This window comes from Paramisgurnus dabryanus, chromosome 17 (genome assembly GCF_030506205.2).
Source record: "Paramisgurnus dabryanus chromosome 17, PD_genome_1.1, whole genome shotgun sequence".
Classification (NCBI taxonomy): Eukaryota; Metazoa; Chordata; class Actinopteri; order Cypriniformes; family Cobitidae; genus Paramisgurnus; species Paramisgurnus dabryanus.
The window spans coordinates 1,460,270-1,604,448 of record NC_133353.1 but is presented as its reverse complement, the minus strand read 5'-3'; the positions used below and the strand labels follow the sequence as shown (position 1 = coordinate 1,604,448).

Sequence of the window (144,179 nt, the reverse complement as noted above, 5' to 3'; positions counted from 1 at the left end):
ATTAAAATACATTCAAATTCTGAGCTCGACGTTACAGTCGGGAGATAATTTTCTTTTCCATTCTTTGTATGAAGAAGTTTCTTTTTTATTGTTTTCTTAGTTTTCTCAACTAATAATACAGTTTAAAGGGAAAGCTGACTTGCTTTCTAACACAAAGTCAAAAGTTTGGACACAGACACTCATTCATAATTATAACTATTTTCTACATTTAGAATAATAGTCATCAAAATAATGAATTAAATGCATATTTGCTAATTATGTTATCTTATACTTTATTTTATTTAGAATATTCTTTTATTAAGAAATAATTTCAAATGGACGACTTGGACTTATCATAAAGAAAAACTAGGCAGTAAGGGCCTAGCATAGATGGAAACGTATTCAATGCTGTTTAAAAAGCATCTAAGGGTGACGACTCACAAAACTAAAGTAAAATGCCAAGAGCTCGTTTTAGCAAATTCTTAACATCCATCCTTTTGTGCTAAAATGTAAAAAAGTGAACATAAACCTTTGACTAAAGTGATGCATGACAAAATATGACAAGATATTATCTTAAACTATCTACAAACAAAAACTAACTAATATCTTGCTCTTTCATCTTTTTTCCTGTTTGCACAAGGCCCAGAAACATTTAAGTGTCATTCAAGCAGAAAGCGTACAGCAGGACGCCCTGGTGAAAATCTCCCTGGCTCTGTGTACCTGACACCAGCCCTTAAGCTCTGGAAGAATGTTAGAAGTTTCTTCAAAAGCCAGTTCTCGGTGCTAGACTGGGCCTAGCCTATGACCCAGGATTACTGTTCAAGTTCATCGGTATCCAGACAGGTGTGTAATGGCTTGTAATTCTGTCTGTGAGAGAAACGGGGGATAAGGTGGGGGAGGGTTGAGGCCAGACAGAGTCTTCAGTTGTTAAGCAGGGTCTGAAAATGTGGTGTGGTTCAGTCTAGGCACACTTCACATATGAATTCATTCCACATTGTGCTACTCTCTGAATCTAGTTAGGTGTTTTTTAGCCTCTGTTAAATGCTGTTCGCAAACCACTTGACCTCCATAATGTAGCATATTTCCGACTAAAAAATGTAGAACGAGATATTTTGTAAAAAAACATTACATACCAGAATAACAGAAGGTGTATATAAGAGGGGTTGAAAGAAAGACTGATATGTTATGTCATCTAAAAAGGATAATTTGCAGTAGCAGTGCAAGGATTTAAAAAAAATCAAGGTACATTTTGATGACAAATTATTTAAGTATGATGAGCAATAGTCTAAAAATATTAGCATGCACACTGGCAGCGACAAGCAACGGCAGAGCGACGTGATCTCATTGATTTCAATAGAAGCTTGGTGACTTCCGGCAACACGAGAGACAGAGACCACTGGTGACAGAAATTGGGCTTGTCCTGATTCGCAACAAAGTTGAGAAATTTCAACTTTATGCAGATGACAAGCAACTTTCAGGAGCGACTACCAATGAGAGTAATTGGGGTCGCACACCAGACCCGCAGCTCAGTGCCGCGTCGAGTTGGGTCTAGGACAACTCGGAGGTATTGCACACCGGAAGTGCACATTAAATAACGCGAGCTTAGTCAGATAGAGTCTACTTCAAAATACAAAATATACGTTAGCATCCAATGTTAATCGCTAACGATTTGGGACAAATATGATGTTATCTAATGTTAAACTATGTGAGTGGCGCAACAGGGATTTGAACAGTGTCCTGAGTCACAGCGGACAGACACCAGCAGGCGGCGCCTGTGTGCGTACACTCATAAAAAACAATGTGTTCTGTTTTTTTAGAGCTGTGCGTCCGGTGTGCGACCCACTTAAAGCATTCATCTTTCGTCATTTACTAAGAGGAAGGTTACACGTTTGTTTATAGTTGTTACTAGGACAACCAGAATTAGGAACCCCTCCTAACAACCTCATTGACAGAGATGGGCGACACACAGTGACAAAGTCACTCTTGGTGTGCACGCAGAATTACTTCTGTATTAAAATGTATGCTAATTGATTGTAAATGTATTACAATTTTTAGCATAAACAATTCAACATCCCAGACAGTAACAACACCAAAATAACTTACTTTTATTTGTTGAAGGAGTCAATCTTAAACCAATGTTAGGATTTGTTCTAATGGACATCCGTGTGCTTCAAATAAATGAAATGAACCGATCCATGTGATTTTTAAGATGTCCCTTGCTTCAAGACTTTGTTTGATAAAGCACAGCTTTATCTTCTTGTGAGGGTCAGAGCTCTATGAATTCTGGGAAGGATGCCGCATACTGTCTGCCCATTGTTCTCGTAAAAACTACAGGTAGAATGATAAATCACTGATGGATTGTTGACAGCTGCGTTCAGTGAATGCAAAACTCATTTGTGCAAAAGAGAGAGACGAGTTCATGCATATACGGATGCACAAGCAGTTTTTGTTTTGTGTACACTTGACTTGAAAGAGTGTCATCATGGTAACACACATATACACATTTATCCTTGAAAAAACAAAGCATGCTCCTTCTGGTAAGTTTTGACATTCCTCTTCAAGGTAATGGCCCTTATGAATATGCATAAGGGGCTCACCTTGAATTACAGGAATGTCTTTTAGCTTTAGTGAGCATGTCAGAAGCGAGAATAAAACGACTGTTGACGTTGATTTTTGTTTTTCTGACATCGTGTGATTGAAGGGCAAGCATGCACTTACCTTGATGATCGCAGCGTTGAAAATATCCCCGACTGTTGCCCCACTTTTCCACCACACAACCTTCTTTCCCCTTCTATAAAAAGAAAGAGAACAGAAAATGACAAAACAATAAAATCAAGGGTTAGAAGACACGTTCAGATTCGCACGCCCACATACTATTATGCCCTCGAACATTATAAATGTTTTTATAATAATAATAATAATACTAATAAAACAAGCATGTTATGTTCTGTGTCTGCTCTCATTGTACTTGTAAATGACTGCCTCGCTTAGAAATGAACTAGGTGCACTTTTTTTTCACAGGAATTAGTTCACACCGCATGCAGGTCTTTTTAAACCAATTGGGCAGCAAATGAGATAGCTGGGGTTAATAGCCATCATTTTGTCACTGTTTATTTAGAAGCACAGCAAGCCCTTGATCAGGGCTCCTTGACAATGTTTTGGAACTAAAGTGTTCTCACCACGAACTACGCCTGCGGTACGTTACACCGGCTGCAATCTTGTATGCTAAAGAGACATTTATTTCCTGCTGTTTTGAATGGGATTACTTTTGATAACTGTTTTTACTTTTGATAATTGTATCAATCCATGCAATGCGTTTGTAATTGTTTTTGACAATAAAGTCAACGTGAAACGACATTCAAAACCCATTCTACATACGTAATGTGACATATTCCAAGTCAAGGAGAATATTTAAAGAGAAAAAAACTATTGGGGCGGGACTTGATTTCAATCAATCAACAGGATTAATTGCATCATCGAGTCTCTATATGGCAGGTCGCACCTAAAAATAAAGGTTTTAAAGAGGTCGGTCAAAGAGTAAAGCCGTTTTGGATGTTAACAAAATTTTACATCACAAAATAAAGACTATTATAACAAATATCGTTTCTTTAAAATAATATTTATGATTATTAATTCACAATAAGAAATGTGTATTAACCTCCTAAGACCCAAACCTTGGTTTGTCTTTTTTTTCAGATTTCTTCCAGCTATTTCGGGGTTAAGAAGAACCAATAAATAAAATAACCAAATATTTTCTTGAACATGAAGCAGTGTAATTGTCCACGTTCGTGTACAACAGGTTCCAGTTACACAAAATTAAGTATTATGGTGAAATATGTGGACACACCAGGTCTGGTTAAAAATGTTATTTTGTTTATTTAAAAATATATATTTATTGTTTTGAATTTGCTGACACTATATGTGTATTTTCAAGTCAAAATGTGGTGCAATAAGTTTTAAAAGAGCCATGTCAGAAGACTTTTTTTAAATAAAATCTTTAAATCTTTGGTGTCCCCAGAATACATATGTGAAGTTTTAGCTCAAAATACCCCACACATAATTTATTATAAAATGTTAAAATGACACTTTGTACGTGTGAGCAAAAAAATGTCCTTTAAAATGCAAATGAGCTGATAAAATTCAAACAAACTGTCTCTCTTTCACTCTGCACTAAATGGCTGTGCCGTGGTTGGATAGTGCAGATTAAGGGGCGGGATTATTATAATAAGATCTCCTTATGACATCATAAGGAGAGACAAATTTCAATGACTTAATTTTTCACATGCTTGCAGAGTATGGTTACCAAAACTAAGTTACTGGGTTGATCTTTTTCACATTTTCTAGGTTAATAGAAGCACTGGGAACCCAATTATAGCACTTAAATATGGAAAAAGTCAGATTTTCATGCCATGGCCCCTTTAATGGACAAGTTCCTCTTACGGAAAGTGCAGGTAAAATAATGTAACAGACTTTATCACTCAATCTCAAAGGTTAATATGCCAGGTGTAGTTCACCCAAAATAAAAATTCTGTTTTGCTAAACATGAAGGAAGATATTTGTAATAAGCAGGAAACAGGAGCACCATTGACTTCCATAGTAAGAAAGAAAATACTATGGAAGTTAATGGTGATAAAAAACGGTTTGGTTACAAACTTTTCTCAAAATATATTCCTTTGTGTTCAGCAGAACACCTTGAGGGTTATTAAATGATTACAGATTTTTTTGGTGAACTATCCTTTTAACTCATACAGTACAGCCTTGCAGTGTAAGACAACTCCAATATAGCCTTTTGTATTTGTGCATCTCTACCTGACCCTGAGGCCCAAGCTACTCAGCCCTGCTTTCATCGATTGGTGTCAGTTGACCATTGGGTTGACAACTGAAATGTCCTCTGGGTTACTCTGACATCATACCCCCTTTGACCTTGCGCCCATTTAAGTAACAACAATAAAGGGGCATGGACATGCGCTGGACTTTTTTGGTCCGACTGGTACTGTAGTACTAACACAGATATTCCTCAATGAGGACATGGGGAGAGAATGAAAGAGAGATAGAGCACTTCATCTTTCTAAACAGCAAACACTTCATGCGGTTCTTATAGCCCTGGGGACTTATAATAGAAACCCAGAGGCCTATTTAAAACTTCATCTGATCCTATTAATTATTGTGAAAAGTGTGTGTCAAACTCAGGTTGATGGTAGTCAAGCTCTTCCTGCCATTTTGTGGAGATAAGATGTCAGTTATCTCTTTGGGAGGTTAATAGACCAACCACATAATCCTTTCCCTTCTCTGCAGATTTTGTGGTATTTGCATTTGGTAAGCTGATATGGTCATTCACTTGAGAGTGTGACTGCATTCCTAATGAATTTCCACAGTGTCTAAACCCAAGCGTACGGACGGAAAGCATCTTCACTTTCATTCATTATCTGTCTGCAGACATCCTCACACATATGTTGGCACTTCTTCAGGAAACCTCTAGTGTTCACTCAAATCACTGGATTCTTGACAAACAGTACACAAAAACTTCTTTACATGGCCCTGTTGTTTATCACATTTGGCTGATGAAGACAAAAAACAAATGGAAAAAGTATGCTTACCCTGTGGCAAAGTGCAGGACTTTCGAAGGCTTCAATAAAGACTTAAGTATCATTGACCACATTCAGGCACTGTAAAAAAAAATAAACATAGTTTTATGTTACTTTTCAATTTAACTAAATTAAGTTAAAGGGGACATATCGTGAAAATCTGACCTTTCCATGTTTAAGTGCTATAATTGGGTCCCCAGTGCTTCTATCAACCTAGAAAATGTGTAAAAGATCAACCCAGTAACTTAGTTTTGGTAAACCATTCTCTGCAAGCATGTGAAAAAATAGGTCAATAAAATTTGGCTCCCTTTGTGATGTCAGAAGGGGATAATATCGTCCCTTAATCTGCAATATCCAACCACGGCACTGCTATTTAGTGCAGAGACCATCTTATTTGCATGTTAAAGGACACCCAAAAATGGCAAATTTTTGCTCACACCTACAAAGTGGCATGTTTAACATACTATAATACATTATTAAAATGGTATTTTGAGCTAGAACTTCACATATGTACTCCGGGGACACCAGATCTTTATTTTACATCTTAAAAAGTCTTGTAAAATGTCCCCTTTAAGCAATTTCAACTTTTCACAGATCAAAACTTAAAATAGTAGGTTAAATTGACTTGCAAAACCAAGTTGTTTTATCTTCATGCAGCATTTTTTTTTTACCAGTGTGGTGTTTTATCATTGTTGGAGCTTGATAACTAAATTTACCATGAACTGTCATTGTACAGAAAGAACTAACAATTCTTCAAAACATTTTTGAGTAGTTTTAACACATGTTTAGGTAAAATATGTACAAACCTGGACATACTGTTGTTTTCCATGGGTCACTTTGGATAAAGCCATCTGCTAAATGCCTAAATATAGATGTAATGTAATGTACAGTAACATATATATTGTGTTCGGATTGAAACTTTATATCAGTATAGTGCAGTTGGTTTATGTGGATGCTAAACCAATGGCATTGGCCATGTAAATGACAGTCCCTCTCTAGAAATATGGATAATATAGCGGTCTTGTATGAGAGATGACAAGTCACCCTTTTATGCAGTTAATCAATGGGCTTGACCTTTGTTGCTTGCATCACGCTGAGTGATTAAAACCAAGTCCCTGTTTAAATGTGGCGCAGGAGCGGAAACCCGCTGGACAAGATAGAGCACCTTCTGTTACAGTAACTGCGTCGACCACAGAAACTTTAGCCAATTTTCCTAACTGATTACCTTTGCTTATACTTGTCATTTGTATACTTTAATATATGAGAAATTGTGCTAAGAGGTCAGGAAGTATGCTCATTAATACAACTGTAACGTGAAAGAGTACAAAAATGTTTACATGAGTTTTAACTCATGGTGCCACACCTTTTAGACCTTTTTAACTGCAGACCCATGTAGGCCAGGAGATGTCTATTGGCGCTTTTCCATTGCATAGTACCCCATGGGTTGGGTCAGGTCAGCTCACTTTTGGGGGCTTTTCCACTAGGTAAAATATGTAGTACCCAATACTTTTTTTTGTTTTTTTGAGGTTCGAAGCGAGCTGATACTAAAAATGTGACGTGAAAACACTGTAGATCACTGATTGGTTTAAAGAGCACCAATGGTCCGATTCACATTTTTACATTTCCTTTGGTGTGTGAGTGTGTATTAGTACAAGTTAACGACATGCAAAATGTACATATCCTAAAGTAAACGATTATGTGAGTTATCGCCTCCAAACGTAAATCTCTTTTTTTTTTGGACTACAACAAACACACGGATCGTAGACAACAGTTTACTTCCTGGGATTGGTGATGTAGACAAGACCGACATTATCATAAGTCCAGGGTTTCCCGCAGCACTTTTCAGTTCGGGCGGCCCACCTAAGCTGGGATACCTTACCACCTTAACTAGGTCGTCCAAAAAAAATAATTAGCTGCACAAAAGGCTGTCAAGTGCATCTCGGAGAATAGCATGGATGCGCTTCACACCGCGAGCGGGCACGCGCCACATGGCCGAAATGAGAGAAAGACATGGTCCGTCACTGTCTGGAGGATAACTAGCCTGTTGATAAAACATTTAATTAATTAATAATCTAGTATGTGTTCATTTTCTGTCATAGTTTCTTCAAAATTGAGTTTGATTGCCACGCCCCCGGCCCGCCCACCGGCACAACCCTACCACCTTAACTAACAAATGTTCTGCAGGAAACCCTGTAAGTCCTTCCGCTTCGTACTCACAGCCTGTAAGTTAACTCCTGTTAGCATTGCATTGTGCGCAAATCTTTCAAACATGGTAAGGAGCGTCACATTTCTGGCTGACGTCAGAGGTATTTAGACCAATCACAACGTACAGACACAGAGTTTTTTTAAATCCGTACAAAAATGTATGGTATGTGGAAAGAAATGTTGTGCGTTTGACTGTTATAAATGAACTATACTTCCAGCTTTAGTGAGAAGTTAGTACAGCACTTACAGTAGGCCTGGTGTATACCCACACCATAATGTGGACAAATATGAACTAAAATACAAAAATAACAGCAAAGAAAGGAAAAACAACAAGTTTGAGGAAAGAGATTAAGACCTGGAGTATGATATGTCTACTCAAACTGGAATTCACTCATCAGTCCTGCTAATACTCTACAATAATCCCAACGTGGCTTTTCCTGGCCCATTTCCAAAATGCTTTTAAGAAATATGTCATAGGTGGATGGGTGCTGGGTTGGGTTGTCCTGAGGGTGACGGATTTACAATGGCCATGTTATAAACCTTAATTTAAATCAATGCGAATGCTTTCAAGCAGCAAGTTTGACATTTATGCAAAACAAAGCCAAGCGTAATATGGGGGTTTGGACAAGCTAGGAATGGCCAGGAAAGTTTTATAGGATTTCATACAGGTTTTAAATAAAAATGAATAAGCATTAATAAAATAAATATATATATATTTTATATAATGCAGTGTAAACATAAAGAAGGTCAATATTGTAGTATTAAATGAGAAAATGCAATACATTTAAAAATTTCATTACCAGAAAAAGTGTATGGTTATGAAACACAAAACCCCTTTCTGATAACATCCTGATAGGATGTGTCACTGGGTCACTCTTAACTTGTCTGCTGCCTAATCTGGGTCAAATACTAGAGGTACTGTTTCAGCACTAATGTCTTCTCCAGTGTAGTTTGTCAGGGACTTGATTCTATGTTGTAAAATATCTGGTTTCATATATGAATGGGTGTGTAGGGGTAAACACCAGATTGACTATTCTCTGCTCTTCCCTGAGGCCTGTACATATTTCATAATGTACAGCATCTCGTTTTGAGCTTGTTTACAAAGAATGACAGTAAGTTGAAGAATTGCAAATGTAAGTTACTACAAATGGCTTAAGAATTGTGGTTATGGTGATTCAGGAGGGTCAGTATATTACAAATGTCAAATAAACAACAACAACAACAACGATGATGAAGTTAAAATATAACGTTACGTTTTCTAAAAAAAAAAAAATTAAACAACAATGCACCTTTCTTGTTTGGTGGATTGACCTATTTGTGAGGAATTGAATGATAACCCCCGTCATGACATTACTGGTCTACAGAAATGCTTATAAACCAGCCAAAACATCTTTTGTTTACATCTTATGTCGTGCATATATTAGGTTTAGGAGATTTATATTACCTGCAAGTATATGACCCGCGCGTGTCTGTGTTAATTGATTATAAAACATTTCTGAGGACGGTTACTTTTTTGTGTTGTCAGGTTGTACCTGGGATTTAGTTTCCTCATGACTTGCCAGCACGTTGTGTAGCAGGAGAAGTTAAAGTCAGTAAAACCACAGCCCATTACTGCTTAACTTCTAAGTTTATACCGTGTACAATGTCCTGACAAACTGAATGAATCCCGTTGACGACATCCGATTCCGCGCGCTTCTGCAACGCAAACAGACGCGCCCTCTCCACAGTATCAGCAACGTAGTAAACACGCCCTCAATTATCGGTGAATGAAAACGTAAACGTATTTATATTCCACGTAAAACTATTTTAGATATAAATGTAACCCAATAACAAACAAAACCACAATCACAAACCTAATTTTAATTTTTATTAAGAAATGTATAAAATGTAATAGAGGAGAACTCAAGGGCGGTGCTAGGGGCGGGGTTTATGTCGCAACTCGATATGTTCCGGATACAACACAAAAGACATTTAAAGTTTGTTTAATTTATGGTCAAAGTATTCCACGCACATTAAAACTATTTTCTTTTCATTAACCTGTTTTTGGCAAACTATTTGACATAAGCCAGGATATTTTTGGCTGTTGCAAAACACAATAACCCATTAATGCAGCAACTGTTTATATTTTTGTATTATTGCTTGTTTATTTAGCTAGTCACTGATCTAAAACCACATACAATGTACATCAGAATCGGAAAGCTAAAAGGATCCAAATCATTGCGCTCTCTCACAGCACTTTTTAACATGAAGAAGCACTTTCTTTTAATGCATGTAGCCATGCACATCTCAGAAAAATTTGAGCTACTGAGAATTATGCAAATATATGAGAATATCACATGACTCTGTGTAACCCACTCCACACAAAAAGGGCTCCTAATTACATTAGTTTAAATGAAGGCTGCCGACCGCTTGAGGTCCGAGGCAGTGACAGAGCCACAGACAATGTGCGTTAATGTCGTGACACTGTGTCGAGACAGGTTAACGGCACCCGTCTGTGGCCAGCACAGACACATCTAATTTGTCGGCCGAGTCGAAATTTTAGTCTCTTTACACACATTTAGCGGCGGTGGCTGTCAGTTCTCTGGAGAGGAAATTCTGAACTTTTCACAGGCTTGTGGTCCTGAAGTGCAGCTTAAAAGCCTGTAATTAAGTGCTGCTGTGTGCAAATGACAAACCCGTTATGACATGTAGGCAGAACAAGAAAGGGTCTTTATGACACTTGGGAGACAGGTACTGGTCGAGGTTTTGCAAGGTTGGCCTTAAATGAGTGGCAATATTATCTCTGGTTATTCCCCTGAAAGTACAAACAATGATTTCTAGGCATGTATGGATATAATTTAAAGACACAATGTCTTGTGTACTGATTTTGAGGCTTTTGAGGATAGGGTGATGATGTCAAGTTTCTAATGATGTCAAGGGCCAATGTCAAGTTTAATGAAGTCTGGAAGGAGATTTAATAGAGGTACGTCTGTTTGGGACCATATGAATTATGCATATTGTGTTTGTAATGGTTCCCTGAAATATGATGTCACTACTATCTAGGTTATTATATTTTATACCACGAATCTGTTGAATGCTGTATTCTGATTGGCTGAGAAATGTTCCGTGGGTATCCATTCATTTCTGATAACCGCACACCTAACTTGTTAAATGTCTTAAAAATAGGCACCAGAGCAATGTTTGTGGTAACTGTGGTATAAGAGGAATAATTGACTCCGGTCCTTTGAATTATTTGAATTCTCCGCTTCGCGTCGTGCCGCATTGCACCTTGGGTGTGCATTATTTTCTTATAATTCAATGGCCCGTTGTCATTCAATCTTACTGTATAAAGCTAAACCAACTGAAGCAGTGGTCATTCCTTACGTATATTGTGACAGTATCCCGTGGTCATGCTGTTCCTGCAAAAACTGCCACTGTAAAATACTAAGATTTGATTACATTATCAGCTTTTGGAAGCAACTTTAAAGGCGGGTGCATGATCTCTGAAAGCTAATGTTGATATTTGAAATCACCTAAGCAAACACGCCCCTACCCCAATAGAATCTGGACCTTCTTTTGATAGACTCGCCCACACATACGCAACCCAGGCAACAATGTCGTTAGTAGACAAGCCCCTTGCTGCTGATTGGCTACAAGTGTGTTCTGGTACTCGGCCCGACTCCTTTATCCAGTGCGTTTCTCAAAAATCATGCACTCCACCTTTAACTATGTTTTTAGTAGTAGTTGTTTCAAATTAAGTCCAACAAGTATACTATAAAAAATATTTGTTGGTTCAACTTGAAAAGTTGTTTGTTAATTTTAAATTAATTCAACTTAAAATTATGAATTAACTTGGTAAATGTTAAGTCAACTAATGTTTTGAAGTTAAATAAGACAAAAAAATTGAGGCAGCACAAAAACTATTTAAGGTGAACCAACAAATCTTTTTTACAGTGACGTGTAATGATGAAATGGTTTTACAGTTATGTCAAATTTCAATCTTACTGTATAAAGGTAAACTAACTGAGGCAGTGGTCAAATGGGCTTTCTTGTACTGTGCCCATTTTTAAAACATTTTTAATAAATAATTTTTAATATATTATAGATTTCGATAAATTGGATGAAAAACAGATTCAGCTATTGTGTTAGCAGAACTCATTTTAAATTTTCATTTTAGTAAAAAAATATTTAGAGGTCTTATGCTTCAGTATAAATGTATGTTATTGTATTGTATTGTATTTTATTGTATTAAATTAAATTAAATTAAATTAAATTAAATTAGAATCAATTAGATGTTGTTGTATTTGTTCTAGAAATAAAACAGTAATGCTTTTGTAAATATAAAATTTTCTTAAAGGATATTGTCTCATTAAATATCTTTAATGTAGTTTACTTCTTTTCGTTAGTAATATGTAGTGTAGATAACTTAATGATAGCTTGACTGTAGTCTACTTTAATTGCTTCAAATGATCAAAGTATTGCTTGTTGCCTGGCAATCCACAGTTCTGAAGTATATCTTTCCCAACACATTGCACCAGTTGTCTCAGATCAGATACTTACTAAAAGTATAAATTCCCCAAGGGTAAATATAACGATCGGGCCCTCTTTACCCCCCGATTTTAAATACTAGACAACACAGTAGGACAAACAGCTCTCCTCACACCTCTGAGCATGAGCCTGTGACCACAAGAAGAAACTTGTTAGCAGAACGTTTCATCTGGCCATGTTCCAAGAACTCAAAGGGAGACAAGATTGTAGCCGGAGTGAAGATGTAGAGGGAAAAACTGTTAGACACTAGTGCTAATCCACTTATTAAAAGCCTCAACTGCAAGCATCAAACCCAGAGTCTGATATTAATATCTAATCAGGAGTTAATTAAAGGAGGGTTAGTTAAGGAATAATCATCTCTGATCAGACTGTGATATGGAGGAGAATGAGAGCCTTCATAGCAGGAGTGTGACACATCTTCTGCCTCTGTTGGGTCCACAGCTGAAGTTCGTGCTGAGAGCAAGAGATACAAATTAAGCCTCTTGCAGGAAGGAAATTATTTTATAGATGCTAAAATCATTTGAAATTTGTTTCAGGATTTTCTCATAAAACAAAGTTTGAGAATTCATTTTAGGGCATATTTTAAAGGGTGTATATTCAAATATAAGTCATTACATTATACAATAGTTTTATTAACAAATACAGATCTTAAAACATAAGGCTGTTTGATCCTGACACTGTTGCTTGCTCTTGTGCAGAGCTGAAACTGAATTTTTTTTTTATCCAACCTATAAGCTAATCTGAATGGATCGCATTTGAAAAGCATGTCTCTGGGGTATTTCCAGTAAAGTTTAAGCATGTGTGAGACCTCCTTTCTTGCAGGTGATACAGTACTGAGGAGGGTTTGCTAACAACAGGCCCTTTTCTCCCCCTTGTGGTCTTACAGTCTGTGTCCAGTCCAGGGTTTAATATGTACGTATAAGAAAAACTGGCCAGTGGTCATTTGTTTTTAGTAAGTGTAAATTCTTAAATTAGCCATTTCACCATTTGTGGCATGAAATGAATGCAAATACTGATAAATGAGTATTTACAATTTTTTACATTGTACTGTTTTGAAGTTTCCATGTGATACCTCAGTTAACCTTGTAGTTAAAATCTACCTTAATTTCAGTGGTTCTCAAATGGGGGGTTGGGTGGCACCTCTTGGGGTTTTATGTCATCTTATAAAATACATTAATTTATCATACATTCAGTGTAATTGAACCTCAGAAAAATAAGGCTACACTCTAAGAAAGGATGTGTTCATTTATTTTGTGTTATGCTTTTTAACACATTAGGCCCTATCTTGCACCCAGCGCGATTGACTTTGTCAGTGACGCATGTATCATTCGTATTTTGCATCGGTGCACAGCGGGTTTTTCCCTCCACAAACGCACGTCGGCAAACTAGGGATTGAACTTGCGCTCCCTGGGCGGTTCAGCGCAAAAAAGGAGGCGTGTTCCGGCGCAAACCATCCCTGATGCTATTTTCCAGTTTCAAAGAACAATTGCGCCACTGACCAGAAAAAAATAGTCTAAAGTCAGTGGCGCGTTGTGCGTTGTTCATTATGCTATTTTAAAGGAATAGTCTACTCATTTTCAATATTAAAATATGTTATTACCTTAACTAAGAACTGTTGAATCATCCCTCTATCATCTGTGTGTGTGCACGTAAGCGCTGGAGCGCGCTGCGACGCTACGATAGCATTTAGCTTAGCCCCATTCATTCAATGCTGCCATTTAGAGATAAAGTTAGAAGTGACCAAACACATCAACGTTTTTCCTATTTAAGACGAGTAGTTATACGAGCAAGTTTGGTGGTACAAAATAAAACATAGCGCTTTTCTAAGCGGATTTAAAAGAGTAACTATATTTTATGGCGTAATAGCACTTTTGGGAGTACTTCGACTCGCCTGAAAAGTCCGCTCCCCTTCTCACCCTCATAATGGGAGAGGGAGGGTGTTACTGCGCCGAGTCGAAGTACTCCCAAAAGTGCTATTACGCCATAAAATATAGTTACTATTTTTTTCTCAACGCATGCGTCAGCCAATCAAATCGCCTTATGCAAATAACCTAGTGCAAGCTAGCCAATTACATTTATGCAAGACCGGAGCATGTGTTGCGGCCACTGTGATTGGCTGTTGGCCAGGCTTCGGACAAGCCTTCCGTCAAGCGTTAACGATGTACCATGAGAAATGTTCAAGTTCTGCGATGAGCAATGGCAGTGACGCAACATTGACGGATCCACAATTCAGTGCATGACGTCACCCATTAAAAGTAAATGAAAAGCATTAACACTTTCGCTACATGTGAATGTACTGTTAAAAAGAGCACAGCTTTTTATGTTGCTAGGCAACCATTGTAACAACAACAGTGCCGGCATTTGTGAAATTTAGTTTGCTACAAATGTACAAGCAGAACTCTGACCTTGTTTGAGGGTGATTGAATGCAGTCTTCGGTTGTTCAACTTTGTTACCACAACAGAAGGCCACCTCCCCTCATTTGATTGGGCAATGGAAGAACGCAGATGACGTTGGACACTTTTCCACTCAGAGCGGTCCTTCAAAACCGTGTGGTGCAGGAGGGGGCCAAAACACAAGGTGATGGTGCAGATAAACAGCCCGCATAACGCTCACTCCCCATAGAAAACCATTCAAAAAAGGTGCCTGCCACGGCCATAAACGCATTCTGTGTGATCGGCCCATCAATGTGTTGTCCTTAACTAGACACAAAATGTGTTGTTTTAAGAACCGTTTTAAGAGTGGACTAACCTACAGTGCTCCATTGCATCATTTAATATGCTTTGTTTAATTCAAATTCTAAGTAAGTAAGTTTTATTTCTAAGCACATGTAAATTCAGCTCTTGCTGGCCAAAGTGCTGTACAGAGACATAATACAATCATTACACAATTAGTAAAAAAGTACATAATAAAATAAATGAAATATATAAATGTTAAAATGAGAGACAATAATCACTCAGCAGGGAAGGCCTGATGGTACGGATGGGGTTTTAACAATGTTTTAAAAAATAAAACGGAAGAAGCATACTTTATGTTAAGAGGAAGCTGGTTCCAAAGAAGGGGCGCAATTGGGAAAGGGATACACCCTACACGCCGAAAAGTTTGAGAACCCCTTCTTTAGGTGATTTCCTATGACAAACATTCAAAGGGCCCTTTTTGACAATCTGAAACGCAAGTGCGAAGCGCAAAGCGAAAGTGACTTTGTGGGTGGGTCTTGGGCGCTGTTGCTATTTTCCTGGTGGGAGAAATAACTCTTGCGCCAGGCGCAAATCAATAAGGGGTTGGTCTGAAGTAGGTTCATTATTCATAGGTGTGGTTTGGGCATAACGTCAAATAAACCAATCAGAACGTCATCCAACATTCCCTTTAAACGCAAGTGCGCAAGTTCCATGGCGGGTTGCTATTATTATGACGGATTTACCAGGCGCATGCCAGGAGCGGTTCACAGCCGAGGAGACCGACGTTCTTGTAAGAGCAGTCAAAGACAGAGAAGTTGTTTTGTATGGGGATAGGAGAAACCCGCCCAAATCAGCGTCGGTTAAACAGGTGTGGGAGGAAATAGCCGCAATTGTCTCATCAGCTGGCATCCCCAGGACGTTGCGTCGCAAGCGCTACAATGATGTCAGGAGACGGGGGAATCCCAAGCTTGCCAGCATAAATCGGGCACGCCGTGTAACGGGAGGTGAATCTGCCTCTACACAGGACCTGACGCCAGCAGAGGACATCGCTGCGTCCCCCCACCACTGAAAGCCAAGAAACGCAAGCAGTCCAACCCCAAAGTACACTTACAAATCAAGTTCAAATACATTAAGGTTTCTTATGAAAAACATTTTAATTATTATTTACATAAAATAAACGTAATACAGCCACACAACAAACTTATGAAAATATTTTAATCGTTATTTGCATGATAATTTTTTAATGCAGCCACACAAAATAAATAAAAACTATCACCACGATGCTCGACACAATGATTTCCCTTATCTCATGTGTTAAATATTTTTTATTGCAACAATTTATGATTTGGAAAAAATAACTGTTACATCTGTGTAGATTAGATAAGCAAAGTGTGTGCACGTTGTGCACGCTATACATTATGGTCAAGCATGCGCCCTTAAAATAGCATAATGAACAACGCGCAACGCCCCACTGACTTTAGACTAGTTTTTTCTGGTCAGTGGCGCAATTGTTTTTTGAAACTGCAAAATAGCATCAGGGATGGTTTGCAACGGAACACGCCTCCTTTTTTGCGCTGAACCGCCCAGGGAGCGCAAGTTCATTCCCTAGTTTGCCGACGTGCGTCTGTGGAGGGAAAAACCCGCTGTGCGCCGGTGCAAAATACGAATGATACATGCGTCACTGACAAAGTCAATTGCGCTGGGTGCAAGATAGGGCCCAAAGTCTTTCTTACATCTGTTTATAAGACAAAGAACCGAGAGTGATAGACCAAGCGAGAGAGAAAGAGCGAGTGATTCCGCTTCATTACAGGGATGAGACTGCATGCAGGGGTCAGTAAACTTCATTTGTGGAAAAATGAGTGGATTTAGGCCTGAAAGTAAACAGATGTAAATTCTAAGATGGCAGCGGTTGGCCGACATTCAAATGGGCATTAACCCCCTCACAGGGGCCCTTTTCCTCTCTAAATTTTACCAGTCAGCCTCATCCACACTCCATACACCCTACCATTCTGTATAAAATTTCATATGTACCTCCCATTCCATTGTTATAAAGTGGAAATTCAAAGCACAACATAAGTATAGCAAAGAAAATGAGGCATTCAAAACATATATACAGTGCAAGTATACACTAAGTGAGAGTGCTGATGTGTTTGTTTGTTTATTTATTTATTTATTAACACCATTCCAGCATATACGGCTATATGGTGAGAACGGGGTAAACCACACATAAGTTACTCTACACATGTTGAGGAAGGATCATTTGTCCAATTCAGCTAAATGTCTCTTGATTGTCATAGGAAGTAATTCCATCCATGCTAACATAGGGAGAAAATGCAAACATAAGGTCTTTTTTATCCTGACCCAGCTGAGGTTCAAACCAGTGACTTCTGTGAGGAAACTCTGAGCCACTCCTATGCTACCCCGGGAAAGCTGATGTAACTACAGTACGAATTTAGTCTAGTTATGCTAAAAAAGCATGTAAACAAACAAACTGACAGTATAAAATTTGATAATAAAAACAATTATCTGACATATTAGTAGGATATACATTATATTCAGTTCTCCACGGTTATCCCTGTACTGCCGAGCGGTTGGGAGATTAATCTACTCAGCGTTTCATCAGCAGCAGATATCAGTGATTTGCAGTCATTAAGCAGTGGACATGGATTAGCGGCGCTATGCTGCTGTAAAGAGCTGCTAGAGAACAGCACTGGGACTTCGTACAAGGCTAATTAGATCTGTCTATCTTCACACATCCATCTTCTTCTGCTGGAATCACACTGGCCTAATTCTAAATAAATTGCTCTTTATTATTCTATCATTCAAGTTATTGCACGCGATATAATGATCCACTCTCGGCCAGTGTTAATTGATTTTTGCTATTTATCTGTCTTCATTCATTCTTTTTGCTTTGAGAGAAGATTAAACCTCTCATGTGTTGGTGTTTTATGATGTGCAGTGGGGTCCAAAAGCCTGATATCACACTACTAATACATCATTATTTTAATTTAATTTAAAGTTAGCATACAGTAAAGCAGTTGCAACAATGATATTGCTATTGGAGTAGAAAAATACAAAATATAAGCATTTTCACTTGCATTTTGTTTCGACTTTATGTATAGATGATTCTCAGCACAAAAGTTTACAGTTATGTTTCATTTAAAAACTAATACTAGCAAGAAAAAGCCGCCATTTCATGCCTAGGTTATAGTCCTGCTATGAGTACCCACTTTTAGCCAAAATAACCTTGAATTTTTAGGCCTACATGTCGTTTTTGTAAAAATAACTTGTGAGATGTATAATATCCCATCATGTACGCAGTGATTTCATGTCAACAGTGATTACAGGGTGTTTGGTTACATTTATTTATTTACTTATTTCATTTATTTTTAAGCTTTGGTTAGACGTCTATTAAATTTTTACAGACAGCTCAAATTTTGCCTTGTTATAAACTACCTGCCTGGGCTGTGTTTGGACAGCAATTAGATGTCTTTTAAATGCAACATTGCTTGCTGGGATAAATGTTAACAGGAATTTGACACAGTCGTTTTTTGACACACAGTACACAGCAAAATCACCCATGTTAAATGTACAGTGCTGGGGTATATATGAGTACCATCAGACAGGGATAATAAACACCTCAGGCAAAATAAAAGTCTCCATGTGCTGCCCATGTAATCTCTCTGCTGTCCAAAATAAAAAAAAGATCTTTGCAGTTGTTTTCCATGGGCAAATTTAACATGCTGTTTGGATTTTGAAAGAAGCAAGCGCGGTCTCATTAGACCTCTAAGTAACACACCTGGATGTAAAACTCTTCAAGAAAGGTAAATACGTCTGATTTTCAGAAAGGAGCCTGGAAACATGTTTTTGTAGCTTCTCGTATGCCATATGTGTGTGAGTGTGCAGAAGCAAAGAGTTATAGAGTCACTCATCCACACAGATGGCTGGAATCTCCAGATGTCGAATGACACTCAAATGCTGTAATCACACATTGCTGCGCTTGAACCCCTCAATACGGAAAATAAGACCTGTCAGAGAACAAGAGTGCTCACAATAAAAGACAAAATGACTAAAATACAGTAACTGGCCCCTCATTGTTGATAAACATTGTATTTTTCAGCACAGAATTATTTGGCTTTAATGACAAAGTGATAACACACAATCCCCCTAATTTACTAGTGCTGGGCAAAGATTAATCGCGATTAATCACATACAAAATAAAAGTGTTTTTTTTTGCAAAATATATGAGTGTGTGCTGTGTGTAATTAGTATGTGTATATATAAATACACACACATTCATGTATGTACTGTATTTAAGAAACATTTAAATATGTGTATATATGAAGAGTTTGGTTCCAAAACGCAATAAACGCCATTTTTGAAAAAAATGAGTTACTGCCAAAATCAGTATTATATCAGGTCAGTAGTTAAAAGTAAATAATTAATTTTACGCAAAATCCAATACCCGCCGTGATATTCTGTCATCTTTACTCCCTTTGTTCCCAAAATGCGACAAACGCCACTCCTCCTTTTTTACAGAACGCAATAAATCCATTCCTGATATTACAGCGGACCATTCACGCAATGTAAACAAACATGGCGGCGCGCTGAGGACACGGAATCCTAATTTTCCTCATCTACTTTGTACTTCGTGATCAACAAACAAAACAAAATAATACTTTAATAGCATTGCTAAACCTGTGATGGTTTTCTGTGACGGGAAAGAAACGTAAGCCATCAACATCTAATAATTTCCGCGAGAGGCACTCGGCTGCTTGTTCTCCAGACAGCATCAAGCTTCTCATGCTAAAACATTGACCCCAGAGGATCTTATGAAAACTTTACATTATTTTACTCAAAGTCAACGAAAATCGAGCGGGACCAAAACATTTTACAGCTGATCGCTGTGAAAATGTATAGAGACGACGTCAAATATAACCGCAGCAATGTGTTCTTAATATAACAAAGTAAGTGTTTTGGTTAATGCCATTAATGTTTATTTTTTAATCATTGTATACCACTAGTCAACTAAATAAATATAAAATGGTAAAGATGAATGCACATTTATACATTGATTTAATAGATTTATAGCATTTTGAAATAAAAAACTGTCATGGATTTATTGCATTTTGTGGAAAAAATAATTAGTTTTTATAATAAATCTTTGAAAATCAAGTTATGGATTTGAATTTCTTATGTTTTTATAACCTAAAGATGCTATGTGAAAGTTTGTAACAGAAAATAGTGGTTTTCATCTTGTCACTTTCTTGGTATAGAAAACACGTTTTTACCGAAATTTGTCAAAATGGATTTATTGCGTTTTGGAACCAAACTCTTCAATATTTATTTATTAGGGCTGTCAAAAGATTAACCGCGATTAATCACATCCAGAATAAAAGTTTGTGTTTACATAACATAGGTGTGTGTACTGTGTATAATTATTATTTATATCTAAAAACACACACAATCATGTATATATTTAAGAAAAAAATGTTATTTATTTAATATATAATATACATATATATAATATTAAATATATAAATGTATATACAGTATATAAATGCAAATATTTCTTAAATATAGACATGAATGTGTTTATATATATATATATATATATATATATATATATATATATATATATATATATATATATATATATATATATATATATATATATATATATATATATATATATAAAATATTTACACACAGTACACACGCATGTTATGTAAACACAAACTTTTATTTTGAATGTGATTAACCGTGAGTAATCTTTTGACAGCCCTATTATTTATATTTGTATATATTCTATATTATATATAAATTAAAAATGTATATATATATAATTATCTGAAATGTACATGTGTATGTGTTTGTTTAAATATACATAATAATAACACACAGTACACACACAAATATTATGCAAACATGCACTTTTATTTAGTATGCGATTAATCGTGATTAATCTTTGCCCAGCACTATTAAGAACAAGCACATTTGAAAATATGAAGCTTAACAATGTTTAGTATGTGCTCCTAAAATTGATATAGAATTGCGTTGGCAATGCAATTGTCATGGCTTTGATCCCAAGCAACACACATTATGATAAGATTGAATGCACTACAAGTACATTCAGTCATACATCCAATTGAGTACTGTAAATGTGCCAGTATTGTTTTTCTTTAATACGCCACAGAGAAAAGTCAGTACTGAATGTTTGTTGACCATTATGTTTTAAAGGAAAACGCCACAGTTTTTCAATATTTTACTATGTTCTTACCTCATCTTAGACAAATTAATACATACCTATATTTTCAATGCGTCCACTTAATTTTTGTACAGCGCTTCGTGCATGTGTTAGCATTTAGCCTAGCCCCATTCATTCCAAAGGATCCAAACAGGGATGAAATTAGAAGCCACCAAACACTTCCATGTTCTCCCTATTTAAAGACGTTACATGAGTAGTAACACAAGTAAGTATCGTGGCAAAAAATAAAACATGGCGATTTTTTTAAGTGGATAAAAATAAGAACTATATTGTATGGTGGAAGAGCACTTAGTTTTACAGCACTTCGACCTCAGGCGCAGTAATATTGACCGAAGTTTGAGATGGAGGGGGAGGAGTCAGGAGTGATGATGTTACTGCGCGCAGACGTCGAAGTGCTGCAAACTAAATGCTCTTAGTGAAAACAAGGAAGTGTTTTGTGGCTTCTAAATTCATCCTAATGATCCTAATGAATAAATTGGGCTATGCTAAATGCTAACACGTTCATGACGAGCGGTAAAAGATAGCTATGTATTAATTCATTTAAGTTGAGGTAAGAACATAGTAAAATATTAAAAAACTGTAGTGTTTTTCTTTAAGTACTCAGATATAGCAGGCAGAAGTATTCAAGTACTGCCCAAACCACCCCTCGGCCCATCATCATTCTCCAAATAAAGGAGAAAGAACATAAATAATTCATTTTACTGAATGGCAGGTTAAGTGAGGCTGCGATAATGTCCTGACAGTAATGATAACTTTAATTTCCTTTTCTGATGCTGATATTTGTGTCAAGAAATTAAATTCCATAAGCTCCCGGGGCCTGAAAATCATTAGAGCGTTTCAGCCAGACTCTCTTCTTTCTTACGTGGTGTATTCCCGAAGGCACACAGGATTCAATACATCATGAATAAAGAGAAAATCGATAACAGTTATTTAATACTTGATCACACCATTGTGGAGTAACATTTACTCATTTATTTATTATGTAATAAAATTCATCAATATAATCGGGGTATTTAAAATAAACAAATACCTCATCACTAGCATTCTTGTAGCAGGAAGTGACATCACTGCAATCAGCAAAGAATAAAGAAAGAAAGTGCTATAAAAGGAAATAAAGTTGCTGAACAGCATATGCAAATCTCTTTTATTAATTAATCAATGAACAAATCTAGTCATATGTCTGTTCTCCTTACCTCTGATCTTGCACATTTTAATGCTATAATGTAAATGGCAGAACACATCTTCTAGTCTGAAACGGTCTGTGTGAATTGCCCGAACTAAAGATCTGCAGGCCCGAAATAAATGAGCGGCTCGGAAATATGGTATCAGGGATGGCTTTCAAACAATAAAGAGAATAAATAAAGGGACCTTTCACCCAAAGGAAAATGTCCCGCTTAATATTCATTAACGCCGAGCAGTGGGGAGTCAGTAAGAAATGTTCTCTGACATTGATAGAGCCGTGAAATATTCAAGAGATGATGTTCTCCAGTCTCGGGGGGCATGTGAGAGACAGTTTGTCTTTTGTATCTGAAGTTTTATGAAGAATACTCCTTCTTCCTCTTGATCATTGTAAAGGCCATGGGAAAGACCTGCCCGTGGTTTGCCCTCTGCCATTAAATGTGTTCTGTGCCATGGTTCTCCATTGACAAGAGCCACAGCTTCATATTTGCTTATATCGTGGTTCGAAGATATTGTGTGAATTCCAATGTAAGTGCAAAGTGTCACTTATCGGATAACACCAAGTCCACATTATTCATGCAAATTAAAACGATGAGATGTCCGTGCTTTTATTGTAAAGACCAATTACGTAAGGGTTGTTCATCAGTCAAAATGGGCAGCTAGTCTCTGTTAAGAGTAGCTCACCATGCAGTCATGCTAATGTTTAAGACGATTCTGTCCAAAACCGTTCTGCATTCTGACTTAATAACACTGTTTAAGAGTTGGATTGATGGTAAACATGGGCAAAGTGTCAAAAAAGTTGGACGCATGAAGAAGTATTTCCAGCCCCGCCGCTCCCATAACGCGCATCACGCGCTGTGCGTAGGGCATCACGTGCTGAGGGGGCACCAAAAATAATAGCCTAATGAAAAAAAATTATAATGCTGAAATTATTTCATTAGCCTATAGAAATATTATTAGGCACTTTTTATCCATGTATATGTTACAAAAAGGGGGGACGAGATAATTTAATTGCTCTAGTCTAGAAAGTATGCCCCCTAGCCTTTGATGGTCTGTGCCGGTTGATCGCGCGGGCGCCTGACGAAGTTTGACAGAGGCCGTTTCTCAATCCGAAGGCTGCAGCCTGCAGAGGTCGCATTTACAGGCTGCATACGTCATCAAAACTTTCTTATTTCGTTATTTTGACAATTTTAAAGTTAACTATTATTCTTAGTTAATCGTAAATTGTTGTAATATGCTTATGACTTGCTAATGTAATGTTCAGTTAACTGAAATAAACCAGGCTTGATGACGTATGCAGCCTGCATATGCGACCTCGCGCAGGCTGCATCCTTCGGATTGAGAAACGGCCAGTCAGACGGCAACTTTTGGAAATGTCCCCGAAAAGACAGCATCACTTGCAGGTAAGTCCATCATGTTTAATCATTCCCTCCTAAATAAGGGAAATCTGCATGGACTGCAGCTGCTGCTAATCGTAATGCGCCTCGAACTTGCTGTGCTGATATTAATGTTTAGCAAACTATGTTGTTATAATTTATAACTTCAGTGCAAGCTAAATTGAGAAACATTACTGTAAAACATTACATACGGTATGCACATGCATTTTACAAATAACTGACGCAGCTTAGTAGACTTTCTTACTACGTTTCTTTAGATATTGAGCAGTGTTTTATTTTGTGGTTTATTTTGACCTGACGTTGGTTAATACTTTCTCAGTAAAAGTTAACATTAGCAGTCAGTGCACATGTTAGGCTAACAATTCATGACTCTTAAATATATATAAATATAAAACGTCATGATATGAAGCAAACATTACTGTGACACTTAGTTATCTGAATCTTTGTTTTATTTAAGAATATTGAGTATTCTTGTTTACTTGATGTTTATTTAATGTAATTTATTTAAAGTGACATTGTACTTGGAAAAAAACATGTCTGGATGATTTTGATAATTTAAGTTTGGTCATTTTTTCTGTTTTGCTATTCTATAAAAGTTTGCACTTTCTAGTGTGTGTTGACTAAAGCTGTGAAGATTTTACTTTCTGCTATTAGGTTATATGTTTGGCAATAAAAAATGTAACTGGCAAAAACAAACGTTTTTTTCTCAGGGTCGGGGTGGGGGGCATTATAAAATAATTATGCTTAGGGCACCAAAATGGCTAGCAGCGGCACTGAGTATTTCTGTGTCGAAGCTCTTCGCCAGGGTTCATACGATTTTTTGAAAGTTTTATTTATTGTATTGGCAAATTCAAAAGTGGAAGTCCTTATATGGGCACGTTAGAGTTACCTTATTCCACACCTCTTGAAGCCAAAGTATAACATTTTATTAATGGTGAAAACAGATTCCCCAAAAGTCTGAATACTTAGTGATATCAAAACACTGCTTGCTTAAAAGGGACATATCATGAAAATCTGACTTTTTCAATGTTTAAGTGCTATAACTGGGTCCCCAGTGCTTCTATTAACTTAGAAAACATGAAAACGAACAACCCAGTAACTTAGTTTTGGTAAACCATTCTTTGCAAGCATGTGAAAAAATAGACCATTGAAATTTGGCTCCCCTTGTGATGTCAGAAGGGGACAATACCGCCCCTTAATCTACACCATCCAACTACGGCACTGCATTTAAAAGGAGACACCCCAAAACAGCACATTTTTGCTCACACCTACAAAGAGGCAACATCCAATAATAAATTATCTATATGGTATTTTGAGTTAAAACTTCACATATGTATTCTGGGGACGACAAAAAGGTTTTTTTTTAATTTTAAAAAAGTCTTGTTAAATGTCTCCTTTAAGCATCCCAAATGCATGACAAAGCAACACCGCCTTAACCAATTACATGAGTTTGGGGTGGGGACGATCTGTTTGTTCCACCAATTAAGGACAGGGGGCGGTCGTTGACACTGGTTTGAAAATGTGTTGTCGTCTGCACAACAGCAGATAGTAATATCCATGTAACATTCTGTTCAATTATATTTTCCATCAGATCAACCACCAGATAACCTTTAACTAACCATCAGATAACCTTTAACAGACTGATGTCACCTTTCGAATAGTATAATTCAGTAGAAGTGCATATATAAATAATTAAATAGAGGAAATGACTGTTAAACTCACCCAGTCACCTCCTCTGACCATGGTGTTTTTGGTGTCTGAATTTGCCTCATGCCACAAACCACAAATGATAAGCTGTCAGAAAGCAGTGCATTATTACCTTCTGGTGTAAACCGCCAATGAACACATTATGCAAAGCACCGATACCGCGTTCATCGTCTATTAGCCACAACTCAACAACCCATTCAGTAAGTTCCAAAACACAAGGGAAGGAAAAATCAGGCAGTTTATTTGGTGGTTTTCGTCTTTAAAGAAAGGCTTTCCTGTTAATTCTGATTATGCCCCTTAAAAGCGCCCCACAACAGTCCCACGCCAGGAAGTGCGCACAACCCTTCTTTGTGGTTATTTGTGACAAGCCACGTTTCATTCCAGTTCATTTTGCATTTTTATTATCTAACTGACACCACTCAGATAAAGCATTTGTTGCGTTTTGCAGCGATCATCAAATGCATTGAAAAACCAGCAACCCTAAGGTTTGCTCACATTTAACTAAAGCAACACCTGCTTAAAACCACCAAGAGAACGTTGAACACCAGAACTGCTCATGTGATATCGATCAAGCTGAGCAAAACTCACCGAAAGACCTGGCCGCAAAGATAAGAATGGAAGGTGGAAAAACGAACTCTTATGTCAGAGATCCATACGTTATGGCAGTAAAGTGTTGTCAGTTAACCAAAATGAGTTAAAGCGTCACTCTTTTATTATTGTTTCGCTCTGTTGTCAATGTTTTATAGAGCAGCCTATTGGTAACTGTGTCTAGTCTGTTCAGTTTAATGGCAGCAAAGAACATGGGTCTTAAAAATGTATAACTTGCTCGAGGACATACATGAGACAGCATTCACTGAGACAGTGATCATCTGAGTGAACATTTGACTGTCGATCTATGTCTTTGGACGCGGTCGATAAAGACCCTGCAGGTTAAGAGAGGGCAGCTGGAGGGAATTCTTAGGCGGTTTTGTTTCTTCAATATGAGTTAAAAGTTTTTACGATCACTGTATTTAGCAATGGGCACTTAGGGTTAAAAATATGCCTAGATCCCCCTTTCAATCCTAGATGTACATCTGCATAGAGTTGTACGATCAATGACATATCATATTCCAGTGATTTAAATAATTTTATAACTGCTTGCTTGAGCTCTAAACGGCAGAACCCACATAGCCGTACATCATTTTGCGGTTTCAACGTAGCCGGAGGTGTCCTGGGAATGCACGGCTATTAATGTTTAAAATTCTAGACACTCGCACAAGAAGTGTCTCCTTTCAATTATTCAGATTTTGGCCCGTAGATAAAAAGGAAAGAAGCCGCATCCATTTACGGACGTGTATCATTTATAAGTCGCTGTTCTCGAGTGGCCAATCTTGCGCTTAGAAATGCTCTCACCTTGCTTCAGCCACTGAAAGCTGTTCCAAGGTTCACTCGCACAATGCAACTACAGATGACACGTTTGCCTGTAAGTGCTTTGAACTGTGAAAATCTTTCAGGCAACTTTCTATACCGCAAACCTCTGAATAGTGGCATAAATCTGAAATCCATATTCACGTCGTGTAGTGGTCAGGTTTAACAGCTTTAAATTGAGTTCTTTGTACCGACACAGGATATGTGTATTTTGTCTGTGGTACATGTCTGTATTACATGAAATAAATCAATTGCTCCTAACAGCCATAAAATAAGTACGAATATCATGTGCTTTTATATTTATAGCTTGTCCCGAGCTCCACAGCGATGTCTGGTTACATTTCAGGCTCATTGTGGCCAGAATTAGGCCAAAGTATAATTAGTTGTGGTCGTCTCATAGACTGTAAAAAATATGGACGTAGTGTCCGTGATGTCACCCATAGGTTTGTAAAGAACTCTTTTAAAGGCAATATTTGGCAGGGCCTGCCGCTGCCATCTTGCGCATCACCCTCGGATAAGCAAAAATGGTGAGGTGCCTAGTTGCTGAAACAAGGAGTAGTGAAAGCAGTGACAGTTCACATGTCACTCAAGTGACCACGCCCCTAATTATGCATAATTTTAAAGGTAGGGTATCACATTTTGAAAAATGCTAACAGTAGCCGACTAGCAATGAAATCACAACCCCACCCTCCAATCAGATCGCCATCCAAAGTCACGCCTCTTTCAAAACACATGAACACGCACAGATCAGACGGTCACATCTCATGTCTCATTCACCAGTGAGAAAACTTTGCAGTACAAAGTAAATAACATTACCAAAATAACCAACTGTTTTACATCAGAATGAGTTAAAGCACACTTTCGGTTGTGTAGACGTAGTAGCCTAACTATATTGTTACGCTAATAAATTTCATAAGCAACACAATGTTTCATCAAAGTAGAATATCTGAATCAATCTCAATACAAACATATCGCACACCTACCTTACCAAAATAAACAGTGCAACGACCCTTTCAGACCCTTTGCCTCCTGCAGCTGTTTGCATCTCGTGGTAAAGCAGTAAAGTTACCGATGTTAATTAGGGTTTTTGCTCTTTGCTGATCCAGGCAGTTTTTGCTGTTGTTGTTATAAAACATTAAAAAAAAAATCAAATTGATATACTGCTGTTTTCACAGCGGTGATGCAATTGCCATCATAAATCGTTGATGGTTTCTACTTTGTTCCTCTTTAAATGGAGTAAGGATTTACATTTCATTATACATTTCAACTGAATGGCAGTAATGCCATTTTGCACCAGTATTGTGTTTACTATACATATAATATACAGGTGCTAGACACCTTTCTGTGCCAAATGGACAAAATATAGCATTTTGATTTCCTATATAGATTTCATAATTCGGACTTCCTAAAACACACCTTTTTTAGTAATATTTCTTATTTGGTGATAAACATGCTAACACATATTGGGCTCTTGGGGCCAGTCGTTGTACATACAGTGAATAGAATAGAAGCCCTCTTCTTTCATTTTGATGGAGACTCCATCAAATGTGCCCTGCATAAAACACGAGCATCCCATTTTGCATCTTGGAAGCATATGTCTCAATCGTTCAGCCATAACAAACACGATTATGTTAGTGAAAGTGATCTGTCTGCTTGTCTTCAATTCGTCCTCCACAGACAACAGTGTGACCTCTACAGGGATGCAAATGGATGTTGGGGAGGCGGTTCTTGTGAAAGAAAGGTCCTCACTCTGTCATGCACGGGATGCAATATGAACCATAACCTCTTTGACTGCTTCAGCGCAACATGCTGTATATCACAGTCCTCATCCATCCTTGCATGTGCTTAAAATCACATGTGACAAAGAAGATGACCTAAAACCACTTCTGAACCCGTCCGGCCCCCACCTGAAATACAAGAGATGGATAAAAAATGAGGGCTGAGAATTGGGGGGTGGTAGACACTCAAGAGTCAGACGGGGTGAAAGGTACAAAGAATATATGAAGATACATTGGAATCTCCACCTTCCCCCACATATACGTACACCTTGGCCGTCTAGAGCTGTAGTATGACTGTCATCCAATTAGGTGACCAAGGGCGGCATGATTAATTCGGTGAGAGCCAAAGGTGAGCCGGTTGACTGGCCCATGCAGAAGATGCAAAGGTATGCGTGTATGGTGAAGCCCCATGAGATGATCTTCAGATCTGCTTCAGGATTGTCTGCAAACGGAGAGTATTTGAGGGACCACATTTAATAAAAATAACCATAAACAACTTACATTTCACAAAGCCGTCACAGTGCAGGCTTAGTATATAAAGCAATGTTCTCTATAAAAATAAATAATGAATTATTTTACGAATTCAAAAGGTCAGATCACTGCAGTCGTTGTCCATTTCTCTCCACATCTGCCCTGGAAAGGTAGTTGATGTCAGTTATTTGTTTTACCTATCCGGGCGGAAAAGCAAATCTGTTTTTCCCAAAGAAGATAATCAGAGAAGGTCCTTTAGGAAGCACTTGATTTATTTCCCTATTTTCACTCGGTAAGGTGCTACCCATCTGGGCTGTTCTTCAGCAGGAACAAGCAGACAGGTGGACAGACTTAGCTTCATTCCTTTTCTTCTTTCTCGGCAAACCGGCGAGTGAAACTAGCCTTGACGTTGAACTAGGAAAGCCGAAATAGGAGGTGCGGCGAACCAAGAGTGCGAAAAGGCCTCAACGGCAGCTGCCGATAAGTTATTGGTCTCTCCACGAATAGTTTCTCTTTAGTTCTTCGTTACATTTGCGTGGGTTTCAGATGAATCTGAGCAGAAAATCAAGGCCTGGCTGCAGAGACAGGGAAGACAGCATTGACATTGATTGATGTTTGAACGTTCTTCCTGATTCACTGATTAAACCCATCAATCTATATGCAGAAGAGGTGTCTGATGCAAATAGACCCAATCAGATGGGACAAAATGGTTTTGTCAGGACGTATGGAAATAGGAGTAGCCAGAAACAGAGGTAGGATTGGATAAGAGCCCCTTTCCAATACAGGGAAACACTGAAGGTGTGATGTTCCAAATTAAGGAGATTACATGCCTCTATTCTTCTCTCTAACCTCTCGCTCGCGTAACCAAATTGCTTTGCTGTTTTGTTTTTCTCTCAATAAACAAAATAAAAAGGCTACAATGCGAGACCCGAATATTGGCACTGACAATCTACGACAACATTTGGTGAGGAGAGTGCAGCAGACATTTTCAGATTTTTGGCACTTTGTGTTTTACCCGGGAACATACAGTACTTCAGAACAAAAACAACTACTTATCATGAATACATTTGTACATTTGTATTTGAGTAGTGAAAAAAATGTCATCAAGGTTTTAGGTTAAGATTTATTTTTTAAGTATATTTCGTATCTTCTTAAGCACTATTTTGCTATCACTAGCTCATTTGTATTATCTCTAAAGGTATAGTCAATGTGCAGTTATCAACCAGATTTGAATCATGCAAAAACATAATTGTTATTTAGATAAATCTAAGTATAAGTATAAATAAAACTAAACCCAGATTAATACATATGACTGGGATCACATTAATAAGTCACCTCATAAAATATTTACATATTGCCATGAGATTGTATTTATCATAAAAAAACCTAATCCCGTTTTTTTATGCACTATTATTTCACAAACTATAATGTACCATGCACTGCACCATAACGCAATAACTAGCTATCACCCAACTATCTCCCATCACCCAATATGCACATCTTATCTGCATTATGCGCATTAAGCGTACATTTGACCTTGTGTATCCATTGTGCATTTTATGTGTACATTGTTTATCTTCTGTGTATATCTTCTGTGTTTATTTGTATTGTTTTTGTACAATAAAACTGAATGCTATTCTGCTTTATCAAACAGTTAGTTCCAGTCCTTGATTCTGATTGGTCAATAGCTAATTTATGATTAAACACACGCTGCATCCAAAATCCTGTGCTGGGACATTGTATACTGAGCTAAATGAAGTACCTAATGCTTTATTGTTTAAACAGTATGTTCTATATAGCGTATGTGGGTGCAGTATTAAAGGTGCAGTGTGTAACTTTTAGGAGGATCCCTTGACAGGAATGCAATATAATCTACATAACTATTTTATCTGTGCTTTATAGATACCTTACATAATGAACTGTATTGTTTTTATTACCTTGTATGAGCCGTTTTTATCTCCATACACAGCGGGTCCCCTTACAGGGAAGTCACCATTTTTTGCCACCGTGTTTCTACAGTAGCCTACCCCTAAACAGACAAACTGCTCTACTGACCGTCACTACTGTATTTTGTCTTAGACAACAACATGTTTGTCTTTTTATGGCTAACATAGCTTCTCTATGCATTTTGATGAACTGTGGACTGAGCCGTTCACAATCTCACTGTTAGATGCCGCTAAAATCTACACACTGCACCTTTAAATATATTTCAGACATGCTGCATCCGCCATGTTTTTATTGTCATGTGACTATGGCTAGACCAGAATATTCGATTATTTGAATATTCATTCGGTGGGTTGGCATTCGATTTTCAATTTTGAGATTCAACAATTATTTTATTCAAAATTATTAGTGATTTCTGCTTTCTCGGACTTGTCTCAGACTTGTTCCTTCAAAGACTCGGTCTTGAATCGGTCTCGGACCATAGTGAGAGGAGAAGGACTCGTTAATTCAGACCTTCAGAGTCCTTGAGAGTAGCGCATTTTTTATGTTCATATAAAAAACAGACAACACAATACAATAATAATAAAATGCAATGTTGACGGGCATTATTTGAAAATGACATCCCATGGTGCAATGCAAAGGTACTGCTATCAGAGCTGTTTATTTATCTATATAGAAAAATAGGCAAAAGATGATGCATGTGGTAGGGATTTTTTTATGATAGTAAAAACATAGTCCATATTAAGACGTTAAGACTGCTCCTCTAAACAATTCCCAATCTAGCTTAGTCTGTAGGCCTAACTGTTGATTATTAACTGGGGTGATTTTAAATTATGAATATGAAAACTGACATGTTTTTATGGTATTGGTCTCGACTTGGTCTCGACTCCTAAAGGACTCAGTCTCGACTCGGACTTGCTTCTTCAAAGACTCGGCCTTGACTCGGACTCCACTCTATTTGAAAACCAATGGACTCAGTCTCAACCCTTTAAAGACTCGGTCTGGACTCGGACTCGGCATAGGCGGTTTCCCCATCACTAACAACCGACTTGGAGTTGCAAAATTAACGAGAGGCAACACAGACGGGAAAGTAGGAAAAAGAGAAGTTTTATTTAACAAAATAATGTATTTAACATAAAAAAACAAATAATCAGTGTATGTACGTCAGTAGTGAAGAATGCATGGAAGAGGACTGTAAGCTGAAGGTCTGCATGAATGTTAACACAAATAATAACAGAAAAACAAAGGAAGCCGCTCGGTCAAGTGCAGTCACATTGTGGCGTGCCGCAAACCACAGCGCTGAAGCCCCTTTAAAGGCCCGATGATGAGCCGCAGGTGGAAAGACCACACCCCCACTAACGACATACATAAAATACAACAAAAAACAAACAAATACAGGCCCAGCATTAAACTGGGACCTAACATTAATCCATAGCTCGAAGCCAGGGGGTTGTAGCTTTTTGTATGTGATATAAAAACAATAAGAAAATAATTAGAACAATGCTGATTGTGATTATTACATGGTTACTTTCCGAAGGTATTTCATCCCAACTATCCATTTACATATTAAGTGCATATTGCGTGATACAGTATACACAGAAATGTACATACAAATGTATTCTACAGGATGTTTTGGATGCACACCGTGATTTAAAGCTATTGGGATCTAATCCATAAGGGTTTCACGTAATCATGCGCAAGAATCACTGCACTCCCTAAATAATATTCATTTCAATGTAAAATTGGTTTTCCTCTGCTCTTGTGTCAAAGAGCAGGCTGTGCCTCTACAAAGTGTGGCCCAATTCTTTACCCCCTCCAGCCAATTGTGATCTGAATCAGTTTAATTAAGTAACAAATTCGGTTGGCATAGTAACAGCCCAGCTAATTTATCATGGGAAATAGTCTGTGAGACGGACAGGTTGCTCGGCAACAGCCAATGGCGATGCAAAGACGGGCCAATGACAAATTGCACGGGATGCAGATGCTGTGATGGGGGGCCAGCGTGTTTGACTGGCGCCCACATGGGACCAGTGGCAGCGAGAGGAGAAGAGCTCCTCAGGAAACAGCCTGTGTCAAAGGAGGAGGGAGGGACCGATCTGCACATTGTAGGACTCGTGTGCCAAGATCTTCAGTCAGACACCCAAAGCCTCATAAAAACACTTTTAATGTTTGGTAATACAGTACACGGGTATACAGTACATCATGCCTTGAGGCATTAGCAAAACTATTGTGCTAAGCTACAGTGATATATTTGATGACCCCCATGTCATCCAAAATGTACTTCTTTGTTCAGTCGTGAAGAAATTATGTTTTTTGAGGAAAACATTCCAGGATTTTTCTAATTTTAATGGACTTTAATGGACCCCAACACTTAACACTTAACTCAACACTTAACAGTTTTTTCCAACGGAGTTTCAAAGGGCTATAAATGATCCCAAACGAGGCATAAGGGTCTTATCTAGTGAAACGATTGTCATTTTTGACAAGAAATAAAAAATGCCCTCCGGCTTCCTCCGGCTGTGTGACGAGCCAGCGCGACCTCACTTAATTGCATAGTGACGTAGAAAGGTCACGTGTTACATATATGAAACGCACATTTGTGGACCATTATAAAAAAGAAACTGACAGAAAGACATTAATTAGTATCATTTGACATACAACAACATCGGAACGGTCCTCTTTCTCCACACTTGTAAACACTGGGGCGGAGTTTCGCGTACGTCCTCCGTGACCTCTTGACGTGATGACGTTTTGCGTGAGGTCACGCTGGCGCATCACAGGACCGGACCTAGATGAGAAGTTGTGGTTTAAAAGTGCATATTTTTTATTTTTCGTGTCAAAAATGACAATCGTTTCGATAGATAAGACCCATATGCCTCGTTTGTAATCGTTTAGATTCCTTTGAAACTCCGTTAAAAAACTGTTAAGTGTTGAGTTAAGTGTTAAGTGTTGGTGTCTATTAAAATGAGAAAAATCCTGGAATGTTTTCCTCAAAAAACATAATTTCCTCTCGACTGAACAAAGAAAGACATCAACATTTTGGATGACATGGTGGTGAGTAAATTATCTGGATTTTTTTTAAGAAAATTGACTAATCCTTTAAGGATGTCGCTACGATGATGTCATCAAAGCACAGAAGATAATGATTTTGACTTGATTTATTTACATTTTAATGCATTTGGCAGACACTTCTGTGTGTTCCCTAGGATCACATCATTGACCTTTGCTCTCCCAATGCAATGCTCCACCAATTGAGCTACAAGAACACCATCTTGTTTCAAAATCATGTCAAAATACATTATATAAAGTACATATTGAATCATCATAGTCTTTTTTATTACCCTAAAATCAGTAATACTGTACCTTGCTGTGTTTGGCAGCCAACACTGTAATTCCTTTTTAATAATCAGGTTGTTCTAGCATGCGTTCAGCAATAAAAGATTTCTTAGATTGCACATATTATCTTTTAGCAAGGTATTCTGTATTGTGAAATAAATCCTGAGTGGGTTATTTCCATTATGAACATTCCCTAAAGTTTCTTAAAAGATGTACCCTGTAAGGTCACCATACATTTGCCAGTTTTTGTGTTTTGGGGCGAGCGCTGCTTTTACAGCTTGGCTAATTGTTGTGGAGTGCATTCACATAGCAGGTGTCTCTTTTTGAGATATATTGCAATATTCAACTATTCAGCTCTGCTGTTTGACCATATTAGCATTTCAAAAGTGGTTAGTGAGTGCATTTCGAATGCTTACAATTTCAAGTAATGTTCCCTGTGTTCAGGAATTCTTGCTGTACATTCCCAATAAGCCTTTTCATAGACGGTCTCTGGTGCCTTTGTTCTGACAGGCAAAAGTTGTTGAAAGGGAAAAGGGATATTTTTTTAAATTCAAGGCTGTTCATATCTTCTCTCACATGAAACTAAAAAGATTTCAAAATTATCTCTTGCCATCTAAAGCATTACCACCGACTTACAGTATACGTCAATTCCGGAAAACTGACCATTGCCCGACTTAATTCAAAGCAATTGCACGCTCATCCAGAGAATCGTGGAAAGCAACCGTGATCTTATTATCTCAATGCTTCTCTCGCGCATGTTTCATAATACAGTCTTTCTCTACTTTCCACTGACTGTACCTTGTTTGGCAGATGCAATTACATCCCATACTCAATAAATCAGCATTCATGCCTTCAGTTTTCTGAGACATTTCTGAAAGCATTCCAGCTCATTGAAATGTTCTGATGGAGTCACACAATACAACTCTTTTTCAAACCTGCTAACATTACCGAGATACGCATGGGCGGGAGTGTGGCGTTTTTGACGGCGTCTCTTGAGCTTGTCAGCCATTGCTTCGTTCGAGTTAAACATTTTTGCCTAATGCATGTTTACGGTACGCGCAAACTCATAAAAAGGCGCAAGGTCCCAGTTTCCTTCCATTTCACAGCACATTTGTAATGGATAGTCAGACATGTGGAACTTTCATCTAGAGATGCGCTCGCTATACATGTTTGATGAAAGTTATTCATCACATTTGAATTATTATAATCAGTTTCCTGTCACGCTAACTGCCGTGTTCGTTTTTACGACGCTGGTGATGAGAAGCATTTGTTTCTAGCCAGTAATATCGATGAAATTTATATTTTCCATAAGTACTCGTAAAACCTTCAATGCGTGACGCAGGGCAAGTCTGCGGGGCGGCGCCGTGCCAGAGAAAGTCACAACGCGCACATGCACGCAGATAAATGGACCAATTTAAGAGCCAAACATGTTGTCGCCACAAACATCTTTCAAACACAATAACGCCAATGAGGAAGGTTTGTCTAACCAACAAAAACAACACAACAATCACTAATCGAGCCAGGGCCCGTCGGCTGTAGCGCCAGCCAAACGGATAGTGAGATCAGCTCTCACTAGTGTGAATTATTCTCTAAATTACACAGCGAGACGCACAAATAAGAGCTGTGAGCGAACGGCGTACGGATAAAAGTCATAATTAACAAATAAATGCGCCGCAGAATCAGTCGAGGGGCAGCAGAGCATTAGTCTCGTACGAAGCGAGAGACGCAAATTCCCAGATGCTGCCACATCATAGGTGAAATAAGATTGTCACTCTAATGCCTCTCTGAGGTCCTGATGAGCTTGGGAATAAATATGCAGAAAAGCCTTTCAGAGAAAAAAAGAGGCAATCAAGGGTAGCAGCGGCATGGGTCTGACTATAAATCTTTGTCTGTTTCAATCGCCGCTGTGGCCGAAACGGTGTAAAATTCGAGCGGGGATGTCATCAATTTCTGTTAGCTCCACTGTCCCTCTTTGTGTCGACAGCATGGCCGTGATGGATTGATTTTGTCACTTGGGCTCAGTTCACAGTATGTTAACATGGAAGGGCAGAGTTGGGTTATGGAGAAAGGATTATTAGAGTCCTAGATGTGACCAGACTTTTGTGCATGCTTTTTCTCTCTCTTTCATCCTGTCTTTAGGGAAAGGGCAGGCAAAAATTGACACACACACAGTCTAAAGTAGAGAAATAAATGCAACAGGACAGATGTTAGCATGGCATCACAAACACAATAAGATATTAATGTCACTTTATGGGAACTCTATATGTCATTGTGAAAGTCACATTTTGTTCCAACTCAAATGTACATAAAATGTTCAACTCGATTGCTATTTGTACGTTTGTTGCACTTATTGTTGGCTCCTTAGACATCATTGTAAAGGTTAGGTTGTCTGTTGATTTGGATCAAAGTGTTTGCTAAATTAATAAATGTAAAAAGTATAAATAAGCACAACATTTAGTAAAGAACATGTTCAATCCAACACAGTCTCACGGCAAGTCGTGTTATAGTAACGAAAATTTTGATACATTTATTCGTGTTTGATGACACGAATTGCCGCTGTTTTTCGTGTCTTTGGAGACGAATGTCTTTTTCGTACTTCCCAGCACGAATTTCTATCAATGGCTGTTTCTTAATCGTGTCATTTTATATTTAGTTTTCTCATCGTTCTTCCTATATTTAAATCATTGTCGCTTGGGGTTAGGGTTAGATTCGGGGTTTGCGTTAGGATGTAATTTTGCAACGTGATACGTGTGTATTTTTACATTTCAGTGTGGTTGTACAATACGTACATTTACTTACATTTAAAACACACTGAAACGTACAATATCGAAGTTTTGACAGGACTAATACGTAAACTATTTACGTATTTTCAGCTTTACAAACGTACAAATTTGTACGTAAGTTAATCCTATTCATAAATATTAAAATCGCGGGCATTGGCCTTTTTTTTTTTTACATTTTTGAGCCATTGTTTACTTTATTAGATAGACAGTGATTAAGGAGACGACAGGAAAGTATAGGGTGGAGAGAGGGATATGGGATTGGCAAAGGACCTCGAGCCGGGATTCGAACTCGGGTCGCCAGAAGTGCGTCTGCACCATGTGTCGGAGCACAGTCCACTACACCATCGGCTCCGACGGCATTGGCGTTTTTTTGTGATAATAATAAAGTTTTTGCACAAATAACCTTACACGAATTCATACGATTTAACCAACTCGTAAAATATGTACGAATTCTCGTTAGATCAGGTTGGAGGAATAATCGTAATGAATAATCGTTATGGATTTTTCAGGTGAAAAATGTTGGTGTGCCTTCACTATAGTGTACGTAGAGCACAAAGCTACTGTCAATATAAAATATACGTCTAAATGTCCGATCATATTAGCCAATATATATAAATATATATTTTGCACAAGTTACTAGATTCACTAAGCATTAATATGCAAGTTAATTTAACTGCTTGTTTCCACTGCAGCATAAGAGATTAGCCTAATATCGTTCACAAAACGTTGTTATTTTGTGGCTTGTTAGTATGCTTCGAAAGCATTACGATCAACTGCAGTATAAATGAATTGAAAACGCTTGATCGCGACACGCAATACTTAAAACTATAGTTGTTGAAATTTCTACACAGGACTATTTAAAAATTTACTTGGTTGCAGAATATCCTGACTTGAAAACTTTGCCATAAAGACATAACTGCCGAGAAAGGTTGTGAAAGAGAGTTATTTGCATTTACTAGCTTTACTAGAGTCACTTCACACACAATTGAGTCATATTTTTATCCAAAATTGTATTCTTTTGTGAAATAACATTGATGCAAAGGTTTTATTTTGATGAGACAACACCATTGAAAATGAAATGCCATTCAAAAGTAAAGGCTCATGGTGTGAAATTTCAAGAATGCCAGAAATGCTTTACTATACTCTGTATAAATAAAATACATTTTGTGTTGTATGCAATGAGGAAGAAAAGAAGCACAGTTCAGATTACTAAACATTGATATCTATAAAAAAAAGAGAAATAAAGGTTTTCAAAATATTTTTCTCATCTGTAAATGCATTTATTTCAATGTGACTAGAACTAGAAGAAATGCATGTGATATTCACTTTAGATTAAAAATCATTTACATGTTTGGACAGTGTTCAAATCCGAGAAGGGACACAATGATTCCAAAATTCCTGGGTATTCTTCTAAGGTCATTTGAGACAAAAGGCCATGCAGCATTAGGTCAGGATAGCGGGCATTATAAGCAGGCCCATCCCAGTCTGCTCGTGTGTGCCGGGAGTCGACTCTCCATTCCCCATGCCCATTAGGTGAGAAATCCTGGCAGATAATTTGTTTAGTAAATGAAACAGATGTCTTTTCCGATTTTTTGGAGTGTGTTCCCGGGAGATTCTCCTCCCCTCAGTCCAGGGGGTCAGACCGAATGCATCCGAGGGGTGGCTGGCAGCGAGAAAAAAAATAACAAGGCACAGCAAAGTGCCTGGGGAGAGCAAACATCATTCACTTCTCCCATAATCATCAAGGCGATGCTCGGATGCCTCCTTAATTTACATAATACCATCCTGACACTTTTACTCCAGCTATCCATCACCAGCAGGATGAGGCCTTCTCTTTCTGTCTCTTTTCCTCCCTCTGATTGTGTCTTGTGTTTATCTGGCCAAGCACAAAAGATTGATTTCCTACTGTTTCTCTCCTTATGTTCAGCAGATATGAATTTTTGCAGAATGATGAAGCACCGAGTCAGCTAATAATAAACAGAAAACACATATTCAAAAAAGAAATAAAGACAAAAGAACAATACCAAAAATCCTAAACAAACCAATAAACAGAATTACACAACAACAACAAAACAACAACAGGAATAGCATTAACAGGCCCTTTGCACGAATATGGTTCAATTTAGTGTCCCATTACATTTTTTTAATGCATGTTAAATAAATAACTATCAATATAATATTAAACTAGAAAAGTATTTAGTCGAATAAAACAGTGATTTTCATCATGGTGATTCTGACTAAATGTGTCATGACAAAAGGTGACAAAGGTAAAATAATTAAATAAAAAATGATAAAATCTATGAAAAATCGGATAACCTTCCTAACATGAAAAAAAGTGATATTTAACTCACTGTAATAAATAACAAATCTTAATTATTATTAATTTTAATTAGCACAAATGCTGTGTTTAGTTGTGTCCCAAATTTTGCGTCACACCTTTTCACAAAATTAGTTTTACAAAATGAAATCCTTAAAATTCCGACATCCACAAGCAGAACTTATACCGAATAGAAGAAAGCCAATATTTCAATATCGCATGCCATATTGTTGCACTGACTGCATTTGTTAATTGACATGAAGTTAATGTAATAATAAAATCATTTTCTAAAAGTTAGCACTTTCTGTTAATTATAAAAAATAAATATTTTACTAGAGTTAATATAGTTTAAATATATATTAAATATAATATTTTTTATCCGATTTTATTTATCGTTAAAACTATTGTATGAAAAATGCAAACATCAACTTACAAATAAAATAAAATAAAATACAAACGGTTCTATATGTTGCTGCCTATATTAACTTCTGAATCAGTCATTTATGGGGTCCTACAGTATTGCACTGTTATAAAAATTTACCAAAGTTGTCACTGTGATTGTAACCTTTAACCCTGGAAAACCCACGGGGTCAAATTTGGCCAATGTTAATTGATGCTAAGAGAAGGGTTCTTTGGTTTTCCAGGTTAAACATGTCCTAATATGTACCAACGTACGTTTATGCACGCTTTAGGCACAAATGTGTACTTTTTGAAAAGGTACCACCCCATTGCGCAAACAGCGTATTGTATACGCTTATATATTCCAGAAATACATCCACTGACCGGCCAATATAAACAACAGCTTGGAGCGAATATACTTTGTACTTTATCCAATATGTAGCAAGTCAAGCTAATCTGTTTTCATGCTGCCATGTAAAGCCCTGTGGGTTGTGGCGAGAATGACCCAACAGAATGTCACCCATAGTCATGCTTATTTGCCTGGGTCTTACTTCAAATATCCTACCTGTATCACTTCTGACTCATGTTTTATGAATAAGCTTTGGAAAAAATACACAACAGACTTTACTTTTTTTCCCAGTCACAGTCTTCAAAGTTTCCTTTACGATAACCAAAAACCATTAGCTGCTGTCAAACCCAGGAGAAGAGAGATTATTTTTTTTATTGAAATAAGATTAAAATGATAACTTTGACTGCGGCCTCCACCTGATAAAATATTTCAGCTCATAAGCGCGGTGTAGGCATAGGGATTACAGGAGAGAAAAGAAGAGAGGGAGAGGGGGAAATTCATAATGTATAATAAGACAAAAGGTGTCATGGGAAATAACATTGATATTAAAATTAGAAAATGACGCAATCTATATGAAAAATGCAGATTTTAAAATGTAAATGATGATCCGGGATTTCTAAAAACAAAAGTATCAAAAAAGTGAAGCGGCTTGCTGGTCTGTGACCTTTTGCTATATCTTGACTTACGCATTAGAAAAGCTACCGTATCCGCTCAAATACAGAAAGATTGACGTAAACCCCGAACTAATCTTCTACCAAACAAGACCGGAAGAAAAGCAGGAAAGTCTGGAAAGTGAAATGGAAGTACAAACACTGGAAAACTCTAGAAATACAAATATAAGTCTGGTTTAAAGTCATCGCTCTAAATGGCCAAAAATATCTATTACTGTATAAAATTTCTACAAAACCCTTGAGTATAAGAAAACATAGCCTATGTGAGAAACTACAGCAGCCAAAAAAGCTTGTAGCTCAGCTGTTAGTGCACGCAGCTAACAATGCCAAGGTCATGAGTTTAAATCCCATAATAAACTGTAAGTCACTTTGAATAAAAATGTCTGCCAAATATCTAAATGTAACCGTTGTACAGTAAGCGTAAATTACTGTAAGCTCCAATTGCAGTTTACAGTTCAGCGAACAAATCATATTTGGTCATTGGAAAGGAATCAGCTCCATTAACAGGTTCAAGACAATGACTGACACTGACAATAAAATGACAGTTTATAAATAATATTTAATGCAAAACTGAGACCAATGTCACTCAAGGCCTTTTACTTCTAAACCGTGTCTGTATCTCCACAAGGCGAATTATACAGCAAAGAACTATAAGCTAGAAGATAAACTGTAATGAAGACACAAGGGGACCAAAACTCCCACAATACCTAATTTCTAAACATACCGAAGGTTAATAGGTGGCATTGGGCACCATTCCTGTCTTGTTTGTAATGAAATAATGACCTGAATTTGATTAGCATACTGGTTCACACATAAGTAAGGTTGACACCACATGGGGTACGTTGCGGAAGGAGAAACTTCATTCCTTTTCCGTGGGGTAACACCTCAGGAATGAGGTGAAGAAGGACAGCCTGTTGTGCTGTTTTCAAGACGACACTTTCCATTTCCAAAGACATCTGCGACCTGTCATTTTAGTTGACGTGACCTTGAAACTACAGTATGTTGGCATTCACCTCACCTCTAAGCTAAACAGCTCCCATTTTTTATTAATTTATAACTTAAGTATGCAAATAATTTTTATGCATATATATTAATATATGGCTCTGTGGAATTCTTCATTGTGATTGGTCAACCACAGCATTCTGGAAACAAATATGTTAAATGGACCATTGTCACAGGCAATCAGATTCCTACATTTTTATGCATTTTTATCCAAAGCAACGTATAGTGCATTTGAAGTATACATTTTTATTAGTATGTGTGTTCCCTAGTATCGAACTTATAATAATTGCACTGCTAACATAATGCTACCAACCGAGCTACACTATTAGCTTTCATTTCCATCAGTATAGTATAATATGTGTACAGTATTTAGCTGGCCATACTTCATAAACAAAACCCTGAGAGTGGTCATCTTGCAAGATAATCCTGGACAGGGTAATCCTTTTCCCAACATGAAATGGAGAAGAACTAAGGTACAATACAATCAAATGTCAATAAAAACATGCTTAATCACAAACTATGCAAAGACTAGTAATAATATCCAATGGTAATTATTAAGAGAGTATCATCAAAGCATTTATTTTTTTATTTTTTTGCTAAACTCACAATCTTGTAATCCATGTACATACACATCATTCCACTACATTTGTCTATTTTTTCAGTTTTGCAAGACTTATTTAGACAAAATCAAATCATTCATTATTTATAAAACCCACGGCTGAAGTGATGTGTTTAATAGGAAGAAGCATTTCGGAAAGAGTATGAACACGAGCAGGCCACTTAGAGGATAAAAGAGGAAAGTAGTGTTTGATACAAGCCTCCCAGAGGGGCTTTCTGCCACCAAATAATGTTTTAAAGGAACACACCACCGTTTTTCAATGTTTTACTATGTTCTTACCTCAACTTAGATGAATTAATACATACTTATCTTTTTTAATGTGTGCACTTAATCTTTATACAGCGCTTCTTGAATGTGTTTACATTTAGCCTAGCCCCATTCATTCCTATGGCTCCAAACAAAAGTTTTATTTTGTGCCACCATACTTACTCGTGTAACTACTCACGTAACAGTCTTTAAATAAGGAAAACATGGAAGTGTTTAGTGGCTTCTAAATTCATCCTTGTTTGGAACCATAGGAATGAATGGGGCTAGGCTAAATGCTAACACATTCACGAGGCTCTGTACAAAGATTAAGTGCACACATTTAAAAAAGGTAGGTATGTATTCATTTGTCTAAGTTGATGTAAGAACATAGGAAAATATTGAAAAACTGTGATGTTTCCTTTAAGTTCAAGTTCCAGCCACAAGTTTGAGAAACTTGACCTAGATGTCCTTAATGATCTTGAAGGACAGTTTAGAAAGCACCAAGCACCTTTCCTAGATAGATAGATAGATAGATAGATAGATAGATAGATAGATAGATAGATAGATAGATAGATAGATAGATAGATAGATAGATAGATAGATAGATAGATAGATGCATATCTGTACCTTATGGTTACCTTAAAAGGTCCTGCCCCATTGACAGCTGGGATACATATTTGGACCATTATTTTTTTAACAGGATAGAAAAATCACAATAATTCATTTAAATTAAAAACTTCAGGAAGAGTTGTAAAAGGGAAAGAACATCGAGAAAGTAACACAAAGCAACTTCACTGCTTGCACAGGTGGCGTAGGTTTCCTAAAATTATGACAATTTCAAATATTTTAGTATTGATTTGTCCCGTAATGATGCCAAACAGATGGTGAAAACAGAACAACCGAGTCCTCGGATTCAAAACACGCAAGGCGTGCTAAGAAGTCTAACAAGTGTAATTTTTTTCTTCTTGCTTCTTTAAGACAGCGACATGTGGTAGCGTGGCTATTATCACAAGGGTACCGCTGAATGAGAGTCTTAAACGTTTCACTTCCTTTGAAAGGGGGGATCTATTTTTTGCCCATTAGCATTGGCATTAAAACTCATTATTTTCTGCGACTGTGCTAACCATCTCCTCCCACGTTAGACATCATTACTGTTATTACTCATATCATTGCTTTAAAGGACAGAGAGATGTCTTACTACTTAGCGACTGCTGGTGGGAAGAAAATATTCATGTTTTTTTTTCCAGTGAGTTATTTATCTATTTTATGAAATTGGTACCATAATGGAAGTTATTGTATTGTTAGAGCGTAAATCTGGCACACAGTTTCTCAATACCATGGAGGCTCACCTGACCCACAGCTCGGAGATATTTTATACTTACAAATCTCATCTCATAATGAGCTACTATACTAATGCGGCATGTACGATCAATAAGATCTTCAACACCGCACCTCATACTGCACACCCACAGCATTTAGTTTAGTTTTCCAAAAGGTCTCCAAAGTTAAAAGAGCTTGTTTTTCAACTCTGTTTGATTCTACCCAAACTAAGAGAGAAAAAAATAACACAGAAAGAAAGAGAGAGAGAGAGAGAGAGAGAGAGAGAGAGAGAGAGAGAGAGAGAGAGAGAGAGAGAGGGTGGCATCTGTGATCTCTAGTGACCCTTTCCTCACTCTCTCCTGCCAGGCCAGTCTTGGGATTGACACATCAGATGAAGATATGAAGTGGTGGGTGTGCGTGGAGGCGGGCCAGGCGCCCGGCGAGTCCCCGTGCTTCTCACTTGGTTAACACCTCACACAGAGCATGGAGCCAGGAATACACTACCAATCTCTCTCTCTCTCTCTCTCTCTCTCTCTCTCTCTCTCTCTCTCTCTCTCTCTGTCTAACTAAAACAGTTCATTTGAACCTGCAGGGTCTTCTGTTCCTCACAGACATCACTGATGGAGGTGGCTGATATTCTTAACTCAAAGTTAAAGAGTAATGTAGAGTAACAGGGTTAGGCAATAGTTTTCTGCCTTGTTAATCAAGTAGGACCCAAAAATTTTACAGCTGATCACTGTCAAAAAGTCCAGTGATGATGTCCCAAGGAAGACAGCAATGACAATATAATATACATTATATAACATAATGCTGTACACTATTAGCTTTCATTTCCATTAGTATAGTATGATATGTGTACAGTATTTAGCTGGCCATACTTCATAAACAAAACCCTGAGAGAGTGACACAAGACTATAAGTGTTCTTAATGTTAAGAAAGTGTTTTGATTAATGCCATTAATGTTTTTTTTAATCAGTGTAGTCAACTAAATGAATATTAGATGGCAAAGATGCATGCACCTTTATATATTGATTCAATAGATTTATAACATTTTGAAAAAAAAACTTGCTTTTTTGCAGAAAAAAATAATCAGTTATTATAATAAATCTTGGAAAATTAAATTATGGATTTGAATTTTTAATGGTATTATGACCTAAAGATGCTATGTGAAAGTTTGTAACAGAAAATTGTGGTTTTCATCTTGTCACTTTCTTGGTATAAAAACAAATTTTTACTGAAATTAGTCAAAATGGATTTATTGCGTTTTGGAACCAAAATCCTCATATACACTGTGCACTCCAAATGTGTGAAGATGATTACAGATTAATGTAATGTGAAATGGGATTGTGGACCAATGAGATTTCACTATGGGCGGGGCTTCCTGGATCAGTGCTACTTAAATAATGAATAGTTATGACATAGAGTTTGATGCAAGAGATAACACTTATTGTAACACATCCCTTTTAAACCTTAGAGTACACAATTTAAGTAAAAACACACCGTGAGATAGAAATCAGGGTAACACTTTATTTTACGGTATTTTTATTACACATGTTACATGTAATTATTATAGTAATAACAGTTAAAGGCGGAGTCCATGATGTTTGAAAGCCAGTGTTGATATTTGAAATCGCCTAAACAAACACGCCCCTACCCCAATAGAATCTGGACCTTCTGTTGATAGACCCGCCCCACACATACGCAACCCGGCATTTGATTTGATTTGATTGGCTATAAGTGTGTTTTGGTAGTCGGCCCGTCTCCTTTTCCAAACCGTTTTTCAAACATCGTGGACTCCGCCTTTAATTATGCATAATTACATGCAACTAACCCTAAACCAAACCCTAATCCTAACCCCAACCCTATAGTAAGTACATGTTATTAATGATTATTACTTAGTACTTAAAAGTATAATTACACTGTAACAGTGATACCGTAAAATAAAGTGTGACCGAAATCAGTAACCTCCTGTATGTTTACATACAATAAATGTGACATTTGTATAAGTAGATCAGTGTGTGTTTAACCAATACTGAGTCTATTTCAAGTAAAACGAATAAACATAAAGTAGAAAAATAAACAAGAGCTTAAAATCCTCAACAAGTTTAATTTATCTACACAAATAGAGCCATCACCAACCTGCAGTAAATCATTATACTATGCAAGTTAAGAACCAACCAACCAACCAATTAAAAGCACTTTCCAAAGCACAACAATGCTTATATCATTTAAACATTCTGATTGAAAGTTGTTTTGACCTTAAGTATAACCTTAAAGGTGCCATAGATTGTAAAACTGTATATACCTATTGGCATAGATAAATAATAAGAGTTCTGTACATGGTAATGACATATCATGTGCCTCAACCACGATTCTTTCCTCTTTAATGTAAACATCATGCATGCAGAAGACTGCTGGAAAACAGGTCAATCTCAACATAACACTGACTGTGATGTTACAGTCTAGATCAGAGGTCTCCAACATGGTGACAACCGAGTCTGTGAGGTGCCCGCAAAGCGGATTCTATTAATAATCTTAATTGTAATATTTATTAATAACATATTTTTATATTAGCTTGGCTTTATTGATGTATGTTAAAATTTTAAACAATGATAAGTAAAATAAAATAAAATAAAATAAAATAAAATAAAATAAAATAAAATAAAATAAAATAAAATAAAATAAAATAAAATAAAATCAACAAGTAGAACAAAAGCGTTTTGAGCAGATACATATCAAAAGTTGTCCTCCACATTGTTTTATCCATTGTGGTAGCTCTTGCTCACAAAAAGGTTGGAGACCCCTGGTCTAAATGTACATCCTTAACACTAAATTATACATTCAATTTAAGAATTATGTTGCTGAAAACAAAGTTGTGACTGCTGAGTTAGTGCTATATGCTAATTAATGCTAGTATTTAGGCTGCAGCTCTACTATTGACGTTACAGTTACATTTTGCACGTCCATACTAAAAAAAATCAGAAACTTACTACAGAGAAACGCTCATTAAAAATATCCAAACCAAATGTTTTTTCCTCAAATTCTGTCTGATACAGGCTCAAACATAAGGACTGTTTACACACACACACACACACACACGGAGCTAGTGAAGGAGCTGCTCCGTGAAACAGCCAATCAGAGCAGAGCTCAACATTATTATTCATGACCCTTTCAAATAAGGTCATAATAGACCATTTCATTCTAAAGGCAAATCCTAGGGTTGTTAATGGACATGTTAAATCGTTTAGATAATTTTTGCACTAAAATAAAATCACATATGTTCCATGTAGATATCAGAGAACAATTTAACGCATTATTTGTAATGCATTCTTTGACACCTTTAAGTATTAAAATTATTTATGTAATTGCACACAGACACTTTGTATTGTAGATGATTTGGTACACTTAAAGTACACTTTTGTGCCTAAAAGGTGCAAATTAGAGGTACACACTGTTTAAAATGTTCCGTCCCATTGACAACTTTTGTCTCTTTTCTTCTGAGAGTGCATTTTTGGTTCACCAAAAAAAAGTAGTCAAAGATCCTAAATGATCCATTTCTTTCTTACAGCTGGTAGAAACTTTAATCCACTACTAAGAGCCTTTTGTGCAACAAAAAGGTTATCTGGATATTTAAGGAACCACAGAATGACAAATATTTGGAACCATTATTTCTTGGAAATGTAGCTATTTTATAATGCAATTAAAACTTATCTTAGCGCCAACTTATCCAAAATATTACCACCCATCTAGCACTGCCTTGCAAATGGTGTTTCATGCAAGAAGCGAAAATCTAGTTGGTTTTATTTCATTATCATATTACATACAAGCAGTGTAGACTATTACATAATCTCCTGAAAGTGTCAAACCAGGCTGACCGGGACCTGGTTGCTCTTTGCAAATAAAGTTTTATGATTACCGAGGCAAGAACTCTGGGTCTCAAAAGTCATTATGGGACTATAATGACTATTATGGTCACTGTGATTTTTTAAATCTATAAAATACTGCTCATTTCGTCATTTTTTTTCACATTTGTGCAAAAGAGTGATTTGTATATTTGCAGAAGGCCACGTACCATTCACACATCTTTCTCAAAGTCTCTCTCTCCTCCTCCTCCTCCTCCACCTCAGCATCATTTTCATGGTGGTCTTCATCAATAACCTTATTCCTGTTCTGTTACTCATCAACGCCAGGTCTGTTTTTTCTCTCTCCTGTTTACGTAATCAAGGAAATGACATACACGCAATGAGTTATGAGTCGTATAGAGATTAACAAACACAAACTGCCTTTTGAACAGTGACCTATTGGCAGACTTTAAAAATCAGTTCTGAACCACCAAACACATGAAACATCAGCACATTAAAGCACTCGGGTTAGGTAAACCATATAATTCCGACTCTCCGCTTCAAATTATTTGCGCCGATCCTAGCAAAAACAAATAAATCCCATAAACCTCGCCGACACTTCCTATCGAAGCTGCCCCTACGGCAAGCAAAGCCACAGATGGACAGAGACTTTTCTCTTTCCCCGGGAGCACACTGCCCGCGGTTTCTCACGTTAAATTGGACTACTTAAAGTGTACTGCAATTCTGGCCAGGGAACAAACAGAGCTCTAGAGAGATCCCATACTGATTTAAGTCACCAGGGACTCTGGCAGGGATATTTTGTCTCTCATATCTATATACTATTATGGCTTTTGCAGGAAAGGCACCATCTTGAGTGGGGATGTGAGATGAAACCAGATGGGGTCGATTCACACCACTCTGAGACAGCAAGGGTTCGGCAGGCACCCTGCAGCCACTTCTCGTTATGTTTTGTCACCAATCAAGTGACTTTTTTTTCCTTTTTCTCTTGCTCTGCGAGTGAGTTCTCGTGTTTAGCGTCTACGGGTTTCCTGGCATCCGACTGTACAAATAAAGTGAAATTTTCCCTGTTACGCATCCCACCGAAAGTGACATATAGACAGTGACGTGAATGAGATCGCCGCGTGTGGGGAGTAAAACTTGCATTAAAGACGCGTGTCACGAAACTGGCTGGATGGCTGTTTCTGTACCATTTATTGGTGATTACTACAGTATATACATACAGCATTTAGATGCTCAGTTTTCTGTACGTTTAGACATTGGAGTGCACAATGCAAATGCAAAAAGTCACTTTTATAAAACGTAGTAAACATGCATTTAATAGTACTGTAATGTGACTTCCCATGTTAGAGGAAGTAGAAACATTAATTATTATATCAAATTTCTAAGCTGAAATGTATTATTACTAAAATTAATCAGAGATATCAACAGAAATATATAAAAACTAGTGTGTTTATAGTACTTGAGGGATTAGTTTGTTTTAAGTTAATATCTGACACAAACATAAAAAATCTCTCATCATTTACTCACACCCCTATGCCTTAAATGTATATGAGTTTGTTTCTTAATTTGAGCACAAACTAATTATTTAAATTAAAATGCCATTATGATATCTTCTTTTATATCTGGTCAACATGGCAAAGCTCCAAAAAAGCACATTCATCCATTATTAACCAAAATGACTCCATTCACTTTTTTGTTTTGCAAGTCAATTTAACCTACTATTTTAAGTTTTGTCTTAAAACCGTTGACATAACTTATATATTGAAGTTTAAATTGTTTAACCTATTTTTTTAAGTTAAAGTAACATAAAAATATACCAAGCCCCTAAGGTGACATTGGAATAAAAAAAATCTAAAGTTTAGTTTCATGAGCTCACGTGAAACTTTCATGTGCTCACGTGAAACCTTCATGTGCAGAATTGTTTTTGCAAATTTTAGTTTCACGTGAGCACGCGAACGTTTCACGTGAGCATGCGATAGTTTCACTTGCGCACATGAAACTAAACTGGATAGTTTCAAGTGCGCACGCGATAGTTTCACGTGTGCACAAAAACTAAACTTTATTAAATTTTTGCTCCATGTCCCCGTAGGGGTTCCATAAAAATATTTGGCAAAAATGCTGCAAATTTTTTACAGTGAAAAACATCATATCAACATAAGTTTTTGTTTTACTTCAACTTAACAAATCACACTGATATGTGCATTTTCATGGATGTGCAACTTATCGGTCACTAAATAAGCAAATAATATAAAGCTTTTTCTCTCACAAATGTATAATTTTGGTTCACTAGGTACACAGTATATAGTTACAAGTGAACTATTTGAGTACATTAATCCTTTAAGTTTAATATGCTTTATTTATAAAAAAATACATTTAGGATTACGTTTAGGTTTGTTAGAACATTTGTTATTAGCTTTACATTAAAACCTCTAAACTTTATGGTGGGTCTTCATTTAGTTAACTAAATGTGTGCGCATGATGGAGTAGTTCAACAGATGAGTAGGTTTCTCATGTTGGATCTATAAAAGCTATAATAGCCACATTCATCATTTAATTCATTTTAATTTAGTAAGTAGTACTCCATATATTATGTACATAGTCTAGGATAGAGTACATGGAGGCATTCAAATGTGTTACTAATAGAATAATGCATTAGGTAATACTCCAATTGCGAACTATATCTTTGAATCAGAAATTGAGTGCAGGGAAGTATTTAAAATTATTTCCTGATAGTGATGATGATGTATTAGGTAATAATATTATAACAGTACTAAAGTATATCTGTAAGATTGTAACTGGACCATAAAAATGGAAGCAGTAAACGTAATGTATAAAACTAATTTCTAAATTAATCTAATATTAGCAGTCTCCCAGTAAGCCAAGGTCAAGGGGTGAGCAATTCACATTAGTTGATATGTTAAAATGAATGTGTCTGTCTAAGATGCTCTAAATTTTGAAATAATAAGCTGTCACATATTTCAACCCTTCATTATTTGGGAGGGGTATGACGTTTACTCCAGCTGTTAGAGAGGAGTCACTTCTCTGTTTGTGTATATATAAGTGAATTTTTAGTTATATAATAAAATTGTGCTAGCACACCTGCATGCTAATACAATTTTACAGTAGATAAATCCATCTGAAATCATCTTAACTTTAATGTACATAATGTTATGCTTTAAATATGTGTATTGATCACTTAAAGGTATAGTTCACCCCATAATGAATTTTGTTATCATTTACTCACCCTCAAGTTGTTCCAGACCTGAATACATTTAATTGTGAACACAAAGGAAGATATTGAGCAACGTTTGTAACCAAACCAAACCTGAATTCTATAGTATTTTGTTTTCGTACTATGGAAGTCAATGGTGCTCCTGGTTTCTGCTTAATTACAAATATCTTCGACTGTGTTTAACAAATCAAATGTAAACAGGTTCGTAATAACTTGAGGCCGACTAAATCATTTTTTTGCTAACTATCCCTATAAGCAGGGACTATAAAGTATAGCAACTGTGGCTATTATAATTTACAGAAAAATACATAATGATCTTCCTTACAACAAAAGAGACAGACTGATCCAAGCAGTCGCTGGCAAAGACCCACTATTTCACAGCTTTGTTTTTCTGCATGTTGTTTGCGCATGTATGCTATATAAAACAATGCCCTTTGCTGTATGCTTTAGTACTAGAGGCGGCCAGCTGGATCTTTATTTCTCTGTCCAGGGCATCACTCCAGGATATTATTGAAGGCAGGGACTGATGCATAAACAAATAGCCGAAGGACTGATGTACATTTGGGTGTAACACAAGCTCGTCATTGGAATGTGAACTAAGAGACCCCAATGCATTAAAACATGTCATGTCCATGGTAGAATGCATTTACATCAGTGTTTTGTGTGTTGTAATTTACTACATGTACTTATAGGGTAAATATATAAATAAACAATTACTTTATTACCCAAAATTTATTGAAAAGTGTTCTTGGAAAGGGAAAATGATCCTAGTGCCAGTAAACTCTACACTGTAGGGATCTTAATAGTTACTGTTTAAGCTAATTTGAATACACAAGGCACTAAATTGTTTGATAATCACTGATCAGTGTAAAAAAAAGACTTAACATTTTTTGCCAGACTGTACAGCCAAAGCCTGAAAAGTTTTTATCATATCTCTAAAACATATGTTGCGTAATATTAATATTTGCATAATACAGTTATTTAATGATGCAAGCTTTTTGTTCCATTCTTTTTTGCGACATTTATAAAACACCTGAAATGACAGAATGAAAATAAAGTAGTGTAGCCCGAGGTAGACACAGACCAATACGAACTCTCCCCTTGATTGCCATTAGAGGACTTGGCAGCTCTCCTCTGTGCTATCTACTTCAGAGGAATGGCGCTGCAGTTTTGGGGAGGCAGCCTCCTAATTTGCACATATGGAAATGCTTTTTCGTGCCATTCCACCGCCTCTGTTGTGGCCAGATGGAATTAGAGAGCGCTCAGAAGCCGTGAAGGCAAACACATCAAAAAGAGAAGAGAGCGGGGCTGTTTTTTCCCCTTTTCCATGAGAGACCATGAGGTCTGAGATAAATAAATAAATACCCCAACACTCATTTACTTTATATATTTACATAAAAAAGGTGCGCTTTTTGCATCATGTTTAATAAATGGATGGTCGCACGAGGATGCACATAAACGTGCATGCACATGGATCTTAAGAGTAACATGCAACTTTGAGGTGCAAAATTTGTTTTACACTGGTCATAATAATGATAGGCCAAAATATTAAGGTATTAAAAAGTACAGGCATTATAAAACAAAGCATTTTAGTTTGTTCAAAACAAAATATAGTTTAAATATTCAGTTATACGTTAAAGGGGACATTTCACAAGACTTTTTAAGATGTCGAATAAATCTTTGGTGTCTACAGAGTACGTATGTAAAGCGTTAGCTCAAAATACCACAGATAATTTATTATAGCATGTTAAAATTGTCACTTTGTAGGTGTGAGCAAAAATGTGTCGTGTTTGGGTGTGTCCTTTAAAATGCAAATGAGCTGATCTCTGCACTAAATGGCAGTGCTGTGGTTGGATAGTGCAGATTAGAGGGTATTATCCCCTCTTCTGACATCACAAGGGGAGCCAAATTTGAATGACCTATTTGCAGAGAATGGTTTACCAAAACTAAGTTACTAGGTTTGACTTTTTCACATATAGGTTGATACAAGCACTGAGGACCCAATTATAACACTTAAACATAGAAAAAGTCAGATTTTCATGATATGTCCCTTTTAATAAAATTAAAGTGCTAAGAGTTTTTATTCTTTGTAAATTCTTTGTAAATGAAGAACACAAAAACAAAAGTGATTGTCTTTTCTATCTTACTTGTAATGTCATGTCACTTTTACTAATGCATTCTTGCACCTCTCTCTCTCTCTCTCTCTCTCTCTCTCTCTCTCTCTGATAAGTGTGGCAGTAAGAGTCTAGACACACTGTTCACTACAGCTGCATTTTATTTATCATTAAGCTGCAAAGCTCTCAGTTCTCCTGCCAGCCTTATAATTAACATTTAAAGTTCCAGTCTGTGTTTTTCCTTCTCAGAAATCACCAACAGCTTCAATGACCTCACTGAAACAAGATGAATAAAAAACGTGAAATTCACACCATAGCTACTATTCACAGTTTGGTAAATGACTGATCAATAATTTCCTTATTCTTATTTTGAAATACATGCACTGGAAGCAATAGTATTAGTTATATGAGAAAAAGTTTCATTTTTATATATAATGATGTTGATAGTATGATAAATATAGCTAAAATAAGCTTAATATGATATTAGTGCACATCTCCAAACCACCAGATGGTATGCACCTCTCTCTCTCTCTCTCTCTCTCTATAAACCAATAAGTTTTCCACCCACGTTACTCTGATAGCAAAACAAGCTTTCCAAATACACTGTTCAAATCGTCAAAATCGAAATGAACTTAAAAATCAGTGTTAAATGAACACGTGTATCAATGTGAAACTAATTCCTCAAATTTGTAGTCATCAAAAGGAAAGGATCCCCATGTCTAAGTGCAGTCTTATCTACAGTAGGGCTTCCTAAAAGTTGAGAGACAGCATCTTTCATGGTGGCCTGGCAAGACTCTGTAGAAGATGGCAGGTAGGTTAATTGGAAATGATTTAGATAACGTGATTAATGCAATTGTCAGCACACTTCTTTCCTCATTGATGATGCAATAATTAAGCTTTTCATGTAGGTTTCATATAATAGATTGATTCTACAAAGGAGATAAGGCTCGGAGAGAAAAGGAAAAACATGTCATTTTATACTCCTTTAAAATCACATCCTGCTTCTTTATGCACAGTGTTTAAAGGGATTGTTCACCTTAAAATTAAAAAATTTCTGATGAACACAAAAGAAGATGTTTTGAGAAATGATGGTAAACACACAGCAGATAGTGACCATTGACTTCCATAGTAGGAATACAAAAAATATGACGGAATTTAATTGGTACAATCAACTGTGTGCTTGCCATCATTTATCAAAATATTTTCTTCATCATTTATCACAATACTTCCAAAATATTTTTCCTACTATGGAAGTCAATGGTCATTATCTGCTGTGTATTTACCATAATTTTTCAAAATATCTTCTTTTGTGTTCATCAGAAAAAAGAAATTCATACTGTACATGTTTAGAACAACATGAGGATGAGAAAATTATGACAGAATTTTCATTTTAAGGGATAGTTCAGCCAAAAATAAATCCTGTCATCATTTACTTACCCTCATATTGGTACAAACTTGTATTATTTCTTTGTTCTGCTGAACACAGAGGAAGATATTTTGAGAAATGTTTGTAACCAAATCGTTTTTGAGCACAATTGACTTCCATATTTGTATTTTTCCTACTATGGAAGTCAATGGCACTATCCCTTTAAGGGTTTGGAACTTTGAGAATTATTCAGCGACCAAATCAAATTATTTACTCTGTGCTACTGTAGCTTAGTTGTTTAAAGCATTGCAATAAGAGAAAACATTTGGTTGGTTTGTTTTACACAAATATTGATAATAAATGTAAAAGCATCTACCATATGTGTTAATGTAATGTAAATGCAAATAATGTTAAACAAATCATTTTTTCAAGATTACAGCTCCGCACACTCTTTGCAGTCTTTCGGTAAGTTAAACAAAGTGCATCTTAATGTTTTTTTTTTGTAGACATTATTAAAAGAGTTTTTGTGGTGGGCACTTGTAGGCTAATCTGTCCCTGTAGCTCAATTGGCAGAACATTGTATTATAAGTGCAAAGGAAGTAGTTCGACTCTCAAGAAATACTTAGGTTGAAATTACACAACTCACTTAAAGGGATCATTTAACCAAAAATTAAAATTTTGTCATCAAGTTGTAACCAAACCGATGTAGGGCACCATTGACTTCCAAAGTATATTTATTCCTACTATGAAAGTCAATGTCGCCCCACATCTGCTTGGTTACATATATATATTTTTTAAGTATCTGCATTTGTGTTCAGCAGAATAAAGAAATGTATCAAGTTTTTTTTAAGTGAGTAAATGATTACAGAATTTGCGTTGTGAACTGTCCCTTTAAAAAAGCATCTGCCAGTGGAAATAAAAAGTGTGTGATGAAAAAAATTACCCACATTTTTTTAATACAAGTACATAAAAATCTATATGTATGCACATTTATTAGTTGTCTACAAATACTAGCTTATGTTAAGCATGTAATCTATTAGAAGAAAAGGTTTCATGAGATCATGAGCGCCACACATTTAGTCCCGCTGTAAAATCTGCGATACAGCTGAACTTTCTTTTATGCCTAATGCACTGTTCATATGCCGCTTTGACTAAAACAAAAAAATGTGATGATGGCGTTTAATTCTGACTCTTATGGGATTCATGACACTCAATCCCCAGTGGTCTGGGTGAAATATGAATGAGCGCTACAGCCCAAACCACATCACATTATGAAGCTCCTTTCTCCCAACAACATAAAATATATTTGCAGATGAATTTGTTAATTAGTAACACATTTACAGAGGGAGCATCGACTCACATAATGCACAACAGAGAGAAGAAAACTGCCTGGTGCACATCAATTTTATCTGCGTATCCCTAATGCTGTTTGTGTCTTGAAAGAGTCGATGTCAAAAAAAGAAAAGAAAATGTGGTCAAAAAAAGAAAAAAAAGAAAACGATGCATCACAGCAACAGACGACTTCGTACACAACCCCAGAAGTCTGTATTCGGTTAAGCACGCTGCCCTGCGTCCCACCTTTAGCATTTCTAAGCCAGTCGTGGCTCTGTATTCTTCTCCAGATGACATGGAGCTCTGAGACATTGTTTGCTTTGTGTCTCTTCAGTCCCCTCCCTCCCTATGGCACGTCCCTGAGGGTGAGGGTAAGTGGCGTAGTGAGCTAACAAAAGCAGGTGTTTCTGTAGTGAAGCGTGCCGCTCTCAGCGAGCTTCCCGTCTCTCAGGAGCGCAGGGCGGTCCTCGCATCTCCTCTGAAAACACAAGCAGAGATGTTGAAAGGAGGGTGGGGATTTATTTGATTTATTTACTTATTTTGTTCATATAGTTTCTTTTATTTATAGCCTTTAGCATTACATAGTTATTTAGTATTTTTTTCCTATGGCGGGAAACTGATAGAGCAAAAAGTTATAATATTGCTGCTTTTTGGAAAGATTTATTTTCATATTTATTTATAGCGACATTTGGATTTTTTTTCTTTTTCATTTTTGATTGGCTGACAGAAGACAGAATTGTTTCAGGACACAACGAACATGCCAAACTCGGACCTCCGTCCCCTTGGGAGCACTGTGCAAACGCTGAATGAGATCTCTGGAGTTATGATTTGTTTAAACAATCCATCTAGTAGATAATAATATTTATTATAAAAAAAACTATTATTAATTTAATAATAATAATAATAATAATAATAATAATAATAATATATATTTATTAATATATAATATTTTTATTTTTAATAGACTCGCAAATATAGCTTCCTTTTTCAAAACCAGATTAGCAAGAAATGTGTATTTGAAAAACAGTAGCTGCATACATTTGTATATAACCAAGCTACATACATATAGGAATGAAGTGCTGCTTTTCATCTAAACTTCAAAATTAAAACACAACTACTTGATGAGGTTTTTGTGGTTATGAGAAGCAGTCGTGTGTAACTGTACAATGTCAGGTAAGGGGCTCATCCGAACTAACTGACAGCTCGGAAAACATCCGCTCGCAACCATGATCCGAATCGCAGGCCGCAAAAGGCTTGTTAACGTGCTTTTTAAGACGTGATGTTCTACATATGTGCACCGCTGATTTGCTGCCCTTAGGGGGAGTGCGTTTCCGAGACCTCAGGGGTGGAAAGTGGGTACATTTCTTGCAATCATGTAAGGATTTACTGCTGCAGGGGGGAGAAATATTTTTGTTTAACCTGCGAGGACTCTCTAAACCTTGCTAATTTTCACTCGGCCCCCTCCATCTCTCTGTCCATTATTCCCACAAGTATGCTTATCAGGAGTTTTGTAGGTACAAATGTTTTTGCGGTCCGCTCGCCCCCCATCGGGCCAGGTTGACTGACAGACGGAACCTGTAATACCAGGTGTTACTGTAGTGATGCAGAACAGCTTGCCATCTCACCCAAGTTTGGATTTGTCCCTCAGGGACTGCCATTTGTATAAGCTCGAGTCGAGGGTTCGACTATGGCGTGGAAAACAGAAGCTACGCAGCTTTAATTAAGCACCGGTTGGTCAAAATAAAGCAGGAATCTGTGGCTGTCTGTGTGAGACCTGTGTCAGACGCTCATTTCTGGCTCTTATGGAAAGGATATGGATTTTACATTCATGCAATTGGTCGACGCTTTTAAGTGGCTTACAGTGATTCAATCTATAGGTTTTTTATAAGTATGTGCGTTCCCTGGGGATCGAACCCATGCTCTGCTAACACAATGTTTTATCAACTGAGCTACAGGAACACATGTCAAGATTTTTTTATATGTGTTAATGTTTATTGCTATATGTCGGACACAAAACAGATATTTAAGTTACTCTATAGGAAAGACAAACACAAATATCTTATTTATTGCTCAGTTGTTTCTCTTAGACATTGAGATTAAAGGTGCCAAAAATGCATTGATACAATATGTTACATTGTTCTCTGATATCTATCTTTATTAAATGCAAAAATATACGTATTAAAAAAAATGTTACAAATGTATTCCTGAAACATGCTGCAAAGACTATGAACTATGTAGTATTGAATTGTGGAGTAAAACAGTCTATTGAAAATTAGGCGAAGCTAAAACAATGGCTCAATGACACATTGGAGCCATAGAAGATGGCCCCGCCCCTAACCCAGTTGCGAGCATCTATTCAGGTTTTGGCAGTAGTTAAAAATGTTGAGAGAGATGTTAGCTTTCCAGCAGTGGGCGTGGTTTCAGTGCAGACAACGGACACGCCCCCAGCATTTGAGAGCAAAGAATCCTGCCTGTTTTAGAAGATTTTGATTACTTATTTTATTTATTTGGCCCTTTTTATCATTCAAATTTTTCAGGGCCGGCCCGAGGCATAAGCGGGGTGCTTGGGGCCCCAATCGTTTTTTTTTTACAATTAAATAACTTAAACAAGTAATATAAATGAATTAATGAATTAATACAAATGAATTAATTAATTATTCAAGACAAGAAAATTTTGTTTTGCAGACAACTGCTGTGTGTCTGCAGTGCTAGTGTTTGAGTCATGTGCAATATAGACACTACACGTGCATTGACAATTCGTGCCGGCGCGCAAGTGCGCGTCACTGAGTGCGTTTACATGCACAGTCTTACGCCGATTATGCTTAATAAACTGATAACACGTGGGGTCATGTAAACGAGTAAAGCGGTTTTCTTTAATCGGGGAAAGCCCATAAACAGCATAAGCAAAAACCGATCGGCACAGGTAGTTTTTTGCTCATTACGCCGATTTTGCGTGGCATGTAAACACCTTAACCCGCTTTCTCACGGTTTTGTCCATGTGCGCATGTCTCCGCGTATGAAAGATAAACGTCACACGCGGAAGTAAGCGCAAGGTAACGCATAAAAGTCTCCGCTCGACTAAAGCAGTTGGCAGAGAAACTGTGAAAATAGAAGCTCATGTTACATTTACAGGTTCTGCAGACACGAGGAGAGATACAACAGTACAGCTTAAGACAGATATGCCGTCGGCTTTTTGATCGACTATTATGTACTATAGGCGGTGATGTCACTGCCTGCGAGAAAACTGATAATTCTCCAAGTCCCATGTAAACTCAGTTGACTGCATAGCCGGCTTATTGATTTGCATGTAAACGCATGAAAACAGTTTTCTATAATAAGCAGATTTTTAATAGTTATCCGCTTATTCTGTGCATGTAAACGCACTCACTGTAATAAATGATAAGCCATGGCCACGTCACAAAAAAGGATGTATCCCTCTGGTGCCGAAAAGAGAAAGAAGAAAAGGACAGAGGAGGAGAAAAAAGAGCAAGATAAAGGTATGTTTGCATGATTATTTACAGTATGTTTAATGTCAATGTGTGCAGCAGCAGCAGCTAGTGGTGTGACATATCGCAGTTGATCCGTGATCGACCCACGGTTCGGCTCGCATGCGATTCGCGGATTAAAACGCAAATTTACATAGGGAAAGTTTATCATTTGCACGTGTTTCAAAGGCTTGCAAATGTAAACATTTTAAGTGATTTTAAACAATTTAACCCGCAAAAAGGCGCTAAAGTGAGCAGCTTTCTGGATGCACATGCGGTTGAATGTGTCCAGTCCAGCTCCAGTCAAGAAGTGATCCATTCCTCACCATGCCTTTCAGAGATCAGAACACTTGATGTTTAAACTTTAGACAGAGTTACGCTACTGTGTGTCATACTGTAGTCCATTAACATACATTTGAGCAATAGAGTACTGAAAAACAACGTAACGTTTGTAATTCATCCTACGTCTGTGTGTGTGCACGCACGCGTTTAAGGGCACTCAGTAGTGCACACGTGGAGAAACACGTTTCAGAAAGCAAGTGAACATAAAATCTTTCTGTTCTTGACAGGGCACATACAAACAAAATGATCTCCACAGTATTCTTTTTCCAATAAAAACATTTGTTTATGTCTTAGGTTTATGTATAGATTAGGCAGAAACCAGGTCCGTGCTTCTCTTAAAAAAACAGTCCCCTAAATTAACCTACTTAAGTCTGTGTCATTAATGTTAATCAAACAACCCAAGACAAAGAGAAAATCACTTTTTTAGCTCTAAAAAAATTATAATTATATTTAATTCATACAATAAAGTGTCATGATTTATTTGATTTGATTTCTGTACCTAACACTAATTTTATCCCTTACTTAATGTTCAACTTTGTTCTTTTCATAAATGTTTGCAATTTCTTCATTTTTTAATAAAAAAAAAAAAATTGGTCGGAGGGGGCCCCCAAACAAATTCTGCTTAGGGCCCCCAAGAGGCACGGGCCAGCACTGAGAGAGACATTAGCTTTTCCGTGAGTGGGCGTGGTTTCAGTGCAGACAACGGACACACCCCATGTTTTTCAAGATTTTGATAACTTATTTTATTTACTTGACGTTTATATCATTCAAATTTGGCTGAGTAGTTAATGTCACATTTTCTGTGGTGTCACCAACTAAGAACACATTTAATGTTAACACATTCAATTACACTGACTTTTAGTGTTTTTTTCTTCTAAGACTGAAATATCAGACCAATCCTATCCACATGAAGGAATATACAGATTTATAGTCATCCTATAAATTTCAACATTTGTCTTTTTGTTTGAATTTCAGAAGAAACATTAAGCCTGATCTCACAGGAATTTGTTAATATTTTAAAGGTGGCTAATTCGTACGTATTGAATTCTGCAAAAACAAACGTTGTATGAAAAAAGCATTTATGAAGACCCACTCCTAATCTCAGTGTCACAAACTCATATGAATTAGCCACCTTGTAAAATTGCTATGAGATTGCATTGAAACATCGTAAAGTTGATATTTAAATGAAACATTAATATCTATAAAAGATCAACCTTTAAGCAATAAAATGTATGCTATTTATGTTCACTTATTCAGTTAACAATGATCAAAGTAATAATTTAGCTATTAATAAATTAAAAGATTTCAAAGTGTAATGGTGTAGAAGAGCTCATTAACAGATGTTATTATAAAAAGGTGAACTGTGAAACACAGCTTATTATTTATTAGTATGACAATTAAAATGTATACATGTTGAATTTATACTCTATAGTCTACCTTGAGACCGCACCTACACACTTACAGTACATATAAGTGTGATGACAAGATAATAAATTCCTTTATAAAAAATTAAATACACTACATAAAAGCCCCAGCTTGAGAACAGTCTTGTACCTTTTGATTTTAAATTGAACAAATCTGTCTTTTAGCATCTGTTGCAATGAAACGGCCGTCGTGAAGACAGACAAAACAAACTCTCTCTCTTTGTTATTTGCATAAATGTGTTGCAATTAAGCCGCTCCAAAGCAGAAAAAGAGTTAGTACTATCGATGCCTTTCTTTCCTTCCCACTTGGCAATAGACTTCTTTTTTCCTCATTAAGAACTTCCTCAAGGAAGAATGGCAGGCACGTGTGCTTAGATACATTCCCGAAAGGCCAAAAGCTAAACCAACACCACTTACAGAATAGTGAAGGAGAATTATGGGTAACAACAAGCCAGTCCGCTCTGCCATAAGAGCTATAATGAGTAATGTGAATGACACTGGGGAACGTTTGATCATTTTACGTTGACCATCAGCTAATGTGTGACATTGGATGTGTGCTTCTAAAAAACCCTTCGAGGGTCCCGCTGTGAATAGGGGCACCTTCATGTGTCATGTTGACCGGGCTGATGGAGCACTGCAGTCTGGGACTCTGCGGTCCAGCGTATGAGGGATCAACCTCACTGCAGGGCAGCGGGAACAAGAGGATTTTTAGGGCCTTCTCATCTTCTTTGTTAGGTTTCATTGTTCCCAAGTTCTGGTTTACAACAAATGTCACCATCATCCTGCGTTATAATGGAGAATGGGGCTAGTTGTCAATAAAATTAAAGGAATAATTCACAAAAAAATGAACATTACTCACTTTACTCACCTTAATGCAATCTCACGAGTCTCATGACTAGTCATCATATGCGTCTTGATGAAACATGCAGTCATAGACACTTGAAAACTAATAATTGTCTTACTTTAGTACATGGATCCAGTGTGCCACCATTTTGCATGTATTTAAATCTTCTACATGTTTATGTTTAAACACGTTTTGATCACTCCTGATGTTCGAAATATGAATTGTTTTGCTTACAAATGTATTGTTTCACTTTAGGAGATACATATAATAACCTTATCCAGTGGATTACAAAGCAAGGAAGAGCCAAGATATTATTTGTTATTAATACAAATGCAGCACGAAGTTAAAACAACTTGGTTTTACAAGTCAGTTCAACCTACTGTTTTAAAGCTCACATAACACACGCTGTTTCTGCATTTCTGATGTTAATCTGGAGTACCTATAGAGTAGTATTACATCCTTTATATCTCAGAAGAGTCTTAAGTTTAATCAGATTTATAAAAGAAAGATTAGCTTTACCGAATCTTTCCGATAACGTACGAAAAAGTGAAAAGGAGGAGTTACTACTGCGGGTGGAGCGAGTACGAGTCATGCAACACTATACAACACTGTTTAACTTATGATTCACTACATGTTCGTGTCATTTATATAATATGCACGCGCATATTTACAACATAAGACAGAAGTCTTACTTACCGCATGCAACTCATGACCCGATTTGGAAAATCCAGCGAATCAAACACACAAGCAAAACTCCGCTGCTACCCCGGATAATAAACTATATCCATTGTTTCCATAAGGCTGTCTTTCTCTCCTTACATCCAAAAACACACTTCTTCTTTCGTGCCATTGTTGAGTTTTTAAATTAAACAAAGCTGTGTCGCATGATATGATGTTTGCAAGTTCTAGCGTCTCCCGCTGATTGACGGGTGGGCGGGGTTTTCTGGGGGAAGTGCCCATATAAAGAAGTGATACGTATAGAAAACCCCTGAAACGTCAGTTGGACCTTTAATCAAAAAAACTTTCCGAAACTTGTACGAACCCCTGGCGAATTGCAATCGGCACAGAAATACTCTGTAACACGCCCAACTGCTTTTTTGACCCTTTGCCTACATTTAGCATGAGGAAACAACTCTATAACTGTGTTTATAGGTCAGAATGCTTGAAATACCATTGAACCCCCCCCCCTAAGGTTTGGCTTAATGTGCACCCATTTCTAAAAAAAACATTCTTTTGTGTATTTGGTATAATATGTTTACGTGGTTTATGGTTAAAAAATACATTATCTTCCACATACGTACGTTTTTGTAGCTCCAGATATCCTGCCTTCCTCAAACGCTTTGATTTTGTACAAAACTCATCGATCTGAAAACCGCTGTGTCCCTGATTGGCCAGCTAATCTGTACATTTTGATTGGCCTGAATACCTCTGACATCAGCTAGAAATGTGACGCTCCTTACCATGTTTGAAAGATTCGCTCACAATGCAATGCTAACAGGAGTAAACTTACAGGCTGTGAGTTAAAGTGAAAGGAATTATGATAATGACCATCGTGTCCAAGTCAACAGGCCGAGGAAGTAAACTGTTGCCTACAACCCCTGTGCTTGTTGTATTCCAAGAAAAGAGATTTTAGTTGGAAACGATAACTCGCATCAACCTTTACCTTGGGGTTTGTACCTTTTGCATATCGTTAACATGAACTAATATACACACACCAAAGGAAATGTAAAAAAAAAATATTTTTAAAACTACACAGTTAATGGCAGGTTGTTGCACGATATGATTTGACAACTTGCCCCACTATTCATATAATTGATAAGCTGTATCTTTTTAGATTGTTTTATTTACCAGTAATGTTTTTACAATATTTTATGTTGTTATCATGTTTAAGGGTTAAAAGAACCAGAGACAAATGTGATAGCACTTATAGGTTTATATGCATTGTGGTAACATAAGGACTAAAGATGGTCCTTCTAATAGAAGAGAAATTAGGGTAAAGAGCCTGACCCTTGAGTTAATTAAAACTGTTTTATTGCCCTTTCTTGAATTAATTAAATGCATATTTGATCTATCTAAGCCACATTCTCAGTTCTCTTTCCATCCTTCAATAAACTTTTTCTCTCATAGTCTGTCTACCAGAAAGAACGTTGGCTACCGCCTAAAAAGCTGAAGGAGCTTGAGCTAATTTTCTTCACAAGACACATTTTGGCATTGAACATCTGCGTAGCTGTTACGACTCGATGTCGGACATTTTCCTGTTCACAACATGTATACTGTGTCTTCTGAGGATGAGCGAGGAGAGATGCGTAGATGAGGAAGCTTTAAAGATTACTGTATAAAGGGCAGTTCATATTTAACCTTAAAGGATTAGTCCATTTTCTTAAAAAAATCCAGATAATTTACTCACCACCATGTCTTCTAAAATTTTTATGTCTTTCTTTGTTCAGATCGAGAGCGACACGCACTCCTTTATAGTCTTATCATAAACAAAAATGCACGCGAGTGGTTCTTGGAGAAATAAATAATAAATAAACTTCAGACGCTGCGTAGAAGAGAGGGCGGGACTTTCAACAGGTCACGTGTTTTTCCCGGACCATCAGATCCCGGGTAATCATGGCAGTGTGAATGAACAAAAAATCTAAGGATCCCGGAAAAATCCAGGATGCCTTTCCCGTGTATTTTACGGAATGTCTGTGTGAAAAGGGCTATAAACTGATAAAAAATCTTGCTTGCAAGACTTAAAATGTAGGATTTAGCATTGACTTGTTTACTTCGGCTCCAGGTGGCGTCTCTGGGATCCTGAAAGTGCGACAGAGATCCAGGACAGTTTTAGAACAGTGGTGACATTTTGTCAAATGCAGAGGGCCACTCGGGGGGCTAATGAGGAGCATTTTTAGTGATCAATAAATCATGTGCTATTGATTTTTTTCCTAAGCCCTCTTCTGTTCTCTGAAAGTCAGCTGCCACCCAGGAAGACACTATTAAGGAGACCTGAGACACAATCAACAGCTGACCACTGACTTACGCATCCATGATGCTGACATCAACCACATTACCATCTTATTGTGAACTTAGACTCATGAGAAGTTCAAAAGTAACAAAAAACAAACCAAAAACAAGATCTTGTATCTAAGCTGACACTCTTTACACTGGTATTGTAGTTTTCAAAGTGTTACACTGTTGTCTGCAATTCTGAACCTGTGTACACTTTAGCCTGGAGTATTGTCTGTATTTTTACGCGCATGGTCAAACGCACAGCCTTGCTAAAATTATAGTATGGATGACTCATACGTGTACACAGACATTCGCCGCATGCGTATTGCGGCAAAATGCAATGCATGTTTTGGGCTAGATACTACAGTCGCCTGCAGGCACATGTGTGACCAGTGCGTACAATGTACACAGGATTTTAAAAAATTGGCGGTGTGTGTAGAGTACACGTGCACTCTTCTGATGTCCCTAACCCTAATCTGTAAACCGGGTCTATGAGTTGCTTCTTATTTCTAATAATGTTCAAGTTATGGAATAGTACAAACTTTTATAGGTTACTCGTGTATAAATATTGAAGGAAATTAAGTTAACTTGAAACAGATATAGCCAAAAAACTGAACATGGAAAATGCTAAGTGATTTACAGATGTTCTGATCATCATCACATTATCATTCATGTGAATTTAGTTACAGTGTAGTGACAAAGCTGTCAAAAATTATCCCTGTCCAAGTTAAAGTGAGAATACAAAAGACATTATGTTAAAACATCGCTGTCAAAGCGTTTTTACAACTTTTTTTGCGAAAAACCGCATTGTTTTAAGTACAGATAAGTCAAGTGATTTGATAACTGTCAGTGCTGTTACAAGCACCCTTTAATTAAATAATAAAATCCTTCTAAAGTTAATAAGACAACACTGATGGGGAGATTACTAGCTGAGAGATGTGCCCCCTTTAAAAAAGTTAAATGGAAAGCCTAACCCTAAGGGTGTACTCACACTATGCATAATGTACCTGAGTATGTTTGACCTCGGTTGACCCCCAAAGTACAGTTTGTTTGGCTATAGTGTGATCACTTCATACCGTTCCAGGGTGCGGTACACTTGGAGAGGTGAACTCTACTACGATTCACCTTAGTTTGGGAACACGGGCACTAACCGCACCAAACTTTAGATGAAACTGTAAAGCAGAGAGTAGTTCCTGAAAGCACTTATCTTACACTTTTAAAACCTGCACAAAAGTTATTTTTCTGGCTTTAAAAATAAAAGGATCAATGGAACTTCCTACCTCTTTCCTACCCTTACAGGATGTTGAGGTGGGGAAAGGAATGAAGAATCCACATGTGGTTAATAATGGTTTGGTTGACACACACTGAGGACATCAGAGATCTTTGATTGGTTGATTGAAATGTGGATGCAGGATCAGAAAAAAGGTTGTTAATCCAGAAAGACATCTCACGATCCCCTAGCCTGCACGATATTGCAAAAAATTTTAATAAAAAAAAGTAATATTCGTTAACTTGCTAAATAATGCTGAATAATGCGATGCATCACTGTTGGGATGATGTTTTGATGTTGGTAAGCTGTGCCCATTTTGCGCCATAACATTTTTCCTAAAAAATTAAACTTTTGTTTCATCAATCCATAAAATATTTTCCCAGTAGCACTGGGGTTTGCCAAGGTGCCTTTTTTGCAAACTTCAGGCTCACAGCAATGTTTTTCAGGAGAGCAGCGGCTTCCTCCGTGGTGTACTTTCGTAGCCTGTCCAAAGACTTGTGTATGGTAGACTCAGGAACAGAGATGTGTGCCCGTTTCAATGATGTCTTCAAGCCTTTAGCTGTTACTCGTGGGTTCTTCTTTACTTTATTGAGTATTCTGCATGGTGTCTTAGGAGTCATCTTGACTGTGCGCCCACTTCTAGGAAGGGTAGCTACAGTATTTAACTGTCTCCATTTATAGACAATTTGTCTAACTGTCGACTGATGGAGGTCTAAACATTTTGAGATTGTTTTGTATCCCTTTTCAGCCTTATGGAGTGCAACATCTCTTGATCAGATATCTTTATAAGAGCATGGTTCAGAAGAGCTGATGCTTCTTAAGGACAGCAATCTTAAAATGTGTGAGTGTCTTAATATCAATCAAAGTTGCACAAAACCACACATTTAAACTCATTTTATTAATTGGACTCCAGTTTGCCAGCTTCTGACAAAAAGCTTTCAATAAAGTTATTAGTCCATGGGCTCACTTACATTTTCCTCCAGCACTGTGAATGTTTAATGGGTGTTTCCAAAAAAGACACAAGAAACTGGAATTATTTATGTCTTGTGAGCTTATGTACATCGTGTTTGTTTATTGTTGTGACCTAGATGAGGTTCAGTTAACATTTTATGGCAAATCACTGTAGAAAACCAGTTCATTCCTAGGGGTTCACATACTGTACTTTTTCTTGCCACTGTAAAATCTAATTGAATTATAGTAAAATATGTTTAAAAACTGAAAACATTTTAACCAACATGCATTGGTTTCACATTCCTTCTAGTAAAAGAAAGCATCACACACTCTTTCTCACCAATGTCTCTCTGCTATCCGTACAGATCTAAAACTTTGATGACACATAAAGTATCTTAAATCATTTAGTTATTGCAAGCCACTTCGATATGCATATTTGTGATATTTTGATAATTTCATAATGACATTTTTACATCCATTCAGTTGCACAGATAGTTTTCTGTCATAGAAAATTATTTAACAGACTATAAAAATGCAAGAAAGAAATGGTTCATTTAAAAGGCTTTGACGGAAAGGTTCTTTTGGGAACCAAGAGGTGTTCTGCTAGAACCCTTATTTTTAAGAGAAAGAGGGGAATTGTGGGTAAAAACATCTGTCCTCATCGAAAGGGAGGAAACCTACGGAGATAGTGACTCTCCCCCAGTTGTGCCCTTTGGCCTTCCTGTTAGCAACAAAAGAGGGGACTTGTCGAGTCAAACAGCAGGCTGTAATCATTTACTCAATTAACAGAACTGGGGAGACAGATAAGATGCCCTTTTCTTTGGATGAAAAAAAAAGGTTAAACATTTATGAACAGATATAAATCAGTCAGCACCTGCGCAGCTCCAGGGGTGGCCACGGCTTTGCCAGCACCGTTCGGGCACTTGTGGGAGAGGGAGATCTCCTCTCTGACCGCTGCCTGCCATCCGCCTTTCCTGTCCTGTGGAGTGCCCCCTCGCGTGGGTCTAATTATCCTCTTAAATTTATATCTGCAGCCACAGGACGTCTCTCGGGATTAGGCTGTGTGTGTTTAGCAAATTGATAAAGGACCTTGCTGTTTGGGGGAGACTGATATCCACTCCTATACAGTATGTGATCTCTTCACCTCTGTCAACACAAGAAAGCGGTGTTTGACCGCTCTGAATGCAAAGCAGTGGAGTCCTATGAGGACTGTACTGTAATTTTTATGAATGTGCAATAATTATATACAGTATGATGATCTTATGGAAGATTGTTTGATTTCTCCTGGGCGCCCGAAAGGCATTTTATATACGTGTCTCTGGAAACAGGACCTTCTTGTTTAAACGTTGTTAGAGTCTGTATTGTTTAGATCCGTATAACTGATGAATGCAGACAGACCGTAAACAAACCTGGCAAAGGGTTTGGAAAGGAACCAAGAAACATTTTAGATTAAAACACACGTTTCGCCTCCTACTGGGAAATAAGCAAGGCTGAATTGATATCAGTTAATAACTTAAATTTGGTCGTTTTGGTTGGATACAGACAAGTGAAAGTTTCATAATGGAGTTCTTTAACTTTTAATTGGATATGAAAATGATGATGGCTCATTCATGGACAAACAGTGCAAAGGGTTTATAATGTACTCATTGTGTGGCAACCACAACCCGTTGACCACTATTGGAGCGAGAACCTCAAACCCCAGAACTCTCAAATGAGCGTTCCTGTGGTCACTAAAGATACCAATGACAACAACATTAGACGAACCAAGGAGACGCAGCAGCCATGTTCACACTCCGATTGTATCATAGTTGGTTTTTTAGATGTTACTGCAAATGTTTCATATTAAACCCAAAACATAACAGATCATAAAAGAGATATGATTGACAGTAGCCTTTACCAAACATACTTTTGTTACAAATAACTGCACTGTAAAAAATACTTTGCTGACTTAAATTTTTTTGTTAAATCAACTCAGATTTACAAGTCATGTCAACAGAAATGACTTGTCACAACTTATAAAATTAAGTTGACTTTTCTCAACTATGTTTTATAAGTTATGACAACTCACCTGTAGATATAACAACTCATCTCTAGTCAAGATAAATAATAGTAAGTTGAAATGACTTGTAAATCCGAGTTGATTCAACAAAAATTTTTAAGGCAGCAAAGTATTTTTTACAGTGTAAAAAAGGCACAAATATTCAACCAGTATTAATTTACCATTTTAAATTTGTTAAATATTGATGAATATATTTTATTATAAAATAACCATGCATTAATCTTTGAGATAAATGTTGTAGGCTGTCGATCAATATACTTTAAATTATATTAAAAAAAAATACTGGGTTATTTTAACCCATCGTTGGGTCAAAAAGGGACGAACCCAACCAATTGGGTTGTAATTTAACCGATGCTGCATTATTTTAATCCGATCTTGGGTCAAATATAAAAAAAATGTCTGGGTTAATCTAACTCAATGACTGGGTTTGTTCCTTTTTGACCAAAATCTGAGTTGAAAATAACCCAGCATTTTTTAGACTTAACACTAACATCATTGTACAACCTTTATTAAAGTGTCAATACGAATTTTCTCAAATGATGTGACTTAACGGGAAATGGAGGGAAAGGGCAGGGATAGAGAGGGAAATAAAGAGAATAAGGTCTGTAAATAAGCATCGTACATCCCGCTTTAACTGACTTTAGGTCCCTTTGTGGTGATTAGCTGTCTCCCATGGGGCAAGTGAGTTAGCAGAAGCAAAAGCTTTCTAATGAGCTAAGCTCTCGCGCTCCTCATCCCCGATCCACACGCACACACACAAACGCAGTCCCCAAAGAAGGGCCAGTGGCTGTCTGAGGGTCCCAGGAGTGGGTCTTGCCGCACCTGTTCTTCTCATAATCAGAGCATTTCTGTACTTCATGTCCAGACCGAGCCAATTGTCCAGAAGATGAGTGGGGCTAAAATAGTTTTTTTTTCTGTTGTTTTTTCCTTTCTTCTTCATTTTTTCCCACACTGAAACACCCCATCAAAATCTTATAAAAATATATCAGTACCATACTGCCGTCCAAAGCGAAAGCGCAGTAACTACACACTTGGTCGAAATTGAGTTAAGGCTTGAAATGAGCTTTATGACATCTGTTCTGTCTTGTGACAAAGTCTCCTGGTTCAATTTTGTCCCGTTTCAGAGAAATGAGGGTGTCAAAATTGCAGTAACTACAAAATCCATGCTAATACCAAGGCAAACCGCAGTAAGTGATGTTACTGCCTTCTGGCTTTGTTTTTCCGGCTTTGATACCGCAGATACTGTGGTTTTCCCCGATCGTAACACACAGAAACAACAAACCATGGCACAATCCCGCGGCCAAATGATGGTTGAACTCGCGTTAAAACGCAAAAAAACAAATACTGGTAAGGAAGATAGCTAAATAATAACTCATGCTAAGGCAAATTACAGCTTTATAAGTAGTTAACATTGACTAGCCAGCTGCTAGCAAGTTTTGACCTACCTGTGCTCGTCCATTGAAGGCAATATCCTCTGACAATAATGATATAATCCGATTCAAGCGCATTGGTGTTTGTTGATTCGAACATCTCTCCACTTTTTAGGCAGCTAATCAAATTGTATTGACAGGGGTTACTCCATCAAAAGTTTGATAAGAGTCTGGTAAAGTTTTATTGTTAGGCAAAGATAGCGGAGCCCAGTCAAATTGACGAGCGCAGCCGGGCCAGCAGAAAGCACACTATGTGAAAAAGTACACTTCCATAATAATTTGAAAATTAACTAAAATGTACATACTGTTAGTTACCACTTTTAGTACATTTGAAACAATAATGTCTTTGGGACAAACATGTTCTTCTATTTTTAAATTATGTTAATTTTTAACTACTGTTTTAAAGTAAACCTCGTCTAATGTAATTTTTTAATAAATAAAAATTAATAAAGTGAGTTAAATACTCTCTTTGTGGTAAAAGGAGCATTTTTGGCATTCAAAAACATAAATAAAACTATTACAGTTATTAAAAACAATCAAAATGTATTAAGAAGCATGAGAAAAAGTTGAATGAACACATTTAGTTCGTAGATACTGCACTTTGCTTTTGCAATAGTGTTTTAGTTGTGTAAGGTCTTTCAAAGGCAGAGTGCAGTATCTGCATTTTGGGAGTCAAAGGTCACATCGGTGGTCATGATTTTTATATATAAAAAATGTCTTCCTAACAAGGCATTACATGAATGCATTACCACTAATCTACCTACAACATGTTTGGCTGGCTAGTGTAAAAACTTTAAAGCCATTTTTCTCAGTTTCAGTGTTTGCACTGCACTTAGGCTTTGGAGGGCAGCATAGTATTCAATATTTTCAATAACAGGTTTAGTTTTAGAGTTAGGGAAGACCAGGGCTACTTCACATACTTTTTTTTACGTCAGTGAAACTTGGCTTCTCAGGTTATGTTTATTTTATTTCTGTACAGGCACAGTCTACATACAAAAATGGACAATGTTATTTTTGTAGTATTAATAAAGTACCTTACTGAGCACACATTAAAATGCCAAAAAGCGCAGCTACAAGAGATAAGCTACCACAAATAGTATTTAAATTAGGCTTTTTAACAAAATTACACATTTTATGAAACAGCAGATATCAAAAAAAGATAAACCAAATAAAATCATTGTTTTGGCCACAAATCAAACAAATAAAATTCCAACATACAATAAAAATAGTGGTATGTTTCAGCCTATACATGGATATCAGCTGACGTCACTCACTTGTCTTCCGCCATTTTGAGGACCTGAAGTGGTCGCAAAAGAACTAGAAGCTATGCCTTCAATATGCTGTGAGCATCAAAATCGCTATTTTAACAACACTAAGAAGGCTCAACACAACATGATATTTTGCTCGAAGTATCGCCTGTGTCTCTACATGTGAACTCGAGCATTGAGAACATTGTTTGTGAACACAGAGTTAACTAAAAAGAAGGTTTTGAACAACTGACTTTGGATGATTTGGCGTCCGCTCGCCGCCTTCTTCCCAGTCAAGATGTATCGATCTCCATTTGCGAGGTAAGGAGGGAGGAGAGTAAAGATTGATATCTCCTAAAGCATAGTTCCATAAAAATGCACGGATAAGTCGTTGTTTTGTCGCAAGTGAATAACAATATTGACCTTCTAGTTGAAAAAGGAGCCTCATATGAGATTCATTTATTCGCATTCGGAAATCGATTATTTACGTCTGGCAGAGATGAGGAGTGGACACCATAACAGTCAAAGTCAGTTGTACAAAACCTTTCTTTTTAGTAAACTCTGTGTACACAAACAATGTTCTCAATGCACGCATTCATGTGTAGAGATCCAGGTGATACTTCGAGCAAAGTTTCACGTTGTGTCGCGTCTTCTTATGTTGTAAAATAGTGGTAGTTCGGTAGCAGCGGACAGCGGCTGGAAGAACGCATCAGGGATCGAGAAGGCATCACACCCTAACCAAGATATATTTTTTAAGGTAGCGTTTATTTTCATGACAGTCAAGATGCGACATGTTGTCTTTCGTAGCCCTTTACTGTATCCGTAAGAATCATAGACAGTAAAAGATTAGAAATCCGTTAATCGTAGCAAGGTAGCCAATGCTTGTCAATAGCCTATTGGTACTCGGTAGGTCCTCAAGATGGCGGCATGATGTAAAAGGTCACATGACTGAAATCCATCTATAATTGGGTAAACTATAAATACATTCAAGGTCAATTTTAACTAACGGTCAGGTTTGTCCACATTTTACTCAACAGTGGGCGGGGCGGAGTGGCAATCGGGAGAATCTGGACTTTTCTCGGTGGGCCGGGAGTGTTTTGAGGCTGCAAGGGCCGGTCTGATAATAGTTATAAATATCCTCACAACATTATTATTTCTCAAAACTTTGCCAAAAATTATTTTCAAATTAACTGTATTCTTACAGTTATTCAAATATGCACACTTTTCCACATATGATTTGAATATTAGACGAGAGTATTCATATAGGTAATGAACGTCTCATGGCAATAAATAGCCACACATAACTTAACATAACAGCATGATGAAATTAATAAACAGAAAAGGAAGCAGGGTTGACATGTAAATTGTATTATTATTACCTGAAAAACAGCAATATTCCTAAAATAAACTCTGCGCCAAACACGCTGCTAACTGCACTAACAAGTCTAATAAGCAATAACAGTGGAAAAAAACATTATTATCTCTTAAAACTTTATATGACAAAAAATTATATTTAAAGTAAAAATTCTTACAGTTATTCAAAGATGCACACATTATTCCATATATTATTTCCTGTTTATAAGAACGTTCGTCTCTGGCCTCACTCTGTTATAGCTGATTGACAGGTACGCATCCCTGTCTTTCAAACAGGTATCATTTTGTAAAGTTACTCATTTAGGAAAATTAGCCATGATTTTATTATTATTATGGAAATGTTTTTTTGGCAGATTGATTACAATTTGTATTACCATAGTTTTACTACAAATACGAGACCTTAGAATTTTTTTTTTAAACCACAGAGGGCCGGTGGTCTACGAATTTTCCTGGTAGATATTTTGGTCTCATTCTGACGTGGGTTAAAACAACTCAGCATTTTTTACAGTCCCTTTTACCATACTAGATCTACAATTTTCAGATACACAGCTACAAATGGCACAAATGAATACCTGCTCTTGTGCTAAATCAAACTATTTTTTTCCCTGAATATTGATCGCCACACTTTGTTTACAGTTCCTCCATAGCTGATGGCAGCAACGGCCAAATATTTTGTGAGGCGGCACAAAGGGACGCAGAGACGCAAAGCGTTGGCAGATGGAGAGAGGCAATGATGAGGACCTCTGTGTCAGGCAAAACAACCTCCATGCTGCACAATTCCCCCAGCACTGCTTGACAAAGGCTGTACCTGCCTCCTGATTGTGCACATGTTCCGTCTCCCCGGGAGATCTTCCTCAGGGGCGGTGCGTGGACGGGAGAGCGTTCCCAGCACAAGTGGGAACTGAGCGTTTATACAGATGATTATCCAGGCTGCAGCCGGAGAACAAATAAACAAAAGACAGGTCGGTCTCGGGGGCCCGGAGTCAATGGATCGCCCAACATCATCCTCTTTCCTAATCCCCTACATGGTGTAAGAAGGACACCTTATACACACGGGACCGGCGAGAGCGGGCCTTGGGTAGAAACGTGCGCCAAGGTTGCATCAGTGGGAGGGTGCGTCAATTTTTGTTTTAAAGTTTCTCGTTATCACTTTTAAACTAATGTTGTCATCACTACACTTGGATCCACATGTTTCGAAATGTTCGTAACACGCTACTCTCCTTCAGCTTCGTTTTGCAACATGTCTGTAATGTGATTTCTACAAATCACGTGCAAGTGTAAATTTGTTTCTCGCTGCCGCACTCCGCTTTTAAAACATGGTCAGATTTGGTATGATTCTTCAGTTTGAAACATCAAAAGGTGAAGTAGTTCATGTAAGTGGCTTGGATTGAAGTTGAAAAAAGCTTGTTATTGAAAAGGCAGGTCCATTACAGCTCACCATTACTTCATTCCAAGCCCTGCAGAGCACGCATTAAGTAGCGCTGGTTTGAGAGAGGTAAGTCTTATAAAAGGGCAATTGCTGCCTGCTAGCTGTCCATCACGGCTCAGGGTAAACAGGCCAGCATGGTGCAATAATCTGGGGAAGTGGCCCTGTTGCTCTCTGCATTCTTCTCTTGTTGTTTTCTTCTCTTTGGCCCACAGGGGGTGTTTAGACCAGGCCGCGTGACCCGGCAGCCTGGGGAGGGACCTGGGAGGGGTTCCTGTGCCGCAGGTGAGGCCTCGCTGCAATCTGCCCCTTTGCCCAGCAGGCCAATCAAGCCCGTAGTGCACGTAGCAACCTGCAGGCAGGGAGGGGCCCAAGAGGACCTTCTGGCCCTCTGAAAGCTCAGAGGAGGCTGTCACCACCTCCTTTAATTACCTCTGTGTTCTTCATTAATTCATGGGCATCTTAAAGCCCTGCAGGCCGAAGGGGGGAGGGGGCATGGGGGTGGCGCCAGGGCGCATCCAAAACAAAAACAATACCATCAGGCGACAGAAACGCCGCTTAGGGACTCTCCACTGGGACTTCCTGGGCTACTTTAGTTCAGGCCGTCATAATCACCTCCATATTGTAAACAGGGCTCGAGGGTCAGCGATCAGGACCAGGGATATTTTGGCCCTTTGAGAAAGGCCTAAACAAATCCCCCAGGTCCAGCCTTATGGACAAACTCCACCTGTGGTGGCTTCTATTAAGGACGTGGTAAGTGATTTGAGACACTGAGAAATGACCATAATGACACCAGAGATTTTGCCCACTGCACAGATCCCTTACGAAAATTAACTGTGGAAAACTAACCATGGTTTTTGTAGCATAAACCAAAAAAACATGTTTTTTGGTTTAAATTGTAGTTAAACCATGGTTAATTTTTGAAGAATCTCAATACAACTGAAAATGAATGTGCACAAAGCAACATTTCCTCCAACCCATACGATTGCTTTGGTCGTTTGTCCATTTCACCAATAGATACATTTAGTAAATTAGCGCCTTAACCGGCAGCAGGTGAAACTTAATATATTAGGGTATAAAATGATATTTTGGGGTATAATTTTGCTATGATGACATGTACAGGGATAAGATTTTCAATTTAAACCGCCAGGATTAAATGTATTTCATTACACATTACCCTATTCAGGCATTTAGGGCAAATACCTATTTATTTATTATATGATATAAACACAGCATACAAAACAGTCACAATTTTTTAACATTTTTTTAAATATACCAAGTGTACCGAGGTCAAACGATCGATTTATTTGAAAAAAAGATGCAAAAGTGATGACAATCCACTGTAAATATCAGATCCGGTGTAGACTGATTCAAAAACTGCCGCAATGCTACATCATCTATGATTGTGAAAAGGCATTGGCTTTCATGTGTCAATCGCATTATTACGTCAGCTAAGAATGTGAAGCGCTATTGGCTCTTGTGACCGACTACGGCATGCTGGTTTATGTTTGAATGAGATCTGACTGTGCGTTTTGATCAAAGTTTGCGTCGTGAATGGTTGGAATACTTTTATACTGTTTTATGCAATATATAACTGACTGTACTTTTACTTGCGTGTTGTGTTTTATATGGTTGAGAAGTGGTTGGGTTTAGGGTAAGGGTGAGGGTGGGGTTAGATGCTCCAAAATATCTTTAAAACCATAAATGTTTATGAAACCGTTTCTACATTTACAAATTCATAAAATTAAATGTGTCTAATCTGATGTATAATGCAAAAACCTTAAAACGTAACAACATATTGTATTTATAAGCTACTGCCGCTCAGGGGCGCCGTAAGGGGGGGGAAAGTTAGGACGATTCTAAGGGCCCATGAACTTTTGAGGGCCCCAGCCAAGGACTGTGCCGCACACGCAACCCCCTTAAGCTGAGCCCTTTTAGCTCCGCCCCGTCTTTACTCTGCGTTTTAGCGCCATCTTCAATCCACGGTCTCACAGTGCAGAGTGAACTTCACAAGAGAGCAAGGTGTGTGTATTTACTGCTATTTCCTATGATATCTGCATATGTGCACTTCCTTACTATAAATGCAGTTTACACAATGTGACGCTGGATCAATACAATGTAGTTTTCTTTCCACTGTAAAGTCTTCGCTCTGTTCACCTCAGTTTAAAAAAACACAAGGTGATTTACGTTATGATTCTAACGCGAAGTCAGCCCTTATAAGCTGTTTAATTAACGTAGCCCGTATAAGCTAATTAACATAAACTAGAAATGCGATCGGTTACACACTGTTTTGTTTTGTAACGCAATATGCCAAGGAAGGATTTTTATGCAGTCGTAAATCGAGTTGGTTGTGATAAAACTGAAATGCAACTAAGGCTAAACTAGTCAAATTATGTATATTAAAGCTTCTCAACTTGCAACAGGGTTAAGAAATCAATGGAAATCTATGTCGTAATCTGCTATAGTTGTCATTCATTTCATTTTAGAGCCCCGTTGATTAAAAAACTGTCTGAAGAATCATTTAATAACAGTATAGCTGTTTTCTTAAAGAGTATTAAAATCCTAAACCAACTTTTTTTAGTTAATGATCTGTAAGAATGGGGTTTTATTAGTGCTTTTCATTGATTTTAGTAAGTTTTTTGACATTTGGATATAAAGTGTTTCAATACTACAATATATGGTGTAAAAACGTCTGAGTGCTGCCCTCTTCAGGTTGAACGGTGGCTACTGCAGTTGAATTTTCCTATTGAATGTTGGGTCCAAAAAATGCCTCGTGATGTAAGCAGGTTCAAGCTCACCACGCCGCTTTGGTCAAGCATTGTTGACCCAGTCTTATTTCAGGCAGAATGTACATAGAAAAGATGCATTGTTGTTGTTCGCCATTTTTAAATGTTACAATGTCGTGTGTGTAACAGCTCAAGTATACAGTATGTCACTAAGACTGTCTCTGAAAATCAGACTAAAGCCTCAAATCTTATTGTGAGATAAAAAGCATCACAGTTTAATTTTAAGCATTAATTTCACTATGATTTCAATCGCTGACATGACATTACTCAGTCAACATTAAAGATATCAAGTTTATATTTTTACAAATGTTCTTTACATTATATAGGATGATTTTATGTGGAAAACAGTAAATTACAAAGAAATACTTCAGCTGGGTTTTCACAGGCATGGTCACATTTATATTTAATCTTTAAGAATGTTGCATTTTCTCTGAATAATTGATTTAATGTACTGTATTTTTCAATTAAATTTGCATTGCACAATAAATTATCTTAGCTGCAGACATTTTAGGTATCTATAAATACTGATAACTGTGGTCAAAACAATAGCAAAATAAATAGTTCTGTATTATTAAATTACAGACAAAGATTTTGAATAGCTACAGTAGGTTGGATTGTATGTTTGGTATGAAATGGGTATGGGGGGGCCTGACCCCCTATTTTTTCATAGGGCCCAAAATTGCTAGCGGCGCCCCTGCTGCCGCTAGAGGACACTAATGTCTTAATACGTCACTTTACGTCGTAATAAGGTGCTTGCACAAACGACTTATAAGGTCGTTAATTTTTGGAGGACAGTCTGGCACAAAGATGCAGTAAGCACCAAGGTATGTCAGACTAAATAGTGATCAAAAGTCATTTTGTTCTGATCATTGTTTACTTTTTACATTTTGTGTATATATTTCTTGTATTTTCTGTGTGTAACCCGATAAAGAGGGGGAAAATAAGTATGAATGGTCAATAAAAAACAAAAAAACAATGGTCGGAATGGTTCCCAGCATGCATTGTTCACTTCTTTGGTTAAAATTTACTAAAAAAGATTACTGTTTTAATGTTTGCTGGCTTCATTTATGTTGTTATGTTGTAAATGTTAGTTATCTGTTGTATTTAGAGTAATTTTGAAATAATGATGTTTGTTCATTGTTACCATGATTGAGAAGTGTGTGTTCAGTGTAGGGATGGGCACGAGTACTCGAACGTGGCATCGATGATCGATCACGAAAACGATGATCATGTGGGTTTATTTATTTATTTATTGTGGATATGGCGGCATTTGGATGTCTGGTTAGCATTACAAGCGCATGTGGTAGTAAAGACTGGGTCTGGAGATGCGTGTTTGACGTCGTGTCAAGCTACGCAGACCGACGTATGACATCAGTAACATTACCATGCGTGATTCAAAAACAAACAGATAATTCCGCGCGACCGCACAGCAGAAACCCGCCGATCCGCGCAATGCGCGGCAGCCCGCCAGCCCGCCTATCCCGTGAAGCCAGCCACAACTCACATCACTGGGGCACTATGGTTTAAAAGGATGTCGTGATTTTCGGAAATACAGTCAGTCAGGTGCAAAATGTACAGCGCCGTCAAAAGTTCAATGGATTATCATCTCATATTTAAACATCAAATGTCAAGAGATACCAGAGAGCCATACGAGCATTACCATTACATCTTGACTGAGGTAAGAGGACGACACGACACAGCTAAACGCGCATGATAGCAAAACACTTAAAGCTGCTTAATGTTATGAAGCTTGAACTTTGACTGGAGTGCGCTGTTTTTGATGCACATCCACAAAGGGAGTTAAACTTTCTTTTTTTTTAGATAACTTAGTTGAAGTCTTGCATTTTATGCAGATAGATGCACGTTGTATATTTATGTTGTATAAAGGCTTAATATTATGCAGAGTGAGTCAAATAGAAAGGGCTTCGGTTTGTGTTTATTAACCCTTTAGTTTCACTTCATCACGCAGCTTTTCCTGTTAGAGGTTTCTGTTAAAAACATTTAATTCATTAAAAATCTAGTATGTGTTCATTGTTCTGTCGTAGTTTCTTCAAAATTAAGTTTTATTTGAGTTTTTTAATCAAAATATTTTCATTTTCACCATGACGTGTACGCCCCGCCCCTTTGATTGCCCCGCCCCCAGTTAATCGAGTACTCGTTCTTCAGACCTATGGACTAATCGAAATGAAAAAAAGACATAAATGCACATCCCTAGTTCAGTGTAGATGGCAGCACAGTGGGTTAGCACGCATTGTTACATCACAGCAAAAAGGTCTCTGGTTAAAGCAATGGCTAAGTCAGACAAAGACTTTGTTTATGAGACCTTTCTGTGTACACTCCCACAGTCCAAAACATGTAGATTAGTTGAATTTGGATATATACTAAATTACTCTTTACCCAACTTAGTCACTAGTTGAATAAATTTAGAAATTTGCTTATTACCTAATTAGTTTAAGTTGGTTCAACTTGTTGGTTTAAGTTGACATTACTCAGTAAATTGAGTTAGGTGAACTACATCATCCAAGAGTTGAGTAAATTTAAAAAAAAGCTGTGCAGCAAGTTGCCTTGAAAATTTAAGTTAAGTCAACTTTTTATTTTTACAGTGCACTGCAAAAAATATGCAGCATTAAGTCAAAACAACTTGTTTTGGCAAGTCAATTCAACCTACTATTTTAAGTTTTGACTTGTGATAAGTTGACGTAACTTATAAAAACAAGTTGAAAATGTTTAAATAACATAAAAACATATGTTGATTTGACAAAATGCTGTTTTTTTTAAATGTGAGTGAATTTCATTACTGATGAATAATGTTTAGCTGAAACTTTGCACATTTATAGAACCAAATTGAAATTTAAAACAAATGTAAACTAAAATACATTGGTAAAATTTTTACAATGTTATCTCTATTATAATGAGAATAAAATTGTAAAAAGAGAGAAAATAAAATAATAAACAAAGGTCCAAAGAAAACAAACTGGGTTATCAGTAAAGTGGCTGGACGACCGAATCTATAGATATTGTATGAATCGGTCTGAAAGCTTCTGACAGGTGTTCATCAGCTAACAATAGGCAGCTTTTGTATTCTATCTGATGTCACGAAAGTGTGTGTGCGCGGCACAGTGGCCGCTCTCGACACCCAGGTCCCTGAGAGTGGAAAGTTAATCCTGTGACAGATGTGTCTCCTCTCTCCCAACTCTCGGTCATGCTGCAGAGGCAACACCGACGCCCTCCATCCTTATAAATATAGGAGAGGTAAATGTTCATTCAATGCTTGGTAGGGTCCCAGGAGTCAGACGGCCATGAGCGGCATAACAGCGAACCCCCCCATCTTTCTCCCATCTCTTCCGTGTCACATGATTTCTCGAGACTGACAGCCTCCCCAAAGAGTGAGAGCTGGAACAGATGGAATATGAATGGTTCACTCGTGTATGAAAAAGGTGTCTGGGCAAAGAAGTGTCGATGGGGGGACCACAATTGCAATTTAAGTGTGGCTAAATCTCTTTGTCTTTACTGTCTGTGATCTCTCAGAAAACACTGAGCGATCGGTCTAAAAATCACACATAGTATATAAAAAAAAACAAGACGTCATAAACAAAATTGCTCATTTTGAGCATCTGGATTTGAATGATGCAAAGTGATTGTCCATTTTATAGCAAAGTCTGAGATTTTCACATATTAAGAGTCGAAAGGCAGCTAGCTTTGTATTTTTATCTCTCTTAGTTTTATACATTCAGACATTATGCAAAGGAGTTTTGTCGAAATTAATTTCTTTTTTGTTTATTTTAAATGTGAGAAACCAGCTTTACACGATTTTCAGTATAATTGAATGTGGCCACACACTTTTAAAGAGAACTGCGAAATGACATTTTCTTCCCTCTACGTTTTTGACAAGTCATAACGCTTAAAATTTGTGGATTTAATTTCCCGCAATTACAAAAACAGCCAAATTCTCATTAGAATTATGAGGAAATAAGATTGTATCTTCAGCGATTCTCTCAATAGTCAGCATGCACTTTGCTCATTAGCGACTGTCTCAATCATGTCTTTAATAGGCATATGGTTATTATGAGATGCCATTTCAAACCATGTTAAGCACAGCAAGAAAACCCATTAAAACGTAAGTGGAGGGATTTTTCCCAATATGAGGTCATAAAGGGAAATGATAATACAGAGGGTGAAAGACATAACTCTTTCAGAGGGTTTTCTGGGAATACTGTCCAAGAAAGGACAAATTCTCCCGCTATAACCTTTGTGTTCTGTTTATTTTCTTAAGAGCGCCTATTACATTGTTAAACAAATATTTTGTGTATTGGGTGTAATACAGTGTGCTTGCGTGGTAAAAAACATTTTTTTCCACATACTGTACATTATTGTTGCTCCTCTATGCCCCTGCCTCTCTTACATAAAATGCGTTGATTTGGTACAAAACTCATCATTCAAGGCGCAGTGTTCCCCGACTGGCCAGCTAACCAGTACGTTGTGATTGGCCTGAATACCTCTGTCGTCAGCCGGAAATGTGTCGCTCCTTACCAGGTTTTGAAGATTAGCTCGCAATACAATACCGACAGGAGTTAAGTCTCAGTTAAAATCTTTTTAATTTAGCATTCGTTGAGAATAGACCTTGTTTGGAGATAGCTTCTTGAAACTTCATTTTATCTCTGACCGGTTTCTCTTTTATTGAATTTTATTTTTATCTCTTATTCTGTCTTAATTTTATTTTTATTAATTGGTTTGAAATTTTGCTTTATGCCTTTTAAATACTGTGAAGCACTTTGGGCAATTGAAATTGTAGTAAATGTGCTATATAAATGAATAAAGTTGAAGTTGAAGTTATGTATATATATTATTAATATATATATAATATATATATTATTTTAATTTGCTTCTGACGCCCATGCGTGTACATGTCAACAGGCCGGGGAAGTAAATTCAGTTGCTGACAATCCTTGTGTTCATTCTATTTCAAGAAAGATATTTAAGATGGAAACATGTCCATTAGTTGACCCTGACGAAGGAGAGGCAATTCGACATGGTCAAAAAAAAAACTTTACTTTTTTTGTGGCACAATTAACCACACCCAATTTCAGATCCTTTATAGAAATGCAATGTTCACTCTAAAAAAACAAACGGTGCTATATAGCACCAAAACAATTGCTTTGGATCGTAACGATAGAAGAACCATTTTAGTGCCATATAGCACCGGTGAAGAACCAGTGAAGCACCAGTGAAGCACCAGTGAAGCACCAGTGAAGCACCAGTGTAGAACCATATAGGGGCCATATAGCACCACATATGGTTCTACATAGCACTATATGGTTCTACACAGGTGCTTCACTGGTGCTTCACTGGTGCTTCACTGGTTCTTCACCGGTGCTATATGGCACTAAAAATGGTTCTTCTATCGTTACGATCCAAAGCAACTGTTTTGGTGCTATATAGCACCGTTTGTTTTTTAGAGTGTTGTAGTGTAAAGCAGCCACTTTAGTTGAAAAATGGCGCAGTGGACAAGACCACAAGGGGTGGTGATGGCGCAGTAGACAAGGTTTATTTTCCAGCTCCCCTAGAGTAAACATTTGATTTTTACAGTTTTGGAATTCATTTAGCCGATCTCAGGGTCTACCACTTTAAGCATAGCTTAGCATAATCCATTGAATCTGATTAGACCATTAGCATCATGCTAAAAAATAACCAAAGAGTTTCCATATTTTTCCTATTTAAAACTTTACTCTTCAGTAGTTACATCGGGTACTAAGACCAACGGAAAATTAAAAGTTGTGATTTTCTAGGCTGATATGTCTAGGAACTATACTCATTCTGGTGTAATAAACAAGGATTTTGCTGCCGTACCCTGGCTGCAGCAGGCACAATGATATTATGCAGCACCCAAAAATAGTCCCCTTGGTAACTATAGCAGGGGAATATTTCAGGCACTGCGTAAAAAGTCAGGTCCAATGTAGCAATATTGAGCTTGGTTCATCACATTAGATCAATAGGTTGAGAGTAGGTGGTCTTTTGTGGCTGTTTGGACACGTGTCTACACCACAAAAGCAATCTGGTCAATGCGTTTTTGACTACCTCTGAATGTGGTCAAATGGGGACAAGCTCAAAACGCCTCCCCCATCTACATTTGTATTTAGCGTTGTCCACTTGTCCACATCTGATTGACCAAAATGCATCGTAATACAAGATGTAAACAGCCTCTACCTGACTTTTCTCACTTTTAAGGGAACATATCATGAAAATCTGACTTTTGTCATGTTTAAATGCTACAATTGGGTCCCTAGTGCTTTAATCAACCTAGAAAATGTGAAAACTTACCAAAACAGTAACTTAGTTTTGGTAAATCTCTGCAAGCATGTGGAAAAATTGGTAATTGAAATTTGGCTTCTCCTGTGATGTCAGAACCGCCCCTTAATCAGCACTATCCAACCACAACACTGCCATTTAGTGCAGAGATCAGCTCATTTGCATTTAAAAAGACACACCCAAAACCTACAAAGTGCCAATTTTAACATGTTAGAATAAATTATACGTACTCTTGAGACACCAAAGATTTATGTTACATCTTAAAAATGTCTGGTGAAATGTCCCCTTTAAAGGGTTTCACTGCCAATTGTTTGTTTTGAGTTTTCTCACTGCATTTTATTACATTGTTGAAGACAGAAACAGTGTTCCCTTAACAAATATCAGTCTAACGCAAACTCTCCACCTTGTTTTAAAACAGAAAGATACTGTTTGAAAATAGAGTAATTTAAAAAATATGGTTATCATGAGACCCCAAGCATTAAATCCAGCAAAGTCAATCTCTACAGAACACAAGTGTTAATCGTTTCTCAAACCCCTTTCCTAACGCTTAGATATTTCCACGTGCCAACAAGGGTCCTGTCACAGTTTTTCAAAGTACATATATATAAACATTAAATATGATTGATAAGCATTTCTCCTGCTCTTCCAGCCTTCAATTCATCTTCTGGAGTCAGAGAAGGGTACGAGCGTCTGTCTTGCCGGTCCCTCGACATCTATTTGCTTTTAAGCGCTAAGTCATTATCAACTAATACATGTAGATTGTGTTAGGAACGAATGGTGTGCAATGGAATGAGGAAAAAATGAGTGAAGTGTTGTGGAGGACAGCAGATGTTAGGCTGGAGTTATTACAAGCCGAGATGATTAGCTGAAAAACATTACTTGACAAAGTGGTGGCACGCAGATGACAGCTGAAGTATTTTATGCTAGAAATTCACAACAATCCTAATGATGAGAAAGCAGAGACCACCCGCGTGACGCGGCCTTAAATCTCAACAATACAGACTCTTAAAACTCAAAGCCTTTCTGCTGATATAAAATAAGATGTATCATTAGTCAATGCCATCGGACTTCTTTCTAACATAATAATGTGTTTATGTTTACCCGGATCGTCGTCGCTAATGTGAACTATATATTAAACGATTTCTGTAGGATAGCCTCCGACATGACGCGCCCAATTAGCTATGCGGAAAATGTTCTGTATTTACACCCGAACCCGAGCCTTCACTTATCGTGTGACAGAGTTTACATATTAGCCGTGATTATGTTATGGTTGCCTGAGCAAAAAGATTCCCTTTTCTGTCAATTACGAAATAGACGGAATGGAACAAAAAGGGGGAAATTTAAGCGTCTTCAACAACTTCCTGTAATTTCAATTTATTGAGAATGAAACAGAAGATAAAGATTTTGAAATGATAAGCTATTATGCACCAGCGAGAGAGCACGGCTGAGGGTGACTTCATAAAATACAGCTGACAAGCTTAAGAAAATTACCCAAGACCATTACAAAAATCACTTAATTGCTAACCATTCTGTCAGGTCAATTGACGCTAAATGAAAAATAACAGAAAAAGCATTTACGCCGCAAGAGGCGGGCTCGGGGAACGAGGTGCACACTTAGGAGGGAGGAATGGATTGAAATTTACAACATAAAGCGTTATAATAGCAGTCGATTTCAGGATGAGCCATTTGCTTTTCTCAGCTTGGAAATACATTTTTCACATTTGTGACCTTTGCTGAATGTATAGTTGCGTTTCGACGGCAGTTCAGAATCTAATCGTTTTGTTTAATTTCAGTACAGTATATGCTAATTCCGTTTACTTGGTTTTCATTTTTCCAGCACCTCAGCACCTGCAATTCATCACCGCGTGAGTTTAGACGAATCTGAGCGGTATTATCATCCAATCGCAATGCGTTACCTACCGCAGGATCTAAGGCGAGATGCCGTGATTGAAAACACGGCCCGGTCTGGTGCTGCTTTCCTGATCTGTAGCGCATAATGAATAAGGAGCTGTTGATTAGCAGATAAAAAGTGATTAATAGCCGCACTGATTATTGAATCAAGCCCCTCACTGGAATAATCAGTTAATTGATCATTATGCTATGGGAGCAGTCGGTGTTGGCGAGGGTGGTGGTCTTTGGAGAGCTCTTCTAAAATTGAAGTTTACTTACCCTGTCAGCCAAAGAGACAACACAGACGAGCACCCAACTGCCAAATGTTCCCTTTACCCAACAAAGTGTGTTATTCCTTCTGTTAAACTAGTCCAAGCATTCTGTATTAAACTCCAAACTACTTTTAAGCTTTTAATCAAAGGCCTGTTTAATAAGATTCTGTTCTTATTCGGATTAATCAGATAACATTTTGAGATTGCTACCAGCGAACGAAAAATCCACTTGAATATGTGTATTATTTGATCATTCTTTTTATTTTCACTGTATAAAGTACAAAACATGAACAAGTTTGCCAAAATATACCCTGACTTCATGTTGTCTAATGATAAAAACTAAATGGAAAGCCATTGCCTGGTATCCTTTTTCCTTTTTTGAATTTAGCACAAATTTAAATATCTCAAAACAAGTCTTTATACTGTACATTTTTGTTTTCATTTTGGGCTTGGCACGAATGTTGAAAAAAAAAACATTATTTAGAAAAACAAATAGTTTTCTGTACTTTGTATATCACTTAGTGATGTTTCTCAATTGCAAACTATTAAAAATTACTATTAATAAGACTATGTATATATGTACTGTATAGACGGTTTCAGCAGTAACAACATAAACAAGCAGCTGTCGTGATCCGCACGTAACTTCTGGTAAACTCTGCTAAGAATAAATAACAACAAAGTTCTTTAAACGTAGTTTATTTATATAACAAGCAAAAAAAACAACACATTGATTACCTAGGACAGTGGTTCCCAAACTTTTTCAGCGTGCGGCCCCCCTTGTGTACAGTGCATTTTTTAGTGGCCCCCCGAAAGAAAATTTATGACAAAAACAGTTTTAAAATGTAATATTTTAATTAAACAAAAATATAAAATTATTCCTAGTAGTGCTGTTGGTTAGTTGGCTTATTATTTTTTAGGTTTAATTAAACAAAATTCATGATAAATGAATGTATTTTATAAAATGTCATAAAACTGGGGCCCCCATGGCACCATCTCGCGGCCCCCCTGGGCCCCCCTTTAGCAACTAGTCAGACCATAAAAATAAAGAAACCGGAAGTAAAGTTCGGATCCAGACGTGTATCGCGTCAGCACAAAGCGGTGTGTTGTGTCCAGTATTTACCCAGCCCTGGGTTAAAAACAACACAGCACTTTTATACTGTATACATACATGGGCTACAATTTTAGCCTCCCTGCCCACAGATGGTTTGATTCATATCATACAGTAAATAATAAACAGGTATCTGAACTGATAATGAGATCACTCCATGGGTCTGCTCACAGATCTTTTCATCTAAAGATCTTATCAGTTTATCTGGAGACTCTCCTATTGATGCAAGATTACAAACACATGGATGCAGCTTACTGCTGTTCTCTACAAGAGGTATGACTACAGTAGCTCACAGTCAACTTACACTGTAAAAAAATATTGCTGTATTTATGCAGCTGTTTGCCAGTAACTTACTGTATATATAAATGTATGCTATGGCAACAGTTTGTTTAAAATTCACTAAAAATTAAACATGAACAAGTTTTTGTCTTTACGAAATAAAACTATAAAATAGCCTCATGCAAAGCATTCTGAAAATCCTCATTAACCCTTTTTCTTCATATTTTGGTTCCCAGAATGCTTTGCATGAGGCTGTTATTTTAGTTTTTTTTCTGTAAAGATAAAGACTTTTTAATGTTTTCTGCTCATTTAACTCTGAGCAAACTGTTGCTAATAACATACATTTAAATCTACAGTAATTTACTGGCACACAGCTGCCAGTAAAACTGTAATTTCTACAGAGATTTTTTACAGTGATATGCAAAACACTGGAATGCTGCCGAAATATGCCTAGAGTATAGACGGATTCAGCGGTTTTGCTTGCTTGATGTTTTAAGAATTATTAAAAGAGATAAAGTTCAGGACCTGACTGATGTTAAAAGAGTTATTAAGAGCGATACGATCAAAAACGATCTTTCTTTGCGCTGACTGACAGATCTGCATGCACACAGACGCACGAGTGCGCGACCCCGATATATACACATATACACAGAATTACAGTTTTAAAAATATCTGTTTTGACAAGAATTTACACAGATATAATGTGTTATGTCTTAAGTGAATGTTTGATTAACTGTTGGAAAAATATCTGATGTGTAACATTATATTAGATACTTAAAGAACACACATCTATATTACACATCACATCTATATTATGACTAAAAGTTTAAAAATGTCACAAAACCATGCTGTTACGCATCCTCGCGCTATTTTTAGTAGGTATACGGAAATCCTTGACAATTTCTAGTGGGTATACGGCGTATACCTGCGTATCACGTAGACTACACCACTGCCTCCGTTGCCTAAATGCGCACGCATACGGTGCCATGTCAACATGGTGTACAAACAGTTAAAGGGTCTATTAAGTAAGATAGAGTCAAAATGAAACCGAGATGACCAATAAAATCAAACCAGGCAGACAGAGAAGCTGTGTCCCAATTCAGGGGCTGCGACCTTCTAAGCATGCGACCTTAAATATGAGCACTCGGTCTTTCAAGGTGGCAGCCTCAGAAATCCGCGAAGAGAACTGAAATGAGACGGTCTAACCTTCGGACGACCCATAATTGGCGTCACCTGCTGCGCCTGTCAGCAGGACATAGCGGAAACGTTTCTGACTTATTAAAATAAATATGAAATCAGAAAAATATTAATTTAGTTTAGAAAATATGACACGTTGATGTAGATTAAACTATTCAACAGTATATTAAATTAAATTAATCAACCTTAGAAATATATGCATCATAAAAATAATAATATTAACACAAAACATAACTTATAATACTAAAACAGTGACAAACTTTTTTTGATAAATACACACTTTTATTTAATGAAGGTTTTAATTGTTTATTTTAGAATATCCAGCTGCCGTTGCAGCCGCGCAATGAATCTTGGGATATCCTCGGCTGTTAAGGATCCATTCGTTCTATCCTTAACAGCGCGGAGAAATGAGGACGCATTTTGAGGCTTCATTCTAAGCATCCTTCGAATTGGGACGGCCTTACCAGCCTGAAGTCGCGCTGCTGTGACGCAATCGGTCTTAAAATACGTCCTTAGAAGGTCGCAGCCCCTGAATTGGGACACAGCTAGAGAGGTGCAACACAGAGGTCAGATGCGCAGTTAGTGGAAGTGCAAGAGAGATGTAAGTAATCAAACGCTGACTATTATACAGCAGTTTATTGACGAGAAATATGAAACCGTAGTGACTGTCAAGGTGACAGGACAAGAAACATTAATGCCGCTGAGCACTTGGGTGTTTAAATTTAATGCGCTGCTTTCTCTCCCTCCAGTAATTCACTTTCCGTTATTCAGCATGTTTATTAACAACATTCCACGCCACCCTTTAATTCTTGAAGATATGTTTTTAACTGTATAATGATTAGATTCCCTGTGTTGCACTGGACTTCTGCTAAGCTTGAACTTGAAAACGCGATGCATCACGTGCGCGGTACAACGCTTCATCCACCCGTAGTGCGCGTGCACGGAGTTTAAATGTTCATATTTTGGCTTGAACATTTTATTGCATTCAGTCTTAAAGCCTAATAAACAGTACCTGTTGAAGTCATTAAAGTTAAATAAATAACAAAAGAAGAGAAAGTGTGCAGCAACTAGTGTGCCCAGGATGGTAAAATAATTATTACAATGTATTCCTAATGACCAACACAAGTCTTCTGCATACTGACATGGTTTGAAATCTATAGGTATTTGATTCTTTGGTTTTCTGATGTATTAAAATTCATATATGTAGAGCAGGGAAATAAGAAGCTTTTTTTCCTGGGGTGCATGCCCTGGAAAATACTTATATGGACCTCGGTATTTATAAAATCATGCAATGCGGCGTGTTTGTCTTTACAGTTATGAAATTTATTATTTTAAACACACATTTCACAAAGTATATATTGTAAGTGTAAATATTCATAAACTCAACACTTCGGAGGCGTTTTTCTAAAGAATAATGTTTAAACTTTATTGGTGGTGGTTGAGAATAATTCCTCTTTCCATATGTAACGCATTTTAGCGCAGTATAAATGTATCATATTGTTATTCTTAATATATAAGAATACTAATATATTTTTTAAAACATTTATAACAGAAAGGTGTATAAAACAGCTTTAATTAACAATATCTGAATTGGCTCTTTGCACAATTCTAATTTTCTCATGTCATAATTTATAATTATTAATTAGATTTAATATAATACGTTTTGAAAAGTGTTGAATGCGAACGTGTAAGATATCTGGAAGGCGATGCGGCGTGTTTGTCTCTACAGCCACATGTTATAAAATTGATTATTTTACACACACATTTCACAAAGTACATATTGTAAAAATTCATAAACTCAACATTTCGGAGGTGTTTTTCGTCCGCAAAAGGCACAGTTTCTCTGTTCGCGTCAATTATTTTGGTTTGACCAACTAAAAAAACACATAAGTGACATTAAGACATTTTATTAAGTTACTTTAATAAATTATTTTAGTGATATTCTATTTTACAATAATATTTTTTACAATTATGAATTACGTAGAAACACTGACTGCATATGCGCAAGAAAGGTAGCCTATTATTAAAGATTTTATAAATATAAATATGTAAAAACGAATAAAAAAGATATCATATGCCATCTGTACAGCCCGCATGGGTTTAAACGCCTTTTTTCTAAAGAATAATTTGTAAACTTTATTGGTGGTGATTGAGAAGAATTCCTCTTTCCATATGTGAAGCATTTTAGCGCAGTATAAATGTATCATATTGTTATTCTTAAAATATAAGAATACTACTATATTTTTTACAACATTTTTAACTTTAAAACATGTCTTTTTTTTATACCACATTAATCTGTTTAAAATATTGATACTTTTAGAAAAACTGACAATTATAAATATTATGAACAAACAATGAAACGGTGTCAAAATTCGACAACACAAATAATTAAGATATTCATTGTAAATAGAGTCGCGTTTATTAGGCTCACACTAAATTCTCTGTTGCACTTCCTATAAGTTCGCATTGCACGTATCTTAATAGTTGTATGCGCTGTTATGCTGGCAAGAATGGGTTGACATATCACTTTGCTGTTTTAATAGCAATGTAAAATATTCAGCAATGCCCTTATTAACTTCTGGAAACAACGCAATGCAATGTTTTTATGCGCCACCTGGTGGATATTCTGTGAAGCGAAACACATTAAGGGAAAATGGAAAGTAGCCCCCCCGAAAGCACTTGCAGAATGCTGCGAGACTCTGCGAGACGAATTGGCGAATGCCGCGGGAGAAAACGCGCATTTTTAAAGGCCACATCTGTACATTACAGTAGATCTTACAGCTGTCAATCAAACAATAAAAAAGTGAACATACATTTTCCTTTAGTATTGCTTTTGCCATTCTGTGTGCCAAATCTATTATTTTTACCAGTCATTTAAGGTATGGATGCATTTTTTTAACCCTTTAAGACTCTTTAACTCGATTTTTCTCAAAATTGACTTTGCAGACTTTAGCAACCCTTACGAAAAAGAAGTATACTTCAAGTTCATTATATTAAGTATACTTAAGTAATGTTGGAGTATAGTTTTAAGTATACTTTATGTAGTAAGTGTACTAACATTTATGTTCTAGTAGTAAACTTGTAAGTGTACTGCTTGAATACCGCTTGGGACTAAATTGGCCCACTTTTAGTATATAAAAGTATACTTCTAAGTGTACTATAAGTGTAAGAGTAGTCAACTTTAAGTGTACAACTAGTGCACAATTAGTTCTTCATTTGTACTGCAAGTGAACTCATGAGTATACTAGTAGTTTTCTAGACTTATACTTCAAGTGTACATGCAAATGTTCTGTTAGATTACTCTTAGTAAACTAGTAGGTTACTAATTTTGTGCTGCAGGTATACTTCCAAGTGTTTTTTTTTTATATACTTTTAGTTAACTAGTAGTTTAATAGTCATATACTGAAAGTGTACATGCAAGTGTTCTGTTAGTGTACTCTTAGTAAAATAGTAGGTTACTTATTGTGTGCTGCAGGTATACTTCCAAGTGTTTTTTTAATATACTTTTAGTTAACTAGTAGTTTACTAGTCATATACTGAAAGTGTACATGCAAGTGTTCTGTTAGTGTACTCTTAGTAAACTAGTAGGTTACTTATTGTATACTGCTTGTGTAACAAAGCACTTTGACACTGAGGATCCATCTGCAGGTTTTTATTAAACACACTCATATTCCAACAGGCAAGGTTAAACAACAGCAAACACAGCAATGTAGGGCAGGCAAATCTCGTAGTCATGAAACAGGCAAAAGGGTCAGCAATGACAGCCAGTACAAATCAAGACTTTGCACTGACTGAATGTTTCCAGAGAGTTTATATAGGCTGTCCAATGTGTTTCAGGTGGCAGACCAATCAGTCCAGGCATGCGGGATTATGGGAAATGGAGTCCAGAACGAAAGTTAATATTCAGGGGGTTCAGCCATATATATAGATATATATACAACCTCAAATCAGAAACAGTTGGAACACTGTAGAAATTGTGAGTAAAACAGGAATGGAATAATTTACAAATCTCATAAACTTATATTTTATTCACAATAGAATATAAATAACATATCAAATGTTGAAAGTGAGACATTTTGAAATGTCATGCCAAATATTGGCTCAATTTGGATTTTATGAGAGCTACACATTCCCAAAAAGTTGGGACAGGTAGCAATAAGAGTATAAAAGTTAAATGTACATATAAGGAACAACTAAAGGACCAATTTGCAACTTAATTGGCAACATGATTGGGTATAAAAAGTGTGGCAGTGTCTCTCAGAAGTCAAGATGGGCAGAGATAGCCTATATTCTATTGTGAATAAAATATAAGTTAATGAGATTTGTAAATTATTCCATTCCTTTTTTACAATTTCTACAGTGTCCCACTCTAGTGTCCCATTATATATATATATAATTTTAGTATTTATTATTTTTTGTTTGATTAGCTCACTGATAGCATACGAAAGATTTAGCTTCAAATTGAAAGTACAATTAAAAGGTACAAGTAAAAAAATTAATGCACATTGTATTGTACTTTAAGTGCAATATATTAATATTTATAGTATGATGTTAAGTTCACTTAAAGTAAAGTTGAGTAGTAAACTACTAGTTAACTAAAAGTATAGTAAAAGAAAACTTGCAAGTATACCTGCAGCACACAATTATTAACTTACTAGTTTACTAAGAGTACACTAACAGAACACTTGCATGTATGCTTTCAGTATGAGTAGACTAGTTAACTAAAAGTATAGTAAAAGAATACTTGCAAGTATACCTGCAGCACAAAATTAATAACTTACTAGTTTACTAACACTAAAAATTCTCCATAAAGATAATATACATTTGTACACTACATATACTTTCAAAATTTACTTAAAATATACTGTTTCTAAAGGATGCTAAATAATGTATTTTATAAATATGCTGTCAGTGCATTATTATAATGATAACTTTAACAGATAAAGTATACCTAAAATAAACTTTAAAATAAGTTCAAATTAGTATACTTTAAAAATTGCACAGAACTTTAACTCCAAGTATATTTTTTTAAAGTATACTTTTAGAAAATATTCTAAATTATAATTATTTTGAAATATGTTAAAAGTTTAATTGTAAGCAAATATGTTGTAAGCATATTTTCAATATATTCAAAGATCGTACATTTCTTTCTAAGTATATTTGTAATGTACTATTGCAAAGTTAAATATACTTGAAATACAATAAAGTATATGTATTTTTCACCAGGGCTATTCATATGGCTTTTTGCAGCTTTCTTGATGTAGCTTTCGTTGTTGCATTTTTACTTTATACTTTTAAGTATATGTCAGTAAACAAGTATAGGCCAAATATACTTAGACATTTCGGTCAGTATAGGTCAAGTATACTTTAGTACAATTTAAGTATATTTCTAAGAAGTACCTAAAGTACATTTTAGAGAAGTACATAAAAAGTAAACTGAAAGTATACTTTCTTATTTTAAGTTTAAAAGAAGAATACTTATAGCACACTTCAATAAACTTCTTTTTCGTAAGGGAACTTCAGACAGATATTAGCTCTGGCAATGTTTTGTCAGATTTCAACAATCATACATCGTTTTGAAGGGTTTTTTTTGTGAGAATGTCCAAATATAAATAAATTTGCTCATTCCAAATAATTTTGCCAGCAAGGAAGTTGATATCACAAAATAAGCACCACAAAATATGCACCACAATAACTAGTAACACATATTGATACAATGTGTATCTTAAGTGAAGTGAATGTTCAAGTAAACAAATACATAAATTTGAGTATTTCATGAGATATAAAAGCTAATAAATATAATGGCACTGCTCGATTCTAAAGGCCATTAATGAACCTTAGCACAATCATTGCCACTAACATCAGAAAAAAACACACTAGAAATGGCAGGATTTTTTATTTGCCTATTCATAGGCCCTGGCCAAAGGCCCTGTCCCTGAAAGCTGTGGTATGTTAACCGGGAAGCAACTAATTAGATGTAAAAAAAATCATAGGGACCCTCTTTAATATTGCATATCCCGGTATGTCACTTGAAAACAAGGGACTCCACAAACACAGCGATCGCAACACAAAACCCCAGCAGGGACGCCGACAGCAGAAGACGGCCAGAGAACACGAGCGAGACGAGGAAGAACAGAGAAAGAGCGAGAAGCAGGACGACTCCGAGAGGGAAACAGATAAAAGAAAAAGGAAACAGGAGGTAAAAAACAGGAAACAATCAAAGAAAGTTCCTTGATATGCCCCAGAGAAAAGCACCTGTGGAAAATGTAATCTTACAAATTCTAGCAGAGGAGGCAGTAGGGAAGCTCATGATAATGTGATTGTGGGCAGAGGAGGGAGCGCTCGGAGGAATGGAAAGCATGCGGCCCCGGTGTCTGGTTGAGGGGGGGGGGTGCAGGGAGGCATGAGGGCCAGCGGAGAGGGGACTGACTTATCAAAGGCAATGGCAGGTAAATAGTCATTTACTATGCATGCACAATGAACAGTACACGGTGGCTTGACACAGGCTGCAGGGTGATAATGAAAGGCACTGCTATTGTGGCATCCGTCGGGGGACTCTTTTTAATATCGCTTCCTTCTCTCGAGCGACGGAGAGCTGATGCTTCTTGGCGCCAGCCTCCTCTTGTAAGTCACTTTGCATAAGATGAGACAGAGTTGAAGTGTGATGCATTATCTGAGCAGAGGGGCTGTGCAGATTGAGGTTTTTCACCCCACCAACCCCCCGTTTACCTTTACATCAGTATGGGCAGGAGGGGAAGGGGTGTGCCATGTTCAGTAAGACATTAAAAACTTATTAAAAAAAAAAATCATAATATAGATTATTATGTTATTTCTAGAGTTTGATACTACATACCCCCCTTTTTTATCCTCATAAAATATGGTAACCATATATTTATATATTATATATTGAACTGGCACTATACTCTCTGTCATTTTTATTTCACTTGCATTGACAGTGGTGGCTAATATCAAATTATCACTTTAATAACAATTACAATACTGACAATTATATTTTCATGGAAACTAAACCCTAGTTACCATGACTAATTGTAAGCGTAGACAAATTCATAATAGGTGAACAGATGGTTTTTATACAGAGAAGAACATTTGAACAAAGACAAGGAAATCCTACATTTAAAAGGAAAACGAATAAATGTAGAAAGCGAAGCAAATTAGTTCAGACAGCAACGGTTAGGAGGAGGTGCTAATGAAATACAAGATTTTACTGTAAACGTATCAGAAGACTCAAACAGGAATTAAGAGTGAATCCCCTGAGCTTGTCGAGTTGTTCAGTCTTGAGGTTAAAAAGATTCATAACAAAAAAGGTCTCACTAGCCTACATCAAAGTTTACATAGTTTAAAATGTCCATCTGAAATGTCTGATTTCATAATTACAATGAACGGAATAATTTTTCCAATGCAATTTTTATAACAGACATCCGAATGTCTCTCTTTGCACGTCCTTTAACACAGATCCACATTGCTTGTGTCATGCATACCTGTACTCATTCCAATTTGAATTAAGTGACATGTTCTGGTTCTTGGGCATCGAAGCAAAAAATTTGCTTGCTCTCCCTGTTAAAGGTCAACTTACTTATGAAGATCTGGAAATAAAGGAGAGAGAATGAAAATGGGAAAATCATTTATGCACCCATGCACAAATATTGGAAGTTTGGAGCAAAAGATTCTAACACTGATGTGAAGAATATAAAGACTGTCAGGTAAACTACTCATTAGTCAGACTAATAATAATAATAATAATAATAATAATAATAAATATTACTTTCATTATTTTATTTGTATTTATGTATTATGTTTATTTATATTAGCAATAATTTCTATATAATTTTAAATAAGAATAAAAAGGTGATAAAGAAAATGTTATGAATTATCTTCTTTTTTGAAGTTAGCAAATAAATAAGGAAAAACTCAGTCATGGTTTAATAGACATGGATTATATTTATTTAGATAATCAATCCTTCTGAGCATAAACTCTTATCTTTCTCTCTCTCTCTCTCTCTGGAAAACCCACAAGATAACGGAGATGCAAAACTTCGAATTTATGTGCGTGATTACCAGATTAAATCTCTCTGTCATTCTGTTTACCTCCCTCATCACATGGCCCTGTTTATCTTTTCAGGTCACAAGACTAAAAGCGGATTGCGCTCAACACATTTTGTTTGTAGCCCAACTGGCACAGGAGAGTGATTTGTTTAAATAATCTTCTCTTATAGCAGGTTACAAAGAAATGATAGCCAGGGAAAGAAAATAGAGAGAGTTTGTAAAAAAAAAAACAAGTAATTTAAATGGGAAAAAAGTAGTAGTGATGAAGAAAAATAATTAAGTTAAAAGGAAATTTACTTTTAAAAAATATGACTGGGGCATAATGTTTTATTATTGTTACTATCATTATTATTATTATTATTATTATTAATGATAAATTATTATTATTTATGTACTGGCTTATTATTTATAGCCTATTTTTGAAGGCCCCAGGGACAATTCCAGTTCACTTTGTAAGATAAAAAATTAAAAAATAGGACCGCTTTTTAAAAATGTATTTTTTGTGTTAAAAGTGTGTCAAATGGACCTAGACTCATTTTTAAGCAAAACTGAACTTGACAGCCAATTTTTCCATCTGCCACCACCACCACTTAATGCATTTAGACAAATTCGGTTTTTGCTTTACTTATTGTGTTTGCTGGACAACAGAGTCGGGTGACATCTGTGTGAATCACAAGTGAGTTAGAGAAACTGCCCATCATTTTCCCGCACCCGAGCAGACACGAGCCCCGATCGGATCTCTATATTTCCTGTACAGGAAGTCGGGCCGGTATAATTGACCTCATTAAAAGACACTGAGCGCATAATGAACGGCAATGCAAACACTGTATCTGGCCCAACTAAATAATTCAACAAACTGTCAGTCCTACGCCAAACTGCTGTACGGTTTCACTTGAAGAGGTGTCGTAAGCGGTGCTGTCGAAGCGCGCTCTGCCTGCCGGGAAGACCGAGAAGACGTGATGCTTTGGAATCCAGAAGTCCGTTACCCCCCTGCTCCGAACCAACATCCACACTCCCTCCGCCACCGTCGACACTAAAAGCCGCCAACCATCCTCCCCCCAATCAAACATCGTGAGCCATCTTCCCACCTGTCATGGCTTAAGAGAGGGCCACTGCTTGCACTTCATTACCAGTCTCTCACTTGGAGATTTCAAACAGATTTAAACTAATGAGGAAGCATTTAGAAACTCGGGGATGCCAATGTTGGAAGACGAAAAGGACAGGAGGGAGGTAGAGTCGTGTATACACACTCATGCATGGGGACTGTACTCTTTCTCTCATATACACGCACACACAATCTCTCTCTTCACACACACACACAGGCCAGGATTGTCAGTACAGGTGAACAAAGTGAATGCGAGATGTGACTGACAATAAAGATTTCTTTTAACATCAGTGAGTGCAGGCTCCAGAGACAGGCAGCCAGGACAGATGCAGAAGACGTTGTTACTCTGAGGGCCACGGATGTTTCCCTGAGACCTAGAGATGCCAGCTCTAATGATGAGCCTGGGAAGTTGCAGGCAGGCAAGATGCCAGCCGCAAATCTATTATTTCATTCCGGCTTTTTTTAAGAGGGTCTTTAATAGACACCCTAAATTTCAACGGGTGTCAAGGGCTGCTTAAAGTTTAATTCTCCCCCACTCCGTTCCCTATTAATAGGCCACACAGTAAGAAAACAACACATTATTTTTTAATAACATGAAAAAAGAGAGAGAGAAAAAAATCTGCCTTTGAATAACAGTCACAATACGTTTGGATGCAAGCGCCATCTGCCACTTTCCGCTGATCTGCAAATAGTCTCTCACAATTGTGACAGTAATTTACTGCGGCTCTGCTCCTCTCTTACTGTATTTTGGGCACTTTTTTATAGAGGTGAAGCAGAGTTTCGAACCCATGAGATATATAATGAGAATGAGAAGTTCTTAAATGTTTAAGTACTTAATAAAATGGCATCTTGTTTTTGCGTCACATTCATTTCCCTGTCTTTTAAACTGAGCAACTATCATCCTCTGATCTGGTAGCAGGTCATCTGACAGATGCTTAAATTTTTCACAACAAATGCGACCGGAAAATCATTTTCAATTCAACTTTATTTGTATAGTGCTTTTCACACTTTAAACATCTTTACAGAACAACATAAAATATAAAGAGTAACATAAAATATAAAGTTTAAAGAGTAACTAAACCCTAAACTCCCCTAGAGTTAAAGGGAAAGTTCGGCCAAAAATGATATTAAACCCATGATTTACTCACCCCCAAGCTGTCCGGGTTGCACATGTCCATCGTTTTTCAGACAAACACATTTTCGGATATTTTAGAAAATGTTTTAGATCTTTCAGTTGATTAAATGTAATGTTACGGGGTCCACGACCTTCAAGTCCAAAAAAAGTGCGTCCATCCTTCACAAAATAAATCCATATGGCTCCAGGATGATAAACAAAGGTCTTCTGAGGATAATCCGTGCGGTGTTGTTGTAGAAATATCCATATTTAAAACTTTATAAACTAAAATAACTACCTTCCGGTAGCGCCGCCATCTTAGTCGCGTCCGCATTCAGGATGAGAGCTTACGCAGCCTACGGAGGCTACTCTGCTGCTGCTCTGTGCCCCTGCCCTCCGAATTTGTCATACGTCACTAAGAAAAGTGCGTACACTACGCTAATACTCTCTCCTAAATACAGAGGAGTCTAAGATGGCGGCGCTACCGGAAGGTAGTTATTTTCGTTAATAGAGTTTTAAATATGGATATTTCTACAACAACACCGCGCGGATTACCATCAGAAGACCTTTGTTTATCATCCTGGAGCCGAATGGATTCATTTTGTGAAGGATGGACACACTTTTTTGGACTTGAAGGTCGTGGACCCCGTAACATTACATTTAATCAACTGAAAGATCTAAAACATTTTCTAAAATATCCGATATAGACCATTAGCATAGCGCAAAAAAATAACCAAAGAGTTTCGATATTTTTCCTATTTAAAACTTGACTCTTCTGTAGTTACATCATGTACTAAGACAGACGGAAAATTTAAAGTTGTGATTTTCTAAGCAGATATGGTTAGGACTATACTCTCAAACTGACGTAATAATCAAGGACTTTGCTGATGTAACATGGCTGCAGCAGGCGTAGTGATATTACGCACTGCCCGAAAATAGTCCCCTTGTTTACTTTCAATAGCAGGGGACTATTTTCGGGCAGTACGTAATCCTGCACTACTTCTGCTGCAGCCATGTCATCTTCCACTGTTGTTGGGTCATCTGACGTCCTAATGGGAGGCTGGATCTGGCCTGGATCTGGTTCAGAGTCCTGCAACGGGTCGGGTACCCGCTAATACCCACATAAAAGTGTCTAAAACGGGTGGATTGTGACATTCCTAAAATTCACAGGCAAGGATGCGGAAGGATAATTAACTTGTGCGTGTGGGCGGGTAGTAGCGCGAATTAAAATATGTGCAATATGTGAATATCTAAATTACCATTACACGCGCAAAACATATTACATTTGACACATCACGTCACCACCACTGCGACATTGCGCAACCTTTGCTGATGCTTCTCGTAGCCTAGTTGGAGCTTGCATAACGTTTTGCAATTCATAGCCAGAAGTTGTATTCTCTTAGAAAGCATTTCGAGGCAAGACTTAGGAGCACAGCAGGGGGCCAAATATTAACGGGTCTGGGCAGGTGCAGATTTAATTTTGATATTAACACGCATGACGGGTTGAGTCTGGTGTTGAACTTTTTGTGTACGTGTGGGAGCGGGTCTCCAAAAATGGACCTGTGCATGACTCTGATCTGGTTGAATCCAACGCTATCTTGTGGCAATTCATATGTATTTTACAAGGTGGCTTATTCTTATTAATTGCCCCTGTGACATTGGGGTTAGGTGTGGGGTTAATGGTGGGATTCCTTATTGTTTTTTATGATAATCGTGCATTTATAAATCCATACAAATTAGCCAACTCGTAAAATATGTACGAATTCTCATGAGATTAGACATGTTTAATCACTGGGTGCCTCAGGATGGGCATTCCAATGTGGAAGAGCAAATAAAGAATATTTAGCACAGCACAAGTTTGTATATTTAAGGTAAAGGATAGATTATTGGCAATTTTGCATGTGTATTCTTGGCTAAACAGATGTGTCGTTAGATTAGATGGTTATGAACAGTTTGAATGAGTGCGAGAATGTTTCATTTCTATTTTATGTAAGTGGACCAACAGTGCAGTTGGGAGCAGACATCTCCATTTGCCTTCCAGCACTCATTTGCTTGGTCTGGGCCTTTTTCTGTATAATTAGTAATTAACACATTCTTTTGTGTAGGCCTCTCTTTATTTATGGCCAACCGCTTGCCAAATCCCACATTCCTCCGCCAGGATCAGTTTAATGCCGGAGTGGGAGGAACTCTGAGAACAGATCAACCTCTAGTTAGTAACGGTTGCACTTTATGACAGAACAGAACGGTGCTGTATGGGACATATGATACATTTGACTTCTATTGAAATGAAAACTGTTTCAACTGAGAATGACTCAGTGCAAGAACTGTATTGACATGCAGGCTCTTGTGAATAACATATGAGATTGTTGCGTAGTTGATATGTAACAGTGGGAAAAGTTGCACTGGTTTGACAAGCAATTCGGTTTTGCAGAGCTTTTCGTTTAGTTGAATGCACAATGTATGTGTACATATTCTAAAGGCTGGATAAATAAGCTTTCTGTTGATGTATGGTTTGTTAAGATAGGACAATATTTGGCGAGATACAACTATTTGAAAATCTGAAATCTGAGGGCGCAAAAAAATCTAAATTATGAGAAAATCACCTTTTAAGTTGTCCAGCTGAAGTCCCTAGCAACACATATTATAGATGATAAATACATTTTTCATATATCTACAGTAGAACATTTACAAAATATCTTTATGGTACATAATCTTCACTTAATATCCTAATGATTTTATTCATTAAAGGAGAAATATCATGAAAATCTGACATTTTCTGGTTTAAGTGTTATAAATGGGTCCCATATCAACCTAGAAAATGTGAAAAAGATCAACACTTAGTAAACTTAGTTTTGGTAAACCATACTCTGCAAGTATGTGAAAAAATAGCTCATTGAAATTTGGCACCCCTTGTGATGTCAGAAGGAGATAATACCACCCCTTAATCTGCACTATCCAACCACGGCACTGACATTTAGTGCAGAGATCAGCTCATTTGCATTTAGAAGGACACACCCAAAAACGGCACATTTTTGCTCACACCTACAAAGTGGTTATTTGAACATGTTATAATAAATTATCTATATAATATTTTGAGCTAAAACTTCACATATGGGAACACTAAAGATTTATTGTACATCTTAAAAAAGTCTTGCGAAATGTCCCCTTTAAAAAAAACTATAATTCTGACCCACACAATGTTTTTTTTGCCTATTGCTACATATATAACCGCACGACTTATGACTGTGCGGTCACATTTATTTATTTATTTATTTTTTACTTTCAATAATTACCAGAGTTGCCAAGTCAGACTTATCAAATGTAACATGCATACATATGCATTATTTAAATGTTATATACACATACAATTTAAACAAAATGTATGTAATTGCTAATGCTTTCACAGTAAATTTACAGGTAAAGTAGTGTGTTATTACGGGTACTGTAGGTCATATATATTCAGTGAAAGCAGGATGGTACTGTTTGCATTTATATTATTATTGATTTAACCCATTTACAACACAAAAAACATAAAAAAATAATAAGATGATTTTGTCCACCATGAATGGTTTTAAACTTGATGTTTATTAAACTTTTCAAACTTTTAAGGCTGCTGCCTACACCTGTAAAGAAACTCTGAAAAAGGCATTAAAGCTAAAAAAAAAATATGTTTTTGCCTTGAACTGGATTCGGAGTCCATTTTAGTTCTTGTGGCAAAACAGATCCATGCACTGTCAAAAATAAAGGTACACAGCTGTCAATGGGGCAATTGCCAAAGTTACATATAACTGCCAATATGTACCTTTAAAGTACTAATATGCACTCTTTGGGTACGAAGGTACCTTTTTGAAAGGGTACTGTCCCAGTGACCACTTGTGTACCTTAATTTCTGAGAGTGTGGTGATCTTTGTGAGGTAGTTTATTTCTAGCCTGTGCCAATTTTAAACGTATTTCCCCAAACCATAACCACTGCAAGGTGCAATTCAAAAATGTCATAAAGATCTTTAAAAAATTGTATATATAAATAATTGTTTCTTGCAAAAAACATCAGAGAATCATATACTGGCACTAGGATGGGACGTTTTTCCTTTCTCACTCTGCAATGGCAGAAGAATGACGACACTTTTCATAAATTTTACCATCATGTTATTTTAAGCTTTGCTGCACCCTGGATGTCGTTAAATCTCAGCAACACACTTTGTCTTCCAAATGTGTACCTTTTATGGCGGTTCGAGTCACTCGCCGACTCAAAACGCATCACAAAACCACACAGAGCAGGTGCGGCAGTGGCAATCGCTTCACAGACGGACTAATTCACTCATCCCATAACACCAGCTAATCCTCTTCTTCTTTCTCTGCATTTATCATTCCTTCCACACACAAAAAAACTAAGTGGGAAATAGTAGAATGGTAAACAAACAAACAAAACCCATATTTGTGTTTTACCGAAAATTACAGCCAAATCCGATCTGCATACGCCCACACCTGGATAGTAGCGGTTAAATTGTACAAGTGATTGTTTTTTTCGCTAACATTTAAAAAGTCCTTTGAAGAGATTGTTCAGATTGCTTTAAACCCATATGGCGTTCTTTTGTGTCATCTAGAAGAACAACTCCAAATTGCTGTTTTTCATACAATGAAAGTGGATGGGGACCAGGAAAAGCTGTGGTCATTCGCTTTTAAAACAGCAACTCAGACAATGTGCTAGAATTTCGCATGTGTTTTACAAAGAAAGAAAGAAAGAAAAAGAGCCGTAAATGTTCGGAACATCACAAGGATGACCATATGACAGACATTTATTTTTGGGTGTAGTGTACCTTTAAGTGTTTATAACAGCTGAGGCCTGGTCTTCAGATCTTAATGATCGCTGTCACATTTTTGTTTAAAATATAGTGTTGTGTTCGTGAGGCGCACTTTCATTGTTCCCACTGACCCTTTATTTAATTAGTATTTAATGTGCTTTAAAAAGTGCCCATGGAGACGCAAGATAAATCTGATAATTTTCTCACTCACAGGAACCGTCTCGGTGCGGTGGGGGTGAGTTCACATGGTTCCAAACGCCAGGCAGTTGTACAACAGCTGAAGTCGAGAACGTTGGCCTGGAAAACAGGATGCTAGCCTGCAGAGAGATGTGGATACTGCGGACGAGCCGTGATTAGCTCTGCCGTTAATGCTGTCACCTTTAAAAAACACCTTTCGTCGGTGGTGGGTAACAAATACAGGTGTTTCATTTTAAAATTAAGCCGGTGTGAAAGTTCGTAAGCGTGCTAATAGGGGTCTGCATAGAGGAGAAAATGAGATGTGGGCATTTTAAAGAGTTCTGAGAAATGTACTCTTAATAAAACGTGGTGTTACAGGGAACATCATTAACATACCTACACAATTTCTCTGTAGGTATTCAGCGTTGTCACACATTTTATGATATTGTTCAGGAGATCTGGGCTCAACATGTTGGCCTGAGACCATCTGTATTGAAAGGGCCTTCATGAATGAACTTCCGAAAGAAAAAAGTTGGCACGCTGTTGTTTCCGAATATACTTAATGTTTTCTTTTTAAGCCAGAAAAGTTTTAAACCCAAAGTTTAAAACCCATGTCTTATTTGACAAAAAGTTAAATGTACTGTAAGACCGTACACACATTAATATATCAAATTGCTACATCGCTCGACAACTTAAAACAGCCTACAGTTAGAATAATGATATTTGGCAGAAGAAATTAATATTTTGATTATTGCAAATAAGAAATTTCCTTTATGACTTACTCATTATTGGTGGTTTTATTACAACAAGTTTAATCCTTACAGTTATATCAATTTGTGTTGGAGGACTTAGAGGACTTCACGCCTCTTACCATAGTAAAATCATAACTTACCGCTTTATTTTAGCACAGTGGGTAATTGGCAGTTGTAATTTAACACTATACCTGATTAACTGAAATAGATTTTTTTGAATATGAATATTATGAAAATGGGGTGTAAAAAGTAAACACACACATGCCTCCAAACATGTTGTTTTTTATGTGCACTTACACAAGCACCTCTTAAAAAATTCAGAATAAGATCTGAGATTTACTATATGGAAGTGGTGTGTTTTGTGGGTCTTGATGGGATTGTGCTCCTAAACTGTGGGAAGTCCGTGGACCGGCATGTTTGTGGGGTGTGGAGAACGGAGCTGTCGTTGCTCTAGATTTATGTTGTTCAATAAGGATCCTGAAACTTTGAGCCAAGTTAAGTCACTACATAATTAAAACCTCGCTGTGGAATCTCTCTGATGTCGGAGCAGGAGCTGTTCGATGCTCTGTCAGGAGGAGATGTGTATGACGGCACACGCTCACAAACACACACACACGCTCGAGAAGAAAAAAGAGAGTGTGAGGAAAAGTGTGAAAGAGAGTGAGAGAGGAAAGAAAGAAAGATTTTAATTCTATGTATGTCTATCCGGTTCTTTTCATTTTATTTTCATTTCATTTATTTAATTCAATGTATGCCTCAGACAGCAGACAGACAGACAGACAGACAAAAAGACAGAAAAAAAGTGAAAAAGAAAGTGCAACACAGAAAGAGTGAGAGAGGAAAGATAGAAAAAGTGTCAAAGACAGAAAGTCATTATTTAATTCTATTTATGTCTCAGACAGACAGACAGCAATAAATATATAATAAAGAGTGACGAAGAAATATTGATTTTAATTAGATTATTCTATTATGTTATGTACAGACAGACAGACGGAAATAAAGAGTAATAGAAAAATAAAGAGTGAGAAAGAAAAATTGATAGAGGAAGAGAAAGAAAGAAAGAAAGAAAGAAAGAAAGAAAGAAAGAAAGAAAGAAAGAAAGAAAGAAAGAAAGAAAGAAAGACATTATTCTATTTATGTCTCAGACAAACAGATCAACAAAAAGAGAAATAAAAAGAGGAAAAAAGAAAGAGTAAGAAAGTAAAGAAAGATAGAAAACGTGGGAAAGAAAGAAGGAAAGAAATAAAGACAATGTTTAATTCTAATAATTTCTATTCAGTTCTTGTAATTATATTCATTTTATGTATAGACGTGGAGACAGACAGACAGACAGACAGACAGACAGACAGAGTAATAAAAAATAAAAATGTGAGAGAGAAAAAAGGAAAGAAAGACATTAGGTAATGTTTAACTATTATGTCTCGAAAAATTGATAAAGGAAAAAAAGACAAGTGGGAAATAATTTTTTTATCTATTTGTGTATATTTAGTTATTTTCATTCTATTTATATTATGTATAGACAGAAAGACAGACAGACAGACAGAAAGAACGAAATAAATAAATAAAGAGAGAAAGAGAAAAAAGAAAGAAAGAAAGAAAGAAAGAAAGAAAGATTATAAATCTATCATGTATATTCAGTTATTTTCAATCTATTTATATTATGTATAGACAGACAAGACAGACAGACAGACAGACAGACAGACAGAAAGAAAGAAAGAAAAAGAAAGAAATACATTATTTAATTCTATTTATGTATCAGACAGACAGAAATAAAGAGGGAAATAGAAAGAAAGAAAGAATGAGATAGAAAGAGTGACAAAGAAATATTGAGAAAGGAAAGAAAAATAGAAAAAAATGGGAAAAAAAGAAAGAAATATTGAGAAAGAAAAAGTAGGAAAAAAGAAAAAGTGGGAAAGAAAGAAAGAAAGAAAAAACTATTTTACATATATTTGTGTCTATTCAGTTCTTTTCATTCCATTTATATTATGTACAGACAGACAGACAGACAGACAGAAAGAAAGAAAGAAAGAACGAAAGAAAGAAAACATTATTGAATTATATTTATGTCTCAGAGTGACAGAAATAAAGAGTGAGAAAGTAAAGGAAGGTAAAAAAAAGTGGGAATAAAGAAAAAAATTATTGCTAGTTGATTTTATGTCCCAGCCTTTTTAAATATTGATTGTGTGACAAAGAAAAAACTGGGGGAGAAAGAGTGAAAGAGATCCAATAAATCGATGCAATACTTAATACTAAGGCAATACTAAATATTGATTTAGAACAGTTCTATAAAAATTCTACAACTTTGACTTGTAAGTGGGTGAACGAGTCATTTTCCAAGTTAAGATGAAATCTTTCTCATATAAAGCCCAGACTAATCTGTAACTCGTGGAGTCATATGCAACATCTGGATGACAGAAGTGAAATTCAGTCCAAAAGTTCCATTCTCATTCTAGCGTCTCCACATCCCGACCCACAAACACACAAGAAACCCCTGACAATCTTCATCACTACAAGCCAGGCACTGCGTCTCTCCTAAAGAAACAATCCCTGTTCATCTGTATGAAATAATGTGAGTCTAATTTTCCATCAAAAACGCTCAGCTTTCTCGCTGCCTTTCCAAACCATGATGGTTTTAAGAATATTAATAATCAAGATTTGTTTTTTTTCCTGGTGATTTGGTCCATGATTTCAAAATTGCTGTCAACGTTCACCGCAAGCAGATTTTCAAGCGAGTCGAAACTCAAGTCGTTCGCTACGTAATTGGCCCAGATCCTAACATGGAGAGGCCGTCTTTTTGCCATCTTACTTCTCTGGATCCTGAGGTTAGGTGCTGTTCCGAGGCCAAGTATTTTAGCCAACAGGCACATGCTAAAAGATTTATGGAATAGGACTGTGCCAAGGGTGAGTTTCTCAATTTTCCCCAAACAGCATCGTTTTTAACGCTAACAGCTCTCAGACACACTGTTTACATGAAATAGTCAGCGAGATAACAACTTGGTCTGCACTAAACATAACATTTATGTGGGAGCAACAGCCTCTAAAACGCAGAGTGACAGTTTTGATATTGCTGGTCTTTCATTTAGTTACCCCAATGATTTGTTTTTTTTTTTCTAGCGCAAATTAACGCTTGTAGTCATCTCTGACTACCCCGCATTAAAAAGACTGAGTTCAAACCTGTAACTTTATAATGTTGTTAATATTATTGATATTGGAATGTAATACAACATTTGAGTTAAAACTCATTACAGAGTAGCTGTAATAATATTATCTAAATTGCCAGTCATTGCAGGAGATTATATAAAAAATGCCATTCTCGCATTTGCAGTTAAACTGTATCGGTGAACGGTCACAGCAAGAGTAAAGATTTTCTATTATCGTAAAGATGACTTGTGTGAGCATGTGCGCTGGAGTGTGCGTTCGATTTTTGCATTTCTGGATGTTAAAGGTATTGCTTACATTTATGCATTTGAAAGACAATTTTATCCAAAGCAACTTGCATTTAAGGTATATATTTTTTCTACCATCACTCTAAGAAAAAAGGTACAAAAGCTGTCAGTGTAATTCTTTAAAAAGGTCCTAATATGTACCATTTAGGTACAGATATGTGCATCTGATGTACCATTCTGTACTTTTTATGTATTGTACAAATGTGTACTTTTTAAAAAGGTCCACCACAGAGACGTTCCCTTAAATTGAACCCACAACCTTTAGTGCTGCTAATGCAATATACCAACTAGGCTACATGGCACCTACTATATAGCTACAGTCCCCCCCCCAAAATAATAAAAAAGTTATTATAATTCCAAACGTTTCAACCTGATCTCACAAATTTCCATGTTATAGTCACGGAATATTTTGCTAATTTATCTGTGTCCGTACCATGGACTTTCTTTTCCGTGTCAGGTTTACATATTGGTTAGTAAATAGTTTTTTCCAATTTTCTTACCATTGTTTGGGGCTAGAACGATCTACGGTTATATAAAATGACATCTTATCCCAAATCCAACTCTAACCCTAACGTCAGGCGATAATTGTTTAAAAATCAGGAAAAATAGTACTGTAAAAACCAATAGTTAAAGTGACATCCTAACTCAAACCCCAAATCTAACCCCAAACCCAAGCGACAATGGTTTAAAATTAGGAAAAACAATTGACTAACCAATACGTGAAACTGACACAAAAAAGTCTGTAGTACAGACACAGAAAATTGTGGCAATCCGTGACAATGACACGGATAAATGAGCAAAATATTCCGTGACTAAACCAGGGAACTTTGTGAGATCACGTTGAGACGGTTTCATTGGATGCACAAGCGCTGTAGCGGTTGCACCTGAACTGAAGTGAACTTTGTATTTTTATCGGTCTTGCTAGTGGCTAAATGGATCTCTAAAACAAATACATTGTCCAAAATAAAATGTTTTCGTTTGCTTAAGACAAGGGAAGGAGACGAGAATGGATCACAACTGTGAGTAGATGTTTGACACCCAAGCAAGAATTCAAAGACCTGTAGCTAACATTGTATAGGCCTACATTCATTTTACACAGTTATGTTAGATATTGTAGTAGTTGATACCAGTGGTGTAGTGCTGGGTATACGCAGGTATACGGAGTATAGCCACTTCTTAACTCTTTTCCCGCCATTGACAAGTTTTTCCGGCAATCCGTATTTCCACTATTATCCGCCAGGGCTCTTACCCAACTTATAAAACCCAGAAGTATTCTCTTAAATCAAATATTTCAAACTCCATGGGCCCTATTTTAACGTCTAAAGCGCATGGCCTAAACGGTCATGTCCGATTGCACTTTTGCTAATTTAACAATGGGAAAAACGGTTTGTGCACCAAGCGCAAGGGTTGTTCATATTCTCGTAATGAGTAGTGGGTGTATTTTGGGCGTAACGTGTAATAATGCAATGAGAGTCTCAGCTCTCATCCCATTTAAAACCCAGTTGCGCTGGTGCCATGCCAATTTCCTATTTAGATGGCGAAGGAAGATCACCACCAGTTTAAGAATGATATTAAAATATTGCGTTGTTTTCATTTGTATTGAAACTGTTATTTTTGGTAATAAAACCTTTAAAAGTAATTTTCTTTCAATCATGAGGGAGGTAAGATTAGCAGGCTTTTAATTGCTGTAAATGAATGGATAGTCTACATGATCTGTGTTATTTCAAAAAAAAAATTGCAAGAAAAGGTTTGTACTCTAAAAATACTTTATTTGTTACAAACAGGAGATAAAGAATTTACAAACGTGTGGAAAGCCTTCAGAACTCGGACAGCGCCATGAGTATTTTGAAAAGCATTACTTAAAAACGGTTCTCATCTCATATCCACAGGTACAAAGTCATCATACACAATAAATCCGTGGGGTAGCATTAAAAAAAAAAACATAAAAAATATATGCAATATTTTATTTACATTTGTTTAAAGCAAAACATTTAATTACTTACCAGGCTACAGGTGAAGCAGCTCTTTACGCCTTCTGACGTCTCATAATCGATCCTCATTTATGTCCAAGAGACTCAATAATAATTTTACATTTTAATCCTTTAATTTTTCATATTTTAAAACGTTTATGTACTGCTGCGCATCCATGTGTGTGAAAAGCAAACGCACGTTGTCGTCCAGTTTATAGGCGCATATTACTAAAGCACTCATTAAATAACAAAAACAATATTGTGCCATTAATTTTAGACTTTTGAACATGTTGTAGTTGGTCAATGGCATAGTCTAGTTGCCTCAAAATAGCAACGTGCCAACAATGTGCCTGAACACATATCGTTCTCAATCCAGAACGCCCATGGGCGCAAAATTGGGCACAAATGCATTTGTAATTTAAACAACGTGGCGCTAAACGTGAAAATGAGAATTGCGCTGGATTGAAACTAGCAAAAGACACTTGCATTCCACATTGCGCCGTATTGCGCCAGGTTTATGACAGAGCGTCATGTATGTTTTGAGGATCGCTCTGAATCTGATTTCTATCAAAAGTCCTTCACAAAATAGAATTATCTCAGCTTTTGGAAAATGTCCTCAAAAAGATGTCCTCACTTTTATTGTTTAAAGTCGCCATGAAAATGAAAAACTGTATATGTTTTGTCATATTGTGTTTTTTTTTTTACAAATTACTTACCTGTAAGCTTCATTATTTTTAAAAGATTCATGTTTCCTAATAATCTTTAATCAAAAACACAAATCTCATCCCCTCCTTTTTACTTCGGGTCATATGGCAGGTGGGCGGGGGTCCAGGAGAAGATTGTTGCGATTAGCAATTAGCAACACGACCCAACTTCAAACGATCCAATCAGATCTCGATGCACAAATTCAAATCCAGCACTGCTTTATTTCATTTGAGAAGCCGGTTTCACTCGTACAATGGTATACGATATACGTCACAATGGGGAAAATTAAGCAATCGATACTTCCGTTTCATGGCGACTTTAATGGAAGAAAAAGTCAGACACGTCTGCAGTGACATGACTGTTTGAAATACGGCTTAAATGCACACGCGTGTATGTTGTTGCAAAGTTGATGTGTGAAAGCAGAGGTCATGAAACAGACGTTTTTCAGGGACGTCCCATGATCGCAGGAGTCAGCCAAAATGTTTACCTCCTCAGAGTGACACTCTGTTTGCTTGGATGTAACGTGCCTAATATATATTTAAAGGACCTTTTGAAATGATTATGAGCTTGTGGCCCACGAGCTTCACAGAAGACGACAACAACACAAAAAGGAGAGCGTCTCCAGAGCAAAACAAAGAGAACACACGAGCGCATCCCTCGAATAAAAACAAGATATGGGGGGGGGAGTATTTTGTTGCGTTGTTCTGCGGCATCAGTTGCTCCTTTTTGTCTGCAAAATTGAGACTCAAAGATTATTTGAAGTCCGGGTGTGATGTACAACGCTGCTGTGTAGCGGCTCTTGGAAAGGGTAAGACAGCAGAATGTTTGAAGTTGTCTGTGAAGAACGAACAGGGCTGTATACTTCATGATAATAATGAATTATAAACACAGGGAGAGTTTGAAGACATCGGGGACCTGTAGAAGATGCACTTCACTTGCAGGAGTCCTCTACTGATCACAGAGCAATTATGAATTGCAGTTAGAGAGAAAGAGGGGTTAGTGCAAAGCATGTTATGAAACATGGGAACCTGGGAGCGGTAGAGATGTCATATGAGGTCACATTTACAGTATATACAGATATAGCCATGATAGGATTTTTATGGACAGGGCTTATCCTAGTCCCAGATTAAAATGCACGTTTAAGATGCTTTAATTTAAAAACACCTTGTCTTGATTAATTTTAAAGACGAAGTGCAATATTTCTGAAAAACGCTTTGGAAAAGGAAGTCAGGCCAACTACCAAAACACACTTGTAGCCAATCAGCAGTAAGGTCCTTGTCAACTAACCAACATCATTGCCTGGATTGCATATGTGGGGCGGGCCTATCAAATGTAGGTGCATGTTTGTTTAGGTGATTTCAAATGTCAACATTGGCTTTTATGGTGCTTTTCCATTGCATAGTACCCCACGGTTTGGTTTAGTTTGGGTCGGGTCAGCTTACTTTTGGGAACTTTTCCATTGGGTGCAGTACTTAGTACCCGATACTTTTTATCGTACCACCTCGGTTGGGTTTCCAAGCGACCAGAGCTGATACCAAACGTGATGCGAAAACAATGTAGATCACTGATTGGTCTGAGAGAATCGTCACTATGCGTCATCGCTATAATGTAAAGATTAACTTTACCTTTAGTACTAGCTTGCGCTCGAGCAAATATGTTGTCATCTGTGCTCTGCTATAAGTTCCCAAACTCCCTTTTAGCGATGAAAAACATCTACAGGTTGAGAATCAGGGACAACATACCAGTTTTTTTCCAAACTTGGAGTTTGTGGCGGAACATTTGCGATGAGCACGTCAGCATTATATGCTTAAAATCAACTTTAATGAGGCTCAGCAGAGTGCGTCAACTACTGACGCCACGGGTGTTTGAACAGAAACTGTCATGTGAGACAGAGGTAGTGATAAACGAGATGTGCAAAAATTGTTTGTGGTGGTCAATTTTAATTTTGTGGCAGACTGAGAAATAAATAAATAGGAATTAACAACAACGCTCTCACTTGTATGATGTCACAGCAGTAGGCAGCGCAAATATAACAACACGCCTATAATTCCCCCCACTGCGAAGTGATACTTAACTCGATTGAAAAGCAGTGGCGTGTTTACCATTTTGGGGGCCCTATGCAAAGTCCAAGCACCAAGGCCCCCCATGTCCCAGCATTGCCCAAGGTTTTTCAATTGAATTGCACAACAATAATATTCAGTATATAGAATTAAGTGAGATATATATATATATAAACCGGGTTTATTTTGTTTTACACTGCTTAAAATAACACTAAATTGTTACAGTTTGGTATGACAAAATTATTGGTTTAAAAAAAATGTTTCGCGCCCCTCTCAGATATATCTTTTGCTTACAAATGGATTATATGTATTTAAAACAATGTTATTAATACTGCAACTACAGTGTCTTACATCTTACTAAAAAAACTAAATGAGGAAAAAGAGGAAGCATTAGATTATGATTCAGACTGATCTAACAAACTGAACCAACAAACACCAGCAAACAACATTGTAAGTTGGTTATTGCTTGAATTTATGGATGGGAATCACATAACTCTCATGTTCATATTGTAAAAACAAACTTACTGTGAGATACAACAAGCTTATAGACTAGAAATACACTAAAGATGAGATTTTAATGACAATGATGAGATACAGAATATGAATGATTTATGTATTTTAGACATGATTTAAAGCCCTGAGTGGTGTCTTTATCATGTTTATACCTGTATGAGTGTGGAACAAAAGATGCGTGTCACTGATCAAACCAAACCACCAATCACAAGTGTGAAGCCCAAAGTCTTTAAAGTAAACTTGACCATCGAGTGAATGTTGTGCAGTTACGAGAGCACACAGAGAGTCGAGCGAGTGCTCATTCCAGCACTTGTGTGGCTGCTTTTGTGCGCGCTGTGCAGAGGTGCGTTGTGCGTTCACTCATCTGCGCAGATCACTCGAGTGGCGCATTTTCGTCCTTCTTTTGATGAGTTAGGCTTCCCATACTATATGTGCCCTCGCGAGGATGCGCGCATATATTATAATGCGCATATATTATTCTGCGTGTATACTTGCACATCTCTCGCTCGCGCGTGCTTTATTCGTGCCTTAGATTTGGGTCTGAATAAACGTAACATACTTTCGCACACCTTGTGGTCAGTAGGGGGCCCCCCAAGCCCGCGAGGCCCTACGCAATTGCGTGGTTTGCGTGGTGGGTAAATACGCCACTGTGGAAAAGCTGACCATGCCAAAGTGAGGTGAGCTGACCCGACCCGACCCAACCCAAACTAAACTAAACGTATGCAATGGGGTACTGTGCAATGGAAAAGCGCCATTAGAGATCATGGACCCTGCATTTAACATATCGGCAACATTGTTTTGTCTTAAGATGCACATCTGTAGTGTTTTTGTAAGGTATGTTTGTAAAAACCTATTAAATGACATAATAAATAACCCTGTCTGGGAAACCACCCCTTATTTTATTTTGAAATTGTTTGTATTTATGTTAGTGTTAGCTGCTTGTCCAATAATGTCTTTCTGGTGATGCTGGCTGACCAAGGAAATTTAGTTGGTTAAGCTCGGTGGACACATGCTCAGACCAGCATCCCATCCCATGCCATTCCATCCATCCAGTTATTATAACTCCAAACCTATAGATGGTTTCATCGGACTTGCACCTGAAATAAAGTGAACTTCTGGTCTGTATGTATTTATCATACTGGCTAGTGGCTAAACTGATCTCTGAAACAAATACCTTGCGGAAAATAAAATGTTTTGGTTTGCTTAAGATGAGGGGAGATGACGCAGATGGATCACAACTGTGCGGAGAGGTTTGGTAGCCAGGCAAGAATTAAAAGACCTGTAGCTATCGTGGCATACATTAATTTTATAAAGTAATGTTAGCTCCTGTTAGGATTGCATTGCAAGCGAATCTTTTAAACATGGTAAGGAGCGTCACGTTTCCGGCTGAAGTTAGAGGCATTTAGGCCAATCACAACGTACAGATTAGCTGGCCAATCAGACACAGCTGGCCAATCAGAGACACAGAGCTTTTCAAAACAATGACGCAAGTTATCATCTCCAACGTAAATCTCTTTTCTTGGACAACAACAAACACACGGATTGTATGTAACAATTTGGATTGGTGATGTAGAGGGCCGACATTATCATAATTCTTCCCGCTTCGGACTCACAGCCTGTAAGTTCACTCTGTTAGCATTGCATTGTGAGCGAATCTTTTAAACATGGTAAGGAGCGTCACGTTTTCTGCTGATGTCACCAATCAGGCCAATCACAACATACAGATTAGCTGGCCAATCAGAGACACAGAGCTTTTCAAATCAGTGCGTTTAGAAAGAGAGAAAGCTGAAATCTGGAGCTACAAAGATGTACGGTTTGTAGAAAATAATGTGTTTTTTAACCATAAACCACGCAAACACATTGTATATTGGTAAACCAATTACACAAAATAACATTGTTTTTTTAGCAATGAAATAGGTGCTCTTTAAATCAAGATGCATTTTCTTGTTTTTAGACAAAAAATATAGAATTTAAGTGAAATTGTGCATAAAACAAAGCAATAATAATAATCTGCCAATAGGGTAAGAATTTTTTTCTTGAATTAAGTATTTTTTTTATTTTAATTCTTACCCCATTGGCAGATTTTGTTTTGCATGTTTTAAGCACAAATTCACTTATATTTTATGTTTTTTTTTATGTTAAAAAACTAGGTTTATTTTCTTAAATTTGGTTATCAAGAAAATGCATCTTACTTTTAGAATTTATTTATTTACTTTTAGTACTAAAAACATGACAAAATACTAAGTAAGAAAGTCATTTTTTTCCGCTGTTTGCTGGTGGATCTTGGATTTAACTATCTTTTGAAATTAAATTTTGATAAATAAGCAATAAACACATGTCCTTATGATCTAAAGTATTGTCATTTAAACTGCATGTCAATTAAATGCAATATGATTTTTTTGTGATTTCCTTATCTTTTTCTTTCTTTGTTTCTGCGCAAGACACAATACAGTTAACACCCACACGATATTTATATTTAATCTTCACACATTTCTGCATGCTCTAAAAGACCCACATACAATAAGGTATGAAATTACCACCAAAGTTCTTGTTTGCATAGCTTTAACTTTCTATGTACAGTATCAATGTACAAAAATGAGAAAGCAGGGTACGTCCACAAATTTAAAATGCCCCGTGTAATGGAACCTATGTTCCAAGCCTAAGAACTTAAGCGTTGAATTGACAAAAGATGACAAAAGCAATGCTTGGACCAGATGTCCCACAATGCACTGCGGGCTGGCAATAATTCAGGGCAGGACTAAACAGCTGGCTCTCTGACAGCAGAGCTGCCAAGAGCTGGCAACAAGAGACTTAGAGGAAAGCAGCAGGCTGCTAACCCTGCTCACATTTTTAATTAGACCCACACACCCATGTCTTTGAGCTATCGTAAATATACAGATGACATGTGGAGCGTCATTTGTTCAAAAAATATTTGCTTACAAAATAGTATCTGGATCCTCTTTACGTTTAGCTTGCAAAATTTTAGAAGAGCGAGACGAACGTCTGAATTCATCAACGTTGGGAAAATGGGTGTAGCTCTGGATGAGAGCTGCACCGCAATAAACGGGCATTAAAACTTATTTACAATTGATGCTCTGTTACGCATCTTCAGCTGTTTTGAGGTCAGTCTTTCAGAGAGCGATATTATGGTTGCGATTTGGAATTGACATACAACATGAATCGTAATTCCCTTAAATCACATCGGCCAAACAGTGATGTGGCTTTCACACAGAACCTTCACATTTTAATAAACCACATGCATCTAAAGGCCTTACGTAACTGAGCTCATATTGAAAATGGATGGATGGATGGATGCAGAAAGCGAAACTGAACGTGAGATGTGCTAGTCACGAAAAAAAAAAGGATAAAAGCACAAAAAAACTCTGCGAACAGCTCGTGACACTTGAGATTATGTATCTGATGACAGACTCCGAAAACTGATTAATTTTCCCTTGGCCTAAATTTCACACTGTTACAAAATCTGATTTATTTGGAGTTTTATTATCCTCAGGACAAATTAAAGTCAGCGGTTCACATAATTCAAGTCTGATCTTTACGAGGAAAAGAAAAAACTATTATGCCGTGCGTTACTGTGGCTACACTCGTCTCCCCATTGGCTGAAAGTATAGTCCCCAGCCTGAAGCTCTCCAGAGAGGTCACGAAAACTCAGCTCAGATGAGAGACCTAACCTTAGTAAACGGAGGTAGGCTATATCAGTGAAATATGAGCCATCTGTGGCCATCGCTTACAGGGGCACATGACCCTTAAGCAGGAGGCGCTTGGCACATCTGCCCAGGTTTGTCAAATCGGTGCAGTTTCGCAGGACAGGCAGTCCCTTCCTGTTGAGAGCATCTGGGCCAGAGGGATACATCAGACCACTGTAGCATAGAGGAGAAATCATGCTGACCACCCATACCACACACACACACACACATTTACATACACACGCACACACCTCTACAGACACCACACGTTGCGACTGTTCGTAATTCATCATTCCTTCATGGTGCAATGTCACTCTAAATGGTCTCCCGTGGGAAAGCCTTTAAAGAAACATGAAATGTGTGTTACAATGACCCATAAACCAGACCTTGGTCTTTTTTCTATCTCGGGAGACTTGATGTTGTTTTCAGTTATGCTTCATTTAAATGAGCTTCGTGTTAGAAGTTTAAAATTCTGTAGGTGAGATAAAATAGAACCAGTGAGATCATTGTGAAAACACAGCAGGTATAGTACTGTATTACGCAGCCCAGTCTCCGAAATTATGTACCTATAGTCACATCATTTTTTGATTCTTTTTTGTGATACTGTCACATTTTCGTGTTTTTTCGTGATCGTATCACTGTTTATGTGTCATTGTCACGTATTGGTTTCTCAACTGTTTTGTCTTATTTTCTTACCATTGTCGCTTCGGTTTAGGGTTAGATTTACATAAAATGACATCCTTACCCAAACCGAACTCAGGCGACAATGGTTTAAAAAGGGTTCCCAATGTTGTCTTAAAACGTTGTTTTAGCCTTTGGAGGTTTGGTATTTTGCAATTCTGACCACATTGTAAAAAATGCATAATTTTTGTAAAAACAACATGCTAATTTAACTTGAAATTTAACTTAAGTATTGGCTACAAGTGTGTTTTGGTACATGGCCCGAAACTATTCACAGGTCAAAACTTAAAATAGTATTAGTTAGTTAACTTGCATTTTAGTTAAGATCTCTTCTGAAACTGTAGAGGAGCCACAGGTTACTGTGACTTTATGATCATGAGAAACATCTACAAAGCAAAAGATTTCACCAAAGTCTGCATTCAATCTTAATGCCGCCTTGGAGAAGCAATCACGATAGAAAAATACTTTTCTTTCCTATGGGTTTACATAATACCTTGCTGCAGTTAAAGGAGAACAAATATTACACAAAACGCTCTCTGTCACGTCTGCGTTTAATGTGGGGAAGATTTATGTTGTTGTGTGTGGCATTCATTTTCGCTGGAACATCAGATGATTGCCGGCTCTCTGTGAAACTGAAGTTGGTTTGCGTGGGCCTGTCATGGCAAGAACAGACCTCTGAGGCCTTTGGCACGGGGCCCAGGCAGCGAGAGGGCCATTTGAGGGGGGCCGCTGGTGGACGGGGAGTGGGCTGAGCACAGACAGAGCTCCAGGGCAGGTGTTAAAATAAGCACCCTGGATCTTTTGGTGCTGATCCCTGTAAAAACAAGCCCGTCTGCCAGGCTGCAGTCAACCCAACAAGGTGCTAACACATGGGCTGGTTGCTGTGAGACAGCATTCGCTGTTTACAAGATCTCTGCTCTTCAAACTGCTCAAATCCAACCGTTTATTCTCTGCTTTGTGGAGTGACTGTCCATGCTTGCATTAAAATTCCACCCGGAGGAAAGAAAATGAGATCAAATGGAGACTAAAGTCGGCTGTTACTCAGATTGCTCGCCTGAGAAAAGACCCACACGTGTGTCCTGTAGAGTTTCAGGAATTGCAATGTCTCAAACGCAAGTATCCAAAGGCTAAAATAAATTTTTCAAAGCTTAAATTCAAAGCTTTTATAGTTTATGTACACTAGCTGTATGCAACAATTGTCTTATATTTTACATTTGCAATTATGCACTTTCATCCAAAGCGACTTACAATGCATTCAATGTATACCTTTTATCAGTTGTGTGCTCCCTGGGATCGAACCCACAACCTTTGTGTTGCTAATGCAATGCTCAACGAACTTGTTAATCACATGTTAAGGAGTAGAAACTGTGCTTTTACTATGCAGGTGAGAGCCCGAGTTGTCATCCAAGTCCTTAGGGTCAATGTCAACTTTGGAATTAATTATGCATGCAGAAATTAAATGAGACCTAATCGCCGAGGGGGGTGTGGAGGTGACAGGATATGGGTTCATGCTTTACAGGTAATATGCTGAGAAACAATGTAGTAACAGTGTAGTGAAAGCATGATACATCAGCTTGCGCATTGTGTCACGGGAATTACAATGCCATTGTTATCCCTTTCCCACTAGGAATGGTTTGGTGTCGGCACCGAAGCTGGAACGAATGCTCGGCAAAATCATTAGCGGCTCGCGTTTCCACCAAAAACAGAACTGAATGCATTAAGTCACCAGTGACCAGATTTGCGCAGGGTCATATTATTACACGGCTGAGTACTATATTGTACAACTTTGGGGTATGCTATGTTGTTACGTGTTATGTTATATTAATTTGCAACTTGCACTTTATAAGGACGTTTTTTATTTAAAATGCATAATAAATTTGCCCGAAAACACAATTATTACAATAATAGCAACATATACCAATACATACAAATAAACCATCACGGAGGTTCGTTTGGTAACTAACTACCATGGTAAAACAGCATCAGATGGCTGTGCTTCATTGATATGTTAATATCAGTCTGCATTTTTAAGTTATGCAACAATGTCAGGTGTTTGTGACAAAAAATAGCATAATTATTTTTATGAACTCCGATGCTTTTAAAATAGCACCTTACAAACTGCGGTCTTTAGTGGAAGCTCCGCCCACTGACATCACGTGTTCGCTGGTTCAAGACCAGCAAGATTTTACGGGGGATTCTGAACCGGGATTAGGGTCCTCCTCTTTATAAAAGTCTACTCGACCTTCTACAGGTACATCAGTGTTACAGCTAGATGCGAAGTTACTAAATATTTAGGCCACTTTTGGCATAGAGTACCATAGGGGTGGGCGGAATGACCAAAAATCAATTTCACCGAATGAGTAATTTTATGGAACGGAATATTTGACGGTATACATGTTTTTCAGTTTATATTGTTTTTTGATGATAAAAATGTACAGAAATACACCACTCACTATAGCTTTTAACTAAATGTTCACCACAGAGCAATTTAAAGTTAATAATGTTACAGTGAAAATGCCCAGAAGATAACAACAGAAGTCTTGATTAGACAGAATCTTGTTTTTAATTGAGTTATTAATTTTATAGACTATTGAAGCTATAGTATGGCTTCATTGTATTTTGTGTAAATATATGCAAAAACCTACAGACAGGATAAATACCTGTATATGAGAGACGAAGCTCTAGATATTATAAATATGACAGGTGCTATGATGTCATGATCATAAAGTTTGTTTTAAGGTCTTGACGCACTTTAATTTCTATTAGACCTTAACATTTGCGTCTCTTTCTCGTCTTTCCGATCAAATATGTTTGTATAAGCAAATGGCGTGTCAAACTACATCGCTCCAGCAGCGCACGTATCACTGATATAAACGCGAGTTTTGTCTTAGCTTGTTTAAAGTTCAGAAAACTTTACAACAATTAGCATTATGTGCGAGAAGAACGCTTTATTTGGCGTCGCAGCTCCTTGTGCTTGCCTAGAGAGAGACCTCTGCATGCGAGAGACCGGCAGTGGCGGAGCCAGAGGGGTGTCCAGGGTGGCACTGGACACCCTTGACATGTCACTGGCCACCCCGTGTGCCACCCCAAATTTAATGCGCTACTTTCAGTTAATCGCTATGTTTATTTTCGACGTGCGGCAGCGCAGCACATTGTTAAAAACAAACATTATGAATAACCCTCCCTGCGGTCGCGGCGCAAACTCTTTATTTTTCAATCACTGCGCAAAGAGACTTGGATTACTCTGCTGATTGGACATACAGATATGATTTATACATAATTTAAAACGTTAAAGTGTCATTTTTTGTGTGTCTATAAAAAGTTAATGTTGTGCTTTTCACAAAATTAAGAAAATATACATAATGCGCGTTCTGTTATCTATCCATCAGTGATGTCTTTTCAAAAACGCGTCAGAAAAATTACTGTAACTTAACAAATACGTTTCATACCATCAGAAGATAAATGTCATGTCTTCATAATGCTTGGAATCTCTTTAAAATGATGTAAGTGAAGTCGTAGATTGCTAATACTACATGATTTCACCGTATATGCTGGAAGTGTGGTAATTTTCTTGTGGACTGAATAAAGTCTAAGATTGCCAATTCTTTTAACAACAAAACCCAGCACCATGTTTTCATTCTTGACGGGATCTTTATAGGCTACTGTATGATTGTTAATTCGACTGGATTGCACATTGAACTTGAAAGCGCGACGCGCATATCCTATAGTGCGCGTGCACAGCCAGAGCTTTAACGACTTAATATTCGCATCTTTTTGGCTTAAACGGACAAATGCTCATATGTCAAAATAGCTGTCTTGGTGATTTTCATACTAAACATTTGGTTACTGTACGTCTTAAACAAATAATATTTTATTGCATTCGGTCTTAGCCTAACCTGTTGAAGTCTCTCTGTCATTAAAGTGAATTAAATATCAAAAGAAAAACGAAAACTTTTGCATCTTCTGTATCTTCGTAAATAAAGATTAATCGAAAAATCCTTTGTATTGAGCTCTGCTATTTAAAGTAAGTTTAAGGTTTATCATGGAGTTTAGATTTCCTGATCTTTTGCTTCATTAAAGGGATAGTTCACAAAATGAAAATTCTGTCATCATTTTTACATCCTTATGTTGTTCTAAACCTGTACGAATTAATTTTTTTCTGATGAACACAAAAGAAGATATTTTTATAAATGATGGTATGCACACAGCTGTAACCATTGACTCCCATAGTAGGAATAAAAACAACATAATGGAATTCAATGAATATACCATTAATTGTATGCTTACCTTCATTTATCAAAGTATCTTCTTTTGTGTTTATTAAAATAAAATACAGGTTTAGAACAACATAAGGGTGAGTAAATGATGACAGAATTTTCATTTTTGGGTGAATCCCTTTAACAGACAGTAAATCAGATTTAATAAATACAGTAGAAAGATTTAAATTTCACCCTTATTATGTTTACATCTAATGCGATCAAAAGATTCATTTATGCTTTCTTGATACATGGTTACAGTCATTTTCTTTTATGGACTATGGACCCCCTAAAGTAGCTTTGGCCACCCCCTGGCCACCCCATTAAAAAAATTCTAGTTCCGCCACTGGAGACCGGCCGGCTGCTGCATGAGGAGAGAGAGAGCGCGAGAGCGAGCAAGACAAGAGTCTCGCTGCGTGACCCGCGGTGGATTCACTGGCACTTATTATAAAAATTACACAAATAACTCGTTCATTTTTTATAAGCAAACTATTTTACATGTTTCTCCGTCACACTCAGTCTAACATGCTGGAGGGAAGAGTTAGCCACGCCCACTTATTTGCATTCCGCGGAATAGACGGAATAGAAAAATCTGTTACGTCTGACATTTTATTCCGCGGTAACGGAATATAACGTCATACCGCCCAGCCCTAGAGTACCAGTACATTACGCTAGATCACAATTGTCTGCTGAATACTCTAGAAGTTTTGAACCTGCACTGTGCAAAGTGTGTTCAGCACTACCTGTTATGGATTTCTGATGGCAATTTTTTTATATAGATTTTGGTCTATTACTCATCCTGTTGTCCCCTGAATTTGAGCTATGCCTCATCTCCTGTAGGCGTATTCCAGTTCATGATCACTGGGTCATATTCAAACTCTTTTAACACCCTTATGGCCTGGCTAATCGCAAAGCATAAAATATTAACTCAAGAAATCTCCTAAAGGGGTCTTATCTATGCGGACTGATAATGATATTAGCTGTGGACATTATGAGTTTAATTAGAGTACTTTAATTGTAGCCTTAGAGGCAGCAGGTTATTCTGCGGGCCGACAAATGAGAAGGGTCATGTAGATTAGGCCTTTACAGAAAAAGAGAGATACAGAGAGGCACAGTATGCTATTCAGTTTTCTGAAGTTTTTGTAATGCTGGGATATGTCCTCTTTACCCCCTTAAAAGTTGTGTTTATTGCAAATTTAACTTTAAAGGAAAACACCACAGTTTTTCAATATTTTACTATGTGCTTACCTCAACTTAGATTATTTAATACATACCTATCTTTTTTTCAATGTGTGCACTTTTAATCTTTGTACAGCGTTTCGTGAATGTGTTAGGATTTAGCCTAGCCCCATTCATTCCTATAGCTCCAAACAAAAGTTTTATTTTGTGCCACCATACTTACTCGTGTAACTACTCATGTAACAGTCTTTAAATAGGGAAAACATAGAAGTGTTTGGTGGCTTATAAATTCATCCCTGTTTTTGAGTCACTGTACAAAGATAAAAAAGCATGCATTGAAAAAGATAGGTATATATTAATTTGTCTAAGTGGAGGTAAGAACATAGTAAAATATTGAAAAATGGTGGTGTTCAATGCTTTCCCCGTAATTGATTGTTTTTATGGCTAATAAGTACATTTGTGAATGTAGAAAGAAATAATTTAATTTGGAAGATACATTTTTAAATAATTTACATTTATAACATTTAATATAAATTAAAATTAGAAACCAAAACAGCAGGTTTTTCCGTAGCTAAATTGGTAAATCACTGCAAAGATTGTTGGTTTGAAGCCTAGGAAACACATACTGATAAAAACTGTTTATAAAAATAAAGTCGTTTGGATAAAAGTGTCTACCAAAGGCATAAATATAGATGTAAAACTATTTTTTTTTATGTAGCTTGTTCAACTACATTATGACTAACTTCCAAACAACCTCCGCGACACTGACAAAGAAAGGTTCTGCTTTTGTAACCAACACAAGCTACCTTTGCACATACCACTATTTACCTCGGACACCAACGTATCAAAAGTGCTTACCAATAATGTTGGGATTTTGGAAAGAGTGCCTTGAATTCCCTTCTGCTTGTACATTTTTGGTACACAGGAAGTCCTCATCACAAAGCGCCATGTGTTCATTTAGACATTTTCCTCCTTATCTTAAACATGGGCCATATTTCCATGCTGAGGTCTCCGCTGCTGTAAAGAGTTTGGAAAGGCATTTATGGCCGTTATCACTTTGAAATGGCAAGGAAGTGACAAAATGACTGGGCAAACAAGAAACCATAATTAACCACCGAGCAGAGTGGCTCTGCGTCTCATAAAGAGCCCTGCGCACACACGAGCAAATAACACACATGCATACCCGATCACAAAAGCGAAGGAACCTTTGCCTGGCACGAGGTTTTAATACGAAGGAGCTATAATAGTGTCTGGAAAAATTAACTTTTAAATCCACTGCTTTTTTATGTTTGCCCACATGCTCAACAGGCCTCTTACTTTTTTACTGCCAGCTTGTTAAATGTCTTCTGGCAGGAGGGCGGCTCTGGACCCCGGCCACACTTCAGCTCCTCTTGAGCGGGCCGGTCCTTGGAGAGACGCACTGGGCCTGTGGCCCTGCACCGTGTTAGGCTGGAAACTAAAGAGAGAGGAAGTGTATACTACCTTCATCAGTCTCAATAGAACCACATCATAAGCCCACTAATTCCTGGAGGCTCAGAGGAGTATAGGGCAGTGGTTACATGCCATTGATTTAAATGAGTATTAAAAAAGTATTAAACTCTGTAAATGGCAGATTATAGTGCCACTTATTGAGACAACGAGAGCAGTTAAATGCAGTACATGCTTTGCCTGAAATGAAAAAAAAAAAGATTATATTTGCTTTAACAATTAATATAAATAAATAAATAATCAACATAATCTCACGGAAAGTCTTGTTAAAGTCACGCAAAATTTAATTAATTTTTCATGTCCATGGCAGAAATTCAGCTTTTTTTTTGTGACACTCACACACATTTCTATAAATACTTTCTTGTGTCCGTGGCACAACTTTCTTTTTCGTGTCAGTTTATGTATTGTTTTCTAATTTTTTTCCTCTTTTTAAATCATTGTCGCTTGGAATTGGGGTTAGATTTGGGGTTTGGGTTAAGATGTACATTTATGTATTGGTTTCTACATGTTTTTCTTCCGCTTTTAAAACTATTCTCGCCTGGAGTTGGGGTTAGAGTTGGGGTTTGGGATAGGATTTCTAAAAATGTAACAGAAAGTGATTCTAACCCCAACCCCAAGCGACAATGGTACGAAATTAGGAAAAAACTATGAGAAAACAATACATAAAATGACATGAAAAAGAAAGTCGTGCCACGGACACGATAAACTATTTATAGAAATTTGTGGGAGTGTCACAAAAAAAGCTTAATTTCATGCCATGGACACATATTATTAATAAAATTTTGCATGACTATAACACAACTTTTCGTGACATCAGTCGGATATATATCAAATACATCGCAAATGCACATTGCACACAAATACACCCAGACACAAATGCTTTCCACAAACAGCTGTCACAATCCAGCTCATCCAAGCAACCACCTTTATTGTGATTATGGTAAGAACATTGGCATGGGGCACAGCTAATAGCCATTTAGCTGATTCAAATGAGGAAATATTGGAAGAAAGTTGGTGGCGGAGTGCTTTCATGCGGATTGCCAGCGCTAGCTGGAGAAAAGGCCTGTTTCCATTTCCAGAATTAGACAAAAATTATTCTAAATCATTCGGGAGGAGCGGCAGTACAACCCCTTTAGTTTTTTTGGATGCATTAACAATGTTTGCAATCACTTTGTTGGCTAGATCAGAACGCTGGGACTGCCAAAGATTAGCCATATAAATTGCTTAATTGATCCATTCACTTTTTAACTGATTCTTGATTAAGCGAAAAAGCATCAAATGTGGCGACGGCAATAGAGGAAGTAGAGGTTTGCCTCCGCCATACACCGTACGTACACCTGATTCTCTTTACACAAACACTGACATGTTTACCTTGCTAAATTATGCTAATTATAAAACAACCATGCTATTATATTTGCTACTTCCAGGGCCATTTCAACAATTCTATGTATGGCTAGTTTACATTAACGCATTTGGCAGATGCACAAGGTACATTTTTTATCAGTATGTGTGTTCCCTTGGGATCGAACCCATGACCTTTTTTGTTGCTATTGTAATACTCTACCAGTTGAGCTACCGGAACAGTTGGAAGATCGTGCTGAGTTTCAGTCCTCTAATTTGATCGGACAAGCTGTTTTTCATAAGTGATGGTATGTAGTAGTGAAAGCACTGGGATGTTTCATTGTTTATATCGATCTGCTTATTTGAGTTTGTGGCATTCCAGACAGGCATCACTCAATAATACACAATTGTTGATACTTTTTGGGCTTTTTATGGAGGTATTTTTGTTGGCAGAGCAAACGTATACAAACTCCAAATTCTGGCCAAAGCCTGAAATGAAAGTCACTCTATATTAACTGTGTTGTTTTTAGAACTATTGTTTAAAAAAACAATATCATATTTATCAGATTGTTTATAAATTAAATATGACCCAGTCTGTACAACCCCTGCTAAAGTCTTTTTTTGTGATTTACTGTTTTGTGCATTAAATCATTCTTCATAATGTAAAGAAAATTCTTTGAAAATACAACCTTAGAGAGTAATGTCACATCACAGATTGAAATCAATGTGAAATAAATAAGTGAAATAAAACCGATTCTCATAATCTCACAATTAGATTGAGACTTTAGCCTGGATTTCATAGACAGGGTCACAAATCTGTCCAATATGTTTAATTTCTTGTATTTAGAAGATACATTAAAAGTGCCAAAGAATGCATTGATACAATATGTTATATTGTTCTTTCTCTTCTGTGATCTAAGGTATGTGGCTTTATTAAAGGAAACACAACAGTTTTTCAATATTTTACTATGTTCTTACATAAACTTTGACAAAATAATACATATCCTATCTTTTTTCAATGCGTCGGTTACAGGCTCAAACATAAGGTCTGTTTGGTTACACACAGAGCTACCCAAATGAGCTGCTTTGGGAAACGACCTATCAGAGCAGAGCTCAACAATATTATTCATCATGACCCTTTCAAATAAGGTAATAATAGACCATTTCATTTTGGGGACAAATCCTAGGATTGTAAATGGACATGTACAACGTTTCTGGAACTTTTTTTGAACTTAAAGGAAAACAGCATCGTTTTTTTGCACTTTCAATCTTTGTACAGCGCTTTTGTGAATTTGTTAGCATTTAGCCTAGCCCTATTCATTCCTATGGCTCCAAACAAAAGTTTTATTTTGTGCCACCATACTTACTCCTGTAACTACTCATGTAACAGTCTTTAAATAGGGAAAACATGGAAGTGTTTGGTGGCTTCTAAATTCAACCCTGTTTGGAGCCATAGGAATGAATGGGGCTAGGATAAATGCTAACATATTCATGACGTGCTGTACAAAGATTAAAAGTGCAAAAAAACGATGCTGTTTCCCTTTAAGTTCAAAAAAAGATCCAGAAACGTTGTACATGTCCATTTACAACCCTAGGATTTGTCCCCAAAATGAAATGGTCTATTATTACCTTAATTGAAAGGGTCATGATGAATAATATTGTTGAGCTCTGCTCTGATAGGTCATTTCCCAAAGCAGCTCATTTGGGTAGCTCTGTGTGTGACCAAACAGACCTTATGTTTGAGCCTGTATCAGACGATGATACAGAATTTGAAGAACAAATAATTATTCAAAGATTGTTAATAGAAGTTTCTGAGTGGAAAGTTTTTGTTTTGGACCTGCCATATGTAACTGTAACATCAATAGTAAAACTTGGCAGCCTAAACGCTAGCATATAGCATTAACTAGCATATAGCACTATCCAAGCAGTCACAGCTTTGTTTTTAGAATTGAAACAACAATGAAATTAATTTAATGTGTAATTTATTGTTGGGGCGTACATTGCGACTGTAATGTCACAGTTGGTGTTATGTTGAGATTGGCTTGTTTTCCAGCGGTCTTTAGCATGCACAAGGTTTGCATACAAAGAAGGAAACAATACCTCCTAATCACAATTTTTAGTTGTTTGCACCATTATACTTAATTCTGTGTAACTGGAACCTGTTGAACACAAACATGGATAATTATACTGCTTCATGTACAAAGAAAATATTTGAGTATTATATGAAGAGTTTGGTTCCAAAACGCGCTAAACGGCATTTAAAAAAAAATTGTTACTGCCAAAATCAGTACTATATCAGGTCAGTATTTAAAAGTAAATTCTTAATTTTATACAAAATCCAATATCCGGAGTGTCTTTCTGTCATCTTTTCTCCCTTTTTTCCCAAAACGCAATAAACCCCACTCCTCCTTTTCTGCAGAATGCAATAAATCTGCTCCACAAATCACAGCGCACCATTACACGCATTGTAAACAAACAATGGCGGCGCGTTGAATACACAGAATCTAAGGTTGTTTTCACATATGTTGGTGCGCACCGTGGTGCGGCCTCGGAGCGCACCAAAATACATTGTATAATTTTTCAGTTAGTGCGGTCCGTGTTCACATATATATATTTTTTACTTTACTCGACATGCCGCACCGTACACCATGTGACAACGGTCAGCGCTGTCATTGGTCTATGACAGCTCTTACCGTCTCATGACCACCCCCACGTTTCCACGACAACCAGCCTGACAGGGAGAGCGCAGCTATCAAGATGTGGAGATAAACGATGCACGTCTTTGCGAAGTTTCTTTGCTTTAATGCGAAATTGGGTAGCTGTTCTATTAAAGCCTTTCTCACGGAGCCGTTTGCTAAAACGCCCGTAATGTCACTATTTGTGTGTGGAGGACAGCTATGCATTTATAAAATCATCAGCTCAAACGTAAAGGAGACCGCGAATCTCTATGCAACGGACCTTGGCTTGTTTGTTGTAAACCCACAATATAACACCCGGCTCACGTCACAACGAAAGCCCAGTGGCTCAAACATGTGGAGAACTTCCTGTATTTGGTTCGGTCCGAGGTCCAGCAGTGTTCACACCACAGGTGGGTCGCCCCAGAGTTCGGCAACAGCCGCTCCGAGACCACCTGTTTAGAGCGGTCTCTGAGCGGCCGTTTAGTGCGCACCCGAGTGCGGCTGTTGTGTTCACACTGACCCAAACGCACCGTACTCGGAGCGACACGTCATTTGGGCCGACCTAAACAGTGTATATGTGAAAACAACCTTAGGTTTCCTCATCTTGATCTTCGTGATCAACAAACAAACATAAACAAAATAATACTTTAATGGCATTGATAAACCTGTGGTGGTTTTCTGTGACGGGAAAGAAATGTAAGCCTTCAACATCTAATAATTTAAGTGAGAGGCACTCGGGAGACATAAAATGCCGGTTCTCCTGACAGCATCAAGCTTCTCTCATGCTAACAAATTGACCCCAGGGGATCTTATGAAAAACTTTCCATTATTTTACACGAAGCCAACAAAAATCGAGAAGGACCAAAACATTTTACAGCTGATAGCTGTGAAAAATTTTAAGCGACGACGTCCCAAGTATAACCGCAGCAATGACAGTGTACTTAAAATGTAAGTGTTTTGGTTAATGCCATTAATGCTTATTTTTTAATCAGTGTATACCACTAGTCAACTAAATTAATATAACATGGCAAAGATGAATGCACATTCATATACTGATTCAACAGATTTATGGCATTTTGAAAAAAAACTTGTCATGGATTTATTGCATTTTGTTGAAAAATAAGTAGTTGTTATAATAAATCTTTGAAAATCAAATTATGGATTTGAATTTTATGTTTTTATAACCTAAAGATGCTATGTGAAAGTTTGTAACAGAAAATAGTGGTTTTCATCTTGTCACTTTCTTGGTATAGAAAACAAGTTTTACCGAAATTAGTCAAAATGGATTTATTGCATTTTGGAACCAAACTCTTCATATTTATTGGTTCTTCCTAACCCCAAAATATCTGGAAGAAATCTAAAAAAAAAAAAAAAAGGTAACTCAGGTCTTATTAGGAGGTTAAGGTATTGTAAATGTAAATTATGTAAATAAAAAAAATGCAAACCCAGAATTACATACACGCATGTGCAAGCATGCATTCCACATGGCACATTCAACAAAACACTTTTTCTCAATGCGTAATGAGTTTTGCATGCATTAAATGTTCAGAAGCAATAAGAACTTTCTCAAGATAATAAATAATCAAACCATGCAGTTCATGTTTCAAATAAATCGAAAGTGTACTCCTGGGATTCGTCCTCCACACATGTCAGCAGGAAAGATTTTGGGTTCAGCCGTGAAGCAAGTTCTAAAATCTCTGAGCCACACTGGTAGTGCGTGACATGCCCAGGCCTCCCACAGAAGAGTTGGGTCAGACCGGGCTCAATCCCTCCCCGCCCGACCCGACTACTAAATTCCAGGGTGATAATGCTGCGCTCTCCCCGGTCTGGAGCTCATTATGTCTGTGGCCTGCCAAGCTCGTCACTACAGGATCCAGGGAGCGCAGTCTCAGAGCAGCCTTTGTTGGTCGACCCATGAGTGTGGAGTCAGCAGATCCGCCTCCTCCTCTCCGGAGATCAGCAGGAGAACTGGAACACGCTGAGGGTAGCCAGATGCCATTTTCAAATTCGGTTTCAAAGGTGCTTCAAGGGAACGGCGAACGACTTCGTGGCCCGACGCCAACCCGCAACTGGTACACTCTGCCTGTTTTTTTTTGTTTAAAATAGCTTTAGATAGAACCACCCTTTCATCTGAAAGAAGTTTCAATATTAGTGGTTGTCCGTGAGTAATCCTTGGACATACACCCAAAGAGTTTTAAGCAGTAAGCCACCAGAGACTTTGCTTTTTTGCCACGGCTAAGGGGTGTTTTTTAGTATGATTTAAAGCCTGTTGGCAGCAATGGCAATATGGTACGGTTAAAGTTTAATTGTTTGTCAGAAATATGTTGTTTAATTGTGCCTTTTCCCATTCAAATCGATAGGATTTTAGTCTTGCATGACTGAAATAACTGCCAGGGGGCGTTGCAAACATGGACACCTAGTGGCAAGACTTTCCTAAAAGGACTATGAGGCTGTTTACACTTGGTATTAAGATGTGTTTTCATCGATCGGATCACAAGTGGACGAGAGAGACACATTACGTTTACACCTGGTATTTAATCCGTCTCTTTTGTCCACTTTCGGCCGCTTCTGTTCTGAATACTGTGAGGGGACGGTCCGTGAGACGGTGGGCGAGTCTCTCTGCAGTCATTCAAACGCGAGCAGGAGTAATTATGAGTTTATATGGACGCAAACTAATATTATGTCGGAGTCCGCTGCTTGTTTAGCAAGTATACATGCCGCACAGTGTTTTGTATGTTTATATGTTGGAGCTTTCTCTGAATTTTCAGCGCAATTGATGAAATAGGATCGCGCAACTTTCACACGCTTTCAAAACAAAACTACGGAGAACACCCACAGTAGTTTTATCAATGAATGGATAAAAATGGCGCTGTTCACCGTACGTTCACGCCAGAATTAAAAAAAAGCTGTAAAACTTCTGTTTAATACCTCAGATTAGATAAATGGGCGGAGAGAAGGCGGTCGCGTGTGGCTGTTCAAACACATTCAACCACATTTGCGCTCCGCAACTCCAAAGATCCGATCGAAAGTGGTTTGGCCTACATCTGGATGTGGTTGAAAGTGGTCGAAAGTGGACGAGCTCAAAACGTTTTGAACACCGTTTACACCTGGCATTAAGGTCGTCCACTTGTGATCCGATCGACGAAAACGCATGTTAATGCCAAGTGTAAACAGCCTCTTAGACATGGCTCCTCTTTTTTATTGTAATTTTAATAACTTTTCAAACATATTGTTTTTTAAGTAGCATTTCATAGCACAGCATAAGATATTATGTCAGATAAGGCCATAACTTCATAACACTTTGAGCAAGTCTGCAATTCTAGTACAACCCCATGGCATCAGTACTGTCAGGGCACAAACGTGGAAACAGCATTTTCTTTTGTTGGAAAGGGAAGGTCAAGGTCCAGCGTTTATTAAAGCCTTGTCCCTCCAAGCCTATATCTGTGTCTATCAATGTCCACTGTCAATGTCTCCCTCCAGAGCATCGTCCCCTAGCGATGCTGAACGTCCAACACCTGATACATGAGCAGCCGTAACTCCCCCCTCCGAAACAACCAGAAAATAAATGGTGGTAAACAAATAGCGCTCTGCCTGTGGCTTGACTTTGGTCTGGTCACTACTATCCATCAGCAGAATCTACTATGATCTTTTTTTGGGTTGTCTATTTGACAGCAAGGGCATATCGGCAACAAAAGTCTTTGAATGTACTCTTGCAAGTTCAGATATGACAGCGACACATTAACCCATACAAAAATGAACCATGGTTTCGGTAGTATGTTTTTTAGTGTATTGATTACAATGGCAATTTTTAGCAAAACAATGGTTAATTTGTGGCAACCATTTTGTGGCAACCATAATAAAATATAAGAACTTTAGCATGTTTTTTTTTTTACTTTTAACATGGCCTTACAATAAAATCACAAAAAATGTATGTAAATTTTTCTTTATACACCGGCATACATTTATCAGCAATCCTACAACATAATACAGCGTTTGTGCATATTTAGGGATCAAATATATGACCTATGACATAGGTGCATATGCACGATCAAGTACATTAAAACCGTCCATCATTGCGATTAGTCTCACTGAACCACACGGACCAAATTCAAATGAGAAACAACATCTCAGGTAACGCTGATGGAAAGCGCACTCTTAGCCGCCCTGCCATGTACATGCTTAACAGAGCCACACACTGCTGGCACAAAAGCTGATTATCTCCTTTTGAATATTCAAAATAAATTTCACTCTCTGCTTTTTTGGCAACTGGCAGCGCGTGGAGAAAAGTGCTCGCTAATGAGAAGATAGTCAGTGAGAGGCTATAAATATTTTCACAGCTTATTTGGACATGTCTGCCCAGTGGATATGAAGGCAGTGCTTTGATGAGGTGAAGTAGTCTGTTTGAACAAGTCATTTGGCACCGTGTGTGCGCTGGTACAGCGAACTCTAATTCTGCAGATCGCACCTGTGGTGTGAATGTTATGATGCCGCTTAAAGCGGAATGACTAACAGACTCGAATTGACCCCAATTTAGATTCATACTTGGAAGACGACAGCAAATATGCCATTTTAGACAGGGCTAATGGGCCATTAGACCATAACTCAACCTGATTTTTACTAATTTTATGCTAATTATGTTTAAATAAATAAATAAATAAATATAACATATGCTTATACATTGCATGTTGGGTATTTATTCTCAATTTGCAACGTATTTATGTATGGGGTTAGGGTTACAAAGTCTGTCACTTCGCAATGTCTGCTACTGTGTAACTCTCTAATAAGCGTTTAGATCTCATGCAAGAGGACATAAACGCATGCTAAGATTATAGTGAGATCCTCTGTGCATAAATGTCCTACAATGACTTTGGGACGTGAATATATGTGTAACTAGTTGGCCTGTGTGACATGGATGTTTTAACCTTTTTGCTGGACAAGCAAAAGCTACTTTGCATTCTGATCTTATACAGGTTAATGTTGGCCTAATATTTGAGGAGCTCAGATGCAAAAACTACTGAGATAATGATACTAACCGAATGTTTTCAGCACGTATTATACATTTATCAAATACTTTCGCTTCAAATGCGCATTAAAGCTATTCAGAAATACTGGTTTGTTAACAGAATCCATTAAAGGATTATTCCACTTTCTTAAAAAAATCCTGATAATTTACTCACCCCATGTCTAGGGCCCTATAATTTCAGCATTCACGGAATCGCGGACGGAATCGCGGAATTGGCAAATTAACACGGAATCTAGCGTTAACGCGGAATTTCGCGGAATTTCACATATTTTGAATAAAATTCTGTTTTTGTGTGGGAGAAGAACGTATTTCTGGGGGAAATGCATACTGGGGGAAGTAAATCTGGGCGACATTAAGTAATCGTGTTATGCCGTTTTTCCCAAAACATTTACATTTTAATCATTAACATTAAAGGCACACTCTTTTTATGAGTAAAATAACAGTAAAGGGTAAAAAAATGTAAGTGCCAAAAATTAAAACGGATAAAACGGAATTTGCAAAAATTAAAACGGACAAAACGGAATTTGGGAAAAAAATAAAACGGAATTTGGGAAAAAATAAAACGGATTTTATAGGGCCCTACATGTCATCCAAAATGTTTATGTCTTTCTTTGTTTAGTCTGGAAGAAATTAAGTTTTAAAGAAAAAATGACCATGATTTTTCTCAATTTAATAGACTTTATTGGACCTCAACAGTTTACAATTTCAATGCAGTTTAAAATTGCTGTTTCAACGCAGCTTCAAAGGGCCTCAAACAATCCCAACCGAGGCATATGGGTCTTATCTAGCAAAATGATTGTCATTTTTGGCAAGAAAAATAAAAAATACCTACTTTTAAACCACAACTGTGTGACGCACCAATGCAACCTCACGTAATGCGTAATGACGTCGAAAGGTCACGCGTTACATATGTGAAACGTACATTTGCATACCATTTTAAACAATAAACTGACACAAAAATTAGTAATAAACTGACACAAAAATTAGTATCATTCCACACACAACAATGTTGGAACGGTCCCCTTTTTCCGCATTTGTAAACACTGGGGCGGTAGTTTCGCATACGTCATCCGTGACCTTACGCATAACGTGAGTTCGCGTTGGCACATCACGCGGCTAGTGCAAGATGAGAAGTTGTGGTTTAAAAGTATAATTTTATTTTTCTGGCTGAAAATGACAATCGTTTTGCTAGATAAGACCCTTATGCCTCGGTTAGGATTTTTAAGAGCCATTTGAAGCTGCGTTGAACAGCAATTTTAAACTGCATTTAAACAGTAAAGTGTTGGGGTCCAATAAAGTCAATTAAATTGAGAAAAACCATGGACATTTTTCTGAAAAACATAATTTCTTCTCGACTGAACAAAGAAAGACATCAACATTTTGGAAGACATGGGGGTGAGTAAATTATAGGGATTTTTTTAAAGAAAGTAAGTGTCTGATAAAAAAAAATACTTATTTACGATAAAACATACCAGATGCACTTAGAGGGTTTTGCATCTGTGTCTTTCAAATGTTTACGGTATTTCTGTCATGGTCATGTATTACAGCCCCCCCCCAAAAAAAATACAAGATGCAGTCAATTTTCAAGTACTCGTTAAGATACATACATGGATAACAAACATATTGTTCCAGTAGATGTTTGAATTAATGTGCAAGGTCATCTTATTATGGTTAGATTATTATAGTTAGATTTTTAGCAAATTAATTTAAGAATTTTCTTAATTTGTATCTTAGGTATTAAAGTAATTCAGAATACTGTTCATGCTTATGTTCATGTTCAAACAGCATTCATGCAGCTCAATTGGTAGAGCATCACGTTAGCAGTGAAACAAGTTTATGGGTTCTATCCTGTAGAACACACTTATAAAATGTATACCTTGTAATACACAGTACGTCACACTAGATAAAAGCGTCTGCCAAGTGCAACATAATGTAATGTTCATAATAATGCATATCCTGTACTTGAAATGATTTATTTAAGTACAGTTTAACAACACAATGCACAGCCAGTTACAAGAATAAAATTGTTGAAATAGCTCACCCAAAAAAAAAAAACATATAGCTCGTGAACTATTCTAAAAAATTAATAAATAAATTATTTAGTTAAATTAGTTAATTAATAAATATTACATATTAATTACATTTTTATATTATTATTTTCACAAATGGCTATTCATTTTATTGTATTTTCCTGGAAAACCCTCTACATGCAAAATTCTCAACTTTAATTTTTTTTCCAGTCAGTCTTTGCAGTCCTTATACGGTCAATATTCTAATATATTTGGTAAACTTTATTTAAAGGTGGTGTGTGTGTACATTTTAGGGGCATCTAGTGGTGAGATTTGCAACCAACAGTTCCCCCGTCAATTCCAAACAAAACTTCATAGCCGGCACAGAACAAACATCTGAGACAATGCAGTGACAAAATGCCCTTTGTAAAACAGTTTGTCCATTTAGGGCTACTGTAGAAACATGACAGCGACTTTCATGTAGGGGGCCTTGAGGTGTACGATACAGTTCATTTTGTAAGGTCTTCATATACCACTGATAATATAGTTATGCATTTTATATTGGATTTATGTCAAGAGATCCTTGACCTAATGCAGTGGTTTTCAAACTGGGGGCGGGGCCCCCAGGGGGGCCGTGAGATGGTGCCAGGGGGGCCCCAGTTTTATGACATTTTATAAAATACATTTATTTATTATGAATTCTGTGTAATTAAACCTAAAAAATAATAAGCCAACTAACCAACAGCACTACTAGGCATAATTTAATATGTTTTGTTTAATTAAAATATTACATTTTAAAACTGTTTGTGTCATAAATTTTCTTTCGGGGGGGGGGGCGCAAAAAAATGCACTGTACACAAGCACGCTGAAAAAGTTTGGGAACCACTGACCTAATGTACATGTGCCATTGTTCATCTAATCCTTTTTTTCGTGCACTTAGAGCACTTTGCTAAAAAATTTGCTGTGACGTGTAACGGATTCTGACAAAAACCTGTACTTCAGAATGGCCTAAGGCCACAGTAAGCTTCTCATCCATGTGCATCTGAGCTCTTCATATATAAAAAAATACGTATCATGTGCAATTATGTGAACAACACATCTGCCGGACTCCATGGTAAAGCAAATAAAACTGTTAATGACCCAGTCATTTCATTTACTAAAATTAAAATATGACCAGAGAACACACACACACACACACTTGCTCCCCCACATGGCAAGAAAAGCATAAGCTCCATTAATACAAGCCTCATTGTAATGCCACGACAGTTTCTTGGCTGCTGTTTCAGCATGCTTGACAGTCGTGGTCACCCCATACCAGACCTCACCTATACTCGGGGCGAAGATAAACCCTGTATGATTGATTGGAGTAGCTTTATATTCATTCATTAGCCAAGGCCCTGTCAGACAAGCCCTAGCAGGTACCTTCATCTTAGTGTGGTCTCAGGCTCAGAACTCGGAGCTTATTAAAGACATTTTAGACACTAATATTGCAGGGATTAGGGATATCCTATCTCTTTTGTTCCTCTGACAAAAAGTATAGTTTTTGTCTCTCTCTCTCTCTCTCTCTCTCTCTCTCTCTCTCTCTTTCTCTCTCTCTCTCTCCCCCTCTCTCTCTCTCTCGCTCTCTCTCTCTTTTTCAATCTCGTTTACTCACTTCCTTGTCCATGACCACCCTTAAGGTTCAGTCCCGGCCCCACCAGTCTTTACTTCTCCTTTTGACACTATTTTGGTCCCTGTCATTTACTCTTTCCTCCAAATGTCCTTTTCCTTCTACCCTTGGAAGACAGGTTTAGTAATACAGTTTGAGCGGTGTGAAAAGGATCTATCGTCATGCACATTATTACACTTTTATCCTTGTCTCCACAGCATTATTTCTAACTCTCTCTCCCCTGCGCTCTTAATGCGATGCGGATACCCTGGAGCGAATGAGTCTTTCCGCTGCACCCAATCCGGTGACGGAAGAGGTTGGAGGTGGATCTCCAATGTTGCAGTTCTGACATATCCCAGCTCAACGCAGGTCTACCTCTGCCTCCTCATTTCTCATTTTCCTCGTACTGTCGGATAATGTCGCTACAAGATGGCATTTTGAGGATCTCAGAGTTGCGATGTGTCGACTCCATCTGTCTGATCCCATGGCCATGTGCAGGTGGAAAGACAGAAGGCCATGGACTGTGAGGAGGAAACCAACCTGTGGGTCTGATGTTGACATTTCTCAAACTCACAGGACAGGTGGTGCGGCCCGATCCAATGCTCTGTTTATGCGAGACAGGAGCAAGAGTGAGGCGCTAACCTGCTTCTCACAGTTATAGACTGCTGAGATGCTCAACGGCTTTTGGTCTGTCGGCCATCAGAACTGGCAAACAGCCCTAACACAGTTGGAGATGTCACTTTATCTTTATACTAGGGTACAGAAAATTATCGTTGATTCATTTAAAACATCATTTGCTAATTAATTGATTAAATTATACATTAATATTTAAAGAAAATCAGCCTAATTATATATTTAATATTTTTTGACATTTGCACAATTGTTAGATGCAAAGCGACTAACATTGCTTTACAAGGCACATATTTTATCTTAATGTTTGATCCCTGGGGGTTGGACCCATGACACAATGCTCTACAAATTGAGCTATAAAAACACTAAATAAACATAAAAATAGATTATTGAAAACACAATCAACAAAAAGTGCTTATTACGTCACTGAACATAAATTGCCACAGACCAACTTTTAAAACATATGTGACCCTGGACCACAAAAACGTCATAAGGGTCCACTTTCAATTGAGATTTTACATCATCTGAAATCTGAATAAATACATTTTACATTGATGTATGGCAGTGGTCTTCACAATTTTTTTCCTGAGAGCCACATTGATAGGTCAGAGTTAACAGAAGAGCCGCCTTTACTGCAAAGTATCAAAAATTACATCCAGTCATAAATAGCTTCTTATCAATCTGTCAGTCTGTTGCAATAAATTGCAATAAATATGAGGGCAAATCATTCTTTATTATTTACCAGTCAAAATTCTTACTGTGATGCTAGTTCAACGATTTGAGCGAGTAGATTACATCGCAGTCAATGCAAAGACGCGATCAGACGGGTCCTTGTGTGGGCCGATGCGAATGACGCGATATTGGCGACGCGTTTGCCGTGAAAACACACGCTATTCGCCTCAAACGCGTCTTTGCCCAAGTTGAAAATATTTATCTTGAGCGAAAAATTAGCATGACACGAAGTTAAATCCCATGAGTAATCTAGAGCGAGTAACGGGATGCCCCGTGTTTGGTGTGTACATAGCATTACCGTGGGTTCACACCAGCTGCGTTTGAGGCGTCAAATTCGCGTCTACCGTGTCTAGTTTGCCACTTGAACATTTTGAGTTTACTCGCTTCATTCACGCTTGAAAGATGCACGTGAAATTCTAGTTCTCGAGACATTCACTGGGAAATTTGCGTCATGGGAGGGGCTTCTGTGATTCCTCTCGCTTTCTGTAATCACGACACTACTAGATCAAACTCCTGATTGGTTAACGTGGCGCGTTTTTCCATCAAATAAAATTTTTTCAACACGCGCATTTCCCGTGGCAACGCTTAATTCGCCCAAACTAGATGCACGAATGAGGCGGAACCGCATCTTATGCGCCACGCTTAATGCCTCATTTGCGCCGTGAGACCTCCAGACCCACGTCAACGTGTCTTTACATTGACTTAACATTAAAATCACTCGTGCTTGACGCCTCTACCGCGGCTGGTCTGAATGCAGCATTATAATATGCATATGCAATGCCCCCCAAAATCCTAGGGGGCCATCTTTCTTAATTTTATGCGGCGCTGCACAGAACGATTGGTGAGTGATATTAGTTTGCTGCTAGGGCAATTCGAAAGCATAACAAGCAGTCTGATCTCACGATACTTTGATGTCATATGACAATCGCTTTGTGCAATTTCTGCATACGATTGAACACGCTTAACGCTGTGCGTCTTGATATAACGGGTATGGTTTTCTAACAAAGTTAGCGTCTGGAGCAGAAAAGACAGAAAAAGTGCATGGATTCATGATCATATCACTGTATTATTTACTGCCATGCGAGCCACAAATTAAAGCTTGCCGAGCTGCATGCGGCTCTCTAGTCATGCAATCAAGAACACTTATGTATGGTTTGTTAGGATAAGACAATATACAACTGGGATTGGTCGAAATACAACTATTTAAAAATCTGGAATCTGATGCTGGAATAAGATCTAAATATTGAGAAAATCGTGTTTAAAATGGTCCAAATGAAGTCCTTAGCTACACTAATAATAAATACATTTGATATATGTACAGAAGGGGATTAACTTTATGGAACACGATATTTACTTAATATCTCAATGATTTGGGGCATAACAATATCAATAATACACATAAAATGTATTTTTGGCAATTGCTACAAATATACTCGTGCTTCTTATGACTGGTTTTGTGGTCCAGGGTCACATATTTTTAATTGTTTACTAAAATAACAAATTACATTGATGGCTTTACTTTAAATACAATTCCAGTACAGGGAGGGGAATGTTCTTAGCACATTATTTTTTGACCTGTAAAGGGAACCATTTTCCCTTTGAAGCCTCAGTTTCAGTCTTCCCCAAAGTTTTTTTTTATTTGGTCTCAAAGGGTTTGGAAGTAAGTTTCTTTCCCTAATAGTGAGTCTTTGAGTCCTTTCCAAAGTGCTAAGACCACATGTGACAGCACTACGTCCCTCTTGAGGAAAGACAGGCCTGATGTAGCCATCCCTCCTTATGGCAAGCACTTGCCAATGCCGTGTTTATTAGCATTAAAAACTCTCCAACTTCACAGCCAAAGATTAGTGGCTTTTTTCCAGGTATTCCTCCTTCTTGTCCATATGGAAACATTTAGCTTCATCCCAGAATTCTCCCTCCTCTCAACCATATTCTCATATCCCTTTATAGATTACGGGCATGGTGACTTCAAAATGGCTTCAAATCCAAGCACCCGCATTGTAGCTGGAATGTCTGGCTGTCTGTGGGTGTCTGATGGGCAGGCAGACTCATCGTGTGATGAACTGAGAAGAGAGACTTCTAAAAGAGATTTAGAAATAATGTACTGGCCACTAAGCACTGGGTCTACGCAGTATTCTTTGGTTTATACCTTATATTCTATAAAATATGTTTTCTTTTTCGCTAGTTAGTGTTGTAAGACTTTACATGAAAATCTGCATTTCCATTAAAGGGATAGTTCACCCAAAAATGAAAATTCTGTCATTTACTCACTCTCATGTTATTACAAACCTGTATAATTTTCTTTGTTCTGATGATAACCAAACCGTATATGAGACTCATTCACATCTTTAGTATTCTTTTATCCCACTAGGGATTTGAATAGGGCTTGTGATTGGTTTGGTTAGAACTACACTGATGTCCTGAGAATGAGAATGCGCATATACACTCACCTAAATGATTATTAGGAACACCATACTAATACTGTGTTTGACCCCCTTTCGCCTATAGAACTTCCTTAATTCTACGTGGCATTCATTCAACAAGGTGCTGAAAGCATTTTTTAGAAATGTTGGCCCATATTGATAGGATAGCATCTTGCAGTTGATGGAGATTTGTGGGATGCACATCCAGGGCATGGAGCTCCCGTTCCATCACATCCCAAAGATGCTCTATTGGTTTGAGATCTGGTGACTGGTGGCCATTTTAGTACAGTGAACTCATTGTCATGTTCAAGAAACCAGTTGAATTTTTTTTTTGCCATTTGTGACATGGTGCATTATCCTGCTGGAAGTAGCCATCAGAGGGTAGGTACATGGTGGTCATAAAGGGATGGACATGGTCAGAAACTATGCTCAGGTAGGCCGTGGCATTTAAACAATGCCTAATTGGCACTAAGAGGCCTAAAGTGTGCCAAGAAAAAAATCCCCTCCACCATTACACCACCACCAGCAGCCTGCACAGTGGAAACAAGGCATGATGGATCCATGTTCTCATTCTGTTTACGCCAAATTCTGACTCTACCATCTTAATGTCTCAACAGAAATCAGTCTTCAACTGTCCAATTTTGGTGAGCTTGTGCAAATTGTAGCTTCTTTTTCCTATTTGTAGTGGAGATGAGTGGTATCCGGTGGGGTCTTCTGCTGTTATAGTCCATCCGCCTCAAGGTTGTGCGTGTTGTGGCTTCACAAATGCTTTGCTGCATACCTCTGATGTAACGAGTGGTTATTTCAGTCAAAAATTGCTCTTCTATCAGCTTGATCATTCGGCCCATTATCCTCTGATCTCTAGCATCAACAAGGCATTTTCGCCCACAGGACTGCCACATACTGGATGTTTTCCCCTTTACAGTAACTGAGCAGATTGTGATATACTCAGCCGGCCCGTTTGGCACCAACAACCATGCCATGCTCAAAATTGCTTAAATCCCCTTTCCCATTCTGACATTCAGTTTGGAGTTCAGGAGATTGTCTTGACCAAGACCACACCCCTAAATGCATTGAAGCAACTGCAATGTGATTGGTTGATTACATAGTTGCATTAATGAGAAATTAAATAGGTGTTCCTAACAATCCTTTAGGTGAGTGTATGTGCCAACACGTGCATGCCTGTGTGTGTGCGTGCATGCGTGCCTGCCTGCATGTGTGCGTGCTTCTGTAGCTCAGTGTTAGAGTGTTGTGTTAGCAGCGCAAACGGTTGTGGGTTCAATCCCTGGAAACACACAAAAACCAAAAAGTATACCAGTGCAATGCACTGCCAAGAGTACAGTTTTACAAATAGTAGGCAAGATTGACTGATATGAAGATGCTTTAATAAAACATAGTTTTGGTTTATTTTAGATGCTTTTAGTCACAACATAATTCCCATTATTCTGTAGTTTTGATAAAAATATAAAAAGAATAAGTGTTTCTAATATGTGACCCTGCCTGTGAATTCCTTAAAACAAAATCTGATTTAATGTTTTCTACATAAATTCATCCAACATAATGTAAAGAACATTCTGTGAAAACATAACCTTGATATCTTTAATATTGACTGAGTAAGGTCATTTCAAAGATTAAAATCAATGTGAAATGAATGAGTGACATCAAACTTTGATGTTCTTAATCTCCAAATTAGATTGAGACTGGATTTCACGGACAGGGTCATAGATTGTTTTGTTTTCACACCACAAATCAGACACGTGCAAAACATCTACTGTAACACGTGAACGGCATTGTGACCTTAAATCAGGCGATTTATCTCTTCTTTCCCATTGGGGTTATACGCTGCTTTGGATAAACGTGTTGACAAAACAACTAATTCATCTTCGTATTAATTATAATCTTTAAAGCTTGATTTATCATGTTTGTTTTCCGAATAAGCATTTGCATTCTATCCAATCACAGGGTGCGCTACATTCATTTGAATCACGATTCAGGAAACAGATTCAGAATATTTACATCCAGTCCTCATAGGACATTCCCAAATCTCAGTGAGGAAAGTGTAATGTACAGCATGTAGGGTGGAAGCGCTCCACCACACCCCCTCTACCGGCCGCTTGGGTCCTCTGCACAATGAGTAAGATATATTTGCTCTGAAACCTCACTACATTGGGTGACATTAAATGTTCATCTCTACTGTAAGAAGCCCATTTTGCTGCAGCAATAAAATGTCTCAAGGCCAACTGCAATAAATAACTCACTTACCCTCACCTCAGGCCTATTAATTACCTGGGATGCGCTTTACCACAACTACCTTTCGTGCTGCGTAGCTAATGCTTCCCCTTTGACCAGGACTGGAGCCTCAAATGTCTCCATGGGGATGAGCTCTAATTAATCCTCTGTTACTGTTGTAATGGTGTCTTCCAAAGGGAGAGTACAGCAAAGCTCAGAAATATTATTTCACCAGTACATCGTAAACAACGGTCCATCTCATGGGAAGCAGAGGGGCTGTTGTTGGAGGGCTGAAGGGTGAACAGGCCAAGGCGTTGGGGAAATGCAACACTGACACAGTTGTAGATACATGCTATGAAAAAAATCGCATTGTTTAAGCTGTGTTTAGTGTGATAGCAATGTCACAACTAGGTGAATGGCGACAGAAAACAATCCTTGCAATCTATAGTGAGATCTCCAGGAATGTTATGATTTATGGAAACACCTTTGTAATAATTCAAATCGTAGCATTATGGAAAATAAACATTGCACTTTCAACGCCGGGGTCATGGGTTCAATCCCAAGAATTCAATCCCATAAATTCGACTAGATGGAAGCATCCACAAAATGCATACATGAAAAACAATGCTTTGAGCAGCCACTACGGTCATGTCATGGTCATTACCCAGTGGCATATTTGAATGGGGTATTCTGATTT

At 37.4% G+C, this 144,179-nt stretch overlaps 1 long non-coding RNA gene across 1 annotated transcript; it reads right to left on the bottom strand.

Moving 5' to 3' along the window:
• Positions 1-53,577: 53,577 nt before the first annotated feature.
• Positions 53,578-130,465, bottom strand: LOC135727339 (uncharacterized). The gene is made up of 5 exons (XR_012335304.1): positions 130,380-130,465; positions 124,602-124,740; positions 124,143-124,301; positions 56,101-56,550; positions 53,578-53,650 (listed from the first exon to the last, which is right to left on the bottom strand). It is a non-coding gene; the product is annotated as an uncharacterized lncRNA (long non-coding RNA).
• Positions 130,466-144,179: the final 13,714 nt, after the last annotated feature.